Source organism: Mytilus trossulus, chromosome 6 (genome assembly GCF_036588685.1).
Source record: "Mytilus trossulus isolate FHL-02 chromosome 6, PNRI_Mtr1.1.1.hap1, whole genome shotgun sequence".
NCBI lineage: Eukaryota > Metazoa > Mollusca > Bivalvia > Mytilida > Mytilidae > Mytilus > Mytilus trossulus.
Genome location: NC_086378.1, coordinates 6,293,785 through 6,429,979, shown reverse-complemented (window position 1 = coordinate 6,429,979; position 136,195 = coordinate 6,293,785). Strand labels below are relative to the sequence as shown.

Here is a 136,195-nt window from a genome sequence, read left to right as displayed (position 1 = left end):
TATATTTTAATTGAAGGTTTCATTTCTTGAAGTTCTGTATTTGCGATATGTTGTAAACTTGCCAAGGTTAATTATATAATTCAAGAGTTCATCAGACTTTTAAAAATTATTAAATAATAAATATAACGAGCACTAACATGCTTGAAATTTATAACTAAAACATATAGCCTGCTTCATTTAATTGTGACAGATAATGTACAAGTTGCCGTTACAATGTATTAATAATTTAATTTATTAACCAATAATTTTTAATACAATTACCATGATTACATAACACACCAAATTACAATACTAACACCTCTTTATTTCAGAATAACTATGCTAGTGGTATGGATATTAATGTAACTGGTGTATGGGAACACAATATCACTGGTTTAGGTATCACTGTTTCAGTTGTAGATGATGGTAAGTTAAGTTTCACTGTTTCAGTTGTAGATGATGGTAAGTTAGGTTTCACAGTTTCAGTTGTAGATGATGGTAAGTTAAGTTTCACTGTTTCAGTTGTAGATGATGGTAAGTTAGGTTTCACTGTTTCAGTTGTAGATGATGGTAAGTTAGGTTTCACAGTTTCAGTTGTAGATGATGGTAAGTTATGTTTCACTGTTTCAGTTGTAGATGATGGTAAGTTAAGTTTCACTGTTTCAGTTGTAGATGATGGTAAGTTAGGTTTCACTGTTTCAGTTGTAGATGATGGTAAGTTAGGTTTCACTGTTTCAGTTGTAGATGATGGTAAGTTAGGTTTCACTGTTTCAGTTGTAGATGATGGTAAGTTAAGTTTCACTGTTTCAGTTGTAGATGATGGTAAGTTAGGTTTCACTGTTTCAGTTGTAGATGATAGTAAGTTAAGTTTCACTGTTTCAGTTGTAGATGATGGTAAGTTAGGTTTCACAGTTTCAGTTGTAGATGATGGTAAGTTAAGTTTCACTGTTTCAGTTGTAGATGATGGTAAGTTAGGTTTCACTGTTTCAGTTGTAGATGATGGTAAGTTATGTTTCACTGTTTCAGTTGTAGATGATGGTAAGTTAGGTTTCACTGTTTCAGTTGTAGATGATGGTAAGTTAGGTTTCACAGTTTCAGTTGTAGATGATGGTAAGTTATGTTTCACTGTTTCAGTTGTAGATGATGGTAAGTTAAGTTTCACTGTTTCAGTTGTAGATGATGGTAAGTTAGGTTTCACTGTTTCAGTTGTAGATGATGGTAAGTTAGGTTTCACAGTTTCAGTTGTAGATGATGGTAAGTTAGGTTTCACTGTTTCAGTTGTAGATGATGGTAAGTTAGGTTTCACTGTTTCAGTTGTAGATGATGGTATTAAAGTTAAGTTTCACTGTTTCAGTTGTAGATGATTGTAAGTTAGGTTTCACAGTTTCAGTTGTAGATGATGGTAAGTTAGGTTTCACTGTTTCAGTTGTAGATGATGGTAAGTTAAGTTTCACTGTTTCAGTTGTAGATGATGGTAAGTTAGGTTTCACTGTTTCAGTTGTAGATGATGGTAAGTTAGGTTTCACTGTTTCAGTTGTAGATGATGGTAAGTTAAGTTTCACTGTTTCAGTTGTAGATGATGGTAAGTTAGGTTTCACAGTTTCAGTTGTAGATGATGGTAAGTTAGGTTTCACTGTTTCAGTTGTAGATGAAGGTAAGTTAAGTTTCACTGTTTCAGTTGTAGATGATGGTAAGTTAGGTTTCACTGTTTCAGTTGTAGATGATGGTAAGTTAGGTTTCACAGTTTCAGTTGTAGATGATGGTAAGTTAAGTTTCACTGTTTCAGTTGTAGATGATGGTAAGTTAATAGGTTTCACAGTTTCAGTTGTAGATGATGGTAAGTTAGGTTTCACTGTTTCAGTTGTAGATGATGGTAAGTTAGGTTTCACTGTTTCAGTTGTAGATGATGGTAAGTTAAGTTTCACTGTTTCAGTTGAGGATGATGGTAAGTTAGGTTTCACTGTTTCAGTTGTAGATGATGGTAAGTTAGGTTTCACAGTTTCAGTTGTAGATGATGGTAAGTTAAGTTTCACTGTTTCAGTTGTAGATGATGGTAAGTTAGGTTTCACAGTTTCAGTTGTAGATGATGGTAAGTTAGGTGTCACATTTTTCAGTTGTAGATGATGGTAAGTTAGGTTTCACAGTTTCAGTTGTAGATGATGGTAAGTTAGATTTCACTGTTTCAGTTGTAGATGATGGTTAGTTAGATTTCACTGTTTCAGTTGTAGATGATGGTAAGTTAGGTTTCACAGTTTCATTTGTAGATGATGGTAAGTTAGGTTTCACTTTTGCAGTTGTAGATGATGGTTAGTTAGGTTTCACTGTTTCAGTTGTAGATGATGGTAAGTTAGGTTTCACTGTTTCAGTTGTAGATGATGGTAAGTTAGGTTTCACTTTTGCAGTTGTAGATGATGGTTAGTTAGGTTTCACTGTTTCAGTTGTAGATGATGGTAAGTTAGGTTTCACTGTTTCAGTTGTAGATGATGGTAAGTTAGGTTTCACAGTTTCAGTTGTAGATGATGGTAAGTTAGGTTTCACTGTTTCAGTTGTAGATGATGGTTAGGTACCATCATCTCCAACTGAAACTGTGAAACTTAACTTACCATCATCTACAACTGAAACAGTGAAACTTAACTTACCATCATATACAACTGAAACAGTGAAACTTAACTTACCATCATCTACAACTGAAACAGTGAAACCTAACTAACCATCATCTACAACTGCAAAAGTGAAACCTAACTTACCATCATCTACAACTGAAACAGTGAAACCTTACTTACCATCATCTACAACTGAAACAGTGAAACCTAACTAACCATCATCTACAACTGCAAAAGTGAAACCTAACTTACCATCATCTACAACTGAAACAGTGAAACCTTACTTACCATTATCTGCAAATGAAACAGTGAAACCTAACTTACCATCATCTACAACTGAAACAGTGAAACCTAACTACCATCATCTACAACTGAAACAGTGAAACCTAACTTACCATCATCTACAACTGAAACTGTGAAACCTAACTTACCATCATCTACAACTGAAACAGTGAAACCTAACTTACCATCATCTACAACTGAAACAGTGAAACCTAACTAACCATCATCTACAACTGCAAAAGTGAAACCTAACTTACCATCATCTACAACTGAAACAGTGAAACCTAACTTACCATCATCTACAACTGAAACAGTGAAACCTAACTAACCATCATCTACAACTGCAAAAGTGAAACCTAACTTACCATCATCTACAAATGAAACTGTGAAACCTAACTTACCATCATCTACAACTGAAACAGTGAAATCTAACTAACCATCATCTACAACTGAAACAGTGAAATCTAACTTACCATCATCTACAACTGAAACTGTGAAACCTAACTTACCATCATCTACAACTGAAAAATGTGACACCTAACTTACCATCATCTACAACTGAAACTGTGAAACCTAACTTACCATCATCTACAACTGAAACAGTGAAACTTAACTTACCATCATCTACAACTGAAACTGTGAAACCTAACTTACCATCATCTACAACTGAAACAGTGAAACCTAACTTACCATCATCCTCAACTGAAACAGTGAAACTTAACTTACCATCATCTACAACTGAAACAGTGAAACCTAACTTACCATCATCTACAACTGAAACAGTGAAACCTAACTTACCATCATCTACAACTGAAACTGTGAAACCTATTAACTTACCATCATCTACAACTGAAACAGTGAAACTTAACTTACCATCATCTACAACTGAAACTGTGAAACCTAACTTACCATCATCTACAACTGAAACAGTGAAACCTAACTTACCATCATCTACAACTGAAACAGTGAAACTTAACTTACCTTCATCTACAACTGAAACAGTGAAACCTAACTTACCATCATCTACAACTGAAACTGTGAAACCTAACTTACCATCATCTACAACTGAAACAGTGAAACTTAACTTACCATCATCTACAACTGAAACAGTGAAACCTAACTTACCATCATCTACAACTGAAACAGTGAAACCTAACTTACCATCATCTACAACTGAAACAGTGAAACTTAACTTACCATCATCTACAACTGAAACAGTGAAACCTAACTTACCATCATCTACAACTGAAACTGTGAAACCTAACTTACAATCATCTACAACTGAAACAGTGAAACTTAACTTTAATACCATCATCTACAACTGAAACAGTGAAACCTAACTTACCATCATCTACAACTGAAACAGTGAAACCTAACTTACCATCATCTACAACTGAAACTGTGAAACCTAACTTACCATCATCTACAACTGAAACAGTGAAACCTAACTTACCATCATCTACAACTGAAACAGTGAAACTTAACTTACCATCATCTACAACTGAAACAGTGAAACATAACTTACCATCATCTACAACTGAAACTGTGAAACCTAACTTACCATCATCTACAACTGAAACAGTGAAACCTAACTTACCATCATCTACAACTGAAACAGTGAAACATAACTTACCATCATCTACAACTGAAACAGTGAAACCTAACTTACCATCATCTACAACTGAAACAGTGAAACTTAACTTACCATCATCTACAACTGAAACTGTGAAACCTAACTTACCATCATCTACAACTGAAACAGTGAAACTTAACTTACTATCATCTACAACTGAAACAGTGAAACCTAACTTACCATCATCTACAACTGAAACAGTGAAACTTAACTTACCATCATCTACAACTGAAACAGTGAAACCTAACTTACCATCATCTACAACTGAAACAGTGAAACCTAACTTACCATCATCTACAACTGAAACAGTGAAACCTAACTTACCATCATCTACAACTGAAACAGTGAAACTTAACTTACCATCATCTACAACTGAAACAGTGAAACATAACTTACCATCATCTACAACTGAAACTGTGAAACCTAACTTACCATCATCTACAACTGAAACAGTGAAACCTAACTTACCATCATCTACAACTGAAACAGTGAAACTTAACTTACCATCATCTACAACTGAAACTGTGAAACCTAACTTACCATCATCTACAACTGAAACAGTGAAACTTAACTTACCATCATCTACAACTGAAACAGTGATACCTAAACCAGTGATATTGTGTTCCCATACACCAGTTACATTAATATCCATACCACTAGCATAGTTATTCTGAAATAAAGAGGTGTTAGTATTGTAATTTGGTGTGTTATGTAATCATGGTAATTGTATTAAAAATTATTGGTTAATAAATTAAATTATTAATACATTGTAACGGCAACTTGTACATTATCTGTCACAATTAAATGAAGCAGGCTATATGTTTTAGTTATAAATTTCAAGCATGTTAGTGCTCGTTATATTTATTATTTAATAATTTTTAAAAGTCTGATGAACTCTTGAATTATATAATTAACCTTGGCAAGTTTACAACATATCGCAAATACAGAACTTCAAGAAATGAAACCTTCAATTAAAATATACCATGGACCTTTTTCAGATGTAAAATACATTAATATCATATTGTTTTGAAACATAGAGGAAAAAACAATTCAGCCATTTACACGATTAAGAAATAGAATTCATATAAAATAGCATGAATAAAAAATCTTCAAGAAGTTATCTAAGAAATAATAATGCTAGTAATTACCGTACCAAATGCCATTGTTGGTTATAAGCTGGATCCCTGAACTGTATCCTTCTCTTTTCCCTGGAGAATACTTTTTCTCTGTGGAACCAAACCACATTATCATGATTGTCTAGTTTTGTTTCTATATCATCTATGACAGATTTCAATGTTTTAAAGTCAACATTTATAAATTTATGTGTTGTGTTCTTTTCTGTATGCTCAGACAAGGCATGTCCAAACAGATATATATTTTTTAAATGTCCAATATGTCCAAGGAAGGTTAGATTACATTCTGGTGCTACTTTTCTTGCCAGATTTCTGTCACTTTCAGTTTGACCTTCATTTTGTATATAAATATTACCAAATCTAAAGAGATCATCTTGAAGGTCATGGCTGTGACCTGGAATTTGTTTTACATGTTCACTATTATTGTGTTTTAATTCAATGGTCCATAACAAAGTGTCTTTATAATTGTCAGTGTGAGGAGCAACTGGAATCTGTTTCTTTCTTTCAACAGATTTTTGAAATGAACAACATGTAATCTGACTTAGAAGAATCAATAACAATGTCTTTTCTCCATAATGCATGTCCTGAAAACATAAATCAATAAAATATCAAAGATCTGAAAAAAAACCATAGGTTATCAAGGATCACAAAGTTAACATCAATTACTGCTTGGAAATGACTGAAACATCATAACCAATGATTGGACAGTATGCTGCCACAATTTTTATTTAGAGCTGATCCAGAAAAAATATATGCCAGTTGGATCTCTGTTCTTATTTATGGGGAACATCAACATTGTTACATGATCACCAGAATAAAGATATCTTTCATTTTACCTAGGCATGCTAGATGTAACAATACAGAAAATTTATTAAATTACCCAGGTGTCTATCAAGGTTAATAAAATTGAGTAGAAATTGAAAAGCCCTAATTTTCCCATGGAAGAGTCATTATGCCAAAAAATGGAATACTATTGACAACTATAGGTAACACAGGTTTCTAACTGCACTTCAGAGTGACGGATCAACATGAAAGCTAAAATAAACAGTTACACTTGATGTCTATTTAATTATGTTAGGAACTACTTCTAATACAGCAGGTTATTACCGACTTGTTGCATAAGAGAAGATACGAGTGATTTGTCAGAAAAATCCTTCTGACCATTTCATAAAATTTATCCAAAAAATATTTTGTTGTCTTAGACTTAGCACAACTCATGGATTGGGACTTCAATCGGAGACTAATGTGAACCATAAAGAAAGCTATGTTAGTGCACTGAAAAGTTGAATGTCATTTTGGTATCTTTAATCAGGCCCTGTCAATAATGCGCTTACAATTCATGTGTTTGATATCAAATAAGGATTTGTACAAAAATATAGACCGGAAGTTGTCTTTTTCTACTATCTGCATCTCTTTGGCGCTTCGCTTTCGCCAATAACCAAAGTAGCTGTAAAAGAAAGAGGACTACCGGTACATCGTAATAAAATAAACTGCTGTCATAAGTTCTTTGTGTGTTTTAATTTTTATATGGGAGCAACCAATTAACTTCAAAGGGAAAATGTTTTTTTGTCAAAGTTGAGTTTGTTTTTTTTTAAAGATTTAATGACGCTATCAATAAAAAAAATCTTCAAAATTTAAGCACTTATATGGGGCCATAATATTTTTTTCTAATCAATTTGGGGATTAGAATATTTTAAGGAAAACAAAACAATACCCCCCCCCCCCCCACACACACACACACACACTCATTTTTTTTTAAATTTCAATGGTTGTTACCTAACGAAATTGGAAACGAAGGATGTGTAACTAGTGATTCCGGAGGATATTAGATCATATTACAATGACATGATCGACGAAACTCTAAAATTAAATTACTAGTAAAATAAATTTTAAGTTGAAAACAATACTTTTAAAGATAATGTAATTTAACGTTATGACGTTAAAATTGCTTCTCAAACTGGAGACATTGTTGCTTCTATAAATATTAGTGTAAACAAAAATATAAATGTAAACATACATATTGATGTAAACATAAATATTAATGTAAAAATAAATATTAATGTAAACATAAATATTAATATAAATAGATAGCAATCATGTTTGGTATCATAAAACGTATAGATTAGACCGTTGGTTTTTAATTCCGTTTGAGTGGTTTTACACTATTATTTTTGTGTGGCCCTTTATAGCTTGTTGTCTGTTGTGAGCCTAGGCTCCGTGTTGAAGACCGTACTTAGACCTATAGTGGTTTACTTTTCTAAATTGTGACTTGGATTGGGAATGGTCTCATTGGCTCTCAAACAATCTAATTAAAATATTGATCTCTGATTACGTTATACTCATATGCAGTATAACGTAATCAGAGATCAATATTTTAATTAGATTGGCTCTCAAACCACATCTTGTTATATATACTAAATTGAAAACAACGTTCAAACCTATGATTGCTGTCGTAATTTCTGCTTCTTGCTATGTTTTGATATAGTTATAAAGCCAGCAAATACGAATACTCATAAAACTAGTAAATATACGGAGTAATATATAAATACGGACGTCAAATTAAATCTGTTGTCTGTTCTCTCTCGTCATTGGTAGCGTGAATAAATGATCAATACATAAAAATGATACTTTTATTATACAGCCGAAATGTTTCCATACAAGTACAATATTCCAACAATAATATATAATAAACATACGGGACGAAACTACTAAAATAATAATCTTTCTCGTGTATTTTCGTACGGGTCAACTGGGTTTATCTTAAATATTATGTACAATGATAAATACGGTAAATAAATGCAAGGCATACAGCTAATGCGCTGCTTCTTACCTCTAGGACCCCCCGGGATGAGCCTTGCTGCAAGCCAAACGTAAACACAGCAAAGACTAACGAACGTGACGTTGCACTGGTATTTATTTCAAATTACCGGAAGTAAATATTCTAAGCAGGAAGAAAAACATAACATAAAACGCTTACATAAAATATAGGAGTCCTCGACTCAAAATGCTTATAATAATGCAATCTTATAAATAAACATATCTAGAACTCATAAATGTACACTTTTGGGTTCACGCTTAAAATATTGACCCAACGGTAACGTTCTTAACAATACATGACAAAGTTGCGCCATGTACGACGTAATCGATACAGCTAATAACATAAAGTAAAACGTACGTTAATTACTCATTCGATATACTAAACACTAGAAATAACTTCTGTCAACTTATGTAAACTCTCTTATTATAATAGATAACAATATTCTTTTACTTGGAAATGACCAAAACACACATTTACAACACTGCCCCTCCCCCAGAATACATTTCGTCCTCGAAATATGGGCTTGGCAATTCTGACAATACGTCTAAAAATTCTTTTCACAATATTTCTATGTACATATTACTCTATCATACAAATAAAACAATTTTTACTCATCTCCAATTTGTCAAAACAAACAAATATTTAAGCTATCTTTAAACTTAAACATACATCAACAAACTACTGCGCCTGTTAATGTCCTAACAAAAACAATATCTGCGATAACAAACTAATGCGCCTGTTAATACTTAAAAGACAAAACAAGTTAACTAAAATTTTCTTCCACATATAAATATCTTCTCTTATACTTATATAACAGTAAAGTGTCACGAAAACACCTAGTTCTATTTTTTATACAGTAACAGCACTAATATACAGTTATTACATTAAAAGTTCATTCCAAAATTCTCCATTCTATCAGACGCTGGAACTATACACATCATGAAGCTAAACTTCTTCTAAACACCAGGCTTACCATAAGCCAACAAATGTCCTATCAAGTTCTATACCACAAGGGTACCCCGCGTATACATATATACGCTATCTTCGATACTGATGAACCATAAAAACATAAGTATAAAAATTAGTACAAAAGAATAAAAAATAGTCATCAGTATTCCCCGAGAAATATCTAAAATGGTGTAGACTATAGCTCAGCATACCCATGGTGTAACCTAAATGTATAATGCAATCTAGACTAATCATTGGCCTTAACTTATTCTCGCACCAAAGCAAAAATGGCACCTAAAGTATCCCAACTGCCAATATACACCCACCGAAAGCAGCTTTCTACCACAATAGTATTAAACAATCTTTTTTTACTGCAACAACAGCAACAATTCAATAGGATCATCAAATTCCAGATTCTGATAAAAAAAATACCTGTTTTCTGAAAATCTCAAAAACAAATTCAATACCACAATATACTTTCAAAAATCTAAAATACCGTATACTCTACATATTTGTGCTTAATGTACTCAGTGTATAAACTAATATTACAAGTCTTCTCAATAAACCAATAAATCACTTTTTACATCAATGACAAAAACATCACACAAGTTTCATATCTACATTATAAAAAAATCCGAATCTACACAAAAACATATTCTCATATTTGTCCAGTAGGCTTATCTGCTATATAGTCCTAACTATTTCTGATAACCCTGGCTTATAAATCCAAACTGCGGGTTCCCTCCAAAAGTATTCATATTTTCTGGTTTCCCTCTTTTTCCTCTTGAGAAAGGACAATCTCTACTGTAATGTCCCTCTTGGTGGCATGAGTAACATGTATTTACTCTGTTACTGTTGTTGGTATTAAATTGGTCTTTCTTCCTAACATTATGTCTATTTAATGGACCAAAATTTTCTCTTTCTTGCTTCTCAGTTTTAAACAGATCTTTTATCTCATTTAAATCCTGCTTTATGTCTTCAAAATCCATTTTTAACTCCTTTTTCATATTGTCTAAGCCCATTTTAAATTCTGCATGAGTGACATATTGGGTTGGATTCTCCCTCCTACATACCTCGAAGTATTCTGTTTTCTCTTGTGCTATACAGTTTGCTCCAGTATTTAAGTGTCTGACATTAAAGTTTGTGTTTATATTTTCTCGACAACACTCGTGCCATGTGACTACATTAATTGCATCCTGCAATGTTGCTGGCTTCTGTATGAGGACATCATAAGCTAGTGACTGGTCTGGCAGACCCTTAATAAAGTGTTCTGTTTTGAAACGGTTCAGTAAACCCAAGTCATTTACATCAGGGTATGCTTTACCTACAAGTCTCTCCACACGAGATGCATATTCTTGTATGCTTTCTTTGTGGTCCTGTTTAATAAACTGCAAGTTGGTCCTATAAGTTTCAGGTAAAATATGATCCCCAAATCTCTGTGACATAGCCTCGTGTATATATTCTATGTCTCTGTGCAAAGAAACAGGAAGTTCGTTTACGTATACCAAGGCTTCATCTCTAAGACTATTTAAAATTAGCTCCTCTACTTGTCTGTCACTAGACCAATTGAACCTACTACTCAATAAACTAAACTGTGTCCAGAAGGCCTTGAAATCTCCCTTACCATTAAATATTGGGCTTCTAGGTTTTGGTTCTTCCCTTTGTAGTTGCTGAACATGACTACTTTCTCTTAAATGATGTGTACTAACTGGACGTGGTATATAAGTGTTTTCAGTACTTGGACCAGCTTCTAACTGTTGGGTCACTGATACCTGGTTATTTTGTTCAGTTGTGGTCATGCTATTTTGACTGAAATTCTGCGTATTGGTATTATTTTTAGCAACATGACTACCCCTTATAATTACTAAATGAGCTATATTTTCCTGATTTAGCTTAACTTGCGTGCTCATCTCAGAAACTTGCGTGCTCATCTCAGAAACTTTCGTCTTGAGCTCAGAAAATCTATCATTTTGATTTTTTAATTGTCTCTGAATGTCCGTTAGAATAGCAATAATATTGTTATCATTCATATTCGTCCTAGTGTTCTCACAGGCGATTTTATTGGGCTTTCTACGGGGCTGGAGGTAGATAAATTAACATCATCTTCTATATCCAAATCTATCAAATTACAGGGCTCATCAGGTCCGCATTGTGAAATAATTATATTCTTCAAACTTTCCCCCCTTTCAAAATTTGGAGCTGGGATTTTTCTATTCCTAAGATCCATGTTTAAAACAAACAATAATATGCCAATAGAAGCTAACTGCACCTCTATTTCCCAAATAAATAATTATCTGGAAGCTAAATGCACCTCCTTTATATATATATTTTTCTATTTCTAGGAAGCTAAATGCACCTCCTTAATATTTTTTGTTTTCTTTATAGGAAGCTAAATGCACCTCCTTAATAAATATATTGTTTTCTTTATAGGAAGCTAAATGCACCTCCTTAAAAATATTCTCTTTCTTTATAGGAAGCTAAATGCACCTCCTTAATATACTTTTTTTTTAAAAATCAGAAGCTAAATGCACTTCTGTATTTTCCAAAATAAGCTATTTATCACAGTATAATATATAGAGCTAAATGCACTCCATACACAATATATGTCACTTAGTGTGTTCCATACACATTAATATTTCTAAAAATAGACGTGCCAAATTCCTTGAAAACGTGAGAACAAAACCGCTGCCACCATTGTCGTAATTTCTGCTTCTTGCTATGTTTTGATATAGTTATAAAGCCAGCAAATACGAATACTCATAAAACTAGTAAATATACGGAGTAGTATATAAATACGGACGTCAAATTAAATCTGTTGTCTGTTCTCTCTCGTCATTGGTAGCGTGAATAAATGATCAATACATAAAAATGATACTTTTATTATACAGCCGAAATGTTTCCATACAAGTACAATATTCCAACAATAATATATAATAAACATACGGGACGAAACTACTAAAATAATAATCTTTCTCGTGTATTTTCGTACGGGTCAACTGGGTTTATCTTAAATATTATGTACAATGATAAATACGGTAAATAAATGCAAGGCATACAGCTAATGCGCTGCTTCTTACCTCTAGGACCCCCCGGGATGAGCCTTGCTGCAAGCCAAACGTAAACACAGCAAAGACTAACGAACGTGACGTTGCACTGGTATTTATTTCAAATTACCGGAAGTAAATATTCTAAGCAGGAAGAAAAACATAACATAAAACGCTTACATAAAATATAGGAGTCCTCGACTCAAAATGCTTATAATAATGCAATCTTATAAATAAACATATCTAGAACTCATAAATGTACACTTTTGGGTTCACGCTTAAAATATTGACCCAACGGTAACGTTCTTAACAATACATGACAAAGTTGCGCCATGTACGACGTAATCGATACAGCTAATAACATAAAGTAAAACGTACGTTAATTACTCATTCGATATACTAAACACTAGAAATAACTTCTGTCAACTTATGTAAACTCTCTTATTATAATAGATAACAATATTCTTTTACTTGGAAATGACCAAAACACACATTTACAACAATTGCGTTGGGTAAAAACCACAATTTGCATACATATGCAAACAAAAAACAAATTTCTTGATAATGGGGTCTAAATACAGCACAAACAACATTATCCAAAAGAATAAAACAGTCAAAAGGTATATTTTAACAAAATGGGTATATATCAAAAGTTCAGAAATAGCAATCGTTAAAGATTTATTTTTAATTGTTCATGCCCATTTCATTCATGAATTTACAACTTCTTCCAAAGATTTGATATCCACATGTTTATCAAAATATAATTTGAATGATTGAATAAAGGCAACAGTAGTATACCGCTAATCAAAACTCATAAATCCATGGACAAAAAACAAAATCGGGGTATTAAACAAACTAAAACCGAGGGAAACGCATTAAATATAAGAGGAGAACAACGAGATAACACTATAAATGTAACACACACAGAAACGGACCGAGACAGGCAGACTATTTTCTATCATGGGGTCCGTTATAATACTTCATAATTTAATGTTAAATTGTTGAAATTCGGAAGCTTTTGACCTTCCTCATGGACCCTATAATACCTTGGCAACCGGAATTACGCCTCCCGTTCATAAAATCCTGGCCTAGGACTATTGAAAATTATGTAAAGTATAACGCCTTATACCTAAGAATATGTAATTTCTCGTTATTGGTCTACTCAGTGCTGTTGGAATTCAGCCAATCATTTTAATATACCATAGACAATTAACAGAGAGAACTCGGCGGAATAAAAAATACCAACTCTGACACTTAAACTATAAAATATACATGCTCCAAGTCAGGAACCGTTACATTAGTTCATTTTACAATTATTTGATGTTTTTTAGCCAAATATAGGTAAAAAAAAATATCGAGCGGAGTGAGGCTAAAGATTGTATTATACGCCCGCTCTTTCAAACGTCATAGAAACGCCCCTGTATAGTACTTAATAACCTGCTCTATCACCCTCTCAGCTATGAATGTTTTTTGGCCGTATTTGGCACAACTTTTTGGAATTTTGACGGATCCTCAATGCTCTTCAACTTTGTACTTGCTTGGCTTTATAAATATTTTGATATGAGCGTCACTGATGAGTCTTATGTAGACGAAACGTGCGTCTGGCGTACTAAATTGAACAGTTCTACCATTAATGATTATTCAATTTTCAACATTACTGAAGCTAGATATGAACAGATGTATCTTTTATTTGACAGTCAGGGGAAAAGTTCTAGAACTAAAACATAGAACTTACGTAGTGTCTTGTAAATCACTGCTGTAAATTCAATGAACTCAGTGTCCTTTAAACTGTAGTTTTTGATAAGTCTGCATGAGAGGGTGACGGTTTTCAAAAATAATAATCTCCCGCAGAGCCATGGCATGAGAGTAAATAATCTCAGTCGTATAAGCCAATAAAAAAAATACAACCAATTAACCGTTTTTTAATTATTTTACACCATTGCATACATTTTAAACATCCATAGACTAGAAAGATCATTCATATTTAATGCCGTTAAGTTTGTGTTTATTTTACAGTAGGATGTTTTCCTGGTGGATTAAACGTTTTCATCTCTTGTAAGGCTGTCTTGTTTACCCCACATGCAAATTTATTTTCATTTCTGTACACTCTGGTCATTTCGGCAGAACAAGGTATGTTTTATTAAAACGTGTCCCCTCTTTTTATCAGATGGTCTCAGGAGTTTTATTGATCGTTTGACTCTACTATTTTTACTATAACTAGTAGGTATTTGACTTTATCTTTTTTTTCAAACGCCCTACAGATGCAGAATTTAAATGTTATTAAAAGTATACATTTTGATAAAAAAAAAATAGATGAATATTTCAATTTTCCTAATAAAATCATAATTAACTAAATATTTATAATTTACAACTTCCTACAATTTATAATTTGTTATTTTATAGAACTGGTTTTCCTCATCATTAATAAGCTAGAATAGTAGTATGTAACCTGGTTTCCTACAGGAACCAGTAAATAAAATTCTTTTTTAGGCAAAATGGCCGGCGTTGATTCAACTGACGACTCTCTCTACCCAATTGCTGTTCTGATAGATGAATTAAGAAATGAAGATGTGCAGGTAGTCCCCCGTTTAATTTTTTATTTTGCATATAACCGAAAACAATTAGCTCTCTATGTTTTATTTGTGAAAGTATTTACATTTCTTTTCACAGTCATAGGTCAGAAATAAAATACAGTTATATGTTTTCCAGAAATTATACTCATAATTTGGCTCAAGAAGCAATGAGGTATTTGTTAAATGTCTTTCTTAATCCAGAATTTAAACCTGAAATCAATTTAAAAGAATATTTTTATACTGTCCTAGTCTTGTACATGTTGTAGGTTTGTGCATTTTCCAAATATGTGCATGTATTTGAAAATACTATTTCTGGCTATTTTACAGAATGGGTGGAGGGGAGAGGATTTTGAAACAAAAATTTGTGTAAAACTTATGCTGAGTTCACACGTTATTCGAATTTCGATTCACATTTACTAATTGGAATTAGTTTAATTCACATTTGAAACGTGTTACGTCCTAACGTCAATTCTAACTCGAATTGCAATACGTGTCAAATTTGCTTTACTGTCCAAACGACGTTAACTTTTAATTCGTATTAACAAAAGCGTAATTCTAATGCGAATTGGTTAATTCGAATTAGCCAATAGACCACTTTCCAGTTCATCTGTCACCGGAAAAAAAATCGTCAATTATACGCGCCTTTATCACCGTCATTTGTGCGTTCAGGGGCGTCGTCACTTCCCTTCTAATGTTGAGCGAGTGGTTGGAAAACTATTAATTCTATATTGTTCAAATTATTCCGCAAATTGAATTCTCAAAATTGACAATCAACACTGCTGTCATTAGGGAATTAGGTCAGTAAGTACCTACAGAGCAACCATTATTTCTAGTTTATCCTGCACAAAGACGATCACTAAGATGCTTGATGAACATAAATAGTGCAGGGATACAGGCTACCCCCTCTATCTGGTAAATGACGTCATAAAGGCGTGCATAATTGACGAGTTTTTGCCGGTGACGGATGAACTCGAAAGTGGTCTATTGAATTAAAAAGAAGAGTGTGTGAACAGGATTAGATAATTCGATTCGAATTCTATTCAAATTAAACGTATGTGTGAACGAGGCATAATAGAATTAGAAAAAGGTCCCCATATATTGATATTTGTATGTAAACTCAAAACTGACAGATCATATTTCAGTAAATATAAACTATTGTAAGTGCCCATTCCCTAGCAGTTGGAAGAGGGTGTTATATCAATATTGAAAGAAGTAAACACATTTGCTTATCCTTTAACAGACAAGAAATTGAGGATGAATACCATTTCTTCTCAATCTGTCCATGCTAGACATCATTGAGGGATACCTTTCTAAAAAAATATTAATAAAAATCTTAATTTCAACTTTGTTAAATTGCAGTCATAACACTGAAGCATTTGACTGCACTTTTAAGTTGCAGTCTAGTAGTCATTATAAAAATCACCATAAAGTATATTAATGATTGTTATTTATTGAGAACATCTGTTTAACTTCAAGTCTTGTATTTCTTTTAATATGCAACCTAATTTTTGTTTGTGTTCTTTATTTAATTGTTCATGAACATTAATAATGTGCTAACTGTTGATATTTATACTTTTATAGTCTTTTTCATCTTCGCTGTGTATTTTCCCTCTGATTTATATGATCTGTTCATCCTATATTGACTCTTAAAATTGAAGAGTATCTGAAATTGATGGTAAATTATATGGCCTTCCAAATACCGTTTTGATCCCTAACATCACTGAAGAGACATATATATTTTTGAAATCTACGTTCAAACCTACGATTGCATTGGATAAAAACCACAATTTTTATACATGTGCATGTATAAACACAAATTTCGTTGTAGAAGGGTCTAAATACAGCACAAACAACATTTTTGAAAAGACAAAAAAAGTGAAAAAGTATATTTAAACAAAATGCATTTGACTGACAGGTTGAACAACTGATGTTCTTTAACCCTGCTGACTGCCATTGGCGATTGCCAAATAAAATATGATACTAATGACACATTTTCTATTTTGTAGATACGCCTTGTTAGTATTAAAAAGCTGTCGACAATAGCATTGGCACTTGGCGTTGAGAAAACAAGAAGTGAACTTATTCCTTTTTTAACAGGTACGTTGAAAAACATGACAATCGCTACTGAAGGAAATGAGCATTTTTGCAAATTTCGTGAATTTTATGAAATGAATGGTGGAAGTTAAGTCAAACAAACGGCAGTTATGCATTTGTCTTATTTGAGAAACAAATCTGTTATTAGTAAAATCTTCATAGGCATGATAGGTAACTTTACCAGCTCCTATATTTGTCAATTAAAAAAACACCTTTTCAAAGCATATGTATTTAACATGTGTTTTTTTTAAATAGCATAGTGTTAAATTTACATGTTAAAGCTATGTACCATCATACTATAAAACATTAAAAAAAATTAGATCAAAGACATGGCATATACAATATAGATACATGTATAGAGATCTAGAATAGATTATATACATGATATATATTTAATATTTTATATGCAATATTTCAATTGGCAATTGATACAGGTTTATAATTTTGAAAATTTGTAATTCGTTGAACATATGAATTTGTGGTTCACCTGTACTCACGAAACCCACGAAAATTGGTATCCAACGAATAATAATGAATCCACAGTACTTGAATATTTTAACTATGATTTATAGGTTGATATTTAATATTTAACATATCATTTACAGACACAATCTATGATGAAGATGAAGTATTATTGGCACTCGCAGAGCAATTGGGCCAGTTAACTCCCCTTGTTGGAGGCCCAGAATATGTACATTGTTTGTTGGTAAGCTGATTTTAGAGTTTCAATGACTTTTATGTTGCTGACTGAAATAATTATTATTAAAAAGGGTTAATGTTAAAAGTATTTACCATGTAAGCTGTTGAAAGTTCAATTAAATATATTAAAAAAAAAAGAGTGATGTTTTCGTTAAAGGTTCTGAGGCAGGTTATTACAGTTAGAAAATCCTCAGACATATATATACATCTAGCATACATGTATTTCTGAAAATTCTCAAAATTGACCCTTGAAAGATGTAACTATTTGGTCCGAGACCATCATTGTCGTCCCTTGATTTTCGTTGTTCACAAATATAGTCCCTAGTGTTGACAGTGGGTTACTTGCCATTAATTTTTATACCCCTTCCAAATTTATTTCTCCATGTTCAATGCCTCAAATTGCAAGTAGGGGGATGAAATTACACTGTAAAAAATGTGGGTCCAGAATTTTAAAGGAAAGTAGTGATTTGGTCCAGCTGAAAAAGGTTGAAAATGAGCATTTCGGAAGCTGTCAAAAGATTTCAAGACGCCCTAAACATAAAATTGTCCATATTTTGAGTTAGAGGCGATGAAGTTTTCTATAAATTTGATATAATTTGTCCCAAAAGTAGTACAACACACTGTAAAAGTTTCTTTGAGAAAGCGCAGGTGGGATTTTTTTAATTTTCATTTATGTTCTAAAAGAAATCCACTACGAATTAATTGTGTTCTCGGACCATTTCTTTTGACCTAATCATGGTAATAGTAAGCATTTCTTCCAACCCTGACATGCCTGATGCAACGCTGATATTGTAAAGCTTTACATTTTATTAAAAGTAGTATACTTTATCAAAAACACATATTCTTACATTTACTTATTTGTTACTATAATACTGTGGTTACCAGAACATATTTTTGTGGAATGAGGAAAATCTGTATTTATCATGGTTTTGCCAAAGTCTACATACAAGCTAGCTTAAGCATTTAGAAAATGTGTACTTCATTTAACATTTAAATTATAAGTTTGTCTTAACCCATGAACTCCATTAAAATAGATTTCCTGCCATACAAAATGAATTCACAATATTGTAGAACTATATGTTGTATTACAGCCCCCTCTAGAGAGTTTGGCCACTGTAGAAGAAACAGTTGTACGTGACAAGGCAGTAGAATCTCTTAGGACTATTGCAGCACTACACAGTCCTGCTGATCTAGAGAACCATTTTGTTCCTCTTGTAAAAAGATTATCTGGAGGTAGGTTTTATGTATTACTATATGATGCTGAAGAGATGATATAGTCTCTTTGACTCAACTTTGTGAAACAATCTGACAAGTACTGAACAGTGTTGTATGTATACAGAAAATGAAAGATTGTATCGTTTATGTCTTGTGATTATCAAAAAGTTAAAATAACAATTATAAGAGATTACTTTCTTACAAGTAGATCCTCATGTAGCACTGCCTGATTGGTTTTAGAAGAAATAAAAAAGCAAAGAAATCATAGACATTATGTTGGAATGTACTATAATTGATAGATATAGGAAGATGTGGTGTGTGTGCCAGTGAGACAACTCTCCATCCAAATAACAATTTAAAAAAAGTAAACCATTATATGTCAATGTACAGCCTTCAACAAGGAGCCTTGGCTCACACCGAACAAGCTATAAAGGGCCCCAAAATTACTAGTGTAAAACCATTCAAACAGGAAAACCAATAGTTCTTTTCTCAATGATGATATTGCAACACATCTTCCTTGTTTTATGAAACAAATGTTAATTGATTATTAGTGTTTAACACTACATCAATGATTCCTCATGTCTATATCATGTGTATCTGTTGCAGGTGATTGGTTTACATCCAGAACATCAGCCTGTGGTCTCTTCTCAGTCTGTTATCCAAGAGTGTCAAACTCAGTAAAGGCAGAGCTAAGACAGTAAGTATAACTCTAATTGATGAAGGCGGAATTAAGGTCGGTTTGATTAAAGGGAAGTAATTAACCTGTATTGGTACAAACCAGGACTACAGAAACCTTTCATGGAAATCTTTACTAGAGAAAGGAGGTGGTTCAATTTTTGTTGGTCATATTTAAAGAGAAAATTTCAAAATATATTTCATAAAAAGTATAATTCAACAACAAAATAAATGAAATCTAAATCAATTTGAATAATGTTTGTAGTGACAAAACTTAAAAATGATAATATTCAGTGTACAATAAATCATCCTTAAAGAGATCAGAAATGGAAATGTATAAATTTTATATTGCACACTTATTAGAACATTTCCTATTACAGACACTTCAGAAACTTATGTGGTGATGATACCCCTATGGCTAGGAGAGCTGCTGCTGGTAAACTTGGAGAGTTTGCTAAAGCTGTCGAACTAGATATACTCAAGTCAGATCTAATCCCACTGTTTACTGCTCTAGCTCAGGATGAACAGGTACACCATTTATATAGATTATTGTATTTACCATGTTAACAGTTAATAAATAGTATAGTGTGACCTGTGTGAGGGATCATGGTGTCTGTTTGACATGCCATGTTGTTATATTGAATTGTCATGGTAATCCAATTGTATTTTCTATTAAATCAATTTGGGCACTGCTTAGATATTTGTAGTAAAAACTATTAAACTTGAGAATGTAAATGGGGAATGTGTCAAAGAGACAACAACCTGAACAAAATTGTGTACTAGTTGTATGCCTTAATAGATGTAACCTTACATACATATCATATACACTTCAAAACATTTACATGAACTTAAATTAAAAAAAAACATTATTCAACATCATAAGTTACATTATTATTGTTGATAGTTATAATGATATCTGTGCAATATTATAGGACTCTGTCAGACTTTTGGCTGTAGAAGCTTGTGTCAGTATAGCATCCCTATTACAAGCAGAAGATACGGAACAGTTTGTTATGCCCACTCTTAGACAAGCTGCAGAAGATAAGTCATGGAGGGTCAGATATATGGTAGCAGATAAATTCACAGAGGTACATAATTACTAAATTCAAATTACAACCAACGATATGCTTAAATGTTAAACATCAGTCTAAAAAGATAAGATTGGTCTATGATTAGCACTATCATTTAGTGGTAAGAACAAAAATGGACCAGCCCTCTATTGTTGTTCAAATGTTAGCACTTTCGAAAAAAGATTTCTTCATCATGTTCAATTATACAATAGTAATGTCCTTTAACATTATATATCAGTTATACATCATTTTGTACATTGAACCATGGGTTAGGAAAATTATGGCTGATAAACTATGTGACTGAGTGAGCTGTTTACCTGGGGCATACCTGGGTCATTATATTTATCTATTTACAAATGTTACTGGTATTTCACACTTAATTAGTCATAATGTGAACTATTAATAAAAGCAAAAGATTAGATATTGAAAAAATCATTAAAAAAATACTTGTCTCTATATACATATACTATTGAGAATACTACAATAAAAAAAAATAATATATCCAAACTGTATCTTTAACATTCATTTATCTTTTTATAATAATTCTATTGTAAGAATTTAAATTTAAATTTGAATATAATTTGAATATAAATTGCAGCTACAAAAGGCTGTTGGTCCAGAAATCACAAAGACAGACTTAGTGCCAGCTTTCCAGGGTTTACTAAAGGATTGTGAGGCAGAGGTCAGAGCTGCATCTTCTCACAAGGTCAAAGGTAAGATAAATAATCTTCATCTTAACTTTTTTTGGAAGTTGTATTTTACTTCTTAATTCAAAATAGAATTGATGGAATAATGATAAATTAATGAAAAAGAAGTTTGTTAAAAAAATATCATGATTTCTAAGTGAATTTAAACCTATATTTCATAAAGTCTGTACTTTCACTCCACAGACATCATACACCAACATTGTTGACCAGAGCAACAAAAAAAAATGCATTAATTTGAATTCTTTTATTAGTTACCTGTCTTCTGTAAATAATTGGTCAGAAGTGATGTTTGCTATTTGCTGTAAAATATCTTTTCGTGAGAAGGGTGAAGAGAAAATCTAAAATATGTGAACTTTGAACAACAGTATCCATGTATATAGACTGCCTTTAAATTGAAATTTAAACATATATTTTCTTTGTAGAGAGTCTTATAATAACAACACTTTAGGGACTGCTGCAGAAATTTAAATTTATATATTTTCTTTGTAGAGAGTCTTATAATAACAACACTTTAGGGACTGCTGCAGAAATTTAAATTTCTGCAGCAGTCCCTAAAGTGTTGTTGTTATAAGACTCTCTACATTTTATGTTTTTTATCATAACTACCCTGCATACACGGCGAGGTATCCACTTTATGAACTCTACCGTACTACAGACTCACCAGGCGTTGGTTCACTTTGGTTTGTAATTGATATATTTTGTTTGTAGAATTTTGTTCCAACCTGTCTCCTGATATCAGAGAATCTGTGATTATGACAAACATTTTACCTTGTGTCAAAGATCTGGTATCTGATGCCAACCAACATGTCAAGTCAGCATTAGCATCAGTCATCATGGGGCTGTCACCAATTCTTGGAAAGGACAAGTAAGTGGACATATAACCTTTTAATATTCAACAAGATAAAACTCTTTGTGTAAAATGTTTTAAAATAAACTGGAACCATATTGCAAACTAGAACTATTTTCAGATATCAAATTATATCAATACCAATACCAATATACCAATTAATGAATGTATACTGATTTCATATTTGTTAGATTTCTGATTATTGTATAATTGAAAATGTCACATCTTGAATTTTAAGAAATTTAAGATCAGCTAGAATGCAAACTTAAACTAGGTCTTCAAGAAACTAATGAAATCCTTACCATTCACATAAAAATATTTATATTGTTGTAATTGAGAAAACATTGTTTATTCACAGCACGATAGAACATTTATTGCCATTGTTCCTGACACAGTTGAAAGACGAATGTCCTGAAGTCAGATTAAACATCATCTCAAACTTGGACTGTGTAAATGAGGTAGGATTATAAAATATGACGACAGCTTAGTAGTAATCTGTTTTATTCACAATTATCAAATTAAATATATTTATAATACAGGTTTATTGCACTAGTATAATGAATATTTTTCATGAACAGCATATTATATAACATGAGCTTTCGAATGGAATATGTTTTATGACTATAGCATATTAGACATAAAGGGAAAAACTTCATTTCATTTCAGTCTTTTATTTTGTTTTCAAAATTGTCCAGGTTAATTATAGAGAAATATATTTTCTTGAATTTACAAATAAATCCACTGAAAATGTAAAATGTCTACAGTATTCAGATTTGAAGTTTTGGATTTATGGGGCTTTATTCATAAAAAAAGGGGGAATTTTCAACACTTCGGACAATAACTCAAAAAGGCTTTCACCAATGTCCATGAAACTTTGTTGAATTGTTTATATCTATTGACGTAAGCTCCCTTTCGTTTTTTTTTTATTTCAAATTTTAAGTTTTGGATTTATGGGGCTTTATTCATAAATAAAGGGGGATTTTTAACACTTTGGACAATTACTCAAAAAGGCTTTCACCAATGTCCATGAAACTTTGGTGAATTGTTTATATCTATTGACGTAAGCTCCCTTTCTATTTTTATAAATTTCAGATTTTAAGTTTTGGATTTATGGGGCTTTCTTCATAAAAAAAAGGGTGATTTTTAACACTTCGGACAATAACTTAAAAAGGCTTTCACCAATGTCCATGAAACTTTGGTGATGGTTTATATCTATTAATGTAAGCTCCCTTTCAATTTTTATATATTTCAGATTTTACATTTCTGTGTTATGAATTTTTATGCTTAAAAAAGGGGGGATTTTTCCAATTTTGGGACAATAACTAACACTTTCACAAAATTTTATGTATGGATGAAAAATTAAGAAAACAAACTTAGTTAAATTTGAGGTAGCCTTAATAGTGCCAATTTTTTTGTGCATTTTTATTAATTATTTGGGGGGGGGGGGGGTATTTGACAGGGCTCACACTATTTCTAGTTGATCATATAAATTCATTTAAAGCATAAAAGACAAGTTAAAAGAGCAACGGGCGTAGCATGCGCCTAAGCGCAGCCCTTTATTATCTGATTGAGTTATCTCCCTTGTAAAGATTGACACTGTGTCAAAAAGTCTCTGTATGAGATGCCATGTCTATTTTCTTATTTTCTAATCCATTACCTCCCTTTGCCTCAGGTGATTGGTATCAAACAGTTATCCCAGAGTTTATTACCAGCCATTGTAGAACTAGCAGAGGATACCAAGTGGAGAGTACGATTAGCTATCATTGAATACATGCCATTGTTAGCTGGACAGTTGGTAAGTTTTAGCTATCATTGAATACATGCCATTGTTAGCTGGACAGTTGGTAAGTTACGATTAGCTATCATTGAATACATGCCATTGTTAGCTGGACAGTTGGTAAGTTTAAGCTATCATTGAATACATGCTATTGTTAGCTGGACAGTTGGTAAGTTTTAGCTATCATTGAATACATGCCATTGTTAGCTGGACAGTTGGTAAGTTACGATTAGGCTAGCTATCATTGAATACATGCCATTGTTAGCTTGACAGTTGGTAAGTTTTAGCTATCATTGAATACATGCCATTGTTAGCTGGACAGTTGGTAAGTTACGATTAGCTATCATTGAATACATGCCATTGTTAGCTGGACAGTTGGTAAGTTTTAGCTATCATTGAATACATGCCATTGTTAGCTGGACAGTTGGTAAGTTTTAGCTATCATTGAATACATGCCATTGTTAGCTGGACAGTTGGTAAGTTTCAATATACATGTAATCCGGATAAGTTATAGTGGTGGGTGACTTTATATTTTTTAGCAGACAAAACAAAAAGAAAGATTCTGATGCTATATAACTAATATGAATTACAGCAGAAGCTTATTAAGGCAACATTTAGAGATCTCTTATTCAAATGTAGATATATATTATGAAAAAAATTACCTATGTTTTAATGTTGTATAAATTCTAAGAAGTATAAGAATGAAATAGAAATGATTATTTGATGCCCCTTCTGGTATTGAACTGAATTTACACTACATTGTGTATTTATAAGTTTTAGTGTAATTTATTTATTATTTTAGATGATTATCCATGCTTTTTACCAATTATTAGAAAATTAAGGAAACTTTATTGAATTTTTCAGGGAGTAGAATTCTTTGATGAGAAACTTAATTCACTGTGTATGACATGGTTGGTTGATCATGGTATGTAGATATACTAGTTGTTAATAAACTAAAAGTTCATAATGTAAAGTTATAAGACAATTTAAATTTTAAACAGATTATCGATAATCTGTTTATTAGTATTTTCTAAGCAACGTTAATGATGTCAGGCTTATGACATTTTCACATTCTTGCTTGACCTTACTGAGAAAAACCATCTTGTAATGGAAAATTATCATACAGAAGATCAGTTTAAAAAAAGGCTATATTGTACCATAGATGTTTTCCTACTCTGAGATAAATCATTCATGTATAACGATGTAAACAATAGCATATATGATTATTTTCATTTGGATCAAGTTTGTTAATTTGATGCTTTTTCAGTTTTTGCAATAAGAGATGCAGCTACATTAAATTTAAAGAAACTGGTAGAAAAGTTTGGAGTAGACTGGGCACAGCAAACAGTTATACCAAAAGTATTACAGATGTCACATGATCAGAACTACTTACACAGAATGACATGTCTTTTCTGTATAAACGTAAGTCACATCACTTGAGTATAAATTTACAATGTCACATGACTTTAGTAAAAATGTAACTTGTCACATGATCAGAAGTCATGACTTTGAACATGGAATGAATTATGCTCTTATCTATATAAATGTTATTGTAAGAATTGAAAGAACTGCTGGGTTTAAGTCAAAGAAAAAACTGTAAGTCAACATTCCAAGTGTCTGTCCTTCCATGTGCTTTTTATGCACAACAGCAGATATTTATAAAACTGTTTTAAATTGTTACCTGATGATGTGCATACAGTATTATACAATTTGACATTGCTTTGCATGTTAAAGGGGAGATAAGCAAATTTACCCATATAAATTGCATAAGTCATAATAGTATTGCAGGGAGGTTTGTATTCTGTTGATAGTTTGAGTTTGCCTTGTCTTCTTCATAATTCTGACTAACTGTTGTATAAAAACATACTGGTATTCCACCATCATTGCTTTTTGAACTTTGTCATCAGTGTCTTATCTTATTTTTATTGTGTAGTTACTGGCAGAAGCTGTAGGACCAGAAATGACAATAAAACTTATGTTACCCACCATCTTAGGAATGGCAGGTGATAATGTTGCCAATGTTAGATTTAATGTTGCCAAAACACTACAGAGATTAGGTCCCATCTTTGAGCAGTCGTAAGTAATACTACAAATGTATGGTCTATTATACTCATAGTCAGTGACAGTGAAAAATAACTAGTGTAAAACCAATTAAACAGGAAAACCAACTGTCTAATCTATAAAAAGTGCGGAACTAGAATCGCATATGAACCACATCAACAAACAACCAGGTTCCTGACTTAGAACAGGTACAAACAAATTCAGCTAGGTGAAAGTTTTAAAAGGTATCAACCTTCACCCTTAAAATGCATAGATTTGATGTTTAAGGGAGTTCGCTTCTCAGTTTCAATGTAAATTTGTAATTAACTTTTCAAAAAACTTGTTTATATTGATAGGGGATTAATTAAGGAATGCAAAGAGCAAAAAAATTTATAGGTCACTGTGCTGGTTTTCGATATATTAGCCATTGAAATTTTGACGGGAAAATGTTCTCTCTTGACTTTTCATAGCTTTATCATTGATAAGTTGTGGTCCTCAAAAACTATTAAAAAGTATTATGAACCACATCAACAAACAACCAGGTTCCTGACTTAGAACAGGTACAAACAAATTCAGCTAGTTGAAAGTTTTAAAAGGTATCAACCTTCACCCTTAAAATGCATAGATTTGATGTTTAAGGGAGTTCGCTTCTCAGTTTCAATGTAAATTTGTAATTAACTTTTCAAAAAACTTGTTTATATTGATAGGGGATTAATTAAGGAATGCAAAGAGCAAAAAAATTTATAGGTCACTGTGCTGGTTTTCGATATATTAGCCATTGAAATTTTGACGGGAAAATGTTCTCTCTTGACTTTTCATAGCTTTATCATTGATAAGTTGTGGTCCTCAAAAACTATTAAAAAGTAATTAAAATTTTAAAAGATTTTAACAGACAGCTTATCATTATACATGGAAAAGAATTATAAAAAGAAAAATGGGGGTCACCAGGCAAAATTTGTTAATGCATTCAAATGGACAAAACTAGAGGATTCCGAAAATCTGATAAAAATACCAAAACATGACAAGCCAGCTCCCTTAATACACAACCATTCTTGTACAGCAAAATATATAATTGTTGTAATACAATATTTTCACAAGTCAACAAATTTTAATTGATGTTCTGAAACAATTAAATTGGGGAGACAGATTTGTATAAGTTAAAGTTATTCCAAACTTGTTTCCGAATTCTATATTTGAACTTTATGTTACATTGTAATATTTTATCTTGTAATGTTGCATTAATAAATACTGTTTAAACTAAAAAAATAAATTTCCATATTTAAAATTGTACAAGTATTTTGTTTTGTTTTCCATAGACTTGTACAACAGCAAGTGAAGCCAGCTTTAGACAAATTGAAAGCCGATGCAGATATTGATGTACAGTACTATGCTGTTGAAGCTTTAGATGGTGGGTTTATTGATAGCTTAAATGTGTGCCCCTCTTTTTCATTGTGAATATTTGATATTGAAAATAGTATTGAGTGAAACCTAGCTAATTTTATGCTTCTCAATCCATTAAGCTTTAAAGAAGAAATAATATGAAATATTCAGTAATTTTGTCAGTTTTTGTTTTTGTTTATAGTTCATTTAAAGCATTCCATATAAGATTAGGGAGCAGTACATAGATAATGTCATAGATTTTAAGTAAAATGAAATATACAACTTGGATATGTAGGACTAGAACTGAAAATAAACAAATAAAAAATTGTTTAACTCTCAATATGATAGAATAATAAAATCAACAAAAGTGCACATGTATATAATAAAGACTTTTAGATCATTCCTGGATTAATCTATATCTGGAACACTTCATCAAAAAGCTATTTGTTTAAAAGGGATCTTTTTAGAAAGGCCACCCACCTTAAATTATCAAATAAATATATATATTATCTAATACTGAATCGAGTGTATATCTGTTGTACAATTATTCAAATAATTATATATTCAGAAAATTTAAAAAAATCTATTGGTTTTCATTAGTTTTAGTTCCAGTTTAATATTTATAAGTTGTATTCTAAAAATTCTGACATCATCAATTTACTGTAAATACATGGAAGTTTTATTTTATCATGATGAAAAGCTGTACAATATCTTTGCCTTTGTTTTAATTTCTGTTTAGGAACCTCCCCCCTCTTTATGATTAGTGATTGACATTGTTTCTATACCACATTAACAGCTGAAGAAGCTTGACATACTTCATCATTATCAATCATTTTAAATGTCACTGTAGAATATTGTCAAAATAGAAGTCGGCTTTTCCAGTTTCTTTCTTTCTTCAATTTTCTTTAAATTACTTTAGTTGTATCTCTTGATACTTCAAAATCTTAATTATTCATCTTGACCAAAATTTGATGAAAAAAGTCAGATTATTACGACATACAAAACAGATATGAAATTTTGTGTATAATTTTATTGATGAAAATGTGGATTTGAAAGATTGAAGTAAAGGTGATTTCTGTTAGACAATTAATCCCAAAACCGTATAACTGATTTCCCATTTTTGGGTCCTGTTTCATTCTCAGTCCATTGTAAAGCATAATTGGTAAGTGTACATTTGTAAAACTTGACTGGATAACTAGATACATGCCATTCTTGTTGTATAATATTAGTCCTATTGATTGAAGTTTAATTAAATGAATAAATGTATATCATTGTATTCATTAAAGTTAAAAGTAATCTGCAGAATTTTTGCATTTTGACATTTTTTGCCCCTATATTTTTATGTGTGCAAAACTTTGAATTTTACATCATTTCAAATTTTGGCAGCATCTGTAATTGCATATATGTAAATTAAGCAATTACAGTGTTCTAAATTGATCAAAAGCAGAATATTATGCATTTAAGAATGAGTTGTCTAAAGTTATACAGTATCTGATTGATGGAATGTAAACCCCAGTTTATTTTTCTCACTACCCAAGACTTATTCTTGTCAAGGGGAGATAATCTACTAACCTCACTGTAGCTAGTTTTATACCTACTCTACATAAACCTAAAGTAGAATATGTTATTTTAATGTATGGTTTAGAGATCATAGTTCACATAGCATAATAATTCTGTTCATGTAACTGCTACTATCAGTGTTCAAACTTAGATTATCTAAATTATAAAATCTAGAATTGAAATGAAAATATGTTTTTTTTGTTGATGTACTTTTGTTCAAATTTTATTGCAAATTATGTAAACTAAAAGATAGCTACACTGATATTAACAATATGAACAGGGTTTTACTGTCACCAACTGCACTTTAGCTGTTCCTAAAGAAATTATTAACCTCTGATATTCATCCGTTTATTTCACAATTGTTATAATCCTCTTTTGATGATATATAAAAAATTAATGGTAATCTCTAAAACTATTTAAAGGTATTTAATCATTTCTTTTGGAACAACTGAGGCACAATTTATTATATTTTAACTGAACTGCATGCTTGAGATATTTTGCACGAGTCTGGAGGCTATTGTACTTAAGTAAAAGTTTAAAGATACATTTTATAATTTATTGCTATGTCAGAAGCAGAAAAAGAAATAATTCTATGTTATTTTGGCATTGACAGAAAAAAGTTAGAAAAATATCAATATTTCATTATTTTGATGCTAAATATCAAATTGATAAAATAAATTTAGAAATTGTGATTTCTGAGCATACTCTATTTTTTGATAGTAATATAAGTAGTGTAAAGTAGAAATAGCTATACCTCTTTTAAGTAGGCTTTCAACAAATAGAAGCTAATTTATCTAGTGTGCTAGAATTTTATTATTTAGTAAAATTGGTTATTTCAGTTTATGAGGTATAACTTGTTAAGGAACGTGAAAGAACTGAAAGTTAATAAAAAAATATAAAAGAAACAAGAAAACTAGTTTGAATTTACATAAATCTACTAGACCTTTTTGTAAAATAGTAAATAAAGAATATTGAATTGATTTAATATTTTCAGGTAATAAAAAAAATGCCGAGTTGTACTGTATGTCAGTATTTCTTTGAAAATAGTTCAACTAATTTTATAATTTTTTTTTAAAGAATAAAGAACATATCATCAGTTTGGATGTTTTTAAACAATTAAAAGTAGTAAGTAAACAAAAAAATATGTATGAAATTACCTTTGTGGAAAAATCATAGGCATTTAAATTCCCATTATCTTAGCCTCACTTACAATGCACATTTAAAAATAATCAGGGTTAACTCCAATGTACATTTAAAAACAATGACTACAAGTCTTAAGGTTTAAGTGTATTTTAACAATTTGAACAAAATAGATTGACTTCCAACCTTCTTTAAAGTTTTCTTTGAATGATGTTAAAGATGGCCATACTGTCAAAGTATTGGTCATGTCATCAAATAGGCCAATTCTGGATCAAGCTTCACTAAACCAAACTATGCCATCTTTTAATGTATTAAAGTGTTTGTATATAAAAGAGTACTGCTTTTTACAGATCCTTGCATGCTGGTTGCCTATGGTTTATAAGGTTTGAATGATGCTTTCTTTGCAGTAGTAATAACTCTGGTGTTAGCTGATAATGTGAATATGGTCCTATTTCTCCACATCTCAGTGTGATGGCCTAAAATAGCATTGGGCCTTATTTCTCCACTTCTCCGTGTGATGGCCTAAAATAGTATTGGGCCTTATTTCAAGTCACTTCAGTGTGACTGCCTAAAATAGTATCCCACAAAACTTTAAACTTTTCACCCAATCTTCTACTTCTTTTTTAATTGTATAGGGATGTCTGCTCTCTTGAACTTCAGTATACATTATTTTTGTAGGGTCCTATCATGCAGATAACTTAAAGCCTTTCAGTCATAAAACTATACTTAATAATCCTTAGTTCAAAATGTGTTCTGGAAGCACCGAAATACAGTATTTTAATTGAAGGATTTTTATTCTTGTTACAATTATATTATATATTATGTTACTATGCCCATAAAAATACCAAATCCTCAATCAAAGTTATAATTAAATGAATTTTCTAAAAGTTTTGAAGGAGAAATGTCTTGAAAATTGGCAAGACTGCAGTGTATAAGCAAGAGAGCAGATATTAAAACAATATTCTTGTTTTGTTTGTTAGGTAATCTTGTTAGTGTCCACAAATTTAGTTCAAACTTCTTACACTAGTTGGTAGTTGTACTTTCATAAGTAACTTTGAATTTTAAAGAGTAAAACACAAGGTGACCTTAAAACAAAACTTGGTTAAAAAGAAAAACTGAAATTTTCATAATAAAAGATTTTGCTCAATTTTTATTGATACATTGACATGTTTTTCTCAGTTTCACATCTAAAAATCTATGTCTTTCATATAATGGAAATAAAATTTGAAGTTGAAAGTAGGTTAAAACAATTTTTCCTTTGAAACTACATTTTTTTATAAATCTGCTTTTTGTTGTTCATATGTACAGTAGCTTTCTTTGTATGTTTCTGTTATAGAAAAATAAACCTCTTTTCATAAGCATGGAAAATGTTAGCAATATGTTGAGGTACTTGTCTATTTGTACGATTTAGTTGCTGATTTCTAAAAGAATACTGGAGATCATCTCATCCAGATTTATTTTTTTTAATTTACCAGCTTAATTTTATTTTGCAGCATCTCTTGATTTTTCTGCACCCAGATAAATTGACCATAAGGGCAATTGACATCACTATATATCTGTTTTATGTTGTCTATCATGTGTAATGGTCTTCATATTTGAAAACATAGGATTTGGATTTAAAATAAGCACGCATTGTTTCTTTAAAAAAACAGTCAAAAGCTAAGGTTTAGCAACTCTTTTCATTAAAAATCTAATGATCATAAGTTATACTATGTATACTAACAAGTAGTTTTACTATTGAGACTTTTTGTGGAAAGAGCCACTGGATGACAATGATAGAATGGTCTAACAAAATAAAAAAGATAAAGAGAGAACTGTTGACCAAATTGACCAATATTTTAATACAATACAATATATTATTGACTTCAAAATATAGTTTGTGTTTAGGCTTTTCACTTATTTCACTTCTAGCGTATGAGAGTAATTGATCTTTTTATAAATTGTTTTAAATTCTTCTCAATAACTTTGAGAATGATATTGAAAGACCAAATAACAGATGCAGATTCTTGATTATAGACAAATTAAGTCTGTGACAGCGAACACAAATAAGATGGAGGGGTTACATTGATCATGTGATCAAATTCATAAAGTTTGTTTCTTTTTCCAGACTGAACCTATAAAATAACCATTTATAAAATGTATATACCTTTGTTATATTAATAAATATTTGCATTTAACATATTTAAAAAGTTATCTTTTAGAAGACTTGAAAATGATAAGTAATGCTGAACAGACATGTTATTATTTCATTTATATTGTATCATCATCTAAGTGTTGTTATATGAAAGGACTGGATTGCGAAAGAAGATGAAGACATTTCATTTTTTCTTTTCTTTTTAGAAAAAAACATTATTTGTTTTTGTTTCCCACCATGAGGACATTCTATTGAAAAAAATTGATTAAATAAAGATGTTCAATTAGATATTAAAGATTTATTGTTGATTATATATATTTTTAATTTTGGCTTCTAAGATAAGAATTTAACATTAAGAGAAAGAATCATTTCAAGTCGACTTACAATTTTAGGAACCATGTCCTTTACTACATATTATGTAAACAGCTAATAAGACTTTACGTTATGTATAATGATAATTTGATGATATTTATTATATATTTCAGCTCTGAAAATAAGTTAAAAGATATTCGTTGTAATGTTGCAGAGGTAAGGATTAGTGAATTATCACTTGAAATTAACAATTGAATTTTTATGTCCCATTTATGGGCATTATGTTTTCTGGTCTGTGCGTCTGTTTGTTTGTCCGTTAGTCCCGCTTCCGGTTAAAAGTTTTGGTTTAAGTTTTTGGTCTAGGTAGTTTTTGATGAAGTTGAAGTCCAATCAACTTGAAACTTAGTATACATGTTCTTAATGACATGATCTTTCTAAGTTAAAAGCCAAATTAGAGTTTTTAACCATTTTTTAAGAGCTTCAACGAACTATAGAAAATGATAATGCGGATGGGGCATCCATGTACTTGGGACACATTCTTGTTTTTAGAGAATTTGGTCTTGTTTTAAAAAGAAGATACCAAAATTGAACTTTATTATAGCATTACTGTAATTCTATAAACTATTTGTATTATATTTCATAGGAGAATTTTATCAACTTAATAAGATGAGCGAACATTTCTTTTGTAGCTTCTTTGAATTTGTATTTCTCATGAGAAGAAGTGATCAATTATTAATAAACATCAATTAATAATCAATCAATAGAGAAGTCACAATATAAAATTAAGGAGATGTGGTATCATTTCAAATGAGATTAACTATCCACCAGAGTTCAAATGATGTTGACTAAAGGATACTGTTTATCCTTTATTAATTGGCAAAACCCATACCGTCTGAATTGTCTGATGGTATAGTGAGCTATAAGAGTTCCAACCATAACAAAATGTGAAACAATTCAACACACTGAATGTCTGGCTCCTGTTCTGTGGGTCTCATTGGGGTCTAAGTGTGACGCAGGTTTGCCGATATTTTGTAAGTGTGACACTTGAAAGTCAAATTATTGTGTGGTGAAAATGGGAAATAAGGTCTATCGGGACCAGAGAAATGACAAAAAATACGGGAATCTGACAAAACAGATCAGGGATCAGAACCCCCCAATGAGACCCCCTGTTCTGTTTTTAGGTCTGTATATAAATAATGTTACCCTGTGCTATTGACTGATATTTGTTCATTCTCTGTTTTCAGGTCTATATATATGTGATGTTACCGTGTGCTATTGACTGATATTTGTCCATTCTCTGTTTTTCAGGTCTATATATATGTGATGTTACCCTGTGCTATGGACTGTGAACACTCTAGAACAATTTGTGTTATTAACAGCACTTGATTGAACAAAACAATTCATACTTTTTTAATGTTATCTGTTTAGTATAGCGATTGATCATATTTTGTGGATTTTCAATACAGTAATTGACAATAAGTTAAAATCAATTTAGATTTATTTTTAACTCTATTTTTTAATTGTTTTATGTTTATTCAAGTCTAAATTACTTCATTATAATTACTGTGAGGATATAGGCAGATGTTTCGCACATGTACAAATTAACAGTCATATTCTGATTAACAAAATGTTGATACTTGTTAATATAATTATCAGTCAAAGACCGAATTGATTTTCTTATTTCTACCTTAATGTTGTGTGATTCAGCAAGTTATTTTAGTGCTTCATATGAAATGTATTAGAAATAATTAAAAATCCATGCTTCTTCAACAGTTTGGCAGAAACTTGATCAATACTTGGTTCAGTACTAGTACAAGCATATTTAAAAAAAAAATGATTAAATATATATTTGTTGTATTGAAGTATATATAAAGCTGTTTAGAATTAATACATGAATCTACAGACTGAATCATGAATCATACAACTCATACTTAAAACTTACATGTTATTTATTGACAATATATGTAGGCATTGAGAGCTATAAAATATTGATTTATATAACAATGATTCTGGTTGTTTTTCTTTCAAACCAGTCCATACCAAGGAACATCAGTTAGTCCCAAGCTTGCCGCACATTTGGTAAAGTCCAGTCAAAATTAGTTTGGTCTAGTTAATTGATATTGATTACCAGACCAAATAACCAGTTTCATTTAATATTTTGTTCAAATCATATGTGTAAGTGTTTAAAAGAATGGTTTTCTGGACCAATTATGTTTGTTTTGATTTGTTTTGATGCCCCACCTACAATAGTAGAGGCCTAGAGGGGCATTATGTTTTCTGGTCTGTGGGTCTGTCCCGCTTCAGGTTGAAGTTTTTGGTCAAGGTAGTTTTTGAGGAAGTTGAAATCCAATCAATTTGAAACTAGGTACACATGTTCCCTATGATATGATCTTTCTAATTTTAATGCCAAATTAGAGATTTCCCCCCATTTTCACAGTCCACTGAACATAAAAAATGATGGGGCATCCATGTACTTGGGACACATTATTGTTACCTTTATATTTTTTTCGGCCTGTGTGTCTGATTGTTTGTCCATTTGTTAATTCGTCCATTCTTCTATCCTGCTTCAGGTTGAAATTTTTGGTAAAGCCTAAAAGGTAGTTTTTGGTGAAGTTGAAGTCAAATTAATTTGTAACTGAGTATACATGTTTCCTATGATATGGTCTTTTCGATTTAATGCCAAATTTGAAACCAGCTATGCCCTTTACTTGTTAATATGACTTTATTCATAGTTTTAATGGCATTGCAGAAAAAAATAAGATTGAGCATTATAACACACTGGTTGCTAATTTTGAAATTACTCTTTGCTCTTTGGTATTCAGTTAAACCAATATAAAGTCTCAACTATAAGAACATTTTACATTTTCTTGTTGAGTTGAACATCTTCCAAATTCATAATATTTACGACCATCGCATGATTCCTATATAATTTTAAAATAAACATAAGATGTGATATGATTGCCTATGAGACAACTATGCACCAACAGAAAAGATACAGCTTTTGCCAATGAATAACAAGGTTCCCAGGATGAGGAAATATTAAAGAATTCAAATTGCCTGACATAAAAAGAAAAACGATTATTGTGTAATCATAGTATTACACCCTTTTTATACGACCTATACATAACAAAACAAGAACTATCTTTAAAAAAGATATCCGACATATTTAAATTTGAGTATAATTATGTCTAAAAACTATCATTTCGATAACCTTCAGAAGCACAATGACTTAATGATGCAGGACCTCTTTAATAAAATCTCCATCTGGATGTAACTACACAAAATTCTTTACTAAGTCTGGTTATATTTAGGCAATAATATTATATATAAGAATATTGTGACGACACCTAAAAATTTTATTTGTCAAAAATTCCAGTGCAAATAACAAGAAGAATTACCAACAAAAGAACGTTACAATAAAATTGAGAATGGAAATAAGGAATGTATCAAAGAGACAACAACCCGACCATAGAAAAAAACAACAGCAGAAGGTCACTAACAGGTCTTAAAAGTAACGAGAAATTGTTTTGTGAATATTCCGATTATATTCAAATAAGTGATTTACCATTTAAATAACATTTTCTCTGTTTAAGTTCAGTATTTACGGTCCTTGTATCTTTCTGTTTACATTCACCAACACCCTGTGGAAATCTCACATGCGTAGGTGCATTCTAAAAGTCATGTACGTTCGTACAACAAAGATTACATTAAAAATTTATAATTGTCCCGATTAAACCTCTGTCATGGATGCAAAGAGCTATTGGAGAAACAATTATTTTAAAAATATAAATCTTTGTAAGATCTAGTTGAAATATTTACAGTTTTTCACTTGCTTTCCATCACGATATAATTTTAACGAGACGTTTTTTCAAACACAACCAAATCACCCACCATGACAGCATTTTGTCCAATCACAGAAAGGATTTTCAAGCATGCGTATTCTGTTGCCATATTTAAGCGTCCTTAAGTTCAAAAGGCACAAACCGAAACTATACCGACTACGTTGGAAAAACAAAGGATATAGGGTATCTATCCTTCGCACAAAATCAGTACATGATCAGGAAAGAAACAAAAATCAAATGATTATAAAAAACAGTCGCATGTTCAATGTCCCTGACCTCATTTTCATGGTTCAATGATGTCTTCAAAAAAAGTTAAGAATTTTTATACGACTGCAAAAATTGAAAAGTTTTTGGTCGTATATATTGGTATCATGTTGGCGTCGTCGTCGTTGTTCGAAGACATTTGTTTTTTGCACTCTAACTTAAGTATAAGTAAATATAAATCTATGAAATTTTAACACAAGGTTTATGACCACAAAAGGAAGGTTGGGATTGATTTTGGAAGTTTTGGTCCCAACAGTGTAGGAACAAGGTGCAAAAAAGGGCCCAAATAAGCATTATTCTTGGTTTCGCACAATAACTTTAGTATAAGTAAATAGAAATCTATGAAATTTAAACACAAGGGATATGACCATAAAAGGAAGGTTGGGATTGATTTTGGGCGTTTTGGTCCCAACAGTTTAGGATTAAGGGGCCCAAAGGGTACACAATTAAACTTTGTTTGATTTAATAAAAAAATGAATAATTGGGATTCTTTGATATGCTGAATCTGACTGTGTATGTAGATTCCTAATTTTTGGTCCCATTTTCAAGTTGGTCTACATTAAGATCCAAAGGGTCCAAAATTAAACTTAGTTAGTTTGATTTTAACAAAAATTGAATCATTGGGGTTCTTTGAGACACTGAATCTCAAAATGCACTTAGATTTTTGATTATTGGCCCAGTTTTTAAGTTCGTGCAAATCAGGGTCCAAAATAAAACTTTGTTTGATTTCATCAAAAATAAAATAATTGGGGTTCCTTGATATGCCAAATCTAACTGTATGTAGATTCTTAATTGTTGGTCCTGTTTTCAAATTGGTCTACATGTAAGTCCAAAGGATCAAAAATTAAACTAAGTTTGATTTTAACAAAAAAAAAGAATTCTCGGGTTTATGGGCCCAGTTTTCAAGTTGGACCAAATAAGGATCCAAAACTATTATACAAAAGTATTGTGCAATAGCAAGAAATTTTCAATTGCACAGTATTCAGCAATAGCAAGAAATCTTTAATTGCACAATATTGTGCAATAGCAAGAAATTTTTTAATTGCACAGTATTCCGCAATAGCAAGAAATTTTCAATTGAACAGTATTGTGTAATAGCAATTATTTTCAATTGCACAGTATTGCGCAATAGCAAGAAATATCCAATTGCACAATATTGCGCAATAGCAAGAAATTTTCAATTGGAGTTATCTTTCTTTGTCCAGAATAGTAGTTGAATCAACTTAAATCATTGTTTTATACACTATACAATGTTTATTCACTTTTACTACCAACTGATAAATTAAAGCAATATTTACCATTCAGTGATAACAAGCACTTTTTTACATTTTAATATTTTGTGATGTATTTAAATGAGTAGTTATTGTTGCAAACTCCATTAGAATTTGAATTGAGAGCAGTTTTGGAATAAGGGAAAAGGGGGGGGGGGGGTGAAAAAGAAATTGGGGGGAGGGGGTAATTTTTCTCATTTCAAATTTCATAAATAAAAAGAAAATTTCTTCAAACATTTTTTTGAGAGGATTAATATCAACACTATAGTGAATTGCTCAAAGGCAAATTTTTTTTTTTTAGTTCATTAGACCACATTCATTTTGTGTCAGAAACCTATGCTGTGTCAACTATTTAATTACAATCCAAATTTAGATCTGAATCCAGTTTGAATGTTGTGTCCATACTTGCCCCAACCGTTCAGGGTTTAACCTCTGCGGTCGTATAAAGCTGCGCCCTGCGGAGCATCTGGTTATCAGTAGCCCTGCCTATAGATAGCCCTAAATATTTGCATAAATTCTATTGTTCTTGGTCAAACATTACTAAATTACATTATTTATTTAAATTAATGTCTGTTTTACATATTGAAATAATGTGTAACTACATAAAATCTGCGTGGTCAATCAGATCACATATTGTTACTTAATGTTATTTGTTATCTTATAATGATTTATATGTATTGATCTTTGCTGTTTATCATTTGTCATGTTGTAAATATGTTTTTCGTTGCTATAGCATAAATATGAGTTTTGCAAAAAAGTATTCATTCATTCATTCAATCAATTTTAATATTTTATTTTAGCTCTTTAAATCAAATATTACGTAAATTATAAACTAAAATAGAAATCTTTAAATAAAATAAAATTCCTATTTCGATTTTGTTGCCTGTTTTGATTATTTCCGAATACTTGAAATGACTGTTCACCATTTTTTCCGGCAATGAATACAATACTCTAGCTTTTGATACCAAATTTAAAGTATTCACCTTCAAACTCATTTTAATGTGTTTCGTTTGTTTAACAAATTAAAGGGTCGCGCAGACACTGCCTTTAATTTTTGAAACAAACAAATATTGGTATGAAGTTCAGTTAATCTCTGATCTTGCATTTATTGATTTTTCCTGTCAATATATAAACTATACATAAGTGGCCATGAAATGATTTCTTTTATTAATTAGACATAAAAGTGTTTGCGTCTTTTCCAGAGAGACAACATGTGTGTGTATCTCTATAATCTCCTTAAATAAATGTTCAAACATTTTCTTTACCATAATAAATTATCTGTCATGAAGACTTAAGGTATATTTTTTTTTATTCCTAATCTCGTGAATATTATTGATGATGTGGAATTTGAATTAGATAGTCAGCAGATGGCAAAGTTTGGGAATATCAATAGTAAAGAATTCAGTTCCAAAAATGACAATTATGGATAGAAAATTTGCTTTATGTTTTACATGGATATGTTTATTTGTCTTACTTATCCTGGTATTAATTACTAATTTCACAGGTAAGCTGTTTTTTGTCGAGCCTTCGACTTTAGTCGAAGAAGCGAAACATAGCTATCCGACATTCCGTCGGCGTCGGCGGCGGCGGCGTCCACAAATATTCACCCTGTAGTTAAAGTCTTAAAATTTTTAATATTATAACTTTCTTACACTATCCTGGATTTTTAAGAAACGTGGAGAGAAGCTTGTTTTTGTTCATACGATAGTATCCAGAAGTAAATTTTGTAAAAATAAAATTCCATTTTTTTCTGTTATTTTTACTTATAAATGGACTTTATTTTTCTGCAGGAAAACATAAAATTCACCCTGTGGTTAACGTTTTTAATTTTTTAATAAATTTCTTAAACTAAACTGTATTTTTATGAAACTTGGACAGAAGCTTGTTTATGTTCATAAGATAGTATCCAGAAGTAAATTAAAAAAAATCTATTTGCCCCCGTATTTTACTTAAAAATGGACTTAGTTTTTCTTCCAGTTAACATAACATACATCCCGCTAACATGTTTAACCCCGCCACATTATTTATGTATGTGTCTGTCCCAAGTCAGGAGCCTGTAAATTTAGTGGTTGTCGTTTGTTTATATGTTACATTTGTTTTTCGTTCATTTTTTTACATAAATAATGCCGTGAATTTTCTCGTTTGAATTGTTTTACATTGTCTTATCGGGGCCTTTTATCGCTGACTATGCGGTATGGGCTTTGCTCATTGTTGAAGGCCGTACGGTGACCTATAGTTGTTAATTTCTGTGTCATTTTGGTCTTTTGTGGATAGGTGTCTCATTGGCAATCATACCATATCTTCCTTTTTATATACAGTCTGCAATTATAAAACATTTATTAGATTCATACTATCCTAGATTTTTACCAAATTTGGACAGAAACTTCTTACAATCAAAAGATAGTATCGTGAGAAATATTTCTTATTGATTCTTCTCCACACTTTTGTTAGTCTGCGATAAACAGCAAAAGTAGACGAGACACTTGCAGTTTTTTTAAATGGTGAATAAAAGTTAAGCGAAAGTGTGATTTTTAATTCAAATAGACCGGTAACCCAAAATATCATGTTAATTAAACTCTGTATTAAAAGTTCGTATCAGATGTTGTTTGTTTAATTTAATACCATCTACTTCTGTCTCGAACAAGATGTTCACACGAACCTGATTCTCACACCTGGTAAATATGTCATTATACACCTGTAATCATGTATGTTTGCTTATTTTTTATTCATGCTTTAATTTTGTTTGTGGTATTTTTGTAGATCTTCCATGATCTGGAAAAGCTGAACGAATGGTCCAAAAAATTGTTTATGTCTTTTAATCCAGATGAAACAGAAATTGTGTTATTTTCTGATAATTTAATTTTGGATGTAACGCGGCTTCTGATTGGCTTACGTTATTTTGTTATGAGCCCATAGACATAATTAAGTCATGTGACCGTTGCGTCATCAACGTTTTTTTCGTGGTTTTCTACGGTTTGAAATGGAATTTAAAATTAAATTATAAGAAATGTCTGTAATATTTTTTCTGTCTATTCGAAGTAACATAAAAAATTTGGTACACACTGTGAAATAACCCGCTACACGCGTTATTCAGTGTGCACCAAATTTTTTATGTTATTTCTTCATAGACAGAAAAAAAATATTACAGTTATTCCTTAAATGTTGAAACAATACAAATCTAAAGCATTATAAATGCAGTATTCCCTCTCTTAAGTTAGACTATCATTGAAACAAGAACTGTCAATTCTGTAAATGCAATATTTAAAAGATGATTTTATTTTGTTTTTAACCTTTATTTTTGGAGAGAATAACACTCAGATAATAAATACACTGACTCTACGTCCTCTTATTACATGAAGTATTCAAATTTTATAGTTTTATTTTAGATAACATTTTCTATGGGGAACTGGATGGACAACTGTTCTCAGGACAAACTGAAGTATTGGACGAACAATTGTTCTCAGAACCAGAAACAAAAATCTCATTGGTGAGTTATGTGCAAAAGAACGTTTTGATATTTATGTAAGGTAACTGATTTAATCTGATCTAAGAAATTGGTAAAGGTTTACAGTGCGTTAATTATTGAAGATTTGAATGCTTTTTTTTTCCTTTGATTTTATTGGGGTATACTTGAAAGCAGTCACCGCAGCACATTTTGTAAAAAGTGTTTCATTACTAGCAGCCCAACGCCTGTACAACAAAATAAGTGAGGTACTACTCTAAGGAGCATCCATTTCTTATAATTACATCTAAATGCTACAACCATGAAATAACGAGATATATCAAGATTTTGGTTTGTTTTTCAATGGAAAGTAGTCATGTTGTCATGGGAAGCACGTGTAGGCATGCATGTGAATTTTATTGAGAAATACCGTGCCTATTTAGACTAGTATTAAATATCTTCAGATTTAAATCAGCCAATCAAAAGTACCGACTAGTCACAAGCATTTGACCATGTACTATTTGTTATTTTTTACGGTATGTTGTTTGTGTGTCTGTTTTCTTCTTCGGGGGAGTCATATGTTGGTGGTGCACGTGCGATGATTTGATTGGACGGTGCGATATTTTTTTTCGATCCCTTTTATTCTTGTTATGTATGAATGCGTTCATTCAAGCCAGCTATATTAGAACATATGCTACCGAACCATGCACATAAAAATATAATGATTCAACTTTGTGCATCATATGAGCTTTTCTGGTTTTACCTTCATTAGGAACTCTTAAAATCCAAGTGACGAAATACAGGGATACATCATACAAGTTACACAACATATAGATACATGCCAGAGAATATATATGCCGGTGGATAAAAGTTATAAATATACGTTTAGAATCCCGAGGAAACAATTATAAAATACATGGATACAATTTCGAAGACACATACCTAAATAAACTCATCATAGATACCAGGACTAAATTTAGTATATACGCCAGACGCGCTTTTCGTCTACAAAAGACTAATCAGTGACACTCGAATCCAAAAAGTTAAAAAGGCCAAATAAAGTACGAAGTTGAAGAGCATTGAGGACCAAAAGTATACAAGCCTTAGACTATACACAAGATACAAGGATATGATACTAGTAACAAGATTACAAGGCTGAGGATATAAAATACAATGGTTTAAGTCTGAGAATATAGACTTGATGATACAAACAAACTCATCATATATTTCAGGATTGAAATGTTGTTTTTGCCCCAGACGGACATCTCACCAGTGTGTGACGCTCGAAAAAAAAAGTTAAAAAGGCCAAAATAAAGTACGACGTTGTAGAACATTGAGGAACCAAAATTCCTAAACGTTTTGCCAAATAAATTAATAAAAAAAATGATGAAATGTCCGTTTAGACATTTAACACAATCTGTCACCGCTTATGAAGATCCATGACCATTTAAGATAAACGAAAAAACGATTTTTTTTAATGTTGAGGGTCATATACTGTCGTTTTTGGTGTCGTGTTTTAACTTCTTTTATTTTCTCAATACTACTTATGTATTTAATATCATTTGATTGCCATATTGTTTAAGTCAACAAATAATACATTCAGTTCAATGCTCTTATTCAGTAAAAATTAAAAGAATTTATAGGAGTTGGGGGAATGATATCTACGTTTATAAAATGTTAATTATTATCGAAAATTGTATAGATTTTGCCATTACAAACATCTTTATGAAAATAAGCTTCTTCGTACTCGAACTTCACATAAATAACAATAAGTATTGGTTTAAGAACTTTATGACTAAAACAATCTTTTTCTTTAAAGTTAGCATTCTAAAATTCTCATATTTAAATGTGTTTACTTTTAAGATTGACATTTGTCATGTATTATTTCAGAACATTTAAAGAAAATCTCAGTTAGATTGTAATTTTTACAGATTCAAATTTTAGTTTAAACATATTTTATTTACTCAAAGTAAAATGGATTGGACACAAGTAAGCCATACTTATGAAGTCCGCTCCGAATGACAATAATTTACAATACAATATTAATATGAGCATGCAATATCAAAATAAACAATATTTTACGAGTCTATCAACAGCTTCAAATAGGGACTTATATCCTTTTTTTTTCTTTTTTTTTTTTTTTTTATCAAAATGCGTCGGTCTGTAACAAGTCATGTGATGACAGTTAGTGTTTATCCATCTCTGTACGTCTTCGTTGTTTTCAGAGGCCAGGCTACTGGTGTACAATATTTTTACCCAAATGCATACAGAAATTTTAATTTCAAACTAAGGTTCGTCAACTTTCAGATGTTAAACAATTATATGTATGCCGAATTCTTGTCAATAATCTATTAAAAAAATCTTCGCTCTTTGTATGCGTATTTCCCCCTTAAATATAGTTTCCAGACTGTGATTTGTTGATATAGTAATTTCGAAGTCAATGTATGCTGCCATATTCAATTGAGGAAACAACCATTGCCGCAGTAGTTTTTTTATGTGGAACGTCCCTACCCAACACATGTATGGCTCTTTAAACGGACAATAACGGGTGAAATAATAATAATAATAAAAAAAAAGACTCAGATCAGTTTCAGTTTTTTTTTTATCTATAAATGTCCTTTTATATATGGGTGAACCATTCATGTTGAATACTTTTGATTCACAAAAAGAAAGTAAAAGAGAAAAAAAGACTAAAAATTCTGACCGCTACTCATATATCGAAGAGAGAAAATAGTTGTTTTTTTTCAATTTCAGAAACGTCGCAGTTTAATCACAGAAAAATACAAGGAGCGACTCAATCACTTACAACAAACATGCCTGAACAGCACTGATGGTTTTAAAGGTAAAGCTACGGATTCAGATTTCAAGTTTAATATTTTAATTGACAAACAACATAATTTATTTTACTGCCAAATTCAAAAAGTTGGGACAAAATTCATTAAGGATCTACTTAGAAAATTGTCACAGAAACAAAAGAAACATAAGAAAGACAATTTAAAAGATGAATGGAAATTGTCCGACCTGAATTCAATGATGGAAAATACTGACAAGATCATGTTTGTCCGTGAACCGTATTCTAGAGTGCTGTCGGGATATGTTGATAAACTTTTTGCACCTAACAATGTTTACTGGGACATGTCAGGACGATCGATGCTTAAAAAAACTCGGGATGGCGCTAATAATCATTCTTTGTCGTGTGGTCATGATGTTTCATTTCCGGAGTTTGTAAAGTATATAATTAAATCTGAAAAACAGGGTCAAAATCTTGACCGCCATTACGCACCTTTATATGAACACTGTCGACCATGTCAGATTTCATACGACTTCATCGGGAAATTGGAATTTTTTAAGGAAGATATTTTGTTTCTGTTAGACTATTTAAATATCAAACATGGAACAAACATAACCTTCAGCGATTTTGAGTCTGAAACAACAGAATCCAGAGCAATATTCCAAAGTCAAAGATTGTTCAATATGCGAGAGAAACTCGAACGTTGTGTTACATTTTACAATGCAACTATGCGCACATGGAGAGAAATGCAGATAAGAGGTCTAATCTCGATACACAAACAATTTCCATTCGATGCAAAATATACTGAAAGTCACATGACAAAAGAAGATTTGTTTGTCGCAGTCAAAAATGCTATTTCTAGTGTACAAAATAAAAGCGAAGTGAAAGCACAGCGAGACGCAGCTTTAATCGAAGCCTTTAGACTTGTGCCTACAGCCGATCTTTACGCTTTACGACGATTTTTAAAACCTGACTGTGCATTGTTTAATTATGATTCAATGCCTATGGAAATATTTGACAGACCATATACGGACAAAAACAGTCTTCAATATTTCAATCTGTTTTAAAATTAAGCAATCTATAACATGTTAACGAACGCATACCGGTAAAATAAATTTTCTATTAACAATTTTTTTCTAGAAACTTAATTTGACAGACGCCCCATGTCTGTTATCAAAAGTACCAGGATTATAATTTTATGTCTGTTTTATTAAATGAATCATCGTCCGTAACACTCTCTCGAGAAAAACAACATCCTATCCTTACAGTTTTGTTGATTTATCAATGATCTGTAAAGTGTATTTTTATACGACCGCAAAATTTGAATTTTTTTTCGTCGTATATTGCTATCACGTTGGCGTCGTCGTCGTCGTCGTCCGAATACTTTTAGTTTTCGCACTCTAACTTTAGTAAAAGTGAATAGAAATCTATGAAATTTAAACCCAAGGTTTATGAACACAAAAGAAAGGTTGGGATTGATTTTTGGAGTTTTGATCCCAACATTTTTTAAGAATAAGGGGCCAAAAAGGGCTCAAATAACCATTTTCTTGGTTTTCGCACAATAACTTTAGTCAAAGTAAATAGAAATCAATGAAATTTAAACACAAGGTTTATGACCACAAAAGGAAGGTTGGTATTGATTTTGGGAGTTGAGGTCCCAACAGGTTAGGAATAAGGTACCAAAAAGGGGCCCAAATAAGCATTTTTCTTGGTTTTCGCACCATTACTTTAGTATAAGTAGATAGAAATCTATGAAATTTAAACACAAGGTTTATGACCATAAAAGGAAGGTTGGTATTGACTTGGGGAGTTTTGGTCCTAACAGTTTAAGAACAAGGGGCCCAAAGGGTCCAAAATTAAACTTTTTTTGTTTGATTTCATAAAAAAAATGAATAATTTGGATTCTTTGATATGCCGAATCTAACTGTGTATGTAGATTCTTAATTTTTGGTCCTGTTTTCAAATTGTTTTGCATTAAGGTCCAAAGGGTCCAAAATTAAACTTAGTTTGATTTTAACAAAAATTGAATTCTTGGGGTTCTTTGATATGCTGAATCCAAACATATAGTTAGATATTTGATAATGGGCCCTGTTTCCAAATTAGGATCCAAAATTATTATATTAAGTATTGTGCAATAGCAAGAAATTTTCAATTGCACAGTACTCAGCAATAACAAGAAATCTACAACTGCACATTATTGTGCAATAGCAAGAAATTTTCAATTGCTGAATATTTCGCAATAGCAAGAATTCTTCAATTGCACAGTATTGTGCAATAGCAAGTATTTTCAATTGCACAGTATTGCGCAATAACAAGAAATATCTAATTGCACAATATTGTGCAATAGCAAGAAATTTCAATTGCCTTATTGGAGTTATCTTTCTTTGTTTAGAATAGTAATTGAATCAACTTAAATCATTGTTTTATACAATTATTATATACAATGTATATTCGCTTTTACTACCAACTGATAAATTAAAACAATCTTTACCATTCAGTGATAACAAGCACTTTTTTTACATTTTAATATTTTATGATGTATTTAAATGAGTAATTATTGTTGCAAACTCCATTAGAAATTTGAATTGAGATTGGTTTTGGAATAAAGGAGAGGGGGATGTAAACAAAAAATTTTTTTTTTGGGGGGGGATGTGAGTTCAATATTTCTAATGTGAAATTTCACAAATATAAGGAAAATTTCTTCAAACATTTTTTTGAGGAGAGGATTATTATTTAACAGCATAGTGAATTGCTCAAAGGCAAATCAAAAAAATTATGTTCATTAGACCACATTCTTTCTGTGTCAGAAACCTATGCTGTGTCAACTATTTAATCACAATCCAAATATAGAGCTGAATCCAGCTAGAATGTTGTGTCCATACTTGCCCCAACCGTTCAGGGTTCAACCTCTGCGGTCGTATAAAGCTGCGCCCTGCGGAGCATCTGGTTGTGTTTGATATTGTATCATAAACGTTTCTACTAAATGGAGCGTCCTGCATTATCTGATGTTTCGTTTAAGGTTTCATTTGAAACGTGGGTCTTTTCTTATTTCAGTTGCACCTTTGCTTCTATAAACAATAGTTTGCTATACACAAGAACAAGAGGTATAATTGTCAATGAGACAACTCTCCACCACTTACAAAATAAAGTTAGCAACACCAGGTCTCCGTACGGCATTCAATAATTCTCAAAATAAGTACCGCATAGCAAGATACACAATAAACCTCGAAATGATAAACTTAAAAATAATTCAAGCTAGAAAACTATTTGCGGATTTTATGACAAAAAACCATTACTATATAGTATACAGCAAAAAAAGACAACCACTAAATTACACGCTCCTGATTTAGAACAGGCACATACAGAATGTGGCGGGATTAAACATAATAGCGGGCATACAACCCTTCTCTATCAATGGATTGGGATGTGACAGCACGGCACACGTGTAAAGTATAAATATTAGTTAAAAAAAACCATTAACTTATGATCGACACAAGACACAAGAACACAAAATCTTGAACAAAAAATCGCAGATCCGAGAGTACTCGCAGTTACTGCAAACTATTAAAATCCCAAACAAATAAATATATAAATGATGTATTTAAGGCCGTGTTCACACCAAACGCCGTGTAGAGTAAACATGTTTACAATTAGTTTAGTGTAGTGTGCACTGGTTTCACATTACATTTGTTCACATCTATACACCTTGTTTAGCTACCTGTACATAAGATTTGTTCTCACTTGTAAACTATGTGTCATTTAAATGTTCATTACGTAGAACTGAATTCAAAATTTTGGGACAATTTTTCTAGCGGTAAGGGAACAACCATTTGACCTCAAAAGGGGGGTGGGGTGGGAATGGAAATATTCCGATCCCCAATTTGATAAAAAAAAAATGATCATACAGATGATAAAAGAAAGATTCTGAATCAAAGAGTTTCCCCATACATTATAGTGTTAAATATTGAAAAAAAATGTATTTGATCACCAGCATCGAAAAAAAAGGAATAAAAATGTACGCGCGAAAAAAAAATCTTACTCAGATAAAAAAAAATAACCCTCCCCCTTTTTAAGTTAAGTGGTTACTACTTTATGAAAGCCATTTTTATAATTTGCAGTAGTTTGAATATACTAGAGATGTCTCGATTACGCACTAGAAAAAGTTAGCTGCAGCAGCGTGCTTACAGCCGAAAAAAAGGATTGAGTTATTAAGGATCCCTAAATATTTATCTTTTCTGTTTGTTTCAAATGGTATTTCTTCTCCAAGGAGTATTTGGTAAAAGAATAGGGTAACGTTTTTTTAAAATTATTTTAAGTGTTATTTAACGGATCTGAGATACCAGACAAACATATCATTTACCCCACACTGTTTTTAGTCATGCATTTATGCGTGAATCGTTGTTTGAGTAAAGACCAGTGGCAAATATTTCTATGTACGTCAAGTCAATTCGGGAAGACCTTTTCAAATGAATTAGGCAGCAACTATTTACTTCATTTTTTTAGGGAGGGAAAAGGGGGGGGGGTAGAGGGGCGTGGGCTATTGATTTTTCCAGGACAAATTTTGGTGACAAGTCGAAATCAATTTTAGCATTATATATATAAAGTGGCAGCTGAGGGTGAAACAAACAAATTTTTTTTCAGGGCCAAAAACTGGAAACATTTTTTGTTTCCAAAACAAAATCCATAGCTCCCCCCCACCCCACACCCCACCCCCTTGCCTTTATTTTTTATACTCAACTATAATAGCCCCACTCCCATGCCTTTATGTTTTATACTCAACTATAATAGCTCCCCCCCCCACGAAAATCAATTGGTTCCTGCCTTATGGGTTCGGCAATGATGCTGCTTTGAGTCTTAATCAGGGGCTAACAAAAAAAAATCTGTAAAATTTAGACAACAATTTCTGTAAAGAACTATACTAATAATTATCCAAAATATCAATTTTACTCAAAAATAGTTTCCTCCTTAAATATATACACGGTAAAACTAATGTCCTAAATGCCTAGTTTTGTGTACACTTAACCTACACAAGGCCTACATTGACTATCGACTGTGTGTAGATAAAACATGATTTAAACTACATGTAAACATTGAGTTTTATCAATGGGAACGCAATTGTGTTTAGTTTACGTGTGAGTTACACTAACACAACACCGAATTTAGGTCAATGTGAACACGGCCTAAGACTTACATATAAATCAGTACACATTCAACAACCAATGGAATTAATGTGAAGACGTCATTAGAACATACTCACCCCTTCTCGTCCAATGAAAAGTCAGTTTTTTTCCCTCTAATTTTCATAGTACATGGTTTTCCATGCACTATGAAATGCTATACATGAATGACTTTTCATTGTCAGTTAATTATGAAAGTGAACTAATAATAACTGCACTAATGAAGTGTCCAACCACCTGAGGCATTTTCCCTTGGAAAACAGCCTAATTGATTAAAGATGAAAGAGCAAACATTAAAACAAATTATTTTGAATTTTGCAAATTTTTATAAATTTTCTAATGGTAAACATAATATAGAATAAACAAAATTAATGGGAATAAGGATGTAGGTAAAATAATATTTATTTGTTATAAACCGGGCATTTGAGGGATTTTTTTCCCCTCTAGAAAACAATTTCAGACTGCTGATATGTAAAGCAAAGGATTTTTTTTATGGAGAAACACAATACATATTAAGTTATCAATAAAAAAGTAAGCATTAAACGTTGAATGGTCTGAATTTAAATGCTTATACAGAGTTTTATATTTATAAAAAAAAAATCAAATTTTAAAAAGGGGATTTATATAACATTGTGTTGCTTTAAAAAACAAAATCTCAAACTTTATTAGTATTAAATTTTACCTGAAGCAGAAAAAAAAACAATTTATCCATTCGGTCCTCACAAACTATGTCAGTGCTATTTCATTCCATCCATTGAAATAATTACCTATGCTTTACATTTGGTTTATTATAAAATGTGAACTCTTTTCAAGGTTTGAATATTACAATGGGAAAGGCTTATTTTGTAAGTTCACTCGAAAGTGTGAATATGTTCTAAATTGGTCAGACAATACTTGGTCATGTTTTATGAAGATTTAAGCCCTCGGCTTCGCCTTGGGCTTAAATCTTCATAAAACATGACCAAGTATTGTCTAACCTATAATTAGAACATACTCACCCCTTCTCGTCCAATGAAAAGTCAGTTTTTTTCCCTCTAATTTTCATAGTACATGGTTTTCCATGCACTATGAAATGCTATACATGAATGACTTTTCATTGTCAGTTAATTATGAAAGTGAACTAATAATAACTGCACTAATGAAGTGTCCAACCACCTGAGGCATTTTCCCTTGGAAAACAGCCTAATTGATTAAAGATGAAAGAGCAAACATTAAAACAAATTATTTTGAATTTTGCAAATTTTTATAAATTTTCTAATGGTAAACATAATATAGAATAAACAAAATTAATGGGAATAAGGATGTAGGTAAAATAATATTTATTTGTTATAAACCGGGCATTTGAGGGATTTTTTTCCCCTCTAGAAAACAATTTCAGACTGCTGATATGTAAAGCAAAGGATTTTTTTTATGGAGAAACACAATACATATTAAGTTATCAATAAAAAAGTAAGCATTAAACGTTGAATGGTCTGAATTTAAATGCTTATACAGAGTTTTATATTTATAAAAAAAAAATCAAATTTTAAAAAGGGGATTTATATAACATTGTGTTGCTTTAAAAAACAAAATCTCAAACTTTATTAGTATTAAATTTTACCTGAAGCAGAAAAAAAAACAATTTATCCATTCGGTCCTCACAAACTATGTCAGTGCTATTTCATTCCATCCATTGAAATAATTACCTATGCTTTACATTTGGTTTATTATAAAATGTGAACTCTTTTCAAGGTTTGAATATTACAATGGGAAAGGCTTATTTTGTAAGTTCACTCGAAAGTGTGAATATGTTCTAAATTGGTCAGACAATACTTGGTCATGTTTTATGAAGATTTAAGCCCTCGGCTTCGCCTTGGGCTTAAATCTTCATAAAACATGACCAAGTATTGTCTAACCTATAATTAACAGGCAGAGAAAACACAACCTTGTACAAAAGAGGGACGAAAGATACAAAAGGGACAGTCAAACTCATAAATCTAAAACAAACTGACAACGCCATGGCCAAAAATGAAAAAGACAAAAAGACAAACAATATTTCACATGACACAACATAGAAAACTAAAGAATAAACAACACGAACCCCACCAAAAACTAGGGGTGATCTCAGGTGCTCCGGAAGGGTAAGCAGATCCTGCTCCACATGTGGCACCCGTCGTTTTGCTAATGTGATAACAAATCCGGTAAATAGTCTAATTCGGTAGGTCACATTCATGAAACACAACCGTGCGAAAATATAGTTATCGGCAGATTGCAGGACAATGAATGTAAATATGTTATATATTGTATACCACAATAATGATAAAAAAAACTTTCAGAGGTAAAAATATCTTTTTCTCACTTTAGAATAATTGAACACTAGACAATACGGATCATATCTTTGCCGTTTTCTATGTGTAACACTGTCAAAATTATTATACATGTTATTGACTTGATTTAATAATCCTGTGTTCAGAGATGGGCGAAAGATACCAAAAGGGACATTCAAACTGATAGATCAAAAATAAACTGACAACGCCATGGCTAAAAAAGAAAATGACAAACCGACAAACAATCGTACACAAAACACAACACAACTTAAATTAACTGAAACAATTCACACAGTGCTCATAAACATTTGTTTATATATTTATGTTTGCGGATCTCGACATATTTTAAATGTTTAACTAAAACAAATAAAGTGACCTTGCAGAAGATGTTTAAACTTTTGGGTTGAATTCAGAAATTAATGCGTGCCTTTATTATTGCGATTTTACAAAAAAAGGACAAGAATGCGAGTTTATTATTGTTATTTCAGAATAATCTTATCAGGTCTATGTTTTAGATATCAAAATGCTAGTTCTATTTATTGCGATACTCATCTTGTCACACACACACACACATAATCTTTCATGAGAAGTCAAAACTAATTTGCATACTTTGTTTTATAATGCACATCGACACAATATTGAACACACACATACTATAACACACCCTCTTTCATGACCCAACAATATGCTTTCGTTTAAATAAAATCAGATTAAACTTATTTTTGTGGATTAATATCTATTTCGTGTGTACCAATTTTCGTAGATTTTGGGAATTTTTTTTTCTCTCTCGTTTTTATGTGTTTTGTGGTATTGTGAAGAAGTCTGAACACATGCCTTTAGAATATTTGTATTTCGATGAATATTGAACTACTTGGTTTATCTTTACCCATGAAATCAACGAAAAATAGTATTTAACGAGTAATATTGAATCCACAGTAGTGCTCTCACATACAGGGGTTATAAAAACTTGGCCTCGGTAAAAGGTATTATACAATTTATAGGATATATCAATTAAACCATACCTAGTCATTCTAAAATGACTAAAAAATCTAAATGCAACAGTAGTATAGCCTACCGCTGTTCAAAAGTCATAAATCTAATTAGAGAAAACAAAGCCGGGTTACAAGCCAAAACCGAGGGAAAAACATCAACTATAAACATAGATCTAGGGAGTTAGATATATATAAAAAGTTAGTTTATAGGAATTCCTAATCATTCACAGTTTTTTTTGTAATACAAAGTTATGCCCGGACACATCTGTCTTATTGATTGTTTCCATAAGAAGGATTTTCAAATTCAGTTGAATTCTTCTGTTCATTATTTGACTTATTTCTCCTCCACATTATGCATGCCACAATTAAAGGAATCTGTAGTACTATAACTGCTATTATTATTCCAAAAATGCCGCCTGCACTGATACCTTTATGGGAAGAATCATCTTTTATTCCTAAAAGTATATTTGAACATTTGATAAAAGCAACACGAATTAGACAATGCTACGAATTATTACATACATTTCAATGGTTAGATTTGGAAATAACTTTCAAAGAACGTCTCGTCCCTCAAAATAAAAAAAGGTCACCGGCAGGTAGGTCTGTGTCAATTCGGTCTTTTGTGAATAGTTGTCTCATTGGCAATCATACCACATCTTCTTTTTTATATAAAGAACGTCTAGCCCTTTTCTAAAAAACAAATCATCGGAACATACTAAGACCTTGTTGATAAATATTTAATTTACACAATTTCACAAATAACACACGATGGTTTTGCAGTATATATTCTAGTACTGACGTTGTTTATTATCTTAATAGCGTGTTATAATATTCTTTTATTTGTTCTTTTGAATATTACTCTTACGGTTTAGTTTATGGTTCATAATATTCATTTGACATGGCTCGGTACTTATACATACCTTAGTTGTGTTATTTAGCTATGGTATATTTTTGGAATCTTGTCTTTTATATTAGTTTGTGAGATTCTTTTATAATTTGTCATTCGCATTTCGTATGAAAACAATAACAAACATATATTCCAAAGTATTTGCACATCATTTGCCTTCGAATTTACGGGCTAAATCGTTCCAGATACAGATGAATCCAGAAAATTGCATCAAAGCCAACGCAAAAGTGTTTTCACTTTCAAATCATTATAAAAAAAAACGTTCATCCTTAAACTTTATTATTGACCGAAAAACTGAATTGTTCAAAGGATAATATCAGAACAACTGATTTGCACATTATAATGTGTCACACAACGCAAATTTACATTTGTCGTAACAATTGCACCAATGAAACTTTATCTACGTAAAGTCAAAGTAGACTTGTTAATATCCAGTTTTCCATTTTGTTGGGTATTACTAATTTAGTATTGCTTTTTGTTTTTGTATTTTATGTATCTGTTCAAAAAATTTGATTGTCAATTTCGTAGCTCCCTTCTTTATAACTGTGGAATGGAGATCAATCACTTTTTTAAGATCATTTTTATCAATGCTGATGTATGTTTTGTGTCTGTATTGCTATAATCCCAATTGGTGTTTGGTTGTTGTACAATAACAAATTAATTTGAAATAATGATCATTGATGTCTGGCTCAAATGATATTAAAATAGTATAGATTTGTCATGGTAAACTTGCAAATCTAACGATGTAGGTTGTGTTTATCTAAATGCGTCATAAGACAATAACAATCAAAACCAAGGAGTAAACAAATACTCACAAAACCAAGTACATTTACATAAACAGTTATAAATAATAATTCAGAAACAACACGAACTCCACTAAAACAGGGAGTAAATCAGGTGCTCCGGAAGGGTAAGCATTTCCTGCACCGTAGACGTATACATAAAGCATTCTTAATTCCCACTAATAAACAGTTCCAAATCCAAAAAGGCCCAAGTGATACACGGATCATGTGTCAACGCGACACTCAATAATAAAGTATAGTAAATTTACGAACCGGATCCCGATGGTCCTGAAAGTTTGTGCATCGTCGTAACGATAGCATCAGCAGTTTTCCCAAGGAAATTGATATTTTCATCGGTCAGCATAACTTGCAAGTTATCACATTCATGATGATAACATTGTATCATATCACCCCGAAAATTGGCTACAAAAACAAATGAAATGATAAATTTTACATTTTACATGTTCTTAACACAACTTTTCAATGTTAATTATTTTCAAATTGAATAAAAATTAACACCTTCAAAATTTCATAGCATGACTCAAATGCTAATTAGCCATCTAAAATAATAAGAGTCCTTATTTTTAATTTGGTATTTCATACATGTTATATACATAGTCGATTCTGAGGACATATGATAGGTATTTTAGCTAACAATCATAACAAATTAAAGGTAATACAAAATATATTTTAAATTATTTCTACAATAAAACATTACCTGAGTCCGTCAACCAGATGGCTGGTAATCCTTTCTCATTTAGATCACTTTCCCAAAAGTTCCCATGATCACTACGTATGAAGTTAATCATGACATCTTGTAGGTAAGATGGTATTTCACTAAACTTTGTAAACGTTAGAGGAAGAGATTCAATTTCATATTGCGGTTTCCCCAGCTCTCTCCAAGACGTTAGAAATTCTTCAGCTAAGTATGAATCGTTAGTTGGTTTTCGGTATATCAAATTAAGAAAGTCTCCTTGAAAATTGTCAGAAGATATACTTGCATAGGCTTTTGGAAATGCTGCTTGAAACTGAAAAATAGTTAGATTAAGTAATACTGCATAATATAAATAAAGGCAACAGTAGTATGTTCGAAAGTGATAAATCGTTTGAGAGAAAACAAATCTGGGTTACAAATTAAAACTGAGATAAACACATCGACTATGAGAGGAAAACTACAAAACAAAAGAAACACTGAAGTGCAACAAAAACAAAAACGACAATGCAACACACACAGAAACGAACTATAAGATAACAACTGCCATTTTCCTGACTCGGGTTCAGGACATTTTAAGAAAAAAGGTGGAATGAACCTGGTTTGCGGCTAGCTAAACCTCGCGCTTTAATGGCAATGTTAAATATAACACTATAAATAAATACAACATTAGTATACCGCTGTTCGAAGTTCATAAATCAATTGAGAAAACAAAAATCCGGGTTACAAACTAAAACTTAGGGAAACACATTAAATATAAGAGGAGAACTACGATACAACAGAAACAACATTTAAATGTACACACACACAGAAACGAACTATGATATTACTATGGCCATTTTGCTGACTTGGAACAGGGCATTTTAAGAAACAAAAATGGTGGGATGAATCTGGTTTTGTGGCATTCCAAATCTCCCGCTTTTATAGCAATGTTAGATATAACATTAAATGATAACATTACATGACAGGAAAAAAATACAAATAAATGGGAGAACATATAGGACAGAGAAACATACGAATAATAGCTAACAAACTGTACTAGATTTATAAACGACTACATGACTGGACTACACATAAATGCAAGAACATCACGGACACAGAAATAAACAATAAAAAATTACAATAGAAAATTTCGACATGCTAATAGTTACAAAGGTACCAGTCTTATTAAACGGTTATTAAAATATATTCAATAAAACAAGTAATATTTTGTTTCGTAAATTGCATTTAGGCTCGTTTGAGTTGTTTGACGTTTTTCATGTCGATGCCTTTTTATAGCTGATTATACCGTTTTAGATATTCTTATTGTAGAAGGCCGAACGATGAAATTCAATTGCCTATAACCACGTCATTTGAACATCAGTGGGTAGTTGTATAATTGGGAATCACGCCAATGTTTCTTATTTTTATATGTATACAAAAAAAGTAAAATCACAAAAATACTGAACTTAGAGGAAAATCAATTCGGAAAGTCCATAATCACATCGCAAAATCAAATAACAAAATGCATCAAAAACGAATGGACAAGAACTGTAATATTCCTGACAAATGTAGAAAATGGTTATATAAAATTAATATGCTGTAAATGTACTGTTACTACTGAATCTGAATAATACCAACTTTGAAACTGTAAGTTTCAGTCTATTTTAGTATTATCTATCCATAAAACTCTTCTTTATTTATTTGCCAAAGGATACTGACACGAAAGCTCAATTTTATTTAGACTGCTTAGTTTTAATATGAATTGATAAATAGCATAATAAAAGGTTGGCAACAATCAAAGTTGAAATATTTAGCTGAAGTCGATTGTCAGTGTATTAAAACTGAGCAAACAGCAGTAAGGGTTCGGTCATTTTAACAGTACAATGTTATCTATTACGAAAGACGTATCCATGTTGTCAAAATTTTGTAATGCAAAATGTATAGATAGCCTTTTACAACAGTCTCGATTGTTGAACATATGGATGCTTCCAGAGAACATTTGTTCTTCCTTGATTACCATTACAGCTGTAGTATAATGATCATTTATATGAAAGAGGGACGAAAGATACCAAAGGGATAGTCAAACTCATAAATCCAAAATACATGTACCAAGTCAGGAATATGACAGTGGTTTTTGCATTCGTTTGATGTGTGTGTTGCGTTTCGGTGTTGTGTCGTTGTTCTCCTCTTATATTTAATGCGTTTCCCTCGGTTTTAGTTTGTTACCCCATTTTGTTTTTTGTCCATGGATTTATGAGTTTTGAACAGCGGTATACTGCTGTTGCCTTTATTTGTGCTATTGATTTCGCCATTTGCTTTAGAAATTTCCTCGGAGTATGGCATTTTCTTTTCTATTTTCTAGTTCTATTATTGCTCAAATTAGTCTGTTTCACGGCCGTTATTGAAATTCTTGATAATACCTGTGATTGATATTTGTATATTCCGAAGATTTTACGGACGGGGACCAACCTATGCTCATATGTACATTTTTGTTGAAATGAATATTAGAGAAGGGTCACATGTTTGATAAATATAGTGCGCAATTTATTACAAACAACAGATATCACCCTTCTCGCTCTCCTACATGTCCTTCCGCCCATCCGTAAGTATAAAAAAAAATCGGTATGATAACCAATGAGACAACTCTTCACAGGAGACCAAATGACACAGTTATAAATTACAAAATATCACCGCACGATATTCAACATTGTGTGAAACCAAGATGGAAAGTCGGGTATAAAAGACACATAAATGACAAATGTAAAACAAATCAATAGAGACTTTTAACGGTATAATGTATGTACAAAGATAATAACAATCGAAACCAAGGAGTAAACAAAGACTCACAAAACCAAAGGACATTTACATCAACAGTTATAAATAATAATTAAGAAACAACACGAACTCCACTAAAAACCGGGAGTGAAATCAGGTGCTCCGGAAGGGTAATAATTTCCTGTACCGTATACGGCACCGTCGTGTTATTTCTTTGCTCAGTTCGGTCATGATGGAAGGTTATTATGACTGAGGAAGAATATCAGATATGATTTCTGATACACTTTTGTCATAATGGCCAATCAGCTCATGATGGCGACCGTAAATTTTCTTGAGTGATGACCTTAAATTGATTGATTCATAGCCCTGTCGTGGCAACTTTTGAGATAGCAGTATTCCTCGTTCAACAAAATCAACGTAGTTTGAGCTAGCTCTAGAGTAACGTATCAATTGAGACACATATACTCCATATGCTGGTAACGAAAAACAAATATGTTACAAATCAAGAAACGGAAACCACTTAATTACAGGCTCATGAACAGTCTGGCTTTTGGTAGCACTCCAAAGTTACAAAATGAAAATAAAATTGAACCACAAAATGTTTAATCATCTTCTATTCCTAGCTTTTCAATACATTAATGGAACTGTTTGTGACATACATGTGCATATGTATGTGATCAATATTTTCCATAGATTTGATTTTGGTGAAATATTATTACTTTTTTGTGTATCCATGTCAACATTTCTGCATTTATTTACCATACAATTTTGTAAAAAAAGAGGGATGAAAATGTCACATATTCCCCCAAAATTTGGTTTAAACTAGTTTTTCAATGCTTTTGAGAGATATCTTTTCTGAAACTGTTGACATTACTTTACCAAGTGATCGAATACAAAATGTCTATCTTTCGCCTTATTTTTTCGTAAAATTTAAGCATAAATTCGAGCGACAAAAAAGTTGGAAAAAATATTACAATAATTGCCAGACCAATGCTTGGTACGGATTTGAAAATACGGACTGTCATACAGAAAACAGGATATTATGACATACATTACATAATTTTGATCTTCCTATGAACCCACTATGAAGGCTTTTTTAATTTTCAGCTATCCAAAAATGAATTTCATTGCACAGCTCTTGTATTTGAAAAATAAATCCACAGGAACCAAAATTCGAAACTACACATCTAACTGCGGAGTGCTACCTTCATCCTCCTATATTATAAGACGGTCTTGCAACCTATTCAAAAGGTCTAACCTTGAGTAAACGTCTCTGTAGATTAAGAGGTTTTGAAAACGCAAAAATATTAATACCAAATATACACAACTTTAATTTATAAAGATTGTCAGGGTATTTTACTTCATTCGCCTCCCATTCTTTCTTTTCTGAATAATTCATTTACTTTCGGCAAGTTCCTTTAAATCCATCAGTGTTCAAAATATTTGAAAATATTACTATTTATTTCTAAAGGAATAAATTTAATGGAATGCTCTTTCCATAAGGATTAAAATGAAATGGTCCATAATGATATTTTCAAAGGGACATCTGTAATAAGAAACATTTATCTATTGATAGCAGAGATACTATTATGTAGTTTATGAATGAAATACCAGTTTACCGCTGTTCAAAAGTCATAAATCATGAGAAAAATCAAAGCAGGGTTACAACCTAAAACCGAGGAAATACGCCAACTATAGTGGGAAACAACGGAATAACAGAAACATCAAAGTTCAACATCAGAAACCCCGAAGTGCAACAACAGAACCCCCAAAGTGCAACAACAGAACACCCAGAGTGCAACAAAAACAAACACACAATTTAATAAATGCATAGGCAAGTTAATTTTTTCCATCACCTGTGTGGTTTAAATCGATACCTGTATCAAAAGTGTATTTGGTCAACCTAAGTTAAAATTTCGGTGTTATTCAATGGGATTTAATATCGTGTAAGGGTAATTGATATAGTTTACCTGGGGTATAATATCTGGTGGAATCATCTGAGATCTGGCCGAGGTGTTATATTCCATCATAGTGTCCAATATAATTACACCATGCATTCCTGTCGGTATATTATTGCCATAATTTATACGTAACCATGCAGGTAGCCATTTCTGGACAAAATGTCTGCTTCCAGCCAATGGCATATGAGGAAGTTTGCAACTTGGCGATGGGTCACAATCTGCGATAAAAAAGAAATGCAATTTTATTCTAACAATTACCTTAAACATTGCAGTACGTATGTGTAACTTATTATATTTCTACCTTTCTACTAAATTACTTGACATTATGAAATAATTCGTTTTCGTGTTCTCATAAGATGTAATTTCGTAAATTTTAGCCTGGGAAACATGATTTATTCATTGATTGAAGTTTTTGACCTTGTAATTTATGATCGGTGCTTTGTTTCTTTTATGTACATTAGATGATTATAGTTATTTGTGCCCTTATGTACAGATGTTTACATTTTGCTGTTAATCTGCTGTTAAGGGTAAGGGAAGGACTGTAGGGGTATACACATGTTGGACCCGCCTTAATTGAGAACACCTGTAAAAAACCAAGAGCCTGATTTGCAGTAGTTTTTGTTTGAATCTGTCTAACATATTAGTTTTCCGTTTATTGTTTCAGCATAAACCAGTCATTGTTTTTTCACATTTTCTCGTTTAAATTGTTTAATTTTTTATCCTCCTGAGGCCTTTAATAGCTTAGTATGGCATTTTGCTAACTGTTGAATGCCTTTTGATGAACTATTATATAGATATAGGAAGATGTGGTGTGAGTGCCAATGAGACAAATCTCCATCCATATAACAATATACAAAAAAAAGTAAATATAGAGTTCAGATATAGACTACATTTGCCATATTTAGCACAACTTTTTGAAATTTTGAGACTTCAATGTTTTTCAACTTTGTACTTGTTCTGGTTTCAACAATTTTGAACTGAGCGATACTTATGAGTCTTACGTAGACGAAACGCGTGTCTGGTGTATCAAATTATAAGCCTGATACATTTGATAACTAAAGTTGCTTCATAGCATTTGGTCACTAATAGACTGTTATCTCAATAGCGATCATGCAATATCTCCTTATTTTATATAGGTGAATATCAATAGTTTTGTTACCTCTTTGTAACAGACCGAAACAGAACCAAAATCCTGAGTTAAACTTAAGCACTGAAGAGGTGGTTAATGAATAGTGTGACCTATACATTCAGCTAACTGTACTAACTTATAAAAAAAGAAGATGTGGTATAATTGTCAATAAGATAACATTCCACAAGAGACCAAATGACACCGAAATTAACAACTATAGGTCACTGTACAGCCTTCAAATTGGAGCAAAGCACATACCACATAGTCAGCTATAAAATTAAGCCGTTCTACCGATGATGACTTTGACAAAATTATTATCTTATAATGTGCCTAAGTAAATTCAAACAACTTGTTGAAATTTCACGGTTTGCTTTTATTTTGCAAGAATTGATTCAAATTTCATATAGTTTTTTCCCAATAAAATACTATTATGATACTTCTACTAAAAAAAAACCTAAACTTAAATGAAGAAATACACATAAGGAGTCTGTAAATATTAGACTTGTGTTTATCCATTTGATAGGTGCTTTGAGACAAAAGACTGTAATGTTGTTAATACTATTTGCTACTGATATGTGATTCATAATGTCCTGCTGTAGAATAAGAGAGAGAACTCTTTAAAACTAGAAAATCCTATATAACATAGATTTAAGTTAATTTAGACTATTAAAAAAAAGAAAATAAACATACATCCATCTTCTTCCAAATCAAACGCTACAAAAATCATTGTATTTTCCCTTTTGACACCATTCCTATTCCTATCAGTCAATTGTCTGACAACTTCCAACATGGCTGCAACTCCTGCTCCATTATCATCAACTCCTGTGGAACATAAAGAGTTTTACATGTGTATTTGAACGTTGGTCAAACCGTCGTTTCAGCTCTATGCGTTTGTTCTTAGCACACGTAACTAAATTATCTAATTGAACAGGAATCATTTTTAAATATCGTTGTCAAACAATTTGAATTAATATTAAAACTTAACTCGTTTTATTCAAGGAAAGGAGACCAAAGAGGTAGGGCCAATTTCCCTTAAATTATTTTACACCATTTAGGAAATTCAAAACTTCAATTTTAACAGGTTTTGACTAAATTTGAGTATGTATCCAAACTTGTATTATAATGACATTCTTAATAAATACAAATTTTTAGTGAAAGATAAAGTTTGTCTGTATTTATTTTTGTATGTATTTTTTTTTTACATCAACAATGTTCTTGGCTTTTTTTTAATCACGCAATGCATCCATCAGACATTTTAAAGATGTAAAAATAAAGTATAATTTAAGATATTGGGTATTCTCTTTCTAAAACAAAGAATATGTGATAGAATCATAAGGAATATGTCTTTGATACATATTCATAACCATAGGAATAACAACAGGAAAATGTTTAGCTGACAACATGGATTGTTTAGATATGACTTATACACTGTTTAAGTTTATATCAATGTACTATTTTATTGTTTATTTATGTATTTCTCTGTCCTGAATTATATGCATGTGTACTGTATTCCTGTCATGTAATGTTGTCATATAAGTGGTATATGTAATATGACATAAAAACGCGAGGTTTGGCCAGGTTCAACCATTTTTTCTTAAAATATCCTGTAGAAAGTCCGGAAAATGGCAGTTGTTGTCTTGTAGTTCGTTTCTATGTGTGTTGCATTGTCGTTTGTTTGTTGTTGCACTTCAAGGTTTCCGTTGTTTAATATCATTTTATGATTTTTATGATTTTAAGACTTTTGAACAGCGGTAAACTATTGTTGCCTTTATTTACAATCAAGTTCTAATCAAGTGTGGCGGTATCATCGTTTTGTTGACATACAATCGTTACCTTTGGTTTCGTTAACTGTATCATAATGTGCACCTAGTCCAATAATCCGGTCTTTTGCTGTTCCAAAGTTAATGCCTCTTGATATACCAATAACTGATTGGAAATAATCCTAGAAACATGCACGTTTAATTACTTAATATTTATATTTAGAAAAATGCAAACAACTTTTTCGTTACGTGACGCGATATTGAGATCGATATTGTTTTACCTTTAACATATGTCTAGTTTAGGGGAGGGTTTGATGCTTGCAAACATTTTAAAACCCGCCACATTCTGTATATGCCTGTGCAAGACAGGGGCATGTAATTGAGTCTTTTTCGTTTGATATTTTAAATCATCTTTGTTTTTGTTTATTGATTTGTAGACAAATCGGGTAGGTAGGTCTCTCGTATGAATTGTTTCACATTTGTCATTGCGGTGCCTGTTGTAGCTGACAATGCGGTATTGGCTGTCTTCATTGTCGAAGGCCGTACGCTGACCTACGGAGGTTGATATATATGTCATCTTGTCTCTTGTGATGAGTTTTGTAATTTCCAATGATACCATATCGTCATGTTTTAATATATGCTATAAATAAATCATGGTGTAAACCTTTCAATATTTTGTGTCGTTTGATTGAAAACTTATTTGCGTTTAATCTTCATCTCATTTTATCCAAAAATACATAATTTTGTAATATGTGACGTATAATAGATAGATTACATTCTTTTTCATATTTTATTTCATTTTATTTAAAGAGAGCTTAAGATTTTAGCTTAACTTAACTTTTAGATATACAGATTTTGTAGTCGAATACTATATTGTATGTATGAATACTTTACACTAAAATTTTCAATGATAATTATTTAATAACTCAGTCACAAAAGACACACAGTTTTGATTGTGCTGAAGAATACACGCGTGTAAGAGATTTAAATTCTAATAGCTATGCATTCTTTCTATATAAGTATAATATTTTAGTATATTGACTTGGTTTTTAATAAATGTTCTTGTGTTTTGAGGATCATATTTCTAAACCGATTGCTATTATATCTTAAAGTTTTCAAGGTCATTTTCATACAATAATTTTAGAAACAAGATTATAAAGGTTTGGGTCAGTAGTACAGATACAATTGCAATTGTTATCAAGAATATTTGAACACAAACACTATTTTGTATTTGTTTGGTAAATCATCGGTAAAGCACCTTACATGTATGCGATTTTTGCAAGAATAGAGTTTCCATATCTAAACATGTAGTACAAAAACGATAATCTATAATCCATACGTTTTTGCCTTTTATGCGGCATAAAGACACATACCTCAAATCTTCAAACCTTTATATTATAACTTACAATTCTTGATACAGAAGACTCATTGAATGTATGATATTGCGTTCGAAGTCCATATCTTAAGAATTCTCGAAAAATATATTCTTTGGCTGCATATTTATAGTCTTTGTATTTAGGATCGTGATGTCTGGTATTAGAAAAATAATTCCGAATCGATGTCTTCATATACTGTGTATCAGCAGATTTTACACAATACACTGTAATATAATATTTATATCAGAGTTATATGCTGAATGTAGAAGAACAGATGATATATTTTATTCAATATTCTATACACATATGCCTCATGTAGTTTTAAATTTTACTTGAAATTCAAACAGGTGTTTAAAATGAAATACAACTACTAACCATCAATTCCTCATAACTGAATAAGTATTACTGTCTTTGACTTACTTTGCACGATACAAATTTCACAAATGAAAAACAACAACCACCCAAACGCCAATATATTATGTTTAATTTAAGTTGTTAAGCTGTCATTGTTTTTTGTACATAACAAATCTAAAAATTTCTAGCGGAAGTATTTCAAAGGAAAGTTAACCTTAATCCTGTCAACAGAAGGCGTATCCAAATGTTAAGATTTCAGCGTTCGTGAAGACGATAAATCAAGATACAAGCATTCCAAAGAGTTTATTTTATAGAAGTTACGGTTATTTTCTTATTATTTTAAAATAAAACCAAAATGACGTGTTTGATATGCTTTTTCTTTTGGCTGTTGCATGTTATTTCCGCTTTCCGTATCTTTAACTCGCCATTTCTATAAAGATTCCATTTAAAAATGTATTCTACTTCCATTTTCTTGTCAGACATTTGTAATTAGGGTACACATATACTTTTATTTCTATTATTTACTAAAAAAATCATTTACTACAATCGCTTTACAATGCACAAAAGAAATCAATTATACAAGTACACATGTATATAAAAGAAGAATAAAAACTAGAAAAAAAACCTAGAGAATTTGAAAAGAAAAGCAACCTAAACCATCTATGTGTCAATGTATCAATATATGTGATTATTACTGGGATTATTGGGCAACGATAACGTTAAAACTATTGTTATTTGAAGAGGACAATTATCTCTTTTTTTAAATATATTATCTGTTATTAACGCGATATTTTAATCATGAATCCTTAAAAAGATATTGTATTGCTTGTGACGCTCTATTTAAATATCAACAAACAATCGCTTATTTTAGCGTCTGCAAAATATTCAGAAAATATGTCTGTTTAATCTTTTTGTAACAACTTAACTTGAAATCTTTTATATTGAGACAACATATAGTTAATATATACACAAACTATAAATTCTAGACAGTTAATGGCATCTTTATAATGCTGAAGAAGGAATGCAGTGGGAAAATCAGCATTCGAAAACTACACGTTTTGTTTAAAATCATTGATAAGACAGAACACATCTGATAGGTTTATATCAATTTTTTTTTCACTTTTAAAGTCATATGATATGCTGACCCATATGTAAACATGTTTGAAGGCATATTTATCCTCCTAAATGATGTTTAAATATTTTTTTTTATTGATAATGTAATATAACATACACACAATAAATTTTATCTACAAAAAATGTATTGGAATACAAAAAATAAAAAAGTCAATTTTAGTAAGCATAAATTTTTGACTCTTTTTACATTAAATGAATAATACTTACAGTTTAACAAGAACATAAATACATAATAGAAAAATACTGAAGTCACCATTCTAAGGATATTTATAACAAGCCAAAAATGTGTCTAAGCGTGTCCAAACTATTTAAAAATAGGTTTCAAAATTGTTATTTGACCTTGTAGATATCAATTTCTGATTTTCAGAAAACCGATTTAAATTGCGATTGATTTAAATGTATTGTGCATAAAAGGGAAATGGTATGTATATATACTATGTCATGCGTTTGAATTTACCATTCTACAACGTTTTGTAAAAATTCCTGTAAAAATCTTTTTTATCTGGGTAAAACTCATAAACATTTCCGGACGTTAAGATACCATGCATGTAATATACATAATGAGAAGATGTGGTATGATTGCCTATGGCACTATTTTCCACTATTGACATAGAAGTACAATGGATAACTGGCTTTCAATATTTTTGTAAATATTAGTCCTTCATATACTCCGTTCCCCCTCCCAAAAAAGGTGGGGAAATGAAACCTAGCCAAATAAGAAGAATACAGACATCGTTGTAAAAAAGGAGAATAAATACATAAAACAATTTCAGACCAAAACACATACAATTTTATTTATGCACCATTGATGAGTCTTATGTAGACGAAACACGTGTTTGACGTTCTAAATTATAATAATTGTATACTTGATGATTTGCATTAAAGCCTGACTTGATAAATGACTTGGTACTAAATGATCACAAGAATTAAATAATTGGTAAATTCATAAATATAAAAGAAACGAAAGATTGTGCATACAATCAAAAAAAGGATATATAAAAGACGAGTATCAGTGGGATGATGAACGTGAAAGAAAAGTCTTATTTTATGGGCAAAATATAAATACCCATATAAAAGAGGAATAACAGCACCGTATTGAAGAGCTAAAAACTTCCACTTGACGGGGACAAAACTAAGAGTCGAGCCCAAAAAAGAGAAATTTGTGATCGATAAATCCCCATTATCAAACGGTTTTGTAAAATAAAGCTCGTGTACTTCGTTTGGGAAAATCGTTAGTTTTTACGAAAATTTAACGTTTTGTAAAAAGTTAATTTATAATCATGACCATATCAAGAATAATTTTAGTCAACACAAAAGTGCAGACATAAACAGATTTGAAAGCATAATCTTCCTACTACAATGTTGTTTAGACATTTTTTTTTTATTGATAACGTAATATAACAAGCACACAATAAACCAAACTTGCATTATAACTACCGAAAAATGTACAAATAAAATCAGCTTCTATTAGCAATAAATTTTCATAAAAAAATATACGTTTTAAATTTTGCATGTCAGATATATGTTTCGTCTACACAAGACATATCAGTGACGATCGAACTAAAAATTTAGAAAGGCCAAAAAAAATACAAAATCTTAGAGCATTCGGCGCAAATATTACGAAACGTTTTTTTATATTACAAAATTAATTTATTCCTAATGTAGCAAATCCTTAGTTTATTGAACATTCAACAGTGGCTTATAATTATGATCATAGTAATCATACCAATGATAATTATTGTCACGACATAGGTGCTGACTACAAGGCTGGTGATAACATCGGAAACGGGAAAACTTCCTCCAGCAGAGGCACCTAGAATCGACAACTGCGATTGTCAACCCATAAGTCCACTGCAGGCATCATTCCATCAAAAGTAACATAACATTCATATAATCCATTAGTCCACTACAGGCATCATTCCATCGAAAGTAACATAACATTCATATAATCCATTAGTCCACTACAGGCATCATTCCATCAAAAGTAACATAACATTCATATAATCCATTAGTCCACTACAGGCATCATTCCATCGAAAGTGACATAACATTCATATAATCCATTAGTCCACTACAGGCATCATTCCATCGAAAGTAACATAACATTCATATAATCCATTAGTCCACTACAGGCATCATTCCATCAAAAGTAACATAACATTCATATAATCCATTAGTCCACTACAGGCATCATTCCATCAAAAGTGACATAACATTCATATAATCCATTAGTCCACTACAGACATCATTCCATCAAAAGTAATATAACATTCATATAATCCATTAGTCCACTGCAGGCATCATTCCATCGAAAGTAACATAACATTCATATAATCCATTAGTCCACTACAGGCATCATTCCATAGAAAGTAACATAACATTCATATAATCCATTAGTCCACTACAGGCATCATTCCATCGAAAGTAACATAACATTCATATAATCCATGAGTCCACTACAGGCATCATTCCATCGAAAGTAACATAACATTCATATAATCCATGAGGCCACTACAGGCATCATTCCATCGAAAGTAACATTACATTCATATAATCCATTAGTCCACTACAGGCATCATTCCATCGAAAGTAACATAACATTCATATAATCCATAAGTCCACTACAGGCATCATTCCATCGAAAGTAACATAACATTCATATAATCCATTAGTCCACTACAGGCATCATTCCATCAAAAGTAACATTACATTCATATAATCCATTAGTCCACTACAGGCATCATTCCATCAAAAGTAACATTACATTCATATAATCCATTAGTCCACTACAGGTATCATTCCATCGAAAGTAACATAACATTCATATAATCCATTAGTCCACTACAGGCATCATTCCATCAAAAGTAACATAACATTCATATAATCCATTAGTCCACTACAGGCATCATTCCATCGAAAGTAACATAACATTCATATAATCCATTAGTCCACTACAGGCATCATTCCATCCAAAGTAACATAACATCCATATAATCCATAAGTCCACTACAGGCATCATTCCATCGAAAGTAACATAACATTCATATAATCCATTAGTCCACTACAGGCATCATTCCATCAAAAGTAACATTACATTCATATAATCCATTAGTCCACTACAGGCATCATTCCATCGAAAGTAACATAACATTCATATAATCCATTAGTCCACTACAGGCATCATTCCATCAAAAGTAACATTACATTCATATAATCCATTAGTCCACTACAGGCATCATTCCATCAAAAGTAACATTACATTCATATAATCCATTAGTCTACTACAGGCATCATTCCATCGAAAGTAAAATAACATTCATATAATCCATAAAACCACTACAGGCATCATTCCATCGAAAGTAACATAACATTCATATAATCCATTAGTCCACTACAGGCATCATTCCATCGAAAGTAACATAACATTCATATAATCCATCAGTTCACTACAGGCATCATTCCATCGAAAGAAACATAACATTCATATAATCCATTAGTCCACTACAGGCATCATTCCATCAAAAGTAACATAACATTCATATAATCCATTAGTCCACTACAGGCATCATTCCATCAAAAGTAACATTACATTCATATAATCCATTAGTCCACTACAGGCATCATTCCATCAAAAGTAACATAACATTCATATAATCCATTAGTCCACTACAGGCATCATTCCATCAAAAGTAACATAACATTCATATAATCCATTAGTCCACTACAGGCATCATTCCATCGAAAGTAACATAACATTCATATAATCCATAAGTCCACTACATGCATCATTCCATCGAAAGTAACATAACATTCATATAATCCATTAGTCCACTGCAGGCATCATTCCATCAAAAGTGACATTACATTCATATAATCCATTAGTCCACTTCAGGCATCATTCCATCGAAAGTAACATAACATTCATATAATCCATTAGTCCACTACAGGCATCATTCCATCAAAAGTAACATTACATTCATATAATCCATTAGTCCACTACAGGCATCATTCCATCGAAAGTAACATAACATTCATATAATCCATAAGTCCACTACATGCATCATTCCATCGAAAGAAACATAACATTCATATAATCCATAAGTCCACTACAGGCATCATTCCATCAAAAGTAACATAACATTCATATAATCCATTAGTCCACTACAGGCATCATTCCATCGAAAGTAACATAACATTCATATAATCCATAAGTCCACTACAGGCATCATTCCATCAAAAGTAACATAACATTCATATAATCCATTAGTCCACTACAGGCATCATTCCATCAAAAGTAACATTACATTCATATAATCCATTAGTCCACTACAGGCATCATTCCATCAAAAGTAACATAACATTCATATAATCCATTAGTCCACTACAGGCATCATTCCATCAAAAGTGACATCACATTCATATAATCCATCAGTTCACTATAACATTAACGACAAATGCCACTCAGTGCAAAATGTGCTTCATGAAATACTACATACGATTATATCGTCGGGATTATCTTTAGTATGTCATATACGCCATATTCTTCTAATTTTACGGTTGGTTTCTTTTTAATTGGGTTTGAGATGTTTAGCGAAATGTCCAAACCACCCAACCTTTACTGAAGTGGATAGTCATGGAATTGACTAACCGAATGAAATATTCATTGGTCAGAGTATTCAGATAATGTTAAGATCAAAATCATTGTTTGAAACAAATATTCATGTACTAGTTTTATTTTTTACGTTTTATTTTCATGTTCAAAAGATGACATACATATAGTATCATAAAACTTTACAGTGCAAACTTGACGTATTAATGCAGTGAATGTTAGTTAAGTTTGAGAAATTTTCTGGAAATAGTCCTAAATGTTGAAAATAAATATAGGTTAGATTAATATTACCTCGTACTTTACCGATATTGCTACTTTCAATATCAAATGAACGTTTTTAACATACACAAATCATAAGGAGACATTTATATCTATTTACAGTCTTTAAAACCGTTTCTTTTTAGACCAGTCTATTTAGTATAATAGTTGATTTATAACATTTTACATGCAGGTTCAATGCCTTGAAAATGAAACCAATTAAATATGATTTTAACCAAATAATAAAAATGTCACCTTACAGTTATTTTTGATAATCTTGTTTGATGCGGATAGTCGTTGACAAAGGTTGTTGTAAATCTTTTCATCTTGACTTTATGGGTACGTGTTATCGTTTTTATAACTATATTGTAATGTTTTTATGAATATATTGTGTCTACATGATTGTGTTCTTATTACGTCTTTTAATTATATCAATATAAGATTGTGAATTTCAAGGATTCACCAGCACTGATTAGTTTGATGAGAAAGGGATGTTTTAAGCATTATAGTTTTCTGGTCGACTTCTATTTCATTTTTCTTCTCTTCGCCTTACTTATTTATATTTTGCTTTTTTCGTTATGCATTTTGTTGTTAGTTGAGATCACTGAATTTATATTTATAGAATCTCTTAAGTTTAAGATCTTGAGCAGTCCTGATTAGTAATGAGCATCCAAATTCCATTCAATTTTGTAGTTACTAGTAGCTATAAAACTAGGTTACATCCACCATAATTCTACAATAGGAAATTAGCTTTTGATTTTGCCATATGATTAAGTACTTTACGTTTTGATATTTCCTCGGATTTCGGCATGTGTTGTTATTTTACTATTTATGAAGAAATTTGATGTTATACATTTCATTCGATTCAGTAATTATACTGAATCAGCTAGCGGACGCTTTTTTTCATAAATAACAAAGCTTATTATCAGGTCGTGACGTCATTTGAAATGTAATAGCGTTGTCGGTGATTTAGAGACAGTTTTACTTACGCGCCAAACGTTAACACTACTTTTAACGTCGTTTCCATTCACATTGTTAACGTCATCATATCTTCTGTTAATGTTGTGCTATTGTTATGTATCATGTTACTATATTGAGTTGAGATTATACGATCAAACGAACCAGACGTTGTTTTACTGCCTGTCTAGACTTTTAGTTAACCCATCCGTCACATTGGTGCTGTGACCACAGGATATAATGACAAAAAAGAAAGCCATTAGAGTGGGCCATCGAGGAGCCGCTAGGAGATTATTTTCAAAGATTGAAGAGGAATTAGAGAAAGAAACAACACAACGCGAGGAAATAGAAAGCCTATGTGAAACCTTGAAGAAGAAGAGGGATATTCTTTCGGAACTTGATAATGAAATATTAGAGGAGATTGCAGAAGAAAACATGAAAGCAGCGATAGAAGACTTAGATCGGTATGTTTTAGATATAGAACGAATTTTGACAAAAGAACGCAATTCATCAAGTTCAAAACAGAAAAATAAATCAAATGAAACTAGCTCTAATCAGAACTTAAATCCAAATGCAGCAGATTTTGTATTTATCAACTCCACATCTACATGTAATACTCCACATCCCATGCAGAATAATGATATGCAATACAGATCGTCAATGAGCGCAACAAATTCTAGCATCTACCACAAGCTACCAAAATTGAATCTACCATATTTTAATGGCAATTTGTTAAACTGGCAACCTTTCTGGGATGCGTATCAATCAACAATACACGATAACCAAAAATTAACAGACGTGCAGAAATTTACTATCAAGCAGTATCAATACTGAGAGAGAGGTTTGGTCAGAACAACAAAATCACGAACGCATATATTCAAAATTTAATTGATTTATCCGCACCGAGGTCAAACGCAGACAGTTTGAGAAACTTTTCCGACAGAATTGAGTGTAGCATACGCGGATTAGAATCGTGAGGAATAAACGAGAGTACATTTAGAGCCATTCTTACGCCTATAATATACAATAAAGTGCCGTCTGATGTACGAAAAAACATAACCCGAAACCGCGGAAACGACGACTGGGACATCGAATCATTGAGAACAGCAATAAAGAGGGAAGGATGCGTACAGGTCGCAGGACAATCTACAGGTCCAAGTAATGAAGATTTAGAAATTTTACCGACCGCTTCATTTATTGCCGAAACATTTCCCGGAAAGAGCAGAAAACAGTCACGTAAGAAATATTTATTTTGTGAAGAATCCCATCATCCAAATACATACAAAATCGTGAAAGATATTGAGAAACGAATTGAAATTGTCAAGCGAAAAAAGATATGTTTTAACTGTTTCGGAAGTCATAAAGTAGCTGAATGTAAGTCTGAATTTAAATGCCGCCAGTGCGGAAAGAGACATCACACGAGTATACATGTACAAGTACATAACACAGAACCAAAGAGCTTGACCGAAAACCAGTAAAGTACACAAAGGACCGTAGCACATACCGCCGTAGAGGAAACACCATTGGAGCTAACCACATCCTTGCATTCTACTGTTACTGCACATACAGATGTTTTACTCCAGTTTGGTCCGAAAATCGACCGATCATGGCAAATATTTTACTTGACGAGGGAGCACAGAACTCATTCATAACTGAAGATTTAGCTAGAAAATTAGAAATTGAGTCCACCGAAAAGATTGCATTGAAAATATCGGGATTTTGGAGGAAACGAAGGACAAGTTCGTCATCTTGATAGAGCAAACATAGCCATTGAAACAGTTGATAATCAAAGAATAGAAATAGAAGTTATAAGTGTACCGAAAATTGCCGCTCCTATTCGGACAAAATCACAAAAGGAAAACAAAGCACTGCCATACTTACGTGGTTTACGACTCGCACATCCGATATGCGCAGAAGACAAGTTTAACATATCTTTATTGATAGGCGCAGACTATTACTGGTCAATAGTTGAAGACGGAATAATAAGAGGAAAAGGACCGACCGCAGTAAAGTCGAGAATTGGTTATCTCTTGTCGGGACCCGTACTTACTAAGAACGGAAGTACTTCAAAACAGTCATCAATGATGAATATTTTGACTGATCACAGAGCCGTTGTTTGCGACTTGGAAAAGTTTTGGAACTTAGAATCGTTGGGGTTTTCAGGAAGCGATAATATTAAAAGTCAGTCTGAAGTTGTAAGAGAATACGGAGAAAAGTCTATTATTACTAGAAAATGGAAAGTACACAGCTAAGTTACCATGGAAACCAGACTTTCTCCCACTGCCGCATAACTTGGAATTGGTTAAACAGAGGACTGGAAGCTTTATTAGACGTCTAGCAAACAAACCTGATTTACTTAAAATGTACGGAGATATCATAATGGAGCAGGAGAGACGACATTTTATTGAAAAGGTTGAGGAAACAAAACTTCCTACCGATCGACCCGTACACTATATCCCACATCACCCCGTTGCCAAGGAATCATATACTACGCCAATACGCATTGTTTATGATTGTAGCTGCAAAGATGGAAGAGATAATCCAAGTCTTAATTAATGCTTAGAATCACACCCACCTGTTATGAATGACATTACGGGAATACTTATGAGATTTCGCGCTAAGAAATATGCTACAACATCAGAGTTAGAAATGGCATTTCTACAAATACAGCTCGACGAGAAAGACCGAGATGCAACGAGGTTCTTATGGCTTAGGGATCATACAAACACACCAAGTCCGCTAATTACATATCGCTTCAAGTCCGTACTTTTCGGAGCTACATGTTCGCCATTCATCTTGAGCGCCACACTTCTCAAGCACTTTAAGGAAAATCCGGGGAATCTTTCAGATACACTTGAAAATGGTTTATATGTGGACAACATTTTAACTAGATTTGATAACGAAAAAAGCGTAATAGATTATTACAGGAGATCGAGAGAATTACTTACGAAAGGCGGATTCAACCTACGCTCTTGGAATTCAAACAGTCCAAAATTACAAAAAAATCGCTAGCAGAGAACAAACCTTAGACAAAGATGAGCTTACTAAAATTCTTGGTATGCAATGGAACGCTAAATCGGACAAGCTGTGTTATCAAAGTAACACGTTCGAGATGGACAAAAAAGGAAAACTGACTAAACGATATATTTTACGGCAATCATCCAAGATTTTCGATCCGTTAGGACTATTAAGCCCTGTTACTGTAAAAGCGAAAATCTTTATGCAATCACTTTGGAAGCTAAATTTGGAGTGGGACGAAATATTACCAGAAGATATCCAATCAAAATGAATATTAATTTCACGAGATCTAGCATCGAGCTTAGAAATAGAGATTCATCGAAGTACTTAGACACAAAACGAGAATAACAGAAATTTACCAACTCTTCGTGTATTTACCGATGCTTCAACTCATGCGTGCGGCGCATGCGCGTACATCATGTATGACAGAAAACCAACAATAGTAATGGCAAAGAATCGAGTTGCGCCTATCAAGACTATAACTTTACCAAAACTAGAGCTTATGGGGGCTGTAATTGGAGCAAGACTTGCTGATCATATCTGCAAAAACTTTCCAGAAACTTTCAGTGAAATACAATTTTGGAGTGATAGTCAAATCGTACTAAAAAGTAAAATCACAAAAATACTGAACTCACTGATAGAGGAAAATCAATTAGGAAAGTCCATAATCACATGGCAAAATCAAATAACAAAACGCATCAAAAACGAATGGACAAGAACTGTCATATTCCTGACTTGGTACAGGCATATTCAAATGTAGAAAATGGTGGATTAAACCTGGTTCTATAGCGCTAATCCTCTCACTTGAATAACAGTCTCATCAAATTCCGTTATATTTACATGATGCGTTAAATAAACAGTCACAATTAATAAAATAGTCAAAATATGGGTACATCAGTCATCATCGTATAACAATTTTAAAAGGGGACAATTTAACCGAACACAAAAGCATCTTCTATCTACGAACACAATAATTTATTTGAGTGTCTGACGTCAGAAAATTTTATACGTCACATAAATTTGGCGTTCAATGTGCATACAAACAGTTTTAAAATTTACATAGGCAATGTAAGCATACAGTTGGCTTGCATCCGTAAAACCACAGAGACAATTTATCAGAAATAGAATTGAAGAAATTAAAAGTTTGTGTGGAGATAATGTATGAAAATACTGCCCTACAAAAGACAACCCCGCAGATCTGCTTACACGTGGTATAACATCTGAAGAACTGCAACAGAATGAAATATGGTTTAGTGAACCTTAAACAGCAAAGGAGAATTGCCGACATGGAACGGAAACAATGTAACGTCTAGTGTATGTACAACAATGTCGGGGAACGAAGACAAAATTGAAACTATGGAGAATAGTCAAAATGTATTTACTGGTATAGGAGAAATCATAGATATCGAACGGTACAATTCTTATAGAAAATTAACCCGCATTACCGCATATGTAATGAATTCGCAACAAACTGCAGAGCAACAGAAACCGAACGAAAGAAAGATTTGTTACAAAGTGATGAAATTGAAAATGCAAAATGCCTATGGATAAGATATACACAAGGTAAAATATATAGTGACGAAATAAATTGTATAGATAATTCTACAAAACGTAAAACACTTGTGCGACAATTAAAGCTCTTTCTAGACGAAAAGCAATTATAACGATGTGGTGGCCGCCGAATAGACAATGCGACAGTAGGAGAAACAGTCAAGTTTCCATATCTGTTACCGGCAAAGGACCGTCTTACACATTTGATAGTGTTAGAAGCACATGAGAACACACTACATTCAGGTATAAATATCACTCTAGCATACATACAACAAACATTTTGGATTCCGAAATTAAGACAGTGCGTGAAATCTATATTGTCAAAATGTGTAACGTGCCGAAAAGTAATCGGAAAATCTTATCCCGCACCAGAAATTCCATCATTACCAAAAGAGAGAGTTCAAGATGCCACACCCTTTAGCATCACCGGTTTAGACTTCACAGGTACGCTAACGACAAGAAACAGACACAACGGAGAATCGAAGGTTTACATTTGCCTATTTACATGTGCTGTCACTCGAGCAGTACATTTGGAATTAGTTTACGATCTCAGCGAAGAATCTTTTTTATTGTGTTTCCGGAGATTTGTAAGTCGACGATCAGTGCCGAAAATAATGATGTCAGATAATGCGCTAACATTTAAAGCCGCTTCAAACGAAATTTCACGACTTTGCAATTCTAGAAAAGTTAAAGAAAATATTCAGAATTATGACATTGAATGGAAATTCATCCCAAATAGAGCTCTATGATTCGGGGGCATGTGGGAAAGAATGATTGGCTTAACAAAAAAATCACTTAAGAAAGTGCTATGACATGCACATGTCAACGATGAGACTCTAATGACTGTATTAACAGAGATCGAAGTCACACTCAAAGATCGACCAGTAACGTTTATTTCAACAGATATCAGAGATCCGGAATCGCTTACACCTTCCCATCTAATACATGGACGAAGAATAACAACTTTACCGTATGTATCGTTAAATAGTGCTATTGACAATCTAAATGTTTGTGAATTAACACACACAAACCTGAACAATCAAGCGATACGAAAAAGACAATTGATTGAGAACTTCTGGACAAGATGGAAAGGAGAATACCTTACTTCATTGCGAGAATATCACCAAAGAGCTGGAGTCGACGTTCGGAAGATTGAAGAAGGCGATGTCGTTCAGATACACGACGAATAAAAGCGCATGCATTGGAAACTTGGAGTTGTTCGGGACACTATTAAAGGCAAAGACGGCTTAGTACGCGTCGCAATTGTGCGTACCAAATCAGTAATTACAAATCGACCAGTGACGACACTCTACCCATTAAAAGTCAACAGCATGGACTATTATCTGAGACGAAGTGAACGAAAAATCTAACGTGTGTGAACAGACTTGTTAATTTTTCTTATTTGTGAAAAGACTGTAAATTCAAAGAGTTTTTTACGTAATTAAATAATTTAAACCTTTTTTTAATTATTTGTGAGATCAATCTATCTTTGTTCTTTCCGCATGCCACTACATATCGCAGCTAATGGACATTGATCTGGTGGCCCCGAGTATGTCGGTGATTTAGAGACAGTTTTACTTACGCGTCAAACGTTAACACTACTTTTAACGCCGTTTCCATTCACATTGTTAACGTCATCATATCTTCTGTTAACGTTGTGCTATTGTTATGTATCATGTTACTATATTGAGTTGAGATTATACGATCAAACGAACCAGACGTTGTTTTACTGCCTGTCTAGACTTTTAGTTAACCCATCCGTCACAAGTTTGATACATTTACAATTTGTGTACTTTTTAATACTTTTCCGACATAATCACGATACTTATTTTACAATAAACCACTAAAATAAAAGAGTGGTGACAGATACCAGCGGGACATTCAAATTCATAGATAGAAAATAAACAAACAACGCCATGGCTAAAAAAGAAAAAAAAGACAAACAGATAACTAATAGTACACATGACACAACATAGATAAATGACAACCTACCATTACGAACCCCGCCATCAACTGGAGGGTGATCTCAGATACTCCGGACGGGTAAGCAGATCCTACTCAACATGTGTCACTCGTCGTGTTGCTCCAAATCCGGTCAATAGTCTTTTTCGGTAGATCATATAAGTGAAAAGGATACGAGACTTTAGTTACAACATGATACACATATAATCCGATATCATCTGTGAAACGAATATTCCGTAAGGGTCAATAAACTCGTGATAGCGTCCGTATAATTTACGAAGGAATGGTTTCAACTTCACCATTTGTAATTCTTGGTTTTTTAGCTTCCGTGTAAGCAACAACCCTCTACCAATTAAATCATGATAGAAAATAAAAGCCCGGAAATATCGTATCAATTTGGAGACCAATATTCCGTATGCAGGCGCTGCTGGAATGTTGCTACATAGAATTGGAAAGTTCACAATTTAGAAGCTTAAATCATCTCTTTTGTCGTAAAGGTTTTTATTCAACCAATCATCATTGTCAATTTCTAGATGTAAGTCAAGATATGAGGCAGACTAAACAGTATATGTTGTATCCTTTATCTCTTGTTTGATGTGATAGATGCGTTCAACATAGTCACACAATTTTAAAATGTGTAGAGTTAAAACATCATCTTTATAGCGGAAAGTAAGGAAAAAGGATACTGCTAACCTCTTTTCTTAATACCAAAGAGGTTCCTGTATAAAAGATACATCATAAGAATAAAGGAATAAGTCGGCAAGAAGAGGAGCACATTTAGTTCCCATAGGAATGTCGATAGCTTGTCGAAACACACGTCTCCTTAACGTAACAAATATGTTGTCAATCAAGAAATAAAGCATCTTGAAATGTCAGTTTCAGAGAATTAGAGTGACTTTTTACAAAGTAGGATTGATCCTTCCCTTAGACAAGATACTTTTATTTTTGTTAACCATTCTTTCAATTTAGTTTTTAGTTAGGACTGGGGAAGATTTGTGTAAAGATGAAATGAGTCTTAGATTGTATATACTCTAAAAGATCTTTGTGATGTTTAAGTATCCACATCTGATTCACGCCACGCGAGAATAGGCAGTTTGACAATAAATTTGAAGGCCGGTTTTGTTTGCTGCGAATTAAAGGCAACAGTAGTATACCGCTGGTAAAAAGTAATCAATCGATTGCGAGAGGAAAAAGTCAGTTTTAGTTTGTAACACCGTGTTACAAACTAAAACTGAGGGAAACACATCCAATATAAGAGGAATATAAAGGCAACAGTAGTTTACCTCTGTTCAAAACTCATAAATCCATAGACAAAAAACAAAATCGGGGTAACAAACTAAAACTGAGGGAAACACATCCAATAAAAGAGGAAAAACGAAACAACAGAAACACAAAAATGCAAAAAAAATAGATAAAAAAATAAATAAAACGACAATTCAACACACACCGAAACGAACTATAAGATAAAATGATGTTAAAATTAAGAAAATGGTTTCATTGAGCACTTGGAAAAAACCTCTAAGTTCACCGGTAGAAATTTGTCTGCACCGCATGCGCATTTCAACAATAAGGTAGGGCAAACACCCGCCAATAAACAGAGCTTTCAATCCCTATTTCTGATTGTAGCAACTTCGTCTATTCTACGCATTACAATAGTTATCAAAGGTACCAGGATTATAATTTAGTACGCCAAACGCGCGTTTGGTCAACATAAGACTCATATGACGCTCAAATCAAAATATTTATCAAGCCAAACAAGTACAAAGTTGAAGACCATTGAGGATATAAAATTCCCAAAAAGTTATGGCAAATACGGCTACGGTAATCCCTGCCTTAGGAAAGAAAATTTACAAATGACGAAGTCACTGTTTCAGATTTAGACGTTTCCTGAATTTCCTTTGGGACTCTTCTATTTTAGATAGAAGAAAGTGTAGGATATATGTCAAGTAAACAACAACAAAACGGCAGAATAACAAAATCTCATTTATAAGGCAAGATAGGCTTAACAACAGACAAGTATCTATACAAAATGTAATGCTATAAATTGTCCGATGTCTCAAAATATGTTAACAAATTTAAGAGAAACAATAAAAAAATCTGCCATTCATCTTTTACCTTCATATAATACATTAATTTATTGTTTTTGTAAACCGCAAACAGTTTTATCTACCATAAACAAATATGGTAATAATTTTTACCCTTTATAAATCTTCATGAATAACCCAGTTTTTTACCCTTAATATCTGTTTTTCTGTTCATTTCTTTCCTCCATAATGATATGTCAATTAAGTTTTTTCAATAAAACAAAGTTGTACAGTCAAGTATATTTTATATCCTTTATACAAAAAACTTACAGAAAACAAAAAGATCAAAGTTACTACGACAAACTTACTATGTCATCAAAATTGATACTGTTGACATTCAACATTGAATTTATCAATGAAAACAATAACCAGTAGAGTAGCGAACCTCTCTTTCCTTTCTTCATTCTGAACAGAAACCATTTATTATATGAACAATATACAAATAAATTTATCATATAAATGTTATCTCATTAGCCTTAAAAAAACGATAAAACTCATGTAACAGTTTTGGGATATTACATAAAGATTCTTTTTAATGTTATATACAATAAGAATGAAATACTAGGAAGTGAACTACAATGCTATCCTCTTCCATTTGTGGGATTTTCATCTATATTCTGCTGGTATGGAATTGATCTATTCTTCCTCCATAGTAAGTATGCCACAATAAAGGGAAGCTGTAAAACTATCACCGCTATTATGATTCCAACAATGCCTCCTGTAGTTATACCTGTTGAACTGCTGTCTTCTTTTGTACCTATAAATTAGAATTACAACTATAGAGTGTTCGGATATTATAGCAGCATTAATCTTGTGCATCCAAACCTCTTATCATGATTTCCCTTCACCAGGAATTATCGAAATTAAAAAAAAAATGAGATCATTGGCGCTATAACAAATTGAAGACCTATATTACAAAAACAAAATAAACAACAAATATAAAAAAGAAGATTTGGTATGATTGCCAATGAGACAACTATCCACAAAAGACCAAAATGACACAAAGATTGACAACTATAGGTCACCGGTTTAGGTAAACGTTTTCTGGTGAGTGTTAAGTTTCCAGTGTTAATTTTCCTGTAGAACACTTCTGTTATGTTAAATTGTTCTATCGATTTTTTAAAAATTAAATGCAAAGATGATAATGCAAATAACAGGCGAAAGCTCATGTCTAATTTTGCCTTAGTCTAGCGTAAAATTGCTATTTTTAATTCTAAAATTTTAATTCTGACAATCTTAATTTATGACAACACTGTGATTTCACAAGTGATATTTCAGGACTAAAGAACACAACTGTTAACAATTGAAAGGATTGACGAACTTTGAACAAAGCAGGACTTGTATTATAATTAAAAGTCAAAATGTATTATTTGAAGGATGTAAATACACAACAGTGACTGCAAATGAATGGAACCCTCGGATATCAATAGATATTTCACAATTAGAGAGGAGACTAAGTTGTTGTATATCATATACTAAATCCGTGCGTACAACACGTGCTACTATGATAACCTTCATCATGTATGCTACCATACAATGTACATACCAGACCCAGAAGGTTCTGACAGTTTATGGATCGTCTTTACAAGTGCATCTGCAGTTTTACCAAGGAAATTAATGTTTTCATCTGTCAGCATTATTTCCAGGTTATCACATTCTTCGTGGTAGCAATGTATCATGTCACCACGAAAATTGGCTGTAAACACGAAAGTTTATAACACTTGTATCTATAAAAACGCTAGGTTCAAGTTTAAGTTCAACAATGTACAACATATAAGATTTGAAAATTATTCCTATTTTCAGTTACAATTGATTAACTGAAATCACGTGACATAATTATTTTGTTGGGAATGACGTACCATGTGTACTTGAAATCATTTTGATTATCACACAACAACGCAGGGTAGTTAAGGTCGTTTCAAGAAAATTTCCATTTTTATACACAAGAAAAATCATTTCGAACTCAGAGTGAGTTTTCTCTGTCCAAAAGCCAAAATACACGTCATATGAGTAATCGTGGGGGGAAAGGGTCTATTCTTATTTATATTACAAACTTTTATTTTTAGAAAAATATAAATACACTAGTGTCACGTGACTTCAAACTGAAAGTAAAGAAATTTCCCAAAAAAGTCAAAAGTGCAGGTGCAAGATGAAATCGGATCGCCCTGATTTTGGGCTCATTGTAATCAGGATAACTTATTTTACTGGAAAAGTGCTGCCACTTAATTTTCATTAGAGGTTTTGTAATTAAAAAACAATAAAACATGGAGAATTTAATCGATTTATTGATTTTTTGGCACTTCGGGTTGTGAAATTTCTTTTACACGAATGCTATATAATTAGTAGCAGCACTTTTCGAAAAGTTTGAAATGTGGCCTTTCTACCAATACCAGTATGAAGTGGGTTGGTATAGCTCTTGCACCTGCACTTTTCAATTATTCTAACATGTAGTAGCATAATCGCCCTAAAATGCACGAAAAAAGCGTTTGAAAGACCCTCTAGTAGTCGGATCGGCTGACGGAAAAACTACGTGTATATTTTGTTTTCACCGGCGTTTCATTTAATAATATGTTTGTGCGAAGTTTGAAACAACTATTCTCTTATTGCTATTTAAATTATTGAGGGCAAAAAAAACAATTATTCAGGTCATTATTATACACCCCAAACGTGGGTTACATGCATGAAGTGTTGGCACGCAGCCTTCCCCCTTTTTTGTTCAAATGCGGAATCGCATCTCGGGTGCTTGTATAGTTCTTGCTCTACAAGTCAAAGTTCAATATATAAATTAATTTAATAGATAAGCCTACAATGTCATTATTATACACCCCATACGTGGGTTACATGCATGTAGTGTTGGGGCATGCAGCCTTCCCCCCTTTTTTTTGTCCAAATCCGGAATCGCATCTCGTGTGCTTGTATAGTTCTCGTTCTGCAAGTAAAAGTTCATTATATAAATAGATTAGCCTACTAGGTCTCTTCTTGTGTTTGTGTATTGTGAATCATTAACATTTTAAGCTTTGAAAAGCTGCATTTATAAAGAAGTTGGGTGTGTCATTGGTAATGTTTAAATTATAAATATACTCAACTCCTACTTGCATCACATCAATAGATCGAGATTTTATTTGTTGAATTTCTCCTGCTTATCAAGTGTGACTGGTATCAATTGTAAATCATGATTTGTCACTTAGATTCATTCTGGTGATCTTTTGCATCTATTTTCACCAGCTGCTATGCCATTTTTTTTGTATGGCTTGCTTTTTTTTTTATTATGTCAGACTCCATAGTTATTTCCTGCGTCTTATTACACAGAATATTCCCTTCAACCAATCTGGAGCAGTATTTGACTTATTCGAATATCCTTACAGTTACTTGGTAAAATTATTCTGCCCTACTTTTACTGATTTTATTATGTTTGTAATTCAAAGGCATACATTTTAAAATTTGTACACCAGCATTAAGATGGGGGATATAATTCCTTTTTTCATGGAATGTGTGAGTTTCAATATTTGCACAAACTACCTTTTGGAGTAAAGATTAAAAGATAAGACATTGAGTACCCCAAATTTAAAAAAAAAACTCTATAATTTATGCTTCCACTACATGTATATAAATATATAAAGCGAAATACCAGTTTGAAAAATTATTTCAGATGCATACATTGTATATGACTTATTTTAATCTCATCTGATTTGTTTCAGATTTAGGTACATGTACAGTGTACCTATATATATAGCTATGATTCAATCTGCAGCCTTGTAAATATATCATCTTAATTTCTCAACCTCAAAAGACATCAAAGAATACAATCATGAAGTTGGAAAAAGTGACCTATTTTTTACTGCCGCTCATTTCATATTAAATTCCTGCCTTCTGTGCAAAGTGTCCACCAATACAAATGGACAGCAAAGAAATAGTCATATGTGCTTATGTGACATTCAGCACAATCAATCAATTGTGTTTTCATTATTAAGTGCCATAATATTTTAATTCAGGTTCATCATGTTCATCTTAAAGATGTTAAAATCAGAAAACTGATTTCTTATCACCTGCTGAGATTGGAGTCAACTGAAATGGTATTTCTTTTCTGTTCTAATAGAAGAAATTTTATGTACCAGAATATACATCTAAATACAGAAATAACTAACTTAATATAATTTATACATAACCACAATCCCGAAGTGTCAGATCAATCAGAATGAATCGATTTCCATGATATAGGGGAAAGGACAAAATAGTCAGACGGAAACTCATAAAATGATACAATGTATGTACGTGTTAACCATGTTAACGCTTATAGAACTACAATGTACTGCCTACCAAAAATCATGGGTTAATCTTTACCTGACCCAATCACAAAAAATAACACAACTTAATTGTTAATCAAAACTTCATTGGCAATTATACCACATCATCTTTTTTTTTAATCAAATTCTAGCTGTACTACATAATTACATGTATGATACATTCAAATTTAAAATATATAGAAAGTAATTTCTGTCTGTGTGTTGGGAATGCTGTCTCATTGCCATACAAATGTACATGTAAAATGTTTTATGTATGCATATGGTAATATAATGCGGTACATGTATATCTAACATCATTTGCTAATCTTGCTAGATACATGTATAAGAATTTTTTATACTGTGGAAATATTCAATCACAAGTTTCCAAGTATACCATGTATACCAGTAGAAAATTAAATGCATATGAACATGTATGTAAATGTACATATGTACAAAAGAGCAGCTACATGATAAATGCAAGCAAAGAAAAATATCCAACATTTTTTGGTTCAAACATTCTGTGGATGTTACATTTGTACATTTGTACAGAGGTCTTGCTCAGTATTGAAGGCCAATATCAATATGACCAACAACTGCAATCAAAACACTTTATAATGCTTTTGAACATTTTGAATACCTGTATAGTCTGTGTTATGAAATGAGATTGAAATATAAACCATGACAAAATATGATTTTCTTGTTCTCTGGTGGCTAATACATGTATATGACTAGTTGTTCTCTGATTGAGAGTTGTTTCATTGGCAATCATCTGTCGTGCATGTCGTATTCTTACTTTTATAATTACATGTACATGTACCTACATAGGTGGTGCATCAGTGAATTGCATGCTTACATTGGTACATGTACAATGTACATGATGTAATTTGTATATGTCTGAAATGTACATATGATATCTGTAGGTTTTCTGGTAGGATTAATATCTATATTGAATTACTTTTTACATCGGTTTCCTGTAATTGCCATAAAAATAACAAAACACTCATAGAAGTCTAATAAATGAATATTTCAAAATTCCCCTTTACCATGTTTACAGTTCAACTGAATATCATGTCTATCTGTAGATCTCTCACTCGTCTTGGTTAGATACATGTATTGCAGATTTTTAAAAACATTTCATGAAAGAGACATAAAATTACATTTCTGACATCCATGAAATACAATATTTGAACTGAAATCCTTTTTGAAACTCCTATTTTAAGAATATTCACAAATCTCCAAACTGCCTTTATTATGTATATTGGTATTCCTTTTAACTGAAGTAAAAACTCTTTAAGATGGTATACATCAACTTCAATAATGATGAAAAAGAAGTTAAATTGTCCAATAAATAATATTCCTCTCTCTTTCAGCATCAATACACTAAATTCCAATTCATTTGGTTTTGAAACAGTCAATGCTTCTACTAAGTACGGTGCATTATGTAGAATTGCTGTCATTTTTCTATTTTTCATGGACATATTTGGTGGCTTTCTAAACAAATTTCAATCAGATCTTCCATAATGGCCATGATGAGTTATAAGTAACTTTTAACTGGTGTCTGACTGCAGGTCTTCATCCCTGAAATATGAAAATGCAAGTATAATACAAGTACAATGTATATATATCAAATGAAATTTTCAATATGAGAAAAGTAATCAAAAGTTAGTGCAAACATACTTCTTCAAAAAAGTACTGTTAAAATGCTAAAAAAATAATTCTCGTCCTTTTTTACCAGTAGTTATGTCTTCATTCAACATTTGAACAAAAAATAAATTTTCCAAACACATTTTAATAAGGCGCACTATGTAATAAATATTTAAATATTATGTTGAACTTCATTATTTTGTATCGTATCTCCTTTTCCAAATGTGAACCATGGGTGGATTTAGGCGGGGGCGTGGCGGGCGTGCGCCCCCCCTAAAATTTGCAAAGCATAGGTTGACTTCAACATATTTAAGTATCAGAAGAAACCATTCAATCTTTTTAACGTGACAAATTGAAGTATATAAAACAGTCAGTTTAACAGAATCAACATGATTACTAATCAACTGACCTACGCTTTATTGAAGTTCTATAAATAATTTCAAAGGAAGGAAGGTGTCAAACGCGGAGCTGCGTTTGCTGACAATTATAATAGGTTTTTAGCAGTTAAAAGAAAAAAATACATTGTATTTGCGGTTTTTATAATCAATTTGTTTGAAAATCGAAGTATCAAAACATCCCTTACTCACTTTCACAATTTCATCAAGAAAGCAGCGAGATTTTTTTTATAATATCGGTACTGTAATGAAAGATAGAAATACTGTTTTAAGCGAAAGGTTAGTTTATTAATTTGTATCTCTGTGTCTATATTTATTTCTCACTTGCAACCTAAATATTTAGCCGAATTGTGTACCTTATTACTGTATGCTTGTAATCCCAAGAAAATAAATATAACTGCGTAAATGCATCTCATTCTTTACTTATTTTAGTTTATGGCGAACACAGTGAAGTCGGTCACGACCTCCGAAAATCAAAAAAAGTAAAACACAGATAGTATGAAAAGACAATTAAAAATCGCTGGTAAAAGTAGAAATTTTCATTTGAAAAATATATTGGTCATGTGAGCAATTGTGATCTGTCTCGTCTCACTTTGCGTCCGTCTGTCCGCCCGTCTATCTGTAGATTGCTGTCGGGTGTGGATTAAGGCGGTTTCAGCTTGAAACATTCATTTATCGCTAATTTTACCACACAATAGTTCGAGCTAACTACATTTCATCCCTGAAGAAGAATATGTCAATAGTTCTACCTAAAACAACCTCCAAAAATTTTTCGCCTCCCTCCGCTCGGCGAAAATAAAATTTGCGCCCTCCCTAACTGAAAATCGTGGATCCGCCCCTGTGAACAATGACAGGAATACTTCAATATCAACATGATCAATATCAGTAATCCACAAGAAAATTTAGCTACATGGTCTGAGACAACCATTGTCGTCCCTTGATTTTCGTTGTTCACAAATATAGTCCCTAGTGTTGACAGTGGGTTTCTTGCCATTAATTTTTATACCCCTTCCAAATTTATTTCTCCATGTTTAATGCCTCAAATTGCAAGTAGGGGGATGAAATTACACTGTAAAAAAATTTGGGTCCAGAATTTTAAAGGAAAGTAGTGATTTGGTCATTCACTTTTTTCTCACATAAATGAGGCCATCAGTTTTCTCCTTCAACAGGTTTATTAATATTATGATTTGGCGCCCTTTTAGAGAAGGCAATGTGGCAGAATGTGTTTTTCTCATTGTTGAAGGCCATAAGGCCTAAATGATGACATATAGTTTTTAATTTCTGTTTAACTTGGGACCCTTTAGGAGAGTCGTCCCATTGTACATGTACAATAGTTAGATAATTGCAGGATAAAACAATTTACCTGTCTATAATATATGTAATGCAGCTCTCCAAATTCAAACCATTACTTTATATTTCATCACAGCTTGAATGGCATACTGTAACCTCAATCCTGTTATTGTCAGGTGACCTAAAAAAAAAAAGAGAATGTAATTATGTAATTATATACTTTTTTTTTAAAAATAAAGGAGCATGAAAAATTGAAAACAACACCTTCAATAATTTCATGCGTCCATAGCACTTTTCTGGCCGAGTCTGGATTTACCTTCATCAGGAACGCTCAAAGCCAAACATTTAAAATCCAAAGATGTACAAGTACAATGAAGTAGTGAAAAAAATTACAGAGCTATATAATGTCATGTATGTCAAAAATAGTATGAACCTGTGTGTACATTGTAACATGTATAATCATGATAATGAATCATATATTTTTTAAAATAAAGAAATCACTTTTGCCATACAATAGAAATACAATGTAGGAAGATGTGGTGTAAGTGCCAATGAGACAACTCTATATCATGTCCATCCAAATAACAATTTATAAAAGTAAACCATTATACATGTAGGTCAATGTATGGCCTTCAACACGGAGCCTTGGCTCACATCAATAAACAAGCTATATAGGGCCCCAAAATTACAAGTGTAAAACCATTCAAACAGGAAAACAAACGGTCTAATCTATATAAAAAACAAGAAACGAGAGACACTTATAAATTACATAAACAAACGACAACTACTGTACATCAGATTCCTGACTTACATCAGGTGCAAACATTTGCAGCGGGATTAAACATTTTAATGTTTATATCAATGCAAATTAAATGAACCCAGGATATGCATGTTGCTAATTTTTGCTCTTCTTAATGTAATTTTTATGATTAACTAGAAGTGCTGAGAACACTGCTCACAATAGCCAGCCCCCTCCCCCACACAAATATAAAATAATATAAAGCAAACAAGTGAATCTGTAAGCTACTGATCACTTTTGATACCCCCATACACTTTAAGAATTTTAAGGTACACAGGAATTTGTTGAGTGGTGAATATGAAAAAGCATCACACGGTATTGCTGACTCATATAAACCCTCAAACCAAATTTTAGAAGTCCTTGTTATTTTCCTGAGAAAGATGCGACGAAAAATATTCAATTCTGGAACAGACAGACAGACTGACTTTAATATACTGCAGGGCCGTAACTAGCCTCTGTTAATAGTGAGGCAAAATATTAAAAAATTTTGGCGAGGGGTCTTGGGGCCGATTAAGGCCCCCATAAGCTCTGAGAAAAATAACGAAAAATCGTGCATTCTGAGGTTTCTCGCACTCTTTCTTACATTGAAACGCAAATAATTTATAGTTATTTTTTCGACAATATTCTTGTCTCAAAGCAAAAACATAATTCTTAGTATTATAAATTTAAGACTTAAAGATTTAAGAGACATTAAAAGCCCGGAATAAGACAAAAAATCGTAATTCTCATAATCATTAATACTGGATTTGTCCCTCTGATCTTGTCTTGTATTGTACTGACTTTGGTGATTATTTATGACTACCGGTAGGTTTTAATATAGTGACAGACACAATACAAAAATGTATATACTAGTTGAACACTGTCTAATTGTTATAACTATAGAGCAATGTATAATACTTATGTACATATCATAGAATAAATGCATGTTTTCAATGTTTTATCTTAATTTTCCTTTCAAATGTAATTGAAGTAATTAATTACATTTGCCAAGTAATTGGAATGTAATTAATTACATTGGTAAAAAAAGTCAAATGTAATGTGTAATTTAATTGAAGATTTTGTAATTGTAATTGAATGTAATTAATTACTTTCAAATGTAATTGACCCCATGTCTGGTGACAGTGCAGTATTATACTTTAAGTACTAGTACTGCTTAGGTCGACACTAAGGAACATCTTGACCTTGTTTTATGGCATTAATGATTCTTTTGTTATTGAAGACCGTCCTGCAACTATCAAGATGAAGAACAGGAATAAATACTTTGAGCATCAATCATTTGTATTTGTTCTATGCATTGACTTTGTGTGGCACAGTGTGATTAGGTTCCGTGCACGTTTACTCAATATTCCTTTATTTTTTTTATTAAAGGGTCTGAACACGACGTAGTGCAACTTTAACCCTTCAATGTAAAATGTCATATGGCAATACATTGTTTTTTTTCTCATATGATTTGATACCGGAAAATATGTGGTCTTACTTTAATTTGAACCATGTCAGCTATCTAGTTTTATCCACATGCGCTTGGCACAATCCATACTAAGAACAATTTAGTATTTTCTCTAAACTAGGTGAGACATGCACAGAAGTGATAGATATGTATTATAAATATAGAAAATTTAATATTTTAATCGTCAAAAATAGCTGTATCATAAACCAAAGCGCCTTTGGTTTTATATACAAAAAGGTAGTTTTGTATTCTTTGGTATCAAGTTCAATTCGATCTCCATGAACAAACGACCATTTCGTCTAGTGTCTAGCAGCATCGTATATTCTCAGTAAAATATATCCCGCACAATGATTATGTCTGAACATCGGTGGACGTGCAACATTGCACACGTTTACAAATGAAAATCAATGCTCAGATTATAGTCATAAAGTCATAAAGTAGGACAATAAATGAACAAAAGACAAACCCGGGACACAGAAGTACAAACAATACACCATCAACTCTGGAAACCAAAAGTAGAAAAGAAACATGGATAACGAAAAACATGAATTGTTAGCTAATCTAATTCCCGAGCAAGGCGTTGACATCAGAGAGTAAAGAAAACTTGCTTCTTGCACAAGACACTTTCCGTGCAAACAATTTGATATGAAGACAATCTTTTGTTTCGGCCTTTTTTTTTTTTTTTTTTTTAATTTTCAACATGAGGCATTTGCCTCATTTGCCTCAATGTAGTTACGGCCCTGATACTGTCAAAATTGACCGTTTCTAAACAGGCTGTGGCCTTTTCCATTTAATAAATGATATGATTTGCATCTGTTCATGCTTGTACACAATTGTCTGTTATAACAGAATACACAGCTTTATTACAAGTGGTTTTTTTCCTGCCTCTTGGACATGAGGTCTCGCAATGAAAATTTTACAAATACCATTATGGCTCGATTCTGTTTACTGGGGATATATATAGCTGAACACTGAACAGGGACACAGTTCAGATATTAGATATCATTCATGTACTCTAATTTTAGAGGGAAAGTGAATGCAGTGACTATTCAATTCTAATACTAATAATTATTATTATATATATAAAAATAATATGTCATGTACATGATGTATGTCAAAAGCACGAGAAATTAAAGAGTATGACAGGAAACATGGAAAATAAATAAGGGGAAACATGAAGCACACATCAATACATCCTACTAAACACGAAACATAGAAGATAAAACGTCTGAAAACGAAAACAAGTTCGTGACCTTCTGCTACTGTCTGTTCTATAGTTGGGTTGCTGTCTCTTTAACACATTTCCCATTTTAATTCTCATCATTTTAATACGAAAGACACCGTAAATATGTTCTCTGACATAGTTTATGACTTTATTCATTATAGGTTGAAAAATACAGGCAAAGTTTAGATGTTTATAAGGTGTCCTATATTTTGACTTTAGTGGAACCTTAATCTGATCTCTTAGTGCACAAGCCATGCCCTCTGCATTTTAGTATAGAATAGAATATTTTTATTTTCCAAATTACAGGGCCCATAAAGGGCATATAATCAGATATATATCTCTAGATTGTAATACCTGAAAGCGATAAATTACACCTAAGTCGTGTTTTGTCCTGACATTGGATCATATTGAATAAATTTTCCATTTGTTCTCATCAGTTTCTTCAACCAGGTCGTTATAATCTCAACTGACAAGTGCACGGCTACTTCAGTTATTTTCAATTAACCAACTTGCAAACTGCAAGCTTCGCAACTACATTGAATTTCCAAATAAGGTAACAGGTGGGCGGAGCTTAAACTCCGCTTGATATTTTTTTTTGATAAATACAGCTTTCACTCAAATTATATCCATTTCTTGATGTGATAATACATTATAATATGAAAAAAGACATCATATGACATATATTTCATCATTCATGCGATACGCGTACCTTACCTATTGCTACATTTGTTACTGTGTCTGCAACGTCAAAAGTCGCCCGCCATTACACATTCTGATGTAGATAGGGGAAATAACTCCTGCACTATTTTTTTATTCGGTTTTGCGGGAAAACCACCTTAATGTCGCTGCGAAAACCAACAGCTGAAAGTGTAACTAATAGTTATCAAAAGTACCAGGATTATAATTTTATACGCCAGACGCGCGTTTCGTCTACATAAGACTCATCAGTGACGCTCAGATCAAAATAGTTAAAAAGCCAAACAAATACAAAGTTGAAGAGCATTGAGGACCCAAAATTCCAAAAAGTTGTGCCAAATACGGCTAAGGTAATCTACTCCTGGGGTAAGAAAATCCTTAGTTTTTCGAATAATTCAAAGTTTTGTAAACAGAAAATTTATAAAAATTACCATATAATTGATATTCAATTAACTAACGCGCATTTTAAATTGAAAAGTATTACACGATAATCTTTAGTCTTTTAAATCTAATCTCTGTATTATCGAATAAATAAGTTTTTTAAATGACATTAAACGCAATCGAAAATATATGACTATAAGTTTAAATTGAATAGTTTTAAATATGATTTTAACTCATTCCTAAAAAGATGCTATAAATTAACCAAGGCATTGATTTGCTAAATGTGTTCAATCATAGTTTTCTTTAAAGAGTTATTTGAATTTCTTTAATAAACAAATGTTCTTTTATCATTGGTAACTTTTTATCAAAATATGCAATATGAAATATATCAACCGCAAACCGTGTCCACATGAATAGTATCTAGGTACTCAAATAGTAAGCTCACCCGAATCGGTTAACCAGATAGCAGGGAATCCATTTTCCCAGAAATTGGCATGATCACTGCGTAAAAAGTTATTTAAGACGTCAATCTGATCTGGGGTTACTCCATCAACACTCACGAAAGGAAGAGGAAATGACTCAATTTGATATTCTGGTCTTCCTGACTCTGTCCATGCCGAATGGAAAGATTCAGCTAGATAGGAGTCGTTAGTTGGTTTACGATAAATCATATTCAAAAAGTCTCCTCTAAAGTTGTCGGATGCAATACTATTATAGGAGTCGGTAAATAATGTTTGAAACTGAAAATAGAATGATATAAATGTACAGTTTACGGGTAAAGTCTATATTTAAAATGAACAACAAATTCAACAAAATGCGAATTTGTTCAAACTTTTCGCTCTCGTGATTTAAAAAGGCATTTCACATATAATCACAGAATCAACTCTTAAGTGTATAAACAGACAGGTTTAGACTAGAGATACAATATAAACACGATGTTAAAACGATTTTGTTAACATTTCAATTTTTATCGATGTAAACAGAAAAGAATAGACTAGATATACAATATAAACACAATGTGGACACGATATTGTCATCTTCACGATGTATACGATGTGAACGATGTAAACAGTATGGGTAGACTAGATATAAAATATAAACACGATGTCGACACGATATTGTCAACATCACGATGTATACGATGTTAACGATGTATACAGCATGGGTAGACAAGATATAAAATATAAACACGATGTCGACACGATATTGTTAACATCACGATGTAAACGATGTTAACGATGTAAACAGCATGGGTAGACTAGATATAAAATATACACACGATGTAAACACGATATTGTCAACATCACGATGTATACAATGTTAACCATGTTAACAGAAAGGTAAAGACTATATATACAATATAAACACGATGTTGGAACAATATTGTTTACATTGCGATGTATATGATGTTAACGATGTAAACAGAAAGGTGTAGATTCTATATATATAGTAATATACAACATAAACACGATGTCGACACGACATAGTTAACATCATGATGTGAAACTGAACTTTGTACTTTTTGTTCAGAAATTAAAGAAAATATTTTTCACATTTTTTGGGAATGTAATGTATTACAAAACTTCTGGCTATTCGTTATCGATTTGATTAAAAATTATGGCATTCTCCTGCCTTTCAGTGCAAAATAAGTCATTTAAGTGTGTCTGAGGATTTTGTCAACATTAAATCAGTTAACAATATTTTGTTGTTATTCAAATATTATATATACAAATGTAGATGTAAGAACATATCCCTCATAAAATTGGGGGGGGGGGGGGGTAGAATATTTAAAATATTGGATTAATATAGGAAATATTCTGTATGTTTCTTAACCCTTTGTACAAAAAGAAAACCCGGGACCATGTTGAGCTGGTGCAACCATATACACAGAAGACTCAAATCCAGCTATACGACTACACAGACCTGTCGCTCAAAGAGGATCCATCTTACTAGCAGAGCTTGAAGCAATTGTAATGGTTCTGGAACTTTTTATACTGGAAAGACTACACAACACCATCACCACACTTAAGATCTTCTCTGACAGTCAAAGTTCAGTAGGACTCCTCACACTAAATTGGGCACCCAAATTCTATAGTTATGGGATTCGAGACATCAGAGAACACATCGAGGACCTAAACACTAAATGGATGAAAATTTGCATCCTATGGACACCAGGACATGCAAATATTCAAGGGAACGATGAAGCGGACTTATTGGCAAAGCAAGCAGCAGAAGAAGCAACACAACTCTTGCCAAAAAAACAACATATTACCCTTCAAGACGTAAAACAAGGTGCACACAAGAGTCATAATGAAGTGGCAAAGACGATGGGAATTAAGCAACGCAGGAAGAGACCTTTTTGAGATAACACCAAATGTTAAAAACATCCAAAATCTCTGACTATCAAACCAAAACATTCTTCAGCATCTTTTCTAAGAACTGGCTATACCACTCTTAACTACTATAAACAACGCACAGGGCAAAACACCACCGACTTATGCAGCTCTGGAACTAAGGAAACACAACAACACTACCTCACAGAGTGCCCCAACTACGAAAGTTATAGAGAAAAAATGTACCACCAAATTACAAAAGAAATTGGAATACGCAAAATTAACACATGCACCCTGCTAGGAAGACTAGATTACGAAAACACAGAAGAATATAAACGGAAGTTAGAAATCATTTCAGCCTTTATCTCAAAAACAGGACGTTTCTACTTACCCGAACATCCGCAACCTCAATCGTAACAGCAAAAACAAAATTAAAGTACATGGAGGAAATTACATGGAGGAAGATACACATAGGGCGTAATATGCACCAATGAGAAGAGTTGTGCCATAAGGCCATAAGATTGAGGATTGAGATCCAGAAAAGCGTGTCGGAAGCATAAAATGTATTACATGTTGTTTTCATTTTTAGCAATTTGTCAGATTTTATTTTATCCAACAGAGACTGCGCACATAATAATATTTTGTCTTTTGTTCCTTGATATTTTCATTTAGAGAAATTTTTCTTATGATTTTAATTTCCCGAACATACTCAATCAGGTAAAATAATTAGATAATCTCTTACTGCAGACTCGTATCCTTCTGGAATTATCTGCGATTTACTGGAAGTATTATATTCCATCATTGTGTCCATTATTATAACTCCGTGCATTACTGTTGGCAGGTTTTTACCATAATTTATTGATAGCCATGCAGGGAGCCATGATTTTACAAAATTTCGACTCCCAGCCCAAGCAGCGTAATTTCGAAGACTACACGACTGGCATGCTAAAAAGCAAAAGAAAACAAATATGAAATGGTTGAATACTTCTTTTATTCTTGTTTCTTTTTCTGTTTTTGTATATTCACTTAGGTATGTCATAACACAGATAATTCACACCATCGTCGATAAAGGTATCGTAGAGGATAAGAATTAACCGATTTAATTGTTCTGGTATGGTTCATAAACAGAGTCGATAAAGGTATTATAGCGCATCAGAATTAAATGACTGAATGTTTCTTGTAAGGTACATCAACAAGGTAACTGGAAGATACAAATGAAACAACATAGCTTCGATATCATACATCGAATTTGGTTGTATTCGTATACTGGTAATAAACTACATGCTGGTCAAACTAGAAACAGAAAACAGCTATCCATCTCCTTCATTTCAATCGACATTTAGTTTAATAAAATTGATTGATCGATTAACACAACACGATTATATTCACTTTGATTAACCGTGTTTCTGTATGACCCTGATAACAGTTTTCGAAATACAAATAGGAAAGTATGAAATAAATCTTACCTCCATATTCCTCAAGGTCAAACCCTGCATATACAATGGTGTTTTTCCTTTTGATGCCATTCTTGTTCATGTCACTTAACTGTCGTACAACTTCCAACATAGCTGCAACCCCTGCTCCATTATCGTCAACTCCTGAAAGAAAAAAAATCCACTATTAAATGTATTTTAAAATGTTTCAAATTGACAGAATTTCATATTGAAAAAAAACCTGTTTATAGAAACGTTGTAGATTGACTTTCTTTATTTCCATTTTATAAGACTGACAAAAATTGCAATGTACATACTTATTGTACATATTAGGTAATTTACAAACTCATCCTCTAAGATATTTTGAAGATTAAAAATTCTTTTTTTCAAATAAAATTGAGAATGGAAATGGGCAATGTGTCAAAGAGACAAAAACCCGACCAAAATAAAAAAATACAACAGCAGAAGGTCACCAACAGGTCTTCAATGTAGCGAGAAATTCCCGCACCCGGAGGCGTCCTTCAGCTGGCCCCTAAACAAATATATACTAGTTCAGTGATAATGAACGCCATACTAATTTCCAAATTGTACACAAGAAAATAAAATTTAAATAATACAAGACTAACAAAGGCCAGAGGCTCCTGACTTGGGACAGGCGCAAAAATGACATCTTGAGAAAATGAAGAATTGTTTTGCAAAATATAAAAACACCAGCTAGTTTACTATTATTACAGTTCGAAAGTCAAATATTGAGCTATATAAATAAAATTTCAACATGATCAAATAAATTCAACAATTGGTAATTTTAAACTATACGAAAATTACAAATCCTGTCTACATATACACTTTTCTGATACACCGTTCCTGGATTTATTTCGTTCGTTTGATTATATTATTAATCTGTTTCTGTGTTACTGGCCTACGAGGATTATTCATCTTTAAACCTTATAAGAACTTGTAACAACTTTTAAACCTCGTATCATCGTTACATTTTCTCTTTAATACACGTATCTCTAACTGAATTGAAAAGTCATCCCAGAACTGGAGAACATTTAAGGACAAACGTCACCTTGGACACAATTCGTGGCTAACAGAAGAATGAGTGCAATTTATAACATTGTATTTGATGCCTTAAAAATGATCCTCATATATTTAAACGCTTTATCCGTGAGAAAAATACTGGGAATTTAACCTTTCTAATTGCTTTCTACGTTATGTGCTATTATCTACATTTGACATTCATACATTATAACATTAAAGTCATAAGAAACCTCAAATTAAAAAAAAATATGCATATGTTTTTAATAACTAAATGGATAGTTTTCATTATACAATTTATGTACATATACTTTTTTCTGAGGAAAATTCTTTAATTTGTCCACATTTAGAAGAAGTTTACTAATTTTTAATTGCTTGCTTCCAGGAAGCAATTCGCCGACATATTTTCCGTATGCATCCGAGCGTTACCCTCCTCGTAAAAATCCGGTGACCACAATACGCATGGATCTATCATTGAAATAAACAAACATCTGAATATACATGTTAAACACGTGCTCAATACCCATGCTTTTTGTGATTTGTTTACTTTAAGGTGACAATCGGTAAAACTCGACTTCAAAACACGGCATTTAATGAGCAGCCATATCTGTTAAATCATAACAAACTGAGAGAAAAAAAATTGACGATTATATGATATATTTGCGAAAATAATGATAAAATCATGCACAGAGGACTAAGTTTATGATGTATACATTCATTGGTTCAAGAATTGGACAAACATTATTTTTCACCACTCACTCGTTTCATATGACTTTAATTCAACACATTGTAAAATTGTATTTTATTTTGAATTTCAGTCTTACCATTTGTTAGATTGACTCTTGTATTAAAGTAACAACACCAAATAGGTTTTTCTGCTTCAGCCCAATTAAAAAAAAACCTTAATGGTCAACCCATTACATACATCATTATATGTATAGACAAGACCCCCTTAACAAATGTTAAAGTGTTCGAAAGTCCTAAAAGTCAGGATCCTATTTCGTCAAAATTATCTCCCCATTACGCCAGTTCATTTTCACAATCGTAGAAATGGAAGCCATTGTAGCAATGACGCGCTACCAATTTTGCTCTTGGAAACCGATAAATTTACCCACATTGCACCAATACGATCCTTGTATGTCAGTTATATTTTAAAAGACAAATGTATCAACTAGCAAAAGCGCATCAGTTAATGATCTTGTCTGCATTGATTCAACTTAAAAATATTGTCTGATCGGTTGTCAGGTGGAATTTTCGAAAAATCATAAAAAAATTCTAATTCTAATTAAATATTTTGTGGAAGGGCAGACTAGATTTTTTTAGTGGTTGAAGACTATAAACCCCAGTTATCACACACACAAAATTAGAACTTTTCGAAGATATGCATTTTTATCATCCAACTTGTAAGACTGTCGTCAAGTACTTTCAGTAAAAAAATAGCTATTCGAACACGCCTTCCCTGTTTTTGTGACTCATTAGATAGGTATTTCACTTGACCCATATATTTCATCTTTTAGTACTGTTATTTTTTTGTGTTATAAAGTCAACCTGTAGCTTTCATATATAAAAATGATACAATCTGAAGCGAGACGATGTATGAAATATTCTTACTTTGAACGATATCAAGACAAAATACTCAACTCAAACACGCCCTCACATAAAAAGGTGCACTCGATTTTCTCTTTTCGTTACAATTGTTACCTATTTTTTGGAATTTTTTCTTCATTCACATAATGGAAGGGCAGACACGAAAATTACTGAACTAATAGATTGATATGTTTTCCGTCCTTGGTAATTTTTTCAAAAAAATCGGAGGTTATGCATTTTCGTCATCCAACTTGAAAGATACCCATGTCGTCGACTTGATATCTATTGTTCTGCTTATCTATGTACTAGATAAATTAAAAACTTATGCAAATGGTGTTTTTGAAATAAAACACCTCGTAATTGAAAAGAAAATTGCAGTTTTGTTTGTTTCTATTTAAGAAATAATTGATGCCAGCTATACTTTATTGTAGTTTTAACATGGGCAGGCATTATATTCGTGATTATTTTTGCCAGAGCGATAGCGAGGGCTAAAATAACACGAATATAATGCCTACCCATGTTAAAACTACAATAAAGTATAGCTGGCATCAATTATTTCGATTCTGATTAGGACAATTACGGTAATATCTATGTTCGCTGTGTATAAAGTGTACGGTATTTGTGTAGGCTCTTCCATCAACCTTCCTGTCGATTTTTATCCAACTAGTTCATACCAGTTTAATTTGGCAAAGTTGTATAAATTTCTAAAATTCAAAATTGAAACAGATATTAATAAATAAATTTATTAACTAAAACAATATTTGTGTCACAATATAACAGAAAAGTTATATTTCAACAGTCTTTTCCTTTGAGGTCAATTTCTGACACGCACATTTTCAAGTCAGTCGTCAATGGTGGTGGACGCACAAGGAGAATCGGGTAGGTCTTTATTTACTAAATTAATTGTAAATATTCCGCCGGTTAATATTGTAGCATTGGTAAATATGTTCATATCTGATAGAGGATTTCTTGATAAAGTTGTGCTGACATTCGAGACTTGGCAGGAGGGGCCTTTGACAGAAATCCATTTATACTTGCGGTGGCTACACCTTTTAAAGTTGATCAAAGGGCACGCCTTTGTGCATCTGACGATTTCAAATGCTGTATTTATACATGAGATTAAAATTAATACTGGGTGACAATCTTGTTGCATTTGTAAAATGGATTGGAAACCTTGGTGGTATATTGGTAATTACGCCTATTTGTTTTTATAGGAGAATGGGGTTCGATTCCCTGCTAGAGTCAATCCATTTTATCAGAAATATGAAACAATTTTGTCATTTCAGTACAACAGTAAAAGTAACCTATTCTTTATTTTATATTTTATCGTCGGAACATATGTTTCAATGAAATTAATATACAATGACATGCCTTTTAACAGGAGAGGGGGAGGGGTTTTGAAGTTAGAACAGCCAACATGGACGTTGCTGTATTTAGGTCAACTATTTTCAATTACGAATTGTAACACATTGTTGTCATTGTTAAAGTATTAGTAACAAAATGTGTATCATTTTAGTGTTTGAAAGTGTTTTAATTTAAGGAAATACATTAAATGCATACCATTTTGACGAAATTCATTTTTCTGCCGTAGTCAATATACGCATGTGCAAACTAATTTTATTGGATAATAAAGTATGGTTTCTTTACAAAGCTAAAGAAGCACGTCATATTAGAATAACTTTTAAAAAAATTGTCACTATAGTAAACAGTACAGTAAACATTTATCGCCTTCTCTAATAGAGAGCTTCGATTCTTTTGTTCTATTTCAACCTGGTTTCCGACTGCTAATTAGTGCCATTTAAATAAGATTCCCGTTTAAACAAAGATTGCTCCATTTTCATCATTTAGATGCAACAATTAAAAATTTTGCTTTAAATTGATTTTTTTTTAATTCATCGCAAATACACATTTTAATAATATGCACACTATTTCTTCACGAAATGGAATTGCAGACAAAGCATATAAAACCCGACTGAAAGACGGACGCAGGGACTTTTTTCAGCGCGATTCACGATTTTGAATAAAAGAATGAAAAAAGTAAAAAGGAAAGTCCTCAATGAAAAGGTAAAATCAAAAGCTCAATCATATTAAACAAATGGATAACAAATGTCATATTCCTGACCTGGTCAAAGCATCAAACTTGGAACTCACAGCGGTTACATTGAGTAATTGATGACCGGAAATTACTTTTATACCACCTTATATAAGGGAATTACTTGTCTCAACAACTCGAGCATGCATATAACTTGGACTGGCTATCAAACAATATGCAATTGGACACAAAAGAAAACATTAAGATATTCAATAGCAAAGATATAAACATGACTTTATATAACTACATTTTTTAAAATGTGTTAAATTAGAAAATCAGTAGATATTGATATCTGATTTTGTAGAATACCTTAAATTCAATCGTTGTTTCTAATGTCAGATTTCTATTTTTCATGATAAATCTTTTGAAAAATATGACAAACAACCGAAACATGTACTGGCTGTCAATACTTCTAGACTTAAGCCCTCTATCAAATTCAGAATACGACAACAGCTTGCAATCATACCTCATCTAGTTATTTGTATAATGATATATACCGAGATTAAATCAACGTATTTATTCAAATAAATCTGCTGTTTTCTTCTAGTTACCTTTGGTGGTATTAACCGTGTCATAGTGTGCACCTAGTCCTATAATTCGGTCGTGTACTGTTCCAAAGTTTGTACCCCTTAGTATACCAATAACAGTTTGGAAATAATCCTGAAATAGAACAGCTGCAATGAATAAACATAATTTCAAATTTCTAATTGCATTGGTTACCTTGTTCGATAAAATTCTTCTAAGGTTCGTAGTCAATGCTTTTAAATTATGATCTCGTGTTCAGGTATTTTCAATTCATTTTATATCATTGATATGGTTATATTTATAAATTAACTGTTTACAAAATTTTGAACATTTGAAAAACTAAGTCTTTTCTACCTCAGGCATCAATTAACTTAGCTGTATTTGGCAAAACTTTTAGGAATTTTGGTCCTCAATGCTCTTCAACTTCGTACTTTGTTTTGCCTTTTTAACTTTTTTGATTCGAGCATCACTGATGAGTCTTTTGAAGACGAAACGCGCGTCTGGCGTATACACAAAATTTAGTCCTGGTATCTATGATGAATTTATCTACTCGATCGATGTTGAAAATGTAAACTATATGCAATAACTATAATATTGATTTCTGTACCGCAAGATTTGTATCTGAGCAGCCTTTAAAGGTTTACCGAAGATTAATATTAAAAATTTTGGACAGTTTAGAAAGTCAAGTTAATGTTAATAGCTAAACAAAAATTAGGTTTCAATTGACGCCGATTAAGGTCTTTTTAAAATAACATGTTCATAAGTTTATTTCAGGCGCCGTTGACGATTCAGTTGGAAACATATAAACATGATTGAAAAGTGTATTCGAGAAATTGTTCCCGGTTTCTTTTTTAAGAAAATTTCGATTTAAAATCTTAATACGGTTTATGATTTTGTATGATTCTTTCTTTACCATGTTTTACGTGCCATTGTTTTGATGCTGTGGTTTTTCTGGTCTAAATGATTTTATGATATATAAAATCAATGATAAAGAGGCTCGTCTGTTCACGGGGGGTCAACTTCCTATTATTGGGTATTCGGGGATGTGCCAAAAATATGGGTCATAATTTTGCGTGATTTTATATAAAGGAGGGACGAAAGATACCAAAGGGACAGTCAAACTCATAAATCTAAAACAAACTGACAACGCCATGGCTAAAAATTAAAAAGACAAACAGAAAAACAATAGTACACATGATACAACATAGAAAACTAAAGAATAAACAACACGAACCCCACCAAAAACTATGGGGGATATCAGGTGCTCCGGAAGGTTAAGCAGATCCTGATAATATAAAAATGACTCTCCTTTTTAATGTCATCCTATATTAAAATGCATTTACGTTTGATAACTGTATATTGATTTTGGGTATATTCTACACACCAATCCAACAATCCATGCGGATTTATAACGATAAAATATACATATGTGCACCAAATGATGTCAATTCATATATAAAAAAAACTTATGGGTAGCTGGTATATTTATGAATTATGAGTGATAATGAGTTAGTGCTTATATAAGCATGGGTCATATTCAAAATATTGTATATAAGTATAGGTCATTCTTTCTTAAATTTTTATACTTTATAACTATATTAAAATGGGTACGTTTTTTGAGGCAAAATGACACAACCTACCACAAAAATATCGAAGTTACCCCCACGTGCGTCTGTCCGACTGCGCGGGACATATGGATACGCCTCAATGTCCAAGTAGAATATGATGACGTCAAATCCGCTGCTTTTTGTAGAGAGAGTGCTCTCTGCACGTTATAAAAAAACGGTTGTGACAATTCGTTCACGATTCGTAGGTTGACTCTCGCAAGGCAAAAGTATGTTTCTAATAAACAATATGTTATAAAGTGTTTGAATATAAGAGCCTTTGACCCATTTTATATCGTTCGTTTTCATGTCCACACAAGGCTAGCTCGAAATAATGATAGATCCCATTTATTTCCTGGACCAGCCCAAAACTTTTAAGTTACGCTCGTGAAAAAATAGTGCATTTGTATATTTAGAAAAGAAATTATTTTGAATAAATATATTTGTCTGAATACTGTCAAAAGATAGTTATATCATTAGATTTAAGAAATTTATTTTTTTCAAGGAAAATTCTTGACTAGGAACGACAATATCATTGTTATAGATAACTCAGCACAAGAGCTACACATAATGGGTTGAATCTACATTTAGACTAACAGTGCTTGTTAATGATAATTTCATTTTTGGTTTCATGTTTGTTTTGAACACAACCATATCATTTATTAATTTACCGTTTCAGAATCTAATGCATCCTGGGAAATATTTTCAAAAGCGTATCCCAAAGCGTTTTGATTGGTTTAAAACGTTATAAACAATGGAAATTCAACCAATGACGTAACGTTATTTTCACTTTGGGGCACGAACAATGAAATTACCAATCGTCCTTTAGATTCTAAAACGCTCTATTTGGTAAATAACAAAACAGATATTTACACATATAAACTTACAGTAGGAGAAACAGATGTCTCCTGAAATGTATGGTATTCAGTTCTTAGTCCAAACTTGTGAAACTCGTTGTAAATATATTCTTTTGCAGCATACTTATACGCTCTGAATTTAGGATCGTGGTGTCGGGTATCAGAAAAATAATTCTTTATCGAATCTTTCATATACTGTGTGTTAGCTGAATTTACACAATAACCTGAGAAAATGGAATATTAATGATTTGCAATTTACTGGTACAAAGTATAGAAGTATAAAACTAATTTCGACTAAGGATTGTTTTAAATGCCCTTTTTAAAGTTACATTAGGGATTAATAGTGCAATTATAAAATCAACAAAAAATGAAGAATAAAATCAATCATGTAAAATTAAAAACAATTCAATGCATGATGTATCCACTTATTTACTTTTCACAAATATTTTCAAAGTCGTCTTTCAAACATTAGTTTCTTCTTGTTTTACCTTCTATCTAAGGAGATTTTTTGTAGTAATTCAAATCATTTAAAACCAAGAAACGGACATCAGAGTAAGTGTTAAAATGGAAGACAAAAAATAAGTGCAATGACGTAAATATGATTACGGTTTGTTAGTATGCATGGAAGACTCAACTCTTTTTTTTTTATAAATGTTTATTTTTTTCAGTTTTAAACCTGTAGCAGAATTATCAAAACCAAGAAGGGTGAGAATACTAATACTAATATCAACTAATTTCAACATTGATGGTTTCATTCAATAATAAACTTAAATGTTTGATCTTCATCTTTCATATCACCAAACACTTTGTATTAAATTGCAATATCTGAGGTAAAACATTGTCGATACGTTCTTGAACCTGTCGCAAATGTTCTAAATATGGGATTACTATCAGTTGTTCAATTAGGTGACTTATACGACAGCCAAGGAGGATAACAAGCATATTCAATATTTGAAGTTTCGAGAGCTTTACAGTACAGTGAACTTTTACAGTAAAACCCTTCAAGAATGAACTTACCATAGATACCCTAATTGAAATAGTGTACGACAAATACACTTAACGTCTTTAAAAGACATAGAAGTGAGGATGGTAAAAAAACCTCAAAAAGGCAAAACAAAGCACGAAGTTGAAAGTTTCATGGGTTAAAAAGGTCTGACAAATTTCGTGAAAGACAAGGTGTGAAAATCTATTTCTGGGAAAGAAACCCAAAAGAAATATGCCTGTTATGCTGGCTGATTTTTTGTCTTGTCCTGCCGAATACGACCTACTTTTTTGGTTATTTTAGCTTGTTCACGATCAGTTCTGATTCAACAGAGTGGCAAATATGAAATACTGAAAGTAAAACAATATCAAAATAGACATATGGATCTTCTATATATGAGTCGCCGCGATATAACATTTTTGTACTCATGCGGCGTAAAGCAACCATCAATCAATCAATCTGTGCATGAGTTAGTTTTCATTTGACTCCAAACTATTGATACAAGATAAGACGAGGGCCTTATCCTATAAATAAACTTATCATGAATATCAGGATTAAAATTTTGAACGCAACAGTGACGTTCGAATCAAAAAGGTTAATATGATTAAATCAAGCAGGAAGTTGGAGAATTCTTTAAATATCTTACTAAATAAAGTACGAAGTTGGAAAGTTTCTTTAAATATCTTACTGTTCAGATATACGTCGTAGAAAATAGAGATATGATTATATAGAATTATTAAATAGACCTTTTATCAAATATACAATCATAATGGGGTTTATGGATTGTATAGGATGGTAAATATTCGGAGGTAAAAATCAAACTAGTGTCTGTTTTCTATTTGTGATCAATTATCAATTGGTAAATATAAAACAAACTTGTTAGTTCTACAAAGCGTTACTTAATCTAACTGTAAGGAATAAAATTACATGTATGAGATAGCTGTGTCAGTAGAGTCTTGACTTATAATTATAAGAAAACCGGAATAATATACTGTAAATACCTGTATACGTGAAAATTATATGATATACATATAAATAGAATACTTACAACTGAACAATGAATTAAGCAAACAATAAATAAGATATAAAGACGCCATTTTGTAGCAAAGCCTTTGGTGATTTAAATGTAAGGTTCGAGATTTTCCGGAAATAGGCCAGCTTTAATGATATCACTTTTTTGTTAGATAATATTTTTATCAATTGATTTTTTCTTACGTTTAATGTGATTTGTTTAGTAATAATTCATTTGCTGGTATAACTCGCAATTTGAGAACCATTATTGGTTAAATAAAAATATCTATGTAATTTAACTAACGAGAATTATCTGTTTTTGTATAAAACCTAAATGGTGGCTTTGTTTTGTGCAGACGGATTTGACATTATGTCGCAGAGCCTCCAGTTACAAATCCCGCTACAGGATGAATGAAAGAGGGACGAAAGATATCAAAGGGACAGTCAAACTCATAAATTTAAAACAAACTGACAACGCCATGGTTAAAAATGAAAAAGACAAACAGAAAAACAATAGTACACATGATACAACATAGAAAACTAAAGAATAAACAACACGAACCCCAACAAAAACTAGGGGTGATCTCAGGTGCTCCGGAAGGGTAAGCATATCCTGCTCCACATGCAGCACCCGTCGTGTTGCTTATGTGATTACAAATCCGGTAAATAGTCTAATACGGTAGGTCAAATTCATGAAAGGGAAGGGGATTTTAGTTACGACGTAAGGAACATATCCGATATCATTTGTGAAACGGTTATTCCATAACGGTCAACCAACTCGTGATGGCGTCCGTAAAATTTACGAAGGGAAGATTTCAACTTCACCATTTGGAACTCTTGGTTTAATAGCTTCCTTGTGAGCAGTAACCCTCTATCAAGAAAATCATGATAGGAAATGCAAGCACGGGAATATCGTATCAATTGGTAGATATATACCCCGTATGCAGGTGCTGCTTGAATGTTGCTACTAAGAAATGGAAAGTTCACAATTGGAAAGCTGAAATCATCTCTTTTGTCGTAAAGTTTTGCCTCAACCGACCCTCATTGTCAATTTCTAGATGTAAGTCAAGATATGAAGCCGACTTAACTGTATCTGAAGTATCCTTTATCTCCAATTCGATGGGATAGATGCGTTCCACATAGTCACCAAATTTTGAATTGTTTAGTGAAAGAACGTCATCTATATAGCGGAAAGTAGAGTTAAAGGATATTGCTAACTTCTTATCTTTCTTCCTAAGAAGTTCCTGCATGAAGTCAGCCTCATAATAATAAAGAAACAAGTCAGCAAGTAGAGGGGCACAGTTTGTTCCCATTGGGATGCCGACAGTCTGTTGAAAAACACATCCTCCGAACGTAACAAATATGTTGTCAATCAAGAAATCAAGCATCTTGATAATATCGGTTTCAGAGAATTTTTTGTTTGAATCAGAGTGATTCTTTACAAAGTAGGATTTATCCCTCCATAAGACAAGATACTTGTATGTACGTTGGCCATTCTTTTGTATGAAGCAAAGTAATACCAACCCTTTTAAATTTGTCTTTAAGTTTGGAATGTGGAATACTAGTGTACTTGAATATCAACTTTCTGCTCAGACACTAGTATTTAATGTATTTAATTAAACATTTAAAACCTAAAGCATCGGTCACACCTTACCGGAAAGCTCAAACGGACGCCTAACGGATAACTTTTTTTTAATCCGTTCATGTCCGTTAGACATCCGTTCTTAGCCGTTAGGCGTCCGTCCATATCCGTTGCATGTCCGTTAAGCGTACGTTTTATTCCTCGTCGTCCGTTTTTTCCGGTGGAAAATTTTGAGCATGTTCAAAACTTTGAACGGACGTCCAACGGATAAAATGTCCATTGGACGTCCGTTAGGCGTCCGTTTTGTACGTTACTCGTCCGTTTCGTTTCCGTTTTGTATCCGTTACGTGTCCGTTATACATCCGTTGGAGGTCTGGCAGATAAATCCACCAACGGACTTGTAACGGACGACTAACGAATGTTGAACGAATGTGAAACGGACTTCTACCGGACGTATAACGGATGAAACGGATGATGAACGGATCTGAAACGGATAAATGCCAATCGAAAATTTCTCGTAAGAAATGCAAATTAGATTTTTTAAGGGTCATGAATTCTTATTATTCATAATCGATCTTAGAATAAAGGCACATCTTCACAATCAAGCAGCTGTTATTCAGGTCACTGCTCTTTAGCAGCATTTTGAAGAACAAACCAAAACCAGTTACACAGAACATTTTTACTATTGATGCGATTTACATGTATTATTATTGTCGCCTTTAATTTTTTTCCTATATCTTGTTCATCCGTTTTATCCGGTACGCTTCCGGTAGGCGTCCGTTTTTTGCAGTACTCGTCCGTATGATGTACGCTCGACCTCCGTTCTGTCCGGTACTTCTCCGTTGCTCGTCCATTGCATATCCGTTGCATGTCCGTTATGCATTCGTTAAGCGTCCGTTTTAGTTGGTCAGTACATCAACGGACTTCCAACAACGGATAACAATTTTGTCAAAGGACAACTTTTATTTTCATCCGTTAGGCGTCCGTTCGTCTTATCCGGTAAGGTGTGACCGAGGCGTAACAAACATGTTCTACCACGCCACATTCTTAATGCACCTATCCTAAGTAAAAGTTGTCCTTTGTTTTTTTTGTCATGTCTTGTGCGTTGTACCTTACTTAACTGCAGTACACACAATGTCATTGCTTACATCCTCGCTCAAACACATTCTGTGACGAAGTGTGGTCGTTTTGGCGATATTTTTTTTAAATTGCTAGATAAGAAGTTTGGCTATCCATAAAACCAGGTTACCCACCACTTGTTTTAAAATATCCTGTTCCAAATCAGGAATATGTCACTTGTTATAAAGATGTCCGATTCTATTACAATGTTGGCGTATAATACAATAAGAATGTAAAATTGAGAATGGAAATGGGGAATGTGCCAAAGAGACAGCAACCCGACCATAGAGCAGACAACAGCAGGAGGTCACCAACAGGTCTTCAATGCAACGAGAAATTCCCGCACCCGGAGGCGTCCTTCAGCTGGTCTCTTACTTCTATTTTTAAAAAAGATCCCACACAATTGCTAAACTTTTCTTAATTTTTCATATTTATCTATTAAATTATTTATTTTGATTTTGTATGATTCGTCATTAAGAATACTGTTGTTTAATTTGAAGTATCCCTTTCCTTTTTTCCCTTGACAATGATTAATTTTAAGTGAAATTGCTAAGTGATCTGTATATTGAATTGTTGCAGGTCGTTTATCAGTGCTGAGTACTCTTGGTCTCACATCTTGACTAACTAGAAAATAATCAATTCAACTAGCTACTTCATTATTTTTTTCCAGGTATATTGCGTTTTATTTGGATTTATTGCTCTCCATATATCTATATCTTTTATTTTTTTTTTATCAGAGTGTTTAGCCCATTTGTCTTATTTTCTATTTTTTGTAGATCTTTTTTTATTACTTTTTCCAGTTGTAAGGAGGTGATCTCTTGCTATGTCAGCCATGTTGTTTTTTTTGGTTTAATTGACTGGTTGGATATATTAAATTTACGTTTTTAAGCGTTTGTTAAATTAAAAATATGCTTTTCTAACTTTCCTGATTATTGTTTTCTGTAACACTATACAAATTGGTAATCCTAGACAAATATTTCTATTAAACAATTTTTAAGGAGCACGAAGAGTTCCGTGGATATCGTTCGATAGCCCTTACACTAAATCCTTGCATTCAAACCGTTCCAATGTTTTCAATCCTTTAAGACTAATCTGTCTTATCTCTGTTTGAACATGGATTCACCAGGTTTGAACATTTGATCAGCTTTATATGTTATTATGCAAATATATAATGGATACAGTTTAATTCCGGATTGTCAGAGCACTGCATGACTGGTTCCTTACATTTTGTATGCTCTCAAAAAGGGATTTGTGTGCCTTTTAGATTCTAGATTCATACACTAATACCAAGCAAGGAATATTCTCTTGTTAAATATATTTCTTTTCTATTTAATTTAAAATACAAATCATGTGTATCTCAAAAAGAAAATCACAAAAATACAGAACTCCGTGAAAAATTCAAAACGGAAAGTCCGTAATCAAAAGGCAAAATCGAAAGCTCAAACACATGAAACGAATGGATAATAGCTATCGTGTTCCTGACTTGGCACAGGCATTTTTTTTATGTAGAAAATGGTCGAATAAAACCTGGTTTTATAGCTAACTCAACCTGACACTCGTCTAAATCCGATACATTCCATTACATTGACAATGATGTGTGCCAAAAAAACCCAGAAATAATAGATAAAAATGTCTTAAAAAGGGCTACACCAGTCAACATTATGTCATTATCTTAATCATTATAATAACAAACAAATATGTAAACAAACATTGGCATACAAACTCAAGGACGGGATGTATAAGTACAGAGCCACGTCATGTGGGGAAAAAAATGCATATAAACAAAGCATATTAGCAAAATCAAAATACAGGAAAACAAACATCATCAAAGAACAATAACACAATGACGGAATGTATAAATACAGAAAAAAAATCACAAATATACCGAACTCTGAGCAAAATTCCAAAAGGAAAGTCCCTACTTAAATAGCAAAATCAAAAGCTCAAACGCATCAAATGTATTGATAAGAACTGCCATATTCCTTAATTTGTACAGGCATTTTCTTATGAAGAAAATGTTGTATAAACCCTAGTTTTAAACCTATCTTATTTGGCCTTTTTAACTTTTTTGGATTCGAGCGTCACTAATGGGTGTTTTGTAGACGAAACGCGCGTCTGGCGTATATGCTAAATTTGGTCCTGGTATCTGTGATGAGTTTATATCAACTTTCTACTCAGACACTGGTATTCAATGTATTTAATTAAACATTTAAACCCTAACAAACATGTTCTACCACACCATATTCTTAATGCACTTGTCCTAGGTAAAAGTTGTCCTTGGTTGTTTATTGTGTTTTCGGTTTTTTTTTGTCATGTCTTGGTCGTTGTAGCTTACTATACTGCAGTACACACAATGTCATTGTTTACAATCCTCGCTCAAACACATTCTGTCACGAATTGTGGTCGTTTTGCCGATTTAAAAAAAAATTGCTATATAAGATGTTCGGCTATCCATAAAACCAGGGTCACCCACCACTTGTTTTAAAATATCCTGTACCAAATCAGGAATCTGACAGTTGTTATAAAAATGTCCGCTTCTGTTTCGATGTTGGCGTATAATACAACAATAAGAATGTAAAATTGAGAATGGAAATGGGGAATGTGCCAAAGAGACAACAACCCGACCATAGAGCAGACAACAGCAGAAGTTCACCAACAGGTCTTCAATGCAACGAGAAATTCCCGCACCCGGAAGTGTCCTTCAGCTGGCCCCTAAACAAATGTATAGTAGTTCATTGATAATGAACGTCATACTAAAGGATGTGGTTGTATAGACAATAATAATCAAAACAAAGGAGTTAACAAAGTCTCACAAAACCAAAGGACATTTACATCAACAGTTATGAATAATAATTAAGAAACAACACGAACTCCACTAAAAACGGGAGTTAAATCAGGTGCACGGGAAGGGTAAGCATTTCCTGCACCGTATACGGCACCTGTCGTGTTTTTTCTTTGTTCATTCTGGTTATGATGGAAAGTTATTATGACTTTTGTCATAATGGCCAATCAGCTGATGATGGCGACCGTAACATTTCGTGAGTGATGACCTTAATTTGATGGATTCATAGCCCTGTCTTAGCAACTTTTGAGAAAGCAGTATTCCTCATTCAACAAAATCAACGTACTAAGAACTAGCTCTAGAGTAACGTATCAATTGAGACACATATACTCCATATGCTGGTGCCGCTGGGATGTTGCTACACAGAAATGGAAAGTTGACTATATGAAAATTAAAATCATCGCGTGTGTCCTACATTTTGGTATTCAACCTACCATCAGTAGTCATTTCGAGAAAAAGTAGATTTATATGTATCGGTAGTACCTTTAATTTCAAGTTAACTTGGATATATTGAATGTAAGTGATCACTGAATCTATTATTATTAAGAGACAGTACATCATCAATATACAGAAAGGTGAAATTAAAAGATGATATAGGATTTTTGGTCTAACTATTTAGATTGGGGAAATCCTTGTTGAACAAATATGTTGTCAATTAAAAAGTCCAGCATGGCAGTGAAATCCTCGTTGGTGTATTTTCTCCTTGACTCTGTATGATTTTTTACAAAGTAAGCTGAATTCAAGCCCAAAACTAGATATTTAAAACGTCGAGTGCCCTTTTTGTTAAAGAAACATAAGCTGCCGAGTTATTTCAGTCGAGCTTCAAGTTTAGTATGTGAAATAGTAGTATAAAGAGTTGAAAAATCAAAGGTTTTGATTTTGGTACAATGTTTAAATGATTGAGATTGTAACTGCACCAATAACTTTAGAATTTTTCAGTATCCACATCTGATTTACACTACTTCTTGAATATACCGTTTCGGAATATTTCTGAATGATCGTAACTGTGAATAGTAAGGACATATTCACCAGTGTCAATTGAGTACAATGCACAAACACTTTTTACTGAATTACTGAATGATATATATTGATTTTATTGTAAATATTTTATAACATTTGGTATAATTTTACAAAATAATAATGACATGTTATATTTATTAAATTTCGATTTCGGAAGTATATTGCAGATACTTGAAACTGTAACATAGCCTTTGTTTTTTTTAGTTTCTACTACATGACGGCACTCTGTTCTAAAATAACTACATCATTTGCAAATATATAATGTAAGTCAGTATGGTCAGTAAAGTCTGTTGGTTGCATCGACTTGCATCACTTGTCCCTGAAATAACATTTACAAAATATGAGTAAAAGACAGTTTAAATTATAACACTTTCATCTTATTAACAGTTGCATTAATAACTCTAGCGAAATATTTACTCTGTCACAAATCTGTAAGATACTTTGTTGTGATATTGTCTAGTAAGCTAAAAGATCTAGTTCTTTTAATAGCAACTGCTTACTGCACATGAGTTCCCCCTTAGGGTTTTGTTTCCTCATTTTAGAAATTCCTATGCAATGTTTTGTAGATTTGGATGTCTTTTTTTGGTGTTTCCCTTTTTGGTATGTCGTTGTCATTTTCAGTTCGCCTAATAAGATTGAAATTCAACCTTGCTATTGTACACCACACTTTTGATTAATCTTTATAAATAAAACCTGTTATGAATGAAAGTTGATTGTCGTTTGTTGATGTGATTCATTATTGTTTTTCGTTCATTTGTGTACATATATTCGGCCGTTAGTTTATCCGTTTGATTTGTTTCACATTTGTCATTTCGGGGCCATTTATAGCTGACTATGCGGTATGGGCTTTGCTAATTGTTGAAGGCCGTATGGTAAACTTTAGTGTAAATGTCTGTGTCATTTGTTGAGAGTTTTCTTATTGGTAAACATACTACATCTTCTTTTTTTATTAGACACACATATTTTCCTTCTAATGTTTTGTATTATCTATATTATTATAAAATGATTGAACTATTTACAGTGCTTCAATTATTGGTGCCCTCTTGCCCTGAAGACCAAATCAATCATAGTCAACAAAGTATAAAAATTATAATTTTAGACAATATTTAGAAAGTTACCAAAATTCTTCCATGACAACTTATTCTGTCAGAGGCATACAAGTTAATTCTCTGTATGGAATTAACATCCTTATATCGTTATATTAATTTACCAAAAAAATCATAAGTATGGCATTTTATCGTTAATGTCATTATAATCCGATTTAAACGCACGAAATGTCCGTAATGGATTTAAATGAAGGGGATTAACATCCTTATTTGTATAGATACTTAGTAATTCTGGTCTTTCATCGGTTGAAATATGACGCAACAAACTGTAAACGTTTGCCTCATTATCCCATTAAGTAATCAAAATATCTTTAAAAGTAATTTACGGTATCATGACCTTATATGGAAGTACTTATTTTTCGTTTATTTTTTTTTATAAATAAGGCGGTTAGTTTTCTCGTTTGAATTGTTTTACATTGTCTTATCGGGGCCTTTTATAGCTGACTAAGCAGTATGGGCTTTGCTCATTGTTGAAGACCTTACGGTGAACTGTAGTTGTTAATTTTTGTGTCATTTTGGTCTTTTGTGAATAGTTATCTCATTGGCAATCATACCACATCTTCTTTTTTATATTATACTTCTATTATAGGATTTTTGGTCTAACTATTTAGATTGGGGAAATCCTTGTTGAACGCCATATAGCTGCCTTGCCGCCTCACATTTATAGTGTAAACTAAAATGTCACCAACCTTAATACTAAGTACCTCAGAAGCAGCATACTGCAGTTAATGTCGTATAGAAACCTCAAGTTGTTAAAACACACGAATAAATCAATAAACAATTAATTTACAAATTTACAAAGTGATACAGATATTATGAAAAAATACGAAATTCAATAACGAAGAAATAGTAAATTTACAAACCAGATCCTGATGGTTCTGAAAGTTTATGTATCGTCGTAACGATAGCATCCGCAGTTTTTCCAAGGAAATCGATATTCTCATCGGTCAGCATAACTTGTAAATTATCACATTCCTGATGATAACATTGTATCATATCACCCCGAAAATCGGCTGCAAAAACAAATGAAATGGCAGTTTTTACATTTTACATCTATCATTCTCTACACACAACCTCTCAACGTTAGATATTTTCAATATAAGTTAAAATTAACATCTTCTTACTTTCTAAAAGTTACTCAAATGCTAGTTTGTAATCTTACAGAAACACAGTTGCTGAATTTTATACTTTGTATTTCATACATGTATTAACTGGGCATTTAAAAAGTCAGAATATGAGTACATATGTTCAAACTCTATTAGGTCATTTTTTTTAGGAGCAATAAACAAAAGAACTATGTCAATTGGACATGCTTTGATACTATATATGCGCTTGAATTTTTACTTGATAACATTTTTGTTCGCTTAGGAGATTTCGTATATCGTCAAGTTATTGGAATTCTAATGGGGACTAACTGTGCACCACTTATTGCGGACCTGTTTTTGTGTTGTTATGAGTTACAATTTATGACTAAAATTAGAAAAGACCCATTGAAACAACATTTGATACAAATATTTAACAACACTTTTAGATATTTGGATGATATATTGGCTCTCAATAATAACGACTTCAGTATGTGTACTAAAGAAATTTATCCTGTTGAACTTACTTTAAAGTAAGTTAATACTAACAATGATCACTGCCCTTTCCTCGATCTTGATATCTATATCATTAACGGGAAGCTTAATACAAAAATTCATCACCGTTATAAGAAAATAATTCGTAAATATAACTCAACATGCAGACACCTTATACGTTCAGGTATTTCACACTCAATTTTTTGTGGTTATATTCTTCACAAAACACAAAAATGTCAGTTTTCACATCAAACGCTTTCAAAAACTTTAAACAGACTAATTAAGAAGGGATATAGTTACGATACAGTTGTCTTGTCATTAAAGATTGCATATTTTGGCGTTAATATTGATTCATTTATAGGTCTTTGCATCGGAACTAGTTAGTGTTGTTGGCATGACATGGGTTATGTTCTTCTCATATATTGTATGATAGTATGATATTAAACCCCTAACGGGAGGGATTGTGCTTGATATTCATATGATGGAGACATAATCTTTCAATCAGTTTAATTGAGGTCTGGAACTGGCATGTCAGTTAACTGCTAGTTGTCTGTTGTTATTTATGTATTATTGTCATTTTATTTATTTTCTTTTGTTACATCTTTTGACATCGGACTCGGACGTCTGTTGAACTGAATTTTAATGTGCGTATTGTTATGCGTTTACTTTTTTTCATTGGCTAGGGGTATAGGGGGGGGGTTGAGATCTCATAAGCTAGTTTAACCCCGCCGCAATTTTGCGCCTGTTTCAAGTCAGCAGCCTCTGGCCTTTGTAAGTCTTGTATGATGTTTAATTTTAGTTTCTTGTGTATAATACGGAGTTTGGTATGACGTCCATTATCACTGTACTATTATACATATTTTAGGGGCCAGCTGAAGGACACCTACGGGTGCGGGAATTCTCCATACATTGTAGACCCATTGGTGGCCTTCGGCTGTTGTCTACTCTATGGTCGGGTTGTTGTCGCTTTGACACATTCCCCATTTCCTTTCTCAATTTTATATTCATAGTGTACGGTGTCCATTCTAAGAACAAATACAAGTCACTCTACTAACAAGAATAACACATTGAAGGTGATACAAAAATATTAATGTAGCTGTAAAATATATTTTAAATTAATTCTACAATAGCACATTACCTGAGTCCGTCAACCAGATGGCTGGTAAATCCATTTCCCAGAAATTTCCATGATCACTACGCATGAAGTTGAGAAGGATGTTTTTTTCGTCAGATGATGATATTTCGCTGAACTTTGTAAACGTAAGAGGAAGAGATTCGATTTCATATTTTGCGTTTCCCAGATCTCCCCAAGACTTGAGAAATTCTTTAGCTAAGTATGAATCGTTAGTTGGTTTTCGGTATATCAAATTAAGAAAGTCTCCTTGGAAATTGTCAGAAGATATACTGGCATAGGCTTCTGGAAATGCTGTTTCAAACTGAAAATAAAATCAAGAAATTGTTCACATTTTTATTTCAATGGGCCCTTTTACAGCTGACAATACAAGATGGATTTTCTGATGGTTCAATGCCATGCAGTGACTTATAATTACCAATATCCACGTCATTTGAACTCTTGTGGAGAGTTGTTTTATTGTCAGTAGTTGATTTTTGGTATATCAGCGCGTGAAAAATCACCTTACAGCTAATGTCCAAAGCTTCTTTATTTAAATTTAGTAACAATAATTAATTGATGAACTACGTATCCATGTTGCAGGGTTTTTAAGACTAGTTCTCTCAATTTATAATTATAGAATCAATCATACCTTATGCATCTTCAAAGACATACATATCGCTATATGTCTGTGTCCTCTTTATGACAAATATAATTGTCCCCGGAGATAAATACACAACCCAGTATATTTTGTACATGGAATGATTCACATTACATATATAAATTGAGTTATAAACGAGATAGGTGTCGAAAAGTCTAGTTAAAACCCAGCATACCTGCTTTCTACAGAGGAAATCATGGACAATCGAAGGTTTGGTTTATTTTTATTGGTAATTTCAACAAACATGACAAAACAAATCTGCACTCACTTATATGTATACCTAAATATCGCATTTAAAGAGTACATTATATAGAATAATATATAAAGTATACTAAACAATGATTGTATGGCGTTCTAAACTAAATATAATAGAACGTAAATGTGTGTTTTTTTTATATATGTACTTCAACAGCTGGGATATAAAGGAATTATCCATTTGATTTGATGTTAGTGTATACTCACACTCTGGCCGCTGGCCAGTGAGATGATCTTACACTAACACAACGCTTCCTAATGGGATAACTATAACTGACTTGGTACAGTCATTTTCTTATGTAGCAACAATTGGATTATATCTGGTTTTATAGCTAGCTAAACCTTTCACTTGTATGATAGTCACACAAATTGTTCCGTGTCACCTTTTTATATCCCTTCGTTGAAATTGAGACCTCACTGGAAACAGGCGTCATATCGAACCAAATACATAGTCCGATGTAAAAAAAGAAAACCAACATTTTAACTGTTACTTGTAAATGCTTGACAATTAACCACAAAAGACATATGGTTTAGACAACTTGATGTGGCACACATACACAATGTCTTGCTATAACTTGAATGTTTTCAGATCATGTGTCAATTTGTTCATTGGACGGACAAACAGATGAATAATAATTTCAAAGACAGGTATGTAAACTATCTATTATTTCCTATATGATTTATTGGTATAGCATACCGCGTCTTTTTGTAGTGGAATCGTCTGAGATTGAGCTGATGTATTATAATTCATCATAGTGTCCAATATAATCACACCATGTATCACTGCTGGTACAGCATTACCATAATTTGATTGTAACCATGGACTTATCCATTCCTGTAGAAAATGTCGGCTTCCAGCCAGTGGGACATCAGGGAGCTTGCAATCTGACGTTCCGCGGCAGGCTGTGGTAAGAAAAGAAAGGCAATTTGTGCAGTTTGTTTTAGATTTATGAGTTTGACTGTCTCTTTGTTATCTTTCGTCCCTCTTTGATTCTATCCTGACATAAAGCTTTGGGGCCAATACATGTACTTGGTTTTTGATATCCTAAACATTATAACATAATACGTTTCGAGTCCTCCCGAGATAAAACTTCGGAAAATTTAAGTGCGGGATTTCAAAATTTATTGATTGAGGTCTTTGACCCAGTAAGAAGATCCGTTTTTTTTGTCTGTTAGTCTTATCTATTGTTCAGAGTTAGTCATTCCCTTTCGAACAAATTTGCACAGTTTGCTCTCATTCTGTGCTGTCACAGTACTGTCAAGGGTCAGGGAAGGACTGAACGCTGATAATTAAAAAAATGAAACAAGGGTAGGAGTATAAAATGAACTGTACAAGAAAAATTAGAGGATTTGCAATTATTTCTTTTGGGCTATCATTCTGAAAAAAAGTATTGTGTTGAGAAAAGGTGTTTTTTCCAAATATTTCTATTCAAATAAATGTTAGTAAAGGATGCACTTCGTAATGACGCCCTTTTGGGGGGAAATGTAATATTCATAGATATTTAGTTTTGTTTTGTTTCAGAACTGGTTCCCAGATATGATATCTATGTTTCATTTCAAAGACACATAACTTAGAAATTTTACCAATATAAACACCTGGATAGCGTTGATATTAAATTATGAGAAAGATCATAAAAAAGACAAGTACAGAATTTTGGTGTATACAGTTTGATCTTTTAGAAGAACGGGGCATAGATAAAGGCAACAGTAGTATACCGCTGTTCAAAACTCATAAATCCATGGACAAAAAACAAAATCGGGGTAACAAACTAAAACCGAGGGAAACGCATTAAATATAAGAGGAGATCAACGACACAACATTAAAATGTTACACACACAGAAACGGACCAAGCATTAGACAAAATCAGATGATAATAACAAATATAACATGGGTTTAAGTTTACATGGAGTGAAAACAGAAAATATACCTACATCCATATTCTTCCAAATCAAATGCTACAAAAATGATTGTATTTTTCCTTTTGACACCATTTCTATTCCTATCAGTCAATTGTCTAACAACTTCCAACATGGCTGCAACTCCTGCTCCATTATCATTAACTCCTGTGAACATATAAATAGTTTTACATTTATATTTAGACTGTTTGAATATTTGGGGTTCGCCGTTTCAGTTTTATGCGTTTGTTCCCAGAGCATAAAATTTGCGTTACCAAAACGCTTACCGGAATAGGACTAACTTTTAAACATCGTTGTTAAACAAATTGTAACGTGTATTTAATGCAATCGCGTATAATCTTCATTAAAAAAAGTACATAAGAGAGAAAGAACCATTTTCCCTAAATTAATATTTATTCAAAGAAAATACATCAGAGAGATAGGACCATTTTCACACCATATGGACATTACAGACATTTTAGTTTTCATTCAAAATATTATTAGAAGAACCTTCTTATAGGGACATTAACTGTCAAATTCATGTTCACATTGGAGTTATAACATACTAAATAAAATTTAGTATGGAAATGGGGAAACATATATCCAAATAATAAACAATTTTCAATGCATAATATGTATCAGCATTTTATGTTTGTTAAAGTCAAAACGCCATCTTATTTAATATCATGTTGACCTCCAAAGACTGCTATCGATCATTTAACACGATCCAAAAATAAATATTGAAATAAATATATAAAGAACTCGCGCAATTTGATTTATCTAGGTCTGCTTGCTTTAATGTGAGTATAGGTTCTATAAAGACAAAAGTAGTATCTCGCTGTTCAGTCGATTTAACTAAAGTAATTCAATGTCACAAACCGAAACTGAGGGAAATACATCAAATATAAGAGGATCCATCGCCCTCCCCCCAGAAAAAACACAACCCAAAACATCAGAAATACTGACGTGCTTCAAAAACAAACGCCAACATACATAGAAACGGACTGTTCGATGTATCTGTCATAATCCTGAATGGATACAGAACATTTTAAGGAATATAGAACAAAATACTCAGGGCAGAAAAATACATCAATAAACAGTTTAATAGTTCATTTCATGCAAACCACAAAAGAACAACGCACACCGTAAACGTATTTTACGAATGTTCACAAATATAGCATTATAGAATTATAAAATGTGCCCCACACGAATGTATCAACTCCACAAAAAGTGACGTCACAGATATTTTTTTTGAAAATAGAATATAGTATTCAGATTATAGCGATATTATTTGATGTTTTTTAAACAATTTCAAAACATTTGTTTATCCTAAATTTTTCCCGGGGTATATGAATGAGTTGTCGTCGATCAACTCAGTCATTCAAATGGTTGACGCGTGTTCTACTTTCAATGTTGTCATTCTTGTCCTTTTAATAACTCAACATGACAAATGAATAACTCATTCTCATGTTTCATAGCTTATTTTGACTAAATTTAACCAAACTGGCTGCTAAAAGCGAATTATTATTTCACTATTTCATTTTCATTAATGATTAAACAAAGCAAATCATATTTTATTTGATTTAATATCTCGTAGATAATGCCCCTTAAAAAACATAAATATTGCAGTAAGTAAAAACCTTTTTTGGGGTTAGACATTATTATGTTTTGAGAAGAGACGTCCGTCTAAGGAAAATTTAACATAATCTTTAATTCATCATTTGTTTTATACTTAAATTTATCTACCAAAATTAAGTTTTAAAGAAACAACTTACATTTTTTACATATGCACCAAATAAATAATTTCTGCCATTTCAATCCATGAAGTTCCATTTATTATGTTTTGTTTTTTCATACAAATAAAATATGTTTATTAGCATTATGCTAACCGCGCGAAGCGGCTAACAGACAGCTAAACCCAGCTGAAATTAAATGACGTAAGTACTTATAATGCTTGCTGAGTAAAGTTTGAATAATGAGGTTAATCTCGTTCTACAACAAAAACGACAGTATGTGAATGAATTAAAAAGAATTTGTATATGCTAAGTATTAATATATTCATAGGGATAACGCATGTGAAGTGTTAGCTAACATATTGATTTATTAGTGATGTCTAATACACTATTTACAAATATGTATACTACCCGAAGGTCTTACAATGGCAAAACGACTTCGTGAAGACCTCGTGATCCCGTCGGGTTGCCATCGAATGAAATTACGAAGGCGACAAGATGGAACTACGACGGCAATAAATCCAGCTAAATGTTAAAAAAGACTTTCACAAAACATGGAGCTCATATCATATGATTCTGTGTGAACAAGAAGGGCGACAGCGTTGTTTCTATTAATTCAAATGATACAAGAAGCGCAGCTATTACAGGCTCAGGATTTACTTTTATAAGTAAAATATTATTTTTTGTCAATTTTTCATATCAAGTAACATAATGAAAATTATAAACGCGTCTCGTACACCAACACTGCAGGTACACGTATATAGGGAAACCAAATTTTCTTCATTATTCTGATTTTTTATGTATCGTCTGAGTTATTGTCACATGAATGTTTACTCTATAACCATTTTGTTTTCTATGTGTAAATTTTGCCGCATTTCTTGCTTTCACCACTTCTTTCCTTTTGTCTATATTATTATGATATTCTTCTGGAAAGAGCTCTTTTTGAATGAAAAGGATCAACAAAACCCATTACCTTACCTTTAAGATAGATCAGTAAACATTTGGCATAATTATGGGTGATTATTCAGACTAGTGCACACATTTACAGTTTAAACAAGGCAATGCCGAGCGTGGCTTCCCCTCGTATGTAACATATTGGGGACAAATATGGACACTATATTTGTATATGACACATGCAGAAAATGGTAAATTGAATATGCATATTTGATACATAAACTATTTTTCTAGAAATCAACCAAAACATTCATTAACTGGAAATACCTTTAATATTGTTTTTAAAACCAGCAGGTGATAGAATGAGCAGCCAATTTCTTGTGTATTATGCTATTTCAAGCTGTACACGACGTCTTTTAGACATCGTATGGCCATCGCGCCATCATCATAATCCATCGTGTAGCTTTCGTAATCCATCGTGTAGCCTTCGTGATCCTTAGTGTAGGCTTCGGCTGAGATATGAAGCTTAAATACCCGTCTTCGTTTAATCTTTGTATGTCCATCTTTTGCTATCGTATATAATTTCGGCACCATCGTATAGACTGCGTTATTCATCGTACTTGTTTCGGTCACTTTTTGGTATTTTAACGAGATCGAGACCAACTTCGTACGAACTTACAATTTTCGCATTCGGGACAGTGTGATGCGGGCATAAACAATATTGGTTACCTAACTTTTTTTTCGAGCTACAGAATATTGTCAGATGTTTGCATAGATTATGCATGGAAAATTCAATTTTGTGTGATAAATAGAAATCTACACCATTGAATATTAAGATAGAATGTGAGAAGATAGCTCTTCTAATATTCTTTCAGATAAGAAAAAGAAAAAATGGGTCAACGGACTTTTTTCTTGCCACACATTAGAATAGGTATATTCACAACACTTTTGATTATAAAAAAATATTTAATGCGAGTTATTCCCCCTTTTACCTCAGTAATCTTCTCTTATTTGGCGTTGTTGAGAAAAAAAATGAGTCAAACAATGCTTTTTTAGATACAGCATTACATTATGATAAAACTCATAAATGTTTTAACATAAAAAGGCTTACCCATGATGTAAATGCGACTCTCAAAATGTGCACATTCAAGTAAAGGTCTTGATCAATTGTTATCTGCTACTTTAAAATACAAGATGGAGGATGAGCCCGAGCTGCCTCAATCAAATTTTACCTTTTGTTTCTTTTACTGTATCGTAATGTGCACCTAGTCCAATTAGCAGGTCATTTGCTTTTCCAAAGTTAGTGCCTTTTGCTATACCAATTACTGATTGAAAATTCTCCTAGAAAATGTACGTTCATTTTAAAAATATTTATAATTAATTTACAACTTTTCCTAACATGACGCAATATAGAGGGTAAAACATTGGGTAAATGCGACTACTCTAAAATCTATACTTTTTGTCTTTTTTGTTTCGTCAGTTTTCTGTTTGCTTTGTATCGGTCAAATGAATTAAGCCCTTTTCAACTAAATTTTATAGTTTTCTTATGTTGTACTCTTTCAGGTTTGTTCTATGTCTAGGGAAGGGTTTGGCTCTTTCAAACATGTTTAAACCCGCCACATCCTTCATATGTCTGTTAAAGTCAGGAGTCTGTAATTCAGTGGTTGTCAGTTAATACTGAAGATCGTCTTTGTTTTTCCTCCATTGTTTTGTAGATAAATCAGGTCGGTAGGTGACTTTGTATGTATCGTTCTACATTCAATTTGCAATGATACTGCATCGTCATATTAATATCCGATCTTGTACGAGTGTCAACCGTTTTATATCTTGTGATTATTTGTTTGTCGTTTGATCATTTGGTGTTTTATCTGTATCTCTTTCAGACATAATTTTGTATTTGGTTGCGTTAGAAATGTAAGATAGATGAATTTACCTTCCTTTTTAAACTTTTATTTTATTATGTTTTAAAGAAATCTTAAAAACTAGGCCGAACCTAATTTAGACATATCAAGATTTAAGAGTAGTCGACTTAGCTATCCTTACATATTGTATTTATCTACCCCTCACATTTCAATGTTCAACTTATTTAGTGAGTCAGTTGATAAAGCACTTGATTGTAATTTGCCAATTTTCCTTTGTGGTGATTTCAATTGTGATATGATGTCAAACTCAAGTAACTCTTTTAAAAAGTTACTTAACCGGTTAAACTTGGAAAATGTTGTTTGGGAGTCTACCAACTTTACAACCCAAACTGGAACTTGTATTGATTTATGTGTGACTAATCGCAAAAACTTAATTAAATCAGTAACAGTACTTACACCTATATGCAGTTCTCATTCTCCTGTTTCAGTCGAAATTTCATTTAAAACTTTTAAACAACATTCGTTTAAAAGACAAATTCGAGACTTTAAGCGGGCAGATTATGAAGGTCTTAAAAACCAGTTGAATGATACTGACTGGGATGATGTTGTTTTTAATTCAAATAATATAAATGATGTTTCTACGAACTTTGTCAAAACATTCGAAAGTACTGTCAATAGATATATACCTACTAAAACTATTACAGTTAGACCAAATGATAAACCATTTATGAACAACTTGATAAGAAACAAGATAAGACATCGTAATAGAATTCACCACAAAGCGAAAACTTCAAATAACCCAGATCACTGGAAAAAATTTAGAGAAATTCGTAATGAAATTATCAGTTTAGTTAGAAAGGCAAAAGATGATTATAAGTGCAAGCTGACATCACAACTTATTGACAAAAATATTCCTCCTGGTAAATGGTGGCGCATTGCCAAGTCTATATCAAATTTTACTAAACATAGAGATTCCCCCCCTTTTTTGAAAAATGATGGCCAAATTTTTATTCATCCATTGGACAAGTCAGAGATCCTGAACAATCATTTTGCTGATATAGCTAATATTGATATAGAACCAGAAATTCCTGATAATAATGAGCCTCCTCCATGTCGTTTAAACAAATTTGTCATCACTGAGAAAGAAATTTTAGACCAGTTAAAAATTTTGAACGTTAATAAACCAGCTGGACCTGATGGTATCAGTCCTAGAATTTTAAAAGAGGTTGCTAGCTTTATTTCTAAACCATTGACTAAGTTATTTAATATGTCTCTATCAGTTAAACAGGTTCCACTGTTATGGAATATTGCACATGTTAATCCTATCTTTAAAGGAAAAGGTAGTCCACATTCAGCTCTAAATTATCGTCCAATATCTGTTACTAGTATTGTTTGTAAGATTATGGAAAAAGTTTTATTTAAACATTTGTATAATTATATGAGGAGTAATAACCTTTTGTCAAAGTTTCAATCTGGATTCCAACCAGGTGATTCTACTGTTAATCAGTTAATCGAAATATATCATAAAATTATTAGTAATATGGATAGTGGTAGGGATGTTAGGTTTGTATTTTGTGATGTATCTAGAGCTTTCGATAAAGTTTGGCATAAAGGACTTTTATTTAAACTGAAACAATCTGGCATAAATGACCAGCTCTTATCGTGGATAGAAAGTTATCTTTCGGATCGTCAACAAAAGGTAGTTTCAGAAGGCTTTTCGTCAACTCTAAGAAGTGTACATGCAGGTGTCCCCCATGGATCAGTTTTGGGACCCTTTCTGTTTCTTGTTTATATAAATGATATAGTTAATGACATTGCTAATGATATTAGACTTTTTGCAGATGACACCTCTTTATTTGTCAAAGTAGATGATGATCATGATGTAGCAGCCGCTTCTTTAACTAATGACTTAGATGTTATCTCAAATTGGGCAAAATCATGGGCTGTTCAATTTAACTCTAAGAAAACTAAAAATATTGTATTTACTAGAAGGGAAAGGGAGCATCCACCTGTTTTTTTTGGGATAAATGGTGAAGAGGTTGAGAAAATAAATATTCACTGTCATCTTGGGATAACATTTCAGTCATCAGCTTCATGGCATACACATATTGATATTATTTATAAAAAAAGCATGCTCTCGTCTTTCTGTGCTTCGCCAAGTTAAGCACTTATTGGATAGGAGTTCACTTATCCGTATTTATTATGCTTTTATTAGACCTATATTAGAATATGGTGATGTTATTTGGGGCAATTGTTCCCAGCATGAGACTGAGCTCCTTGAAAATATTCAGATAGAAGCTGCTAGAATTATTACAGGATTACGACGTAATTCCTCCAGACAAAAACTTTATATTGAATTAGGTTTAGAAACTCTGGAGAATAGACGTAATAAACATAAGCTTATACTATTCTATAAAATATTAAATGGGATGACACCTGCATACTTATATGAGTTAATCCAGCCATATCTTCCCAGACAAACCCCTTATACTTTGAGGAATGAAAATAACACTTTTCACCCGCCTCTTGCTAGAACTAGCTCTTATTTTAATAGTTTCATTCCTTCCACTATAAGACTTTGGAATAGTCTTCCTTTGAGCTTACAAAAGTCACCAAGTTTGGGTATATTTAGAAGTGGACTGGATAAGTTTTATAGGACTGGTGATATATTTAAACCTTTCAACTATGGGATAAGGAAACTTAATATAAGTCATTGTCAACTCAGAAATAATGCTAGCAAACTTAAATCTCATTTATTTAATCAGTTCTTATCTGAGAACACTTTTTGCACAAACTGTAACCATCCTGTTGAGGATAACAAACATTTCTTTTTTATTTGCCCTAAGTATAATGATGTAAGACAGATCCTTCTACTCCATTGTTGATAATGTTGACATAAATATTGAATTACTACTTTTTGGAAACAGATTATTATCATATGATATGAATATTGCTATTTTTAAATCTGTTCAGAAATATATCAGTGACACTCAACGTTTTGTTTGAAACTTACTTAATTTTTGTTTCATCTAGTTTTATTTTTTATTTTTTTTATTTTTTTTCTACACTCCAATGTTAATTCATTTATTCCACTAAGCAAGCTTAGTGTCTCCTTCAAGCCATATATATATTTCTAATGACTTATAAATGATATTTGCATGTTTCAAGGTAATTTAAATAACTGATGATTAATTGCCTATATATTTATTTATACTTTGCATTTATTAAGTAACACTGTTAACATATTTTGCTCGTGTGTGCTCACAAGTAGCATGCATGTTCCACTAAATTGCATTATTTTAAATACAGTTGTTGTATAAATTGAATCATACCTTGTACATGTATTATGGAGAGAGCTTTTATAGGCTGTGCCTGTTGCTCAATCCTTTTTATATCTTAATGAATAAAATATGTTTAAAATCAAATCAATGTTCAACGATAATTATCGTATAAGAAGCCGCAAAAGACTCTCAATTTAAAATTCGCTGAAGAATACACGCGTATATTCATTACCATATGTGTGAAAGATTTTGGGATATTGACTAAGTTTTGAAAAGCATGTTATTGTGTTTTGAGTAAAATATTCCTAAACTGATTGATATCATATTATATCATATATTTTCAGAGTCATTTCAATACTTTAATTTAGCAACAACCTTAACGATGGTTTGGTAAATAAAAGTACGGATTAATGCAATAGATATAGAGTATTCAAAAGTGCAATGATACTCTAAAGAGCTATGGTGTCAAACGCTAAAGTGCAATGGTATTACACGCTGAATGGCGGTTGGGATGCATTATAACGTATGTTGGTGTAACGGGAATGGGATCCATGCAATGGTTTTGTTTGATTTTGTGTTCCAATTAGTGAGATTTTTTGTTTATTATTATGGTTATTAATCTTTTGTCTTTTGATATGTTTAACACTTGTCATTGTTTGACCCTATATAGCTTGTTATGCGGCGAAAACCAAAGTTCCACGTCATTACCTCTGGTCGTATGGTTCCTGTCTAGTTAACGTGTATTCATATCTTTAACAGAAATTAGGAAGCATATGGTAAACAATCTATTATGGAATGATTTAATTACCTTACCCGTATTTGGCACAACTTTTTGGAATGTTTGATCCTCAATGATCTTCAACTTTGTACTTGTTTGGCTTTATAAATATTTCGATTTGAGCGTCACTGATGAGTCTTATGTAGACGAAACGCGCGTCTGGCGTACTAAATTATAATCCTAGTACTTTTGATAACTAATTAATTAGAAAGTACAAAAGTAGACTTAATTTAACGCAATTTCATAAAATGGAATAACAAACATAGAGGAGCTGCTAGATTACATTTGGACGAAGTTAATTCCTCAACCGTTCAAGTGAGTCATCTCCACTTTTTCCTGTTAAATTAAACGTAATTTTGCAACCTTGACATATTGGTAGAAGTGCTAAAAATAAACATTAAAAAATAATCAAATTTTCATGCGAATGTAATATGCGATATTTGCTACTGTACGTTCAACAAGCATAACTTAGTTTACACTATTTAATATATTAATCAATCTATTTTACCGAACTACTGGAAAATATGACGTTCAAAGTGTTTCATACACAGCGTCCCTTTGACTGTAATGCGCTTTATTGCTTAGGGGCCAGCTGAAGGACACCTACGGGTGCGGGAATTTCTCGTTACATTGAAGACCTTTTGGGACCTTCCGCTGTTGTTTTTTTCTGTAGTCGGGTTGTTGTCTCTTTGATGCATTCCCCATTTCCATTCTCAATTCTATTGATCATTATTTTCTTTCCACTGTTATCGGCAATACGCACTGTGACGTATCGAAGCATCGGACTTAAGCGTGTTCCATTAAATGCATGCCATTTATTCGAGTAGAGAATTTCCATATTTAAACATTTAGACCAGATAAAAAACATCTATAATATAAGCGTTATTGTCTTTTTTTGGCAACATAGACACGAACCTCCATTCTTCAAACCTTTACAGTCAGGATTCTACTTCGTAAAAATTATCTTCCCATTACACCAGTTCATTTTCACAATCGTAGAAATGGAAGCCATTGTAGGGATGACGCGCTGCCAATTTTGCTCTTGTATTTTAAAAGACAAATGTATCTACTAGCTTATGAGCATCAGTTAATGACCTTGTCTGCATTGATTCATCTTAAAACTATTGTGTGATCGGTTGTCATGTAGAATCTTTTAAAAATTTCTTAAACATTTAAAAAAAAAAAAAAATAATATTTCGTGGAAGGGCAGACTAAAAAATTTCAGTGGTTGAAGATTATAAATCCTAGTTATCACACACTTTTTTTATGTAATAAAGCCAACCTGTAGCTTTGATATTTTAAATTGATATAATCTGAAGCGAGATGATACATCAAATACTCTTGCTTTGTACGTTTTCGAGACAAAATATACATCTCAAACACGTCCTAACATAAAAAGGTGCACTCGATTTTCTCTTTTCGATACAACTGTTCCCAACTTTTTGGATTTTTTTCTCTTGTCACATAATGGAAGGACAGACACGACAATTACTGAACTAATAGATTGATATATTCTTCGCCCGTGGTAATTTTTTTTTTAAATCGGAGGTTATGCATTTCTTACATCCAACTTGATAGATATCCATGTCGTCGACTTGATATCTAATTGTTCTCTATTACTATGTAATAGATAAACTGAAAACTTATGCAAACGGTGTTTTTAAAATAAAACAGTTCATAATTGAGAAGAAAATTTCGTTTTATTTGTTTCATTTAACTTTTAAAATTTGTGTTACTATAGTAAACATTACAGTAAGCATTTATCCGAAATATCGTGAGCCTAAATCCATCAATTGGAAACACAACTTAAAAATTTTGATGGATTCAGTCGAGGATTATGCCAGGCAATGGGCTAAGCGCGAGAAGGAAGACGTAGACACTCTATCCGAATGGATTAAGGCAGTGAGGTCGTTAATACAAATCAGAATTAAGAAACTGAATGGGTCCATCAATGCCCATGCTACGTCAATCTTCAAAGATCCAAATGTTGCTAAACACCTATCTGACCTCCATGATGAATATGTTGTTGTCCCCGCAGACAAAGCCCCAAATAACATCGTTTTTATCTGTAACGCCGCTACAAAGCAGTAATCGCACCCTCAAAGAGGAGAGGGATAAATATAAGTTACACAACTTGTTTCCCAGTCCACTATACATAAATATGTTCAAACTAAACATATATATAGGGTATTTCAAATCACTATTAATATTTGTTCTATTTGTGGTTTCTATAGAATATTTTTGAAACTTGAGGTTACATGATTACTACAGCTGGAACAAAGGTTAAATAAGGAGAAATTTGATTGGTTAACTGTCAGTGTATCTATTTTCTAACATCAATGCAATGTTATTTGATATTTTTCTATAGTACTGAAAAGGATAAAACTTTATTCATGCCGAGTATTTCTTTATATGAAACAAAGATAAATTGTGCACAACTTTTTGAAAAGTGCAAATTTAACAAAGACTTAAAGGGAAAAATCAATGGTGGTATAGCACCTCTATATCATAACTTACAGTATTTGATACAGACTGTTCCTGAAATGTATGATATTCAGTGGTTAGTCCATATCTCAAGAATTCTCCATGAATATATTCTTTGGCGGCATATTTATAGTCTTTGTATTCAGAATCGTGGTGCCTGGTATCAGAGAAATAGTTTCGGATCGAGGTCTCCATATACTTTGTATCAGCAGACTTTACACAATGCACTGTAATATAATAATTATATCAGAGTTAAGTGTTAAATGTAAGATTCTAATATGACGTCCTTATTACGCTTTGTTAACAAAGCCGTGATCTAATGAGCACAAAAAATATGTTTGACACATGCGCATGGACGTACTGTTTATATTAACGTTATTTCCATCGTTATCCTTTCAAATTTTTACATTTTAGCAGCTAACATAAACTTTTATTATATATATTTATCAAACAACATATATTTGCCCTGCTCGTAGTTTTTAAACTTATCAAATATGAAATGTAATATATAGACTCCTCGGGGAGGACCTATAAATATATTGTATTTGTCATATTAGAATCGAAATAATTCCTTCATGTGATGCTCTATGCTCATTTTAACATGTGTAGGCATTATATTTGACCTCATTTAATAACTCGCTTACGCTCAGTGTAAAATATCGACAAATATAATGCCTACCCATGTTAAAATGAGCGTAGAGCATGACATGAAGGAATTATTTATTAAATATTCAATACCAATAAGTTGTCACATGTAGTGTTTTAAATGTTCCTCAATTTTTGATCTGGTACACTAGATCATCCGTTAAAATCAAATAAAACTACTTACCAACAATTCCTCATAATTGAACCAGTATTATTGACATTGCCTAACTTAGCATTGTCGTAATTTCCCGGATGAAAAAAAACTAACAATAAAATGATGGCCAAATATTAATGTCTTAAAAAATCTAATTTTTCCCAAATTGTTAACGTTAGATGTGAAGCTGTCTTTTTGGTCCTCTAAAATGATCTGAAATGTTGTCGGGGAGTTATTTCAAAGGGACGTGAATAATTATCAAAGGTACCAGGATCATAATTTAATATACCAGACGCGGGTTTCATCTACATAAGACTCATCAGTGACGCTCACAATAGTTATAAATCCAAACAAGTACAAAGTTGAAGAGCATTCAGGACCCAAAATTCAATAAATTGTGCCAAATACGGCTAATGTATTCTTTCCTGGAAACAGTAAAATCCTAAGTTTTTAGAAAGATTCAAAATTTTGTAACAGGAAATTTATATAGTGACCACATAATTGATATTCATGTCAACACCGAAGTGTTGACTACGGGGCTAATAAAAGAAGACAGTTTGTTGCATAGTCTTTTCTCCTTCCGTGATTTTATCTATTCATTTCTAGAGAGATCATGTTTAAGCTTGTATTCTTCTTCCGCTTTTTTTGAAAAGATTTGAAATGAAATTAACATCAAGCTTTTTTAAGTGAAATATTTTTTCCAACAATTGAAAACGAATTAGGTTTGAGTTGTTCCACGTTTCGTTGTACACATTGGAAACAAAGACAGGTTGAAGAGGTCATCATGAATAATTATACATAATTCCGGCTCTACTAAAGCATGTAAAGATCAATGAGGAAAAGTGATATCGGGTCAGTGACTGTATAAGACATAGAAATATACAGTCAACGCATTTTGACTGTTCAAATAGAACGCGTGCAGTTTAAATTTAGATTTAAAGCCCCGACGGTTCATGGCATTTTGTAATGATGAAACTGGAATGAAGTGGGATAAAATCAGCCTTCGAAGAGTAAACATGTTTTTGAATAGATTAGGTAGAACGCAGAAGACAGGTTTACATACATTTTTTCTGTCACTTTAATATGATATGCTGACCCATATGTTAACACATTTGAAGGTATTTACTTCCCCTAAAGATGATGCTAAAACACATTACATTGATAACGTAATATACCATACGCACATTAAATTTAACATGAATGATGAGTACCAAAAAATTTATATATTGTATTTTAGTGAGCAATATCTTTTGACTCTTTTGAAACTAAATAAATTAATACTTACAGCTAAACAGAAAATTAATTACATAATGAAGAAATACTGAAGTCACCATTTTAATGGTAATTATTACAGTAAACAAGGCACAAATGTGACTAAGCGTGTCCAAACTTTTTATGAAATAAGTTTAAATATTGTTATTTGACCTTGGAGATATCAATGTCACATTTTTAGAAAATCGACCGGATTGCATTGCGGAAGGAGTTCAAGGAGAAAGATTTTTTTTAAAACGTAAAAACATCTTTATTTGTAACAATTTACTAAGTTTACGGCTTTTAACTTAGTATCCCTCATTTTAGTTTCGCTAAAAGTTAAGAGAAGCACTATTTGGTAAAGAAATATTTCGTGGGGCATTGAGTTTTACTGATTTACTGATTTTACCACGAGTTGCTACATATGCTCAAGATTTGAACCCGAGTGACAGCTAGGGTAAAATATCGACATAAAGGGCACATCCGTGGTACAATCAGTATAAATTTAAGCTGCAATGAACTATTTCTATTCTTATAGAATATATCAATAGTCTTGCAAAATCTAAAGTGCCAATTTTTTTGGGTCAGAAATACATTTTTTTTGTACAAAAATGAAGAAAAATGACAATGAGCCTGAAGATTTTTTTTTGTGTTATACATTGTTTAAGCAGTCTTAAATGAATACTTGCAATCAATTTGTCTGTTTATGTAAAAAAAAATATAATTCTTGAGTTGAAAAGGGACATTTTATTGAAAAATCACAGAAAACAGGAATTACGGTTTGAAAATTAATTCGGAAATAAAAAAAACGTAACAGTTGAATAGATGACATTTTATTGATATCTTTTAAATGTTTAATTCACATAGAGCATATTTTGTTAAAGTATACTAGTCTTTTCTCTGGTAATCTATGTATCATTGTCATATTGTTTAGTTTCTTTTGGTACCTATTCTAACATCGAATTCGGAATTTCTTTTAACTTAGTTTTACTGAGCAAATTGGTGCGTGTTTGTTATTTCTACATTGACTAAAGGTAAAGAGTTTTTAAAACTTGTTTAATTCCGCCGCATTTCTGTGCCTGTCCCAAGTCAGGAGACTCTGTCATTTGTTATTCTTGTATGATTTTAAATTTTAGTTTATTTTATATTTCGGAATTTAGTATGGTTTCATTTTATTTTTGTTAAGAAGCCAGCTGAAGCGCGCCTCAGGGTGCAGGATTATCTCGCTGTATTGAGGACTCATTGGTGGCCTTCGGCTGTTTCTGATAATTTTACGGGTTGTTGTATCTTTGGCACATTTCCCATTTCCATTCTCAATTTTATTTGAAGCATGATTTTTATTATTTGTTTTTAGTGGCTTTGAACTAGCTGTCAGTAACTGCGAGTACTCTCTGATCTGTGCATATTGTCGTTTTGTAGTTGGGATATACAGGAATCCGACCACGTCCACTTTTTTGTAAGATGTATTTCTATTTGTATCCATCTGATGAGATAAGCCGTTTTCAACCGATTTTTACAGTTTATTCTTATATTTGTTATTTTGGGAATGTTTATAGCTTGCTATGAATGCCGTACAGTGACCTAAAATTAATTATTTCTGTGTCATCTGGTCTCCTGCTGATAGTTGTCTAATTGGTAATCATACCACATCTTTTTTTTTTATATAGACCAATATCAAAGCTTTTTTGTGGAATGATTTGTAGAAATTAAGAACGTTTAAACTTTTTGTAATTTAACGAGGTCACTTATCTCTTTTGTTTATTCATATTATATGTTTTAAATGAAATTCTTTAATTTTCAAACTTTAACAAAATGTTGTATTAATTTAAATATATTTGAATTTCAACTAACGATCGGATTATTTTACCGTCTGCCAATTATTAACAAACATGCCCGTTTAATTTTTCTCAGAACTTAGCTAGACATCTTCAATATTGAGACATCATATATTTAATATACATATCGTCTAAAATGTCGTTTAGGACTTTTTGGGCTAAAAATACTTTTGACACCAATGGTCTGGGCGGGAGGAAATCTTTGGTATTATAAAACAGCATACATATGACCAATCAAAATGTGTGAAAAAAGACATATTACAAAATTGCCAATGTCAGTTGTTTGTAAATAGTTATCAAAAGTACCAGGATTATAATTGTATACGCCAGACGCGCGTTTCGTCTACATAGGACTAAATTTGCTTCCAAAATGTTGTATGAAAACTTGAAAATCGTTGTAGAATAGCTTTGTGAAAAAATTAATTGTACATTTCTTTATTTCTGCGAAAATAATTTGTTAAGTTCTTGGATAATCCAGAAATGTCAAAGTTTTTATTTCACTGCTATTTACAAAAATGCTCAAGTTCACATACGACATTTTGAAAGCATGCATTTTGCCAAAGGTTTCTAAGTCTGTTTGTGAGATATTTTTTTCTTGAAAAATTGTAATTTACAACATTTTAGAAGCCCAGCGACGATATACAATTATTGTGAATTGACTTGACATATCAACGATATAATGTTGAAGCTTAGAAACGGAGAAATGCGAGGCTCTGTCGAGCTTTTTCCCTGTTTCGGGCCGAATCCTTATATCGATGATATGTCAAATCAGTACTTTATTATTGTCTTTATAATACAATCTTGAAAAAAAACCATTTTAGAATTGTTCTTTATTGTGTTAATGTTATTTATTTGATTTGAATATTGGGGGAAATGTCCCTTACAGAAGACCTTTTATCTTGCGGAAAAATATGCAACACAATGAAATGTACATAACCTGTTGAAACCAATCCATGGTGAACGAATTCGTTTCAGTATGGACTAACTTATCAATAATAAGCAGAAAACTTAATGAATCATAGTTTTTCAACAAAAAAATTAATAAGTGAAATATTTTTTCCAACAATTGAAAACGAATTAGGTTTAATTTGTTCCAAGTTTCGTTGTACACATTGGAAACAAAGACAGGTTGAAGAGGTCATCATGAATAATTATACATAATTCCGGCTCTACTAAAGCATGTAAAGATCAATGAGGAAAAGTGATATCGGGTCAGTGACTGTATAAGACATAGAAATATACAGTCAACGCATTTTGACTGTTCAAATAGAACGCGTGCAGTTTAAACTTAAATTTAAAGCCCCGACGGTTCATGGCATTTTGTAATGATGAACCTGGAATGAAGTGGGATAAAATCAGCCTTCGAAGAGTAAACATGTTTTTGAATAGATTAGGTAGAACGCAGAAGACAGGTTTATATATATTTTTTCTCTCACTTTGATATGATATGCTGACCCATATGTTAACACATTTGAAGGCATTTTCGTCCCCTAAAGATGATGCTAAAACACACTACATTGATAACGTAATATACCATATACACATTAAACTTAACATGAATGATATCTACAAAAAAAATGTATTTGAGTATAAAAAAATATATATATATATATTAGTGAGCAATATCTTTTGACTCTTTTGAAACTAAATAAATTAATACTTACAGCTAAACAGAAAATTAATTACATAATGAAGAAATACTGAAGTCACCATTTTAATGGTAATTATTACAGTAAACAAGGCACAAATGTGGCTAAGTGTGTCCAAACTTTTTATGAAATAAGTTTAAATATTGTTATTTGACCTTGGAGATATCAATGTCAGATTTTTAGTAAATCGACCGACTTGCATTGCGGAAGGAGTTCAAGGAGAAAGATTTTTTTTAAAACGTAAAAACATCTTTATTTGTAACAATTTACTAAGTTTACGGCTTTTAACTTAGTATCCCTCATTTTAGTTTCGCTAAATGTTAAGAGAAGCACTATTTGGTAAAGAAATATTTCGTTGGGCATTGAATTTTACTGATTTACTGATTTTACCATGAGTTGCTACATATGCTAAAGATTTGAACCCGAGTGACAGCTAGGGTAAAATATCGACATAAAGGGCACATCCGTGGTACAATCAGTATTAATTTAAGCTGCAATGAACTATTTCTATTCTTATAGAATATATCAATAGTCTTGCAGAATCTGAAGTGCCAATTTTTTTGGGTCAGAAATACATTTTTTTGTACAAAAATGAAGAAAAATGACAATGAGCCTGAAGATTTTTTTTTTGTGTTATACATTGTTTTAGCAGTCTTAAATAAATACTTGAAATTAATCTGTCTGTTTATGTAAAAAAATATAATTCTTGAGTTGAAAAGGGACATTTTTTTGAAAAATCACAGAAAACAGGAATTACGGTTTGAAAATTAATTCGGAAA

General features: G+C 32.2%; 7 protein-coding genes and 1 long non-coding RNA gene across 11 annotated transcripts; 3 read left to right on the top strand and 5 right to left on the bottom strand.

Annotated features, from left to right (window-relative positions):
* Positions 1-2,538: 2,538 nt before the first annotated feature.
* Positions 2,539-7,039, bottom strand: LOC134722295 (uncharacterized). Its single transcript, XM_063585905.1, has 7 exons — positions 6,965-7,039; positions 5,651-6,214; positions 5,074-5,167; positions 4,098-4,145; positions 3,663-3,713; positions 3,194-3,277; positions 2,539-2,594 (listed from the first exon to the last, which is right to left on the bottom strand). The coding sequence occupies exons 2-7, from the start codon at positions 6,209-6,211 to the stop codon at positions 2,539-2,541; spliced, it is 894 nt and encodes a 297-aa protein (XP_063441975.1). The 5' UTR covers positions 6,212-6,214; positions 6,965-7,039.
* Positions 7,040-14,864: 7,825 nt separating this feature from the next.
* Positions 14,865-34,670, top strand: LOC134720669 (serine/threonine-protein phosphatase 2A 65 kDa regulatory subunit A alpha isoform-like). Of its 4 annotated transcripts, none has more exons than XM_063583072.1 (18): positions 14,865-15,016; positions 17,020-17,110; positions 17,713-17,813; positions 18,898-19,039; positions 19,628-19,718; positions 20,077-20,224; positions 20,629-20,784; positions 21,365-21,479; positions 22,182-22,338; positions 22,679-22,778; positions 23,993-24,115; positions 24,962-25,022; positions 25,365-25,519; positions 26,031-26,173; positions 27,454-27,545; positions 28,660-28,679; positions 32,837-32,879; positions 33,972-34,670. In XM_063583072.1, exons 1-16 carry the CDS (start codon positions 14,936-14,938, stop codon positions 28,674-28,676), a joined length of 1,773 nt encoding a protein of 590 aa, XP_063439142.1. In that variant the 5' UTR covers positions 14,865-14,935; the 3' UTR covers positions 28,677-28,679; positions 32,837-32,879; positions 33,972-34,670. The 4 variants fall into 4 exon arrangements, with proteins under 4 accessions (XP_063439142.1, XP_063439143.1, XP_063439144.1 ...); XM_063583073.1 differs by lacking the exon at positions 33,972-34,670 and adding an exon at positions 33,908-33,964; XM_063583074.1 differs by lacking the exon at positions 28,660-28,679.
* Positions 34,671-39,271: 4,601 nt separating this feature from the next.
* Positions 39,272-45,402, top strand: LOC134723160 (carbohydrate sulfotransferase 8-like). The gene is made up of 3 exons (XM_063586796.1): positions 39,272-39,544; positions 41,427-41,527; positions 44,237-45,402. Exons 1-3 carry the CDS (start codon positions 39,454-39,456, stop codon positions 45,338-45,340), a joined length of 1,296 nt encoding a protein of 431 aa, XP_063442866.1. The 5' UTR covers positions 39,272-39,453; the 3' UTR covers positions 45,341-45,402.
* A 6,357-nt stretch (positions 45,403-51,759) lies between these two features.
* On the bottom strand, positions 51,760-65,953 carry LOC134720668 (uncharacterized). The gene is made up of 8 exons (XM_063583070.1): positions 65,828-65,953; positions 64,163-64,356; positions 62,830-62,938; positions 61,687-61,818; positions 59,877-60,085; positions 55,156-55,465; positions 54,711-54,860; positions 51,760-53,203 (listed from the first exon to the last, which is right to left on the bottom strand). The coding sequence occupies exons 1-8, from the start codon at positions 65,874-65,876 to the stop codon at positions 53,019-53,021; spliced, it is 1,338 nt and encodes a 445-aa protein (XP_063439140.1). The 5' UTR covers positions 65,877-65,953; the 3' UTR covers positions 51,760-53,018.
* A 5,731-nt stretch (positions 65,954-71,684) lies between these two features.
* On the top strand, positions 71,685-72,278 carry LOC134722294 (uncharacterized). Its single transcript, XM_063585904.1, has one exon. The coding sequence runs from the start codon at positions 71,685-71,687 to the stop codon at positions 72,276-72,278; it is 594 nt and encodes a 197-aa protein (XP_063441974.1).
* Positions 72,279-79,942: 7,664 nt separating this feature from the next.
* Positions 79,943-105,793, bottom strand: LOC134720665 (uncharacterized). Its single transcript, XM_063583067.1, has 8 exons — positions 105,719-105,793; positions 103,719-103,912; positions 101,254-101,362; positions 96,019-96,150; positions 95,295-95,497; positions 92,665-92,959; positions 81,606-81,755; positions 79,943-80,816 (listed from the first exon to the last, which is right to left on the bottom strand). Exons 1-8 carry the CDS (start codon positions 105,765-105,767, stop codon positions 80,641-80,643), a joined length of 1,308 nt encoding a protein of 435 aa, XP_063439137.1. The 5' UTR covers positions 105,768-105,793; the 3' UTR covers positions 79,943-80,640.
* On the bottom strand, positions 85,348-91,923 carry LOC134723159 (uncharacterized). The gene is made up of 3 exons (XR_010107996.1): positions 91,857-91,923; positions 87,745-87,852; positions 85,348-85,920 (listed from the first exon to the last, which is right to left on the bottom strand). It is a non-coding gene; the product is annotated as an uncharacterized LOC134723159 (long non-coding RNA).
* Positions 105,794-112,302: 6,509 nt separating the features above from the next.
* Positions 112,303-132,097, bottom strand: LOC134720667 (aminopeptidase YwaD-like). Its single transcript, XM_063583069.1, has 8 exons — positions 131,967-132,097; positions 129,916-130,109; positions 122,710-122,818; positions 118,887-119,018; positions 117,652-117,857; positions 116,066-116,363; positions 114,214-114,363; positions 112,303-112,563 (listed from the first exon to the last, which is right to left on the bottom strand). Exons 1-8 carry the CDS (start codon positions 132,013-132,015, stop codon positions 112,484-112,486), a joined length of 1,218 nt encoding a protein of 405 aa, XP_063439139.1. The 5' UTR covers positions 132,016-132,097; the 3' UTR covers positions 112,303-112,483.
* Between the last annotated feature and the right edge of the window lie 4,098 nt (positions 132,098-136,195).

Excerpts from the sequence above, each read along its gene's own strand:
- LOC134722295 (XM_063585905.1), bottom strand. The coding sequence starts at position 6,211 with ATGCATTATGGAGAAAAGACATTGTTATTGATTCTTCTAAGTCAGATT. Across the intron at positions 5,168-5,650 it reads ATAACCAACAATGGCATTTG|AATAACTATGCTAGTGGTAT; the intron begins GTACGGTAATTA and ends TCTTTATTTCAG. Across the intron at positions 3,714-4,097 it reads AGTTTCAGTTGTAGATGATG|TTGTAGATGATGGTAAGTTA; the intron begins GTAAGTTAGGTT and ends TCACTGTTTCAG.
- LOC134720669 (XM_063583074.1), top strand. The coding sequence starts at position 14,936 with ATGGCCGGCGTTGATTCAACTGACGACTCTCTCTACCCAATTGCTGTT. Across the intron at positions 21,480-22,181 it reads ATCTTCTCACAAGGTCAAAG|AATTTTGTTCCAACCTGTCT; the intron begins GTAAGATAAATA and ends TTTTGTTTGTAG. Across the intron at positions 22,339-22,678 it reads CCAATTCTTGGAAAGGACAA|CACGATAGAACATTTATTGC; the intron begins GTAAGTGGACAT and ends GTTTATTCACAG.
- LOC134723160 (XM_063586796.1), top strand. The coding sequence starts at position 39,454 with ATGACAATTATGGATAGAAAATTTGCTTTATGTTTTACATGGATATGT. Across the intron at positions 39,545-41,426 it reads ATTAATTACTAATTTCACAG|ATAACATTTTCTATGGGGAA; the intron begins GTAAGCTGTTTT and ends GTTTTATTTTAG. Across the intron at positions 41,528-44,236 it reads CAGAAACAAAAATCTCATTG|AAACGTCGCAGTTTAATCAC; the intron begins GTGAGTTATGTG and ends TTTCAATTTCAG.
- LOC134720668 (XM_063583070.1), bottom strand. The coding sequence starts at position 65,876 with ATGGTGACTTCAGTATTTTTCTATTATGTATTTATGTTCTTGTTAAAC. Across the intron at positions 62,939-64,162 it reads AGTCTTCTGTATCAAGAATT|GATTATTTCCAATCAGTTAT; the intron begins GTAAGTTATAAT and ends GCATGTTTCTAG. Across the intron at positions 55,466-59,876 it reads CACCAGATATTATACCCCAG|TTTCAAGCAGCATTTCCAAA; the intron begins GTAAACTATATC and ends ACTATTTTTCAG.
- LOC134722294 (XM_063585904.1), top strand. The coding sequence starts at position 71,685 with ATGACAAAAAAGAAAGCCATTAGAGTGGGCCATCGAGGAGCCGCTAGG.
- LOC134720665 (XM_063583067.1), bottom strand. The coding sequence starts at position 105,767 with ATGGCGTCTTTATATCTTATTTATTGTTTGCTTAATTCATTGTTCAGT. Across the intron at positions 103,913-105,718 it reads GCTTAATTCATTGTTCAGTT|GTTATTGTGTAAATTCAGCT; the intron begins GTAAGTATTCTA and ends CCATTTTCTCAG. Across the intron at positions 80,817-81,605 it reads GTCAGAACCTTCTGGGTCTG|GTACAAAAGAAGACAGCAGT; the intron begins GTATGTACATTG and ends TCTAATTTATAG.
- LOC134720667 (XM_063583069.1), bottom strand. The coding sequence starts at position 132,015 with ATGGTGACTTCAGTATTTCTTCATTATGTAATTAATTTTCTGTTTAGC. Across the intron at positions 130,110-131,966 it reads AATTAATTTTCTGTTTAGCT|TGCATTGTGTAAAGTCTGCT; the intron begins GTAAGTATTAAT and ends ATTATATTACAG. Across the intron at positions 122,819-129,915 it reads AACAGTCTGTATCAAATACT|GAGAATTTTCAATCAGTAAT; the intron begins GTAAGTTATGAT and ends TACATTTTCTAG.